The sequence below is a fragment of the Oncorhynchus mykiss genome, chromosome 4 (genome assembly GCF_057628025.1).
Source record: "Oncorhynchus mykiss isolate SJ-2025 chromosome 4, ASM5762802v1, whole genome shotgun sequence".
Lineage (NCBI taxonomy): Eukaryota > Metazoa > Chordata > Actinopteri > Salmoniformes > Salmonidae > Oncorhynchus > Oncorhynchus mykiss.
The window spans coordinates 45,049,841-45,194,019 of NC_143025.1; the positions used below are offsets into that span (position 1 = coordinate 45,049,841).

The following is a 144,179-nucleotide window of genomic DNA, read 5'->3' on the forward strand; positions in this document are numbered from 1 at the left end:
TGTATGTGAAAACTACTTCTAAGATGCATACTCTCAGTTGTTCTGAACTCACTTCACTCGCGCTAAAAACAGGGAGGCTAGCACGGCTGGTGCTAACACATGCGCAGATCAAATACACTGCTGGAACGACGATTTAAGGTGTTTACATGTCCTAATAATTTGAAAGATTGCTCAGAAAACAAGGGGTTTTAATTGGCGTATGCTTACTTAAATTAAGATTGCGTTTTTTTTCCCAATTGCTCTTAAATACAAGTAAAACTAAATGCATGCTCTTCAACCGATCGCTACCTGCACCTACCCGCCTGTCCAACATCACTACTCTGGACGGCTCTGAATTAGAATACGTGGACAACTACAAATACTTAGGTGTCTGGTTAGACTGTAAACTCTCCTTCCAGACCCATATCAAACATCTCCAATCCAAAGTTAAATCTAGAATTGGCTTCCTATTTCGCAACAAAGCATCCTTCACTCATGCTGCCAAACATACCCTTGTAAAACTGACCATCCTACCAATCCTCGACTTTGGCGATGTCATTTACAAAATAGCCTCCAATACCCTACTCAACAAATTGGATGCAGTCTATCACATTGCAATCCGTTTTGTCACCAAAGCCCCATTTACTACCCACCACTGCGACCTGTAGGTTCTCGTTGGCTGGCCCTCGCTTCATACTCGTCGCCAAACCCACTGGCTCCATGTCATCTTCAAGACCCTGCTAGGTAAAGTCCCCCCTTATCTCAGCTCACTGGTCACCATAGCATCTCACACCTGTAGCACACGCTCCAGCAGGTATATCTCTCTAGTCACCCCCAAAACCAATTCTTTCTTTGGCCGCCTCTCTTTCCAGTTCTCTGCTGCCAATGACTGGAACGAACTACAAAAATCTCTGAAACTGGAAACACATCTCCCTCACTAGCTTTAAGCACCAACTGTCAGAGCAGCTCACAGATTACTGCACCTGTACATAGCCCACCTATAATTTAGCCCAAACAACTACCTCTTTCCCAACTGTATTTAATTTATTTATTTATTTTGCTCCTTTGCACCCCATTATTTTTATTTCTACTTTGCACATTCTTCCATTGCAAAACTACCATTCCAGTGTTTTACTTGCTATATTGTATTTACCTTGCCACCATGGCCTTTTTTGCCTTTACCTCCCTTCTCACCTCATTTGCTCACATTGTATATAGACTTGTTTATACTGTATTATTGACTGTATGTTTGTTTTACTCCATGTGTAACTCTGTGTCGTTGTATCTGTCGAACTGCTTTGCTTTATCTTGGCCAGGTCGCAATTGTAAATGAGAACTTGTTCTCAACTTGCCTACCTGGTTAAATAAAGGTAAAATAAATAAATAAATAAAATAAAGATAAGCAGAGTAAGGTGTTTATATGACTAATGCCATACTCTGCCTGCTACCATAATCAGTTTAACATCGAATTATTAGTGTTCATGTAAATGTACTCACTGTCTCAGTGGAGTTTATATATCTATGCTCTTCCCCACAATTAATACATAGCTGGGGTTGTCCTTCATTGTGGAGACTGAGGTTAAGATGTAGCTACCTTTGATAGGGAAGTTCTCCAGTATATTGAGGGCCATGAGTGCTGCCATGCCTTGACCATTAGGAGGGACTTCCCATAGCCTCACACCCTAAGAGAGACAGAGGGAGAGAAAGAGAAAGAGAAAAGAAAGAGAGACACAGAGAGAGAGAGAGAGAGAGAGACCACAGTAAGGGATTGATAGTAACATGAACTTTGTGTCACTGTGATCCACCCTACAGTAGCAAATCCTTGTTTAGTTGGTTGTGGTGTGTTGTGTGTCCTTGAACCTACCCTGTAGTCAGTGTGGATGGGTTTGATCTCCTCGCTGTCATGGTTACGTAGATCATCCAGACTCATCACTCCTCCGTTCCGAATGATGACATCAACAATCAACTTCGCCACTCTGCCTTCATAGAACCCTACTTTACCATGCTGGCCCAGCTCCTGATCGGAGATGTCAGTCAGTCAGTCAGTCAATCAATCAATTAATCAAATCAAAATGACTGGGAAATATTTACATGGATATTTGGGAGTGACACTATAACAAAACTACTCATCTGATATTCCAGTGAGCGCAATATGAGTCAGAAAGGAGTTTCTGTGTACACGTGACATGTCAGCCCACTTGGGCTAGGGGCTCTTTTGTGTACAGGATTGATAACAGACGCCATCCCTAATAGGTGGTGTGTTGCCACGCCAACAGGGAATGTGTCACCACAAACAGTTTGATATTGAAAACACGCCATTCCTGTGGAAGGAGTTGTGGGTCAGATGATATGAACTGAAAAGAATAATCAACTGAATGTGATTATGAATGGATGATGGCCTGATGGTATCCATGTTATCCATGGCATCACTCAGTAATAAATACTACTAATAATGTATTCAACTTCTATAGCGCTTTTCATAACAAAAATACATTTGAAGTGCTTCAAAAGCAAAAAACAAACAGGCAATACATCATCATGAGTAGACTAGCTATTGGTTTTATCAAAGATGTACTATATAGAAAAGATGGTTGACTGGTCGCTCTAACAATAGAAATGCATGTCCTCAAAGGCGATAGGCAGGCGGGAGAAGGCGAGATCTGTTGGGAACATTCTAGCCAATGAGAGGGCAGATACGCCTGTGAACAACAGGCACAACTCCGAAATAAAATAGTTTGTCTCAACGTTGCCAGAATGTCACGTGCATTACACTTATATCAGTACATTCGTAACAACTTAAGTCCTAAGCATTATGAAACTTCTATTAGATCAAATAAGCCTCGACACGCTTTCATTGCCCCCCATACAAAAATCCTCACTTGGTTTGCTTAACGCTTATTTTCGCGTATACAGATTTTGGGGCGGAGTCTACCCTCTTACTCAAGTAAAACCAGACTAGTGACTCAGGGACTCAGGGGTGAAAGGAACAAACCTGTCAGGCATGACATCAGAGATCGATACTATACACAGTAGAGTTGAGCCTGCCCCGGTAGTGAGAAATGCACACACAGACACTCCTCTCTGAGTAATGTTGAGCATCACTGATTCTCCCCTCAGTCAAGGACAGGGTTACCTGGAAAGTTTGGGCCAGATGAGGGTTGGAGAACACCTGTCCATGTTTGGGCGCATCGTTCTTAATCAGGAAGTCTCTTCCCAGCTCCCTCCCAGCAGCCCTCATGGTACGGACCCACTTGGCCCAGTGGTGCGCGGTCACCTGGGCAACGGGGAATCCACACAGGGCGAGGTCAGAGGCGGGCCTCAGGATATCCTGGAGAGAGAGCTTGTAGACACATAGGAACAGGAAACACACAGTTAAGGAGTTAGGGTTTCCACTAGTTACCACAGCCACAAAGTATAAATGGTCTATATCGTAGAAATTCATGATAATTGTTTTTGCTTTTTGGTCGTAATTTAAGGTTAGGGTTAGGCATAAGGTTAGTACTGTGGTTGAGGCTAGGGTTAGGTTTTAAAAAAAACTAAGGTCGATGTTCACACCTCACGGGAATCTAATTAGCATAATAAAAACATCACCATAAAAATGTCAGTTTGAAATCAAATCAAAGTTTATTTGTCACGTGCGCCGAATACAACAGGTGTAGACCTTACAGTGAAATGCTTACTTACAGGCTCTGACCAATGGTGCGAAAAATAAAAAATAAAGTATGTGTGGGTAAGTAAAGAAATAAAAACAATAGTTAAAAAGACATTTGAAAAAAGAGTAGCAAGGCTATATACAGACACCTGTTAGTCAGGCTTATTGAGGTAGTATGTACATGTAGGTATCGTTAAAGTGACTATGTATATATGATGAACAGAGAGTAGCAGAAGCGTAAAAAGAGGGGTTGGCGGGTGGTGGGACACAATGCAGAAAGCCACACTAGCCAATGTGCGGAAGCACTGGTTGGTCGGGCCATTTAAATAATATGTACATGAATGTATAGTTAAAGTGACTATGCATATAAAATAAACAGAGTAGCAGCAGCGTAAAAGAGGGGTTGTGGGGGAGGCACACAATGCAAATAGTCCGGGTAACCATTTGGCTACCAGTTCAGGAGTCTTATGGCTTGGGGGTAATAACTGTTGAGAAGCCTTTTTGTCCTCGACCTGGCACTCCGGTACCACTTTCCATGCGGTAGTAGAGAGAACAGTCTATGACTGGGGTGGCTGGGGTCTTTGACCATTTTTAGGGCCTTCCTCTGACACCGCCTGGTGTAGAGGTCATGGATGGCAGGCAGCTTTGCCCCAGTGATGGACTCGGCCGTACGCACTACCCTCTGAAGTGCCTTGCGGACGGAGGTCGAGCAATTGCCGTACCAGGCAGTGATGCAACCATGCTCTCGATGTTGCAGCTGTAGAACCTTTTGAGGATCTCAGGACCCATGCCAAATCTTTTTAGCTTCCTGAGGGGGAATAGGCTTTGTCGTGCCCTCTTCACAACTGTCTTGGTGTGTTTGGACCATTCTAGTTTGTTATTGATGTGGACACCAAGGAATTTGAAGCTCTCAACCTGCTCCACTACAGCCCTATCGATGAGAATGGGGACGTGCTCGGTGCTCCTTTTCCTATAGTCCTCAATCATCTCCTTAGTCTTGGTAACATTGAGGGATAGGTTGTTATTCTGGCACCACCCGGCCAGGTCTCTGACCTCCTCCCTATAGGTTGTCTCGTCGTTGTCGGTAATCAGGCCTACCACTGGTGTGTCGTCAGAAAACTGAATGATGGTGTTGGAGTCGTGCCTGGCCATGCAGTCGTGGTTGAACAGGGAGTACAGGAGAGAACTGAGCACGCACCCCCTGGGGAGCTCCAGTGTTGAAGATCATCGTGGCAGATGTGTTGCTACCTACCCTCACCACCTGGGGGCAGCCTGTCAGGAAGTCCAGGATCCAGTTGCAGGTGTTTAGTCCCAGGAGGTGTTTAGGGAGGTGTTTAGTCCCAGGATCCTTAGCTTGGTGATGAGCTTTCAGGGTACTATGGTGTTGAACGCTGAGTTGTAGTCAATGAACAGCATTCTCACATAGGTGTTCCTTTTGTCCAGGTGGGAAAGGGCCGTGTGGAGTGCAATAGAGATTGCATCATCTGTGGATCTGTTTGGGTGGTATGCAAATTGTAGTGGGTCTAGGGTTTCTGAGATAATGGTGTTGATGTGAGCCATTACCAGCCTTTCAAAGCACTTCATGGCTACGGACGTGAGTGATACGGGTCTGTAGTCATTTAGGCAGGTTGCCTTTGTTCTTGGGCATAGGGACTATGGTGGTCTGCTTGAAGCATGTTGGTATTAGACTCAATCAGGGACATGTTGAAAATGTCAGTGAAGACACCTGCCAGTTGGTCAGCACATGCCCGGAGCACACGTCCTGGTAATCCGTCTGGCCCCGTAGCCTTGTGTATGTTGACCTGTTTAAAGGTCTTACTCACGTCAGCTACGGAGAGCGTGATCACACAGTCACCAGGAACAGCTGATGCTCTCGTGCATGCCTCAGTGTTGCTAAGATAGATATATTGGCTTTTTTGCAGTCTCAATCCAATGCATCCACCTATGTAACACTTCCACATCTGCTGTGAAAGGTGACAGAGCTAGAGGGGTGTTTGTCAGACCATGAGACATCAAAAAATCGTCTGTAGGGTCCAGTTTGGCCTACAAACTATTATGACCCATCTATGGAAAGATGAGACTTTCACGAACACGGTGGTGTTCTCCGTTTTACTCTACGATCCCCACCAGCGTCTTGGGACTCAACTGAATTCGGTACAGCCGATCTGCCAACTCCTTTCTGTAGCATCTGAACAGTTTGGGCTACACACTATGACCCCTCTGTGGAAAGGTGAGAATCTCAAGAACACGTACATGTAGGTTGTTTTTCCTCTAGGACGCACACAGGCCTCACAAGACTCGTCTGAAGGTCCACTGGTAACATGTTGAACAAATTAATGGAAGCGTACAGTTGAAGTCGGAAGTTAACATGCACGTAGGTTGGAGTCATTAAAACTTGTTTTTCAACCACTCCACACATTTCTTTTTAACAAACTATAGTTTTGGCAAATTGGTTAGGACATCTACTTTTTGCATGACAAAGGTAATTTTTACAACAATTGCATACAGATTATTTCACTTATAAATCACTGTATCACAATTCCAGTGGGTCAGAAGTTTACATACACTAAGTTGTAGGTTTGTAGTGCTCCTTGCTCGCACATGCTTTTTCAGTTCTGCCCACAAGTTTTCTATAGGATTGAGGTCAGGGCTTTCTGATGTTCACTCCAATTCCTTGACTTTGTTGTCCTTAAGCCATTTTGCCACAACTTTGGAAGTCATTGTCCATTTGGAAGATCCATTTGCGACCAATCTTTAACTTCCTGACTGATGTCTTGAGATGTTGCTTCAATATATCCAGATAATTTTCCTGCCTCATGATGCCATCTATTTTGTGAAGTGCACCAGTCCCTTCTGAGGCAAATCACCCCCACGACATGATGCTGCCACCCCCATGCTTCACGGGTTGGGATGGTGTTCTACAATGTTACTGTTATCAGGCCTGTTACAGCATTTTGCATAACATCATCATTCGTACCAAGGCTGGGCATATCATAAGCCCCAATTCAATTGTTGTACAAAATGGGCACGTAACTAGCCTGCTAATGATGAGTTCTTATCATAAAACGCAACAGAATTCAGCCTGTCTAACTATTCTCTGAGGAACTCGTTTTGGTCTCCACAGTAGATATGATGCCATTTTCTCAGGTAAACCACCTCAAGTGGCATGTTAGCATTAATCTCCAATCTAAATGTATATATTTTTTGTATTATTAATTGAGCAACAGGCTTGACATTTATAGTGAAAACTAAACTTAGATTAGAAGAAGGATTTAATTTATCTAGGTTTAATTTAAAACTAGGTTTAAAATTTGGTGCCCCAAGATTAATAGATTAACCTTTACTTAACCCAGTTTAAGAGTTAATCCATGTTGGTGCAACCCACCCTAAGTGTACAAAACATTAAAGACACCTGCTCATTCCATGACATAGACTGACCAGGTTGAATGAAGGTGAAAGCTATGATCCCTTATGGATGTCACTTATTAAATCCACTTCAATCAGTGTCGACGAAGAGGAGGAGGCGGGTTAAAGAAGGATTTTTAAGCTTTGACACAATTGAGACACGGATTGTGTATGTGTGCCATTAAGAGGGTGAATGTGCAAGACAAAATATGAAAGTGCCTTTGAACGGATATGGTAGTAGGTGCCTGGCACACTGGTTTATGTCAAGAAGGGTCCACCACCCAAAGGGCACCCTGCCAACTTGACACAACTGTGAAAAGCATCGGAGTCCACATGGGCCAGCATCCCAGTGGAAAGCTTTTGACACCTTGTAGAATCCATGCCCAGACGAATTGCGGCACATTTGTTTATCAATGTTTACATATCATTCTGTTTGTAACTACAGCTATAAATACAGCTGCCCTAACAGCCAGCAGCAGGTTGCCATGGAGAGAAAGTATGAAGTCTCAATATAACACAATGTACTATACAGATCAACAAAGCAACAGCTCCTTTGAGGATGCCATGGAAACAGAGTAGAACTGCCTGCTAGGGATGAACAGCTGGACCCAGGCCAAATACAGGTCAAGAATGAACAAATTAGATCTAAAAATAACAAGAGGACAGACAGTGTGGGACTGGGGGGGCATGTTTTTAATGCTTATTGAAGGACGGACGCACTCAGAGTGCAGAGTCGTTCAGTTGTTGTCATGGATAAGCTACAAACAAAAAAACAAGTGGACAGAAAGGAGCCGTTTGTTGATGTTTTAGATCTAATGTATTTTTTAAAGATGGATGTACACTATGGATGCACTGCTTCACAACATGAGCGGTCTCACTGCATTAGAAACAGAATAGAATAGAGTAGAAATTATATAAAATACTAAAGAATAAAACATTATTGTCCATCTGGAGCTATAATAAAATAACCATACATCATACTTTACCTTCTGACTGCCAAACAGGCGGACGGTGTCACACCAGCAGGCCGCGGCCCCCGGCACGGTGGCGTTCAGGGCGTGGAAGGATGGGATCGGGTTAGACTCACTGTAGCCATACCTCTCCAGGAGATCCACTGTCTGTGCCCTGGGAGCCCGGCCACTGGAACAAGACACACGCACACAGTCAAACGGGGATCAACAGAAGCTAAATGTGTTGGTCTAGTAAGTAACACACAAATAATTTAGTATGACTGAGACCGAAAATTTCTAAGGCAGGCAAGCCACACTGGCTACCAACACACCCAAATGGGCCAGTGATTAGCTCAAGGTCACTGATCCAGAACTGGATGGTCAAATAAGTTCAAGGCTGCCACCCAATCAGTAAGAAACCAGTCCAGTATATTCAGTCAGTGCAACACACTAGGGTTAAATAGAAAGTATAACACAATAGTGGCTAGAAAAAACACAACGCCAAGATGAATAACACTGGTTATTCCAGAGTCAACTGGAACTGCGCACACACACACACACACACACACACACACACACACACAACAACCAAAGACACATTACTTGGTAATAACACACCCATAAAGAAACAGAGGGAAAGGCATTATTCACTGAGTAATTGATTGTTGGAGTATTTTTGATGTATGTTTACTAAACCAATGGGGGGGGGGGGGGGGGGGGGGGGTGTAAATCAGGGAAGGTTAGTCATAACACATAAAACATGCAAAGGAATTTATCTACTGCTTTTAAAGGTCAGAATGAGTCTCCATTTATGCTGCATAGTATTCATAATACAGATTTCATGAAACTGCCATTGTGAACATGAGTCTCACTGTACGACACTGGCTCACTGGCTATTTTCAAACTGTAAAGTGTGTGGTTAAAAAGTGTGTGGTTAAAAACGACGATGAAATATAACAAAACATGAGCTACTGGGTCTTAGCAGTGCAGTGCCACTCCCTCACCTGCCGTTCAGGCCGCGCACCTGGCCTGTGCTTGCATCATAGAACAGACAGAAGCTGTCCCCACCGATCCCACAGCTGCAGGGTTCTGTCACGGCCAGGGCGGCAGCCACAGCCACAGCAGCATCAGCAGCATTCCCTCCTCTCTTCAAGATGTCTGTGAGGGGAGCAAGTCAAGATGGTATCTGAATATGTCAGGTCCAGCCAGGGTCTGGACTCGGATTGGAGAGTCATTTAAAGCATAAAGTGATGAAAAGTGATATCGCCTACAAACATGAAACAACGTGCAAATTAAGATACTATTTTTCACATAGGCCTTCATCAAAGGCGCACTAAAGCATTGGACCAGAGCCACTCACCCAGACCAATGTTTGATGCCAAGGGTTGACTTGATGCCACACAGCCATGTAGACAAACAACAGCTGACCGGCGCGAGGTGAAGGGGAGATCGGGCTGCATAGCCTAGGCTACTTCTCCTTTATCACACCAAAAACTATTTCCTTCAATATTTCCACACGTGAAACGCACTGTGCACAGTTCAGTCATTTCTGTTAAGAGTCACTCTATTTGGACGGCGAAAATAACTTGCTCAATAACGTTTCACTGTGACATTCACTCGACAATTATTATAATCTAAATGTCATATGAATAATCTGATATTGTTCCACACTATTTTGCTATGTTGTGTCACTTTGCTTCCTGATCGATTAATCGGTGGTCGATTGATCCAGGAATGGTGGATGGATTACAGATCACATCCATGAGCAATGCATTGCATTAAAATTACATTTTTATTTTTGTGTGGTGTCAAGTGGCAGTACATTGTAGTAGACTAGGCCTACACAACACAATATTCATGTTAGTTTATCAACAAAAGAAAGAAGACCAACGTGAACGTCTACTCACCAATATACTGTATACGACCAATGTTCTCTCTAAACTGCGTGCATGTGCGTCCGTAGCCTAGGCTATCGCTCTTTTATCACGCAAAACGTTTTCCGCCTACGTTTCCTCACATGAAACGCACTGTGCAAAGTTCATGCATTTCTGTTGAGAGGCGCTGTATTTGGACGGCAAAAATAACTTGCTCAATAACGTTTCCCTGTGGCATACCGTCACTCGACAATTATTCGAATCTAAATGTCAAATGAATAATTTGATGTGATTAATCGGGGTTCGATTGAACCAGGAATGGTGGAGAGATTACATACCACACCAATGAGCAATGCAATGCATTACGTTTTTTCTTTTCTTTTCATTATGTGATGTCAAGTGGCAGTAGGTTGTAGTAAACTTAACCTACACAAGATTAATGTTAGTTTATCAACAAAACAAATAAGACCAAAGTGAATGTCTACTCACCAACATACTGCATATGACAAATGTTCCAAACTGTGTGCATGTGCTGGTGCACAGCTCCCCCAGCACTGCTGTGCAGAAAAATATCAGCCTGTGCAGAGAAGCACTAGATTAAACTTCACTCAACTTTCTACAGTTTTCCCCCTTATTAGTTACCACGATCAACCTTTCCCTTTACTGTAGGAATTTTGATTGAATCAACGCAATATTAGCCACTTTCAACATATGGAAACAAAAGGAACTTAAGACTTAAAGACAATGTATGCTTGATCTGAATATGTGTTCGGAGGGGCCATAGGGATGGTGTGAAGCAATTGCGGAGCCTCCAGAGGCATGCAGAGGCCAAATTGAGCTCTGTACAGCATCGCCTTGCCTACCCAAATTTTGTAACAATGAAGAGGGCTCCGTATAGCTCCTCTTTGACATGATTGGTTGACGGTAGGTGGTTGCGGAGGTCCAGTATAAACACTAACTCAATTCCTTGACAACTTTCTGCACAACAGCTCTGCTCTGCTCTGCTCAGGCAAGCGCAATACCAGATTAACCATGCAGGGCCTTTTAGTATGCAAAACTAACTATGCAATACGTTTTGTTGTAGGCAGAATACATCAGAGTAAGACTGGCCCATACTCTACACAGACCAGTGAGGCATAACCAATCAGAGCTGCAGCAGCTCTATATGCAAATAGACCATTGCCATACAGTGGGGCAAAAAAGTATTTAGTCAGCCACCAATTGTGCAAGTTCTCCACTTAAAAAGATGAGAGAGGCCTGTCATTTTCATCATAGATACACTTCAACTATGACAGACAAAATGAGAAGAAAAAAATTCTGAAAATCACATTGTAGGATTTTTAATGAATTTATTTGCAAATTATGGTGGGAAATAAGTATTTGGTCACCTACAAACAAGCAAGATTTCTGGCTCTCACAGACCTGTAACTTCTTCTTTAAGAGTCTCCTCTGTCCTCCACTCATTATCTGTATTAATGGCACCTGTTTGAACTTCTTATCAGTATAAAATACACCTGCCCACAACCTCAAACAGTCACACTCCAAACTCCACTATGGCCAAGACCAAAGAGCTGTCAAAGGACACCAGAAACTAAATTGTAGACCTGCACCAGGCTGGGAAGACTGAATCTGCAATAGGTAAGCAGCTTGGTTTGAAGAAATCAACTGTGGGAGCAATTATTAGGAAATGGAAGACATACAAGACCACTGATAATCTCCCTCGATCTGGGGCTCCACGCAAGATCTCACCCCATGGGGTCAAAATGATCACAAGAACGGTGAGCAAAAATCCCAGAACCACACCTAGTGAATGACCTGCAGAGAGCTGGGACCAACGTAACAAAGCCTACCATCAGTAACACACTACGCCGCCAGGGACTCAAATCCTGCAGTGCCAGACGTGTCCTCCTGCTTAAGCCAGTACAAAGTATCATGGAATGAAGGCCTATGTTGAACACCACACATTGGCTGCTACTGTAGGCTGAATGACAGAACAGCTATTTCCATGTTAAAATGTTATGGGATACATTTTATGCATTGTTTTTTATAGTAGGACACTGGTTGGCCTACATTATGATCAAATAGCCACAGTAGCCTGCCTGACCACTGTCTGAAACTTTAACTTAATGCGCGTACGTCCTCAGTGTTCACAGTAAATGCAGTGTTCACAGTAAACTTTCATGTTTGCGCTCAGCAGACCTGAAATTTGCCCTGGGCCTAAAAAAAGAAGGAACATTTTATATGACCCTGATAAATACGGTGCATTTGGCCTCCTGAGTGACGCAGTGGTCTAAAGCACTGCGTCGCAGTGGCACAGCCACTAGAGATTCTGGGTTCAAACCCTGTCACAGCTGTACAGTGTTTCCCTGACACATTGGTGCAGCTGGCTTCCAAGTGTGCATTGTATCAAGAAGCAGTGCGGCTTGTTTGGGTTGTGTTTTGGAGGACGCACGGCTCTTGACCTTCGCTTCTCCCGAGTCCGTACGGGAGTTGCAGCGATGAGACAAAACTGCATCTACCAATTGGATACCGCGTAACTTGGTAGAAAAAGGGGTAAAAAAAAAAGAACTAATGAAAAAAAACGGTGTATTCGGAAAGTATTCAGACCCCTTGACTTTTCTCACATTTTCTTACGTTACAGCTTTATTCTAAAATTAATTAAGTATTGTCTAATGTATTATTAATGAAAAACTGAAATATTTCATTCAGACCACTCAGATTCCTCAGTACTTTGTTGAAGCACCTTTGACAGCAATTACATTACACCATGCTTCACCGTAGGGATGGTGCAAGGTTTCCTCCAGACTTTTGGCATTCAGGCCAAAGAGTTCAATCTTGGTTTCATCAGACCAGAGAATCTTGTTTATCATGGTCTGAGAGTCTTTATTTACCTTTGGCAAACTCCAAGCGGGCTGCCTTTTACTGAAGAGTGGCTTCCTTCTGCCTACTCTACCATAAATGCCTGATTGGTGGAGTGCTGCGGAGATGGTTGTCCTTCTGGAAGCTTCTCCCATCTCCACAGAGGAACTCTGGTGCTCTGCCAGAGTGACCATTGGGTTCTTGATCACCTCCCTAACCAAGGCAATTCTCCCCCGATTGCTCAGTTTGGCCAGGCTTCCAGCTCTAGGAAGAGTCTTGGTCGTTTCAAACTTCTTCCATTTAAGAATGATGGAGGCCAATGTGTTTTTGAGGACCTTCAATGCTGCAGACATTTTTTGGTACCTTTTCCCAGATCTGTGCTTCGACACAATCCTGTCTCGGAGCTCTACGGACAATTCCTTCGACCTCATGGCTTGGTTTTTGCTCTGACATGCACTGTCAACTGTGGGACCTTATATAGACAGCTGTAGCCTTTCCAAATAATGTACAATCAATTGAAAATACCACAGCTGGACTCCAATCAAGTTGTATAAACATCTCAAGGATGATCAGTGGAAACAGCATGCACCTGAGCTCAACTTCGAGTCTCATAGCAAAGGATCTGAATACTGACAGTGAAGTCGAAAGTGAACATACACCGTAGCCAAATACATTTAAACTCAGTTTTTCACAGTCCTGACATTTAATCCTAGTACACATTCCCTGTCTTAGGTCAGTTAGGATCACCACTTTATTTTAAGAATGTGAAATGTCAGAATAATAGTAGAGAAAATTATTTATTTCAGCTTTTATTTCTTTCATCACATTCCCAGTGGGCCAGAAGTTTACATGCACTCAATTGGTATTTGGTAGTGTTGCCTTTAAATTGTTTAACGTGGGTCAAATGTTTCAGCCTTCCACAGGCTTCCCACAATAAGTTGGGTGAATTTTGGCTTATTCCTCCTGACAAAGCTGGTGTTTCTGAGTCAGGTTTGTAGGCCTCCTTGCTCACACACGCTTTTTCAGTTCTGCCCACAAATTTTCTATAGGGTTGAGGTCAGGGCTTTGTGATGGCCAATCCAATTGTTGTCCTTAAGCCATTTTGCCACAACTTTGGAAGTTTGTTTGGGGTCTTTGCCCATTTGGAAGACCCATTTGCGACCAAGCTTTAACTTCCTGACTGATGTCTTGAGATGCTGCATCAATATATCCACATCATTTTCATTCCTCATGACGCCATCTATTTTGTGAAGTGCACCAGTCCCTCCTGCAGCAAAGCACCCACACAACATGATGTTGCCACCCCCGTGCTTCACGGTTGGGATGATGTTCTACGGCTTGCAAGCCTCCCCCTTTTTCCTCCAAACATAATGGCCAACCAGTTCTATTTTTGTTTCATCAGACCAATTCTCCAAAAAGTATGATATTTGTCCCCATGTGCAGTTGCAAACCGTGGTCTGGCTTTTTTATGGCGGTTTTGGAGCAGTGGCTTCTTCCTTGCTGAGCGGCCTTTCAGGTTATGTCGATATAGGACTCATTTTACTGTGGATATAGATACTTTTGTACCTGTTTCCTCCAGCATCTTCACAAGATCCTTTGCTGTTTTTCCGAGATTGATTAGCACTTTTCACACCAAAGAATGTTAATCTTCCTGAGCGGTATGACGGCTGCATGGTGTTTATACTTGCGTACTATTGTTTGTACAGATGAACGTGGTACCTTCAGACTTTTGGATATTGCTCCCACGGATGAACCAGACTTGTGGAGGTCTATAATTTTTTCTGAGGTCTTGGCTGATTTCTTCTGATTTTCCCATGATGTCAAGCATAGAGGCACTGAGTTTGACGGTAGGCCTTGAAATACAGTGGGGAGAACAAGTATTTGATACACTGCCGATTTGGCAGGTTTTCCTACTTACAAAGCATTTAGAGGTCTGTAATTTTTATCATAGGTACACTTCAACTGTGAGAGACGGAATCTAAAACAAAAATCCAGAAAATCACATTGTATGATTTTTAAGTAATTCATTTGCATTTTATTGCATGACACAAGTATTTGATACATCAGAAAAGCAGAACTTAATACTTGGTACAGAAATTTTGTTTGCAATTACAGAGATCATACATTTCCTGTAGTTCTTGACCAGGTTTGCACACACTGCAGCAGGGATTTTGGCCCACTCCTCCATACAGATTTTCTCCAGATCCTTCAGGTTTCGGGGCTGTCACTGGGCAATACGGACTTTCAGCTCCCTCCAAAGATTTTCTATTGGGTTCAGGTCTGGAGACTGGCTAGGCCACTGCAGGACCTTGAGATGCTTCTTACGGAGCCACTCCTTAGTTGCCTTGGCTGTGTGTTTCGGGTCGTTGTCATGCTGGAAGACCCAGCCACGACCCATCTTCAATGCTCTTACTGAGGGAAGGAGGTTGTTGGCCAAGATATCGCGATACATGGCCGCATGCATCCTCCCCTTAATACGGTGCAGTCGTCCTGTCCCCTTTGCAGAAAAGCATCCCCAAAGAATGATGTTTCCACCTCCATACTTCACGGTTGGGATGGTGTTCTTGGGGTTGTACTCATCCTTCCTCTTCCTCCAAATACGGCGAGTGGAGTTTAGACCAAAAAGCTCTATTTTTGTCTCATCAGACCACATGACCTTCTCCCATTCCTCCTCTGGATCATCCAGATGGTCATTGGGAAACTTCAGACGGGCCTGGACATGCGCTAGCTTGAGCAGGGGGACCTTGCATGCGCTGCAGGATTTTAATCCATGGGTGCAGGTCCTGCCGTGTAGTTCTGGGCGGATCTCTCACCTTCCTCATGATCATTGATGCCTCACAAGGTGAGATCTTGCATGGAGCCCCAGACCGAGGGTGATTGACCGTCATCTTGAACTTCTTCCATTTTCTAATAATTGCGCCAACAGTTGTTGCCTTCTCACCAAGCTGCTTGCCTATTGTCCTGTAGCCCATCCCAACCTTGTGCAGGTTTACAATTTTATCCCTGATGTCCTTACACAGCTCTCTGGTCTTGGCCATTGTGGAGAGGTTGGAGTCTGTTTGATTGAGTGTGTCGACAGGTGTCTTTTATACAGGTAACGAGTTCAAACAGGTGCAGTTAATACAGGTAATGAGTGGAGAACAGGACGGCTTCTTAAAGAAAAACTAACAGGTCTGTGAGAGCCGGAATTCTTACTGGTTGGTAGTGTATCAAATACTTATTTCATGCAATAAAATGCAAATGAATTACTTAAAAATCATATAATGTGATTTTCTGGATTTTTGTTTTAGATTCCATCTCTCACAGTTGAAGTGTACCTATGATAAAAATTACAGACCGCTACATTTTTTGTAAGTGGGAAAACTTGCAAAATCGGCAGTGTATCAAATACTTGTTCTCCCCACTGTACATCCACAGGTACACCTCCAAGTGACTCAAATGATGTCAATTGGCCTATCAGAAGCTTCTTCAGCCATGACATTATTTTCAGGAATTTTCCTGAAAGGCACAGTCAACTTAGTGTATGTAAACTTCTGACCCACTGGAATTGTGATACAGTGAAATAATCAGTCTGTAAACAATTGTTGGAAAAATGACTTGTGTCATGCAAAGTAGATGTCCCGACTAGCCAAAACTATAGTTTGCTAACAAGAAATTTGTGGAGTGGTTGAAAAACTAGTTTTAAGGACTAAGTGTATGTAAACTTCTGACTTCAACTGTATGTAATTGAAGTATTTCAGTTTTTATTTGTAATACATTTGTAAACATTTCTAAAAACCTGTTTTCACTTTGTCATTATTGTAACGGCCGTTGTTTGTGGAAGATATTGTGTGTTAATATTTAATGAATCAACCTGAACACTGAAATTAAAAACAACAAACTGAACGAATGAAACCGAAACAGTTCTGTCTGGTGCAGTATACAAACACTCAACAGAAAATAATCACCCACAACTCAAGGATGAAAACAGGCTACCTTAGTACGGTTCTCAATCAGGGACAACGATTGACAGCTGCCTCTGATTGAGAACCATACCAGGCCAAACACAGAAATCCCAAATCATAGAAAAAAAGAACAGACTGCCCACCCCAACTCACGCCCTGACCATACTAAAACATACTAAAACAAAGACAAAACGAAGGAACTAAGGTCAGAACGTGACAATTATGGGGGTAGTGTGTGTAGATTGCTGAGTTTGTTTTATTTAATCCATTTTAAAATAAGGCTGTAACGTAACAAAATGTGGAAAAACTCTAGGGGTCTGAATACTTTCCGAAGGCAATCAGAGAGCTAGAGGGGGGGTTATTGAACACACTGTCAGCCTAATGGAGTATTTGGGGTATTGGCCCTATATTGATTGTCTAGTTGTGTTATATTCTACACTGAGTGCACAAAACATTAGGAACAACTGCTCTTTCCATGACATAGGCTGACCAAGTGAATCCAGGTGAAAGCTAGGATCCCTTATTGATGTCACCTGTTAAATTCACTTCAATCAGTGTTGATGAAGGGGAGGAGACAGTTTAAAGAAGGATTTTTATCCTTGAGACAATTGAGACATGGATGGTGTGTGTGCCATTCAGAGGGTGAATGGCCAAGACAAAATATTTAAGTGCCTTTGAATGGGGTATGGTAGTAGGTGCCAGGCACACCGGTTTGAGTGCGTCAAGAACTGCAAAGCGGCTGGCTTTTTCATGCTCAACAGTTACCCGTATGTAGGACATTCAGCGAACTTGATGTCAATATGGACCAGCATCCCTGTGGAACGCTTTCGACACCTTGTAGAGTCCATGTCCCGACGAATTAAGGATGTTCTGAGGGCAAAATGGGGTGCAAATCAATATTGGCAAGGTGTTCCTAATGTTTTGTGCACTCAGTGTACATTTACCTTGTAGCCTATACGTCATAAATCTAATAGTGCACAATATGCTGGTGGCATTGTTGTTTTCAGACTACATATTATGCATTAATATAAGCCTAAATGTGAATAAAACTATGTAAAGGAAAAAGGTTATTCTTGAATGATAATCAGATTGTATTGGAATGCTTGGAATGTGTGATGCATTATTTAAATCATGTAATGTAAAATTATGAGGCTTCATGGGTGTTTCACTGTAACATTGGCCGAGTAAAATACCATAAAGTATCAGGAAAAAGAATAGCCTGAAACATACTCCCATTCATAACCATGTATGCACCCCAATAGGCTGGCAGTGTGTTCAATAACCCTCCCTCTATCTCTCTGTCAGGGCTGGGGCCAGGCAGGCAAATGCTATAGTAGAACATTAACCGGACCAGATGGTTGCCATAGCACAACCACTGTAAATTCAATTTAAGGCAGTTACATCATGACATCATCCAACCAGCAGTCTATATATACACCCCTCCCCAATCTGAGGGATTGAAAACGTTTGGTGGGTCTGGACAGGTACAATCCTAGATAGGAACCTTTTACGGAGGACGTACAGTTTAGGTGTGTACGAGTTTGTGTGGGAGCCCTTTGGACTTTAGAGAACCCCTTTTGGCCCTGTGTGACTGTTTTGGCTGATAAGGTGAACCATGTGCTCGGGTAGCTTTGCCAAGTCCCTGGGCATCACCTTGATCCCCCTGGCCATCTTGTGTGTGCTCAGTAACATCCTGCTCTTCTTCCCTGGGGGGCTGGTCGCTGACGACAATGACCATATCACTAAAGAGGTGTGGTACTTTGGGGGCATCATGGGATCTGGGGTTCTGGTAAGTCAACTGTTATGGAAGGGATGGAAAAGGGCTTTGACGTGGGGCTTTTAATAACTTCTAATAACTCTCTAATGTACACATTTCTAATTTCAATGGTTTTACTTGAATATCTCTATTCAACATGTGGAGAAACATAGAAATGTACCAATATTGTCTTGAGCCTTTCAGAAAACAGTTGAACAGTCAGGCAGACATATACAGTTGTGGCTATAGCCTATGCGGTGTGTTTAGGAGACCGTCTCTGCCTACAAGACAGCTTTAGTGAGATGAACGGTCCTTTTGAAAAGCTTTGTTTCCTACTGCGAACTAGACTGTGGATTTTGGTTGAGAGGCTGGGAGTGGGTCAGATGTAAATCATTTATAATCTATTATAACTGCATAATAGTATATGGAGGTACAATTTGTCCTTCCTGTTGCCGATGACAGACACCGTAGCCTCCCTACTATTCGGGTACAAGCCAATATGATTGTCTGTGCTATAGTGAGCATTTACAAAATAGAGAGCAGTCTTCCTGGTCTTATCTAAATGGTTGTATGATGTCTTTCTGTCCAGATCTTAATCAATAGTTGTGTATCCGAATGGTTGTGCGTATATTGTTGCGGTCTGATCCTAATGATTGTGTGCTGTATATCTTTCTGAACAGATGACCCTCCCAGCACTGGTCTTCCTAGGACTCAAAAACAATGACTGCTGCGGTTGCTGTGGCAACGAGAGTTGTGGAAAGAGATTTGCGGTGAGTGACGTTACATGGAGAGAAAAAAAACATGCAACTTAACATATTTATTTAGTTAAAGCATGGGGCATCCAAAGCAGTACACTGGCAATTCACAGGACTCCTATAGACAAAGCCCTCATTATACTGGTGGCCAGCAGATAAGAGAAGCGTACAGTTATGACTATAATTACTGTTCCCTGAAGAAGGCAATGGGGAGTTTGCACACTACCGCCCTCTACTGAAGAGCATTAGATCACGCCTGACAAGGCCAATCAACACCGTGCCTCACCGTAAGCCCGGTCTTCCACAGGTGATAAATCGGAGGATTCATTCTTTCAATTGTGCTCTTGTACCTCATTTCCCTCCTTCATGGAACAGTAGCTATAGTCATAACTGTACATTCCCTTTCAGTAGGTCAACTCAGTACTAAACAGCTATGGGGATAGAAAATCACACCCTAAGCAGACCCCAGCGGACACCAAATGAAAAGGGCGACAGCAGACCACACCGAGTTCCAACCCGACAGAAAACCTGCCTTTGTGATACATGAGATTGGCTTACAAGATGTGTTAAAGAAATCCTTTCAGATAATATACCATATCGCCCAGTCATCATCATCACAATATCCTCACCAAGACCCCTTCAAAATGGTGCACAGTCCAGCTTATTGTCCACTGTATGCTCACATATTGAAAGGATCTCAAATTGTGTAAGTCAATCTTATCTGATTATGTATCATGAAATAGAAGCACACTTCAATCAATAAATAGAGAGATAAATGGGCTAATTAGTGGGGGCATTCAGATCCAATGTTTTATTGATATTCATTCTTTAATTGACTATTAATTACACTTCATATTGCACACGTTTATGAACATATCCTTTAATAAATCTCAACATAATTTCACTTCATATATGTTAAATTTTTCTTATTAAAAGTTGTGAAAGGTTTTCTAAACAAGTTCATGCCAACAACTGCTTGTTCAGTAAGCACAACTTTTATTTTGAAACTATCAGACCAGCGGTGAAAAAAAAAGACTGCTGCAACCTGATTGGCTGAATGCGATAAGCAACATCCGGGACTAGCATTAGGCACTCAAGTATGGTGGTGGAAAATTGTGTTTCACAAAGAAAGTATGGATATTTTCCCACCTTCTGGCTATTAAATTGATTTAAGGAGGAAATTGACTCCTTTGCAGCCTGAATGGAGAATGTTTTATGTATGAACCTGTGCACGGTGGATAGGAGTGCTGTCGGCTGCAGACATTCACTTTGGACTGTAAAATTATGACTCAATATTGCCATCTGTTGACCTTTGGCTAGATGCCACCAGACCCCTGGTGGATTGGGCACATACACCGTTAGGTATTTCCTGCCTTTTGCTGTCATATGCTGGAGAAACAGCTTCCACAATCCACTGGGAGAGACACTGTTTAGAAAGCGCTCTACCACGAGTCGGATTAGAAAAACAGAATTTAAAAAATTGGTCACACAAACTGGTCCGCTCAAGTATGCTTAATGCTCATAGTATGCTTAATGCTCTTACCGGACACAGGGCATGTACCGCTCTGCTCTTTAGAAGAGAAACAGAGGGCAAAAACTCAAAAGCTAGAGAGAGACCTGTAGGACATAGTCATGACCTTGGAGGCGAAGGTCACAACGTGACTTTAGAGTTGCCAAAGGAGCACATTATACAGGAGGGGTGAACAGATAACGGGTGGAGATCTCCACCACCCGTAGCTGAGGCCAAAGCCACGAGTAGAGCGGTCTTGTAGGAGAGGATCTTCAGATCCACGGACTCCACCGATTCAAATGGGGCATCAAACAGCACATCCAAAACCCAAGCCAAATCCCATATAGCCGCAATAGGTTTAGAAACCGGCCTGAGACAGTGCACACCTTTTAAAACCGCACTGCCAGGGGAAGAGCGCCCCCAGGAGTGGCATCATCAATTTTCACATGAAACGCTGAATTAGCTGCCATATACACATTCCAAGTAATTAATCTGCGTTTCGTGGTTTATCGCTTGTGGAAGGCGTGGCTTAGCTACAGCGCTCTCTTACCACCCGACCAATAGTATTATTGATCTCACACTAGTACCATACTGCAGCATTGTTTAGGACGGTGCCATTGCTTTCAACAGATTTTGGGGCAAAAGGATCAATTGATTGATCGTCCATTGTTGCATTGGTTGGCTCAAGGAAATAATTATTTCAAAATGTTGCTGATATATCAATCTGATATGCTCACAGAATAAGTAAGACCTAAAGTCCATCCTGACCTAGGATCAGGAGCCCAGACCTGTCCATATAATCTTATCAATTATGGTCTGAAAGCCAAACTGATCCTTACTCAGACGCTGTATGGACACGGGCCCTGAACACTAGTGTTAGTCCACCAAGTTAAAAGTAGGAGGGGCAAACGAAGTCTATTTGAGTCACTTGGATGGCCTGGATTCAATACCCAGATTGATTGAATTGAACCTCGACCTGTGATCTTTATTTTCCACAGATGTTCACCTCGATCATCTTTGCTGCGGTGGGGGTTCTGGGGGCTGGCTACTCCATCATTGTGTCTGCTGTTGCCATTCATAATGGACCAATGTGCCTCTATACCAATGGTACAACAGAGTTATGGACCAACCCCTTTGTTGACGGGTAAGAACAGTTTTACCACTCAAACACATTGTTGTTAAAACCTCTTGAAGCTAGGGGGCACTATTTTTATGTTTGGAAAAATAACGTTTCCAAAGTAAACGGCCTATTTCTCAGGGCCAGATGCTAGAATATGCATATAATTGACAGATTAGGATATAAAACACTCTAAAGGTTCCAAAACTGTCAACATTTTGTCTGTGAGTTAAACAGAACTGATATTGCAGGCTAAAACCTGAGGAAAATCCAATCAGGACGTGCCCTTGTTTTTGAAACCTCTCTGTTCTTATGCATCCCTATTGTCCATTTAAAGGGATATCAACCAGATTCTTTTTCTATGGCTTCCCTAAGGGGTCAACAGCCTTTAGACGTAGTTTCAGGCTTTTACTTTGAAGAATGAGCGTGAACGACCACATTGCGTAAGTGGATAGGTGGGGGCTCTCAGAGTGAGTTGTGCGCAAAAGAGAAAGGCGGCCATTGTTACTCCCGGTCCTAGTGGAAAGCCAACTGTCCCGGTTGATATATTATCGAATAGATATTTGAAAAACACCCTGAGGATTGATTATAAAAAAAACATTTGACATGTTTCTGTGGACATTATGGATATAATTTGGAATTTTTGTCTGCGTTGTCGTGACCGCTCTTTCCGGTGGATTCCTGGGCATAACGCACCAAACTAACGGAGGTATTTGGACATAAAAAAAACTTTATGGAACAAAAGGAACATTTGTTGTCTAACTGGGAGTCTCGTGAGTGAAAACATCCGAAGATCATCAAAGGTAAAATATTAATTTGATTGCTTTTCTGATTTGTGACCAAGTTACCTGATGCTAAGTGTACTTATTGTTTTGTCGAGCGATCACTAAACTTACACAAACGCTTGTATTGCTTTCGCTGTAAAGCATAATTTCAAAATCTGAGATGACAGGTGGATTAACAAAAGGCTAAACTGTGTTTTGTAATATTGCACTTGTGATTTCATGAATATGAATATTTTCTAGTAATATTATTTGACTGTGGAGCTATGCTATTTTCCTCATTAAAATGCAAATGAATTTAACATTTTTGGACATACGTTTTTCTGGATTTTTTTGTTGTTATTCTGTCTCACTGTTCAAATAAACCTACCATTAAAATTACAGACGGATCATTTCTTTGTCAGTGTGCAAACGTACAAAATCAGCAGGGTATCAAATAGTTTTTTCCCTCACTGTACCTCACTCACTCACTGTCACTCAGATAAGATTCAGCACACTGCAATGTATTTTACTTTTTGCTTCACCATTTTCACCAGTGACTACCTGAATAACCACACCCTGTGGAAGGACTGTACAGCACCTGAGGGCATTGTGACCTGGCACCTGACCTTGTTTTCCATGCTGCTGGTGATGGGCCTGCTGCAGGCTGTACTCTGTGCCATCCAGGTCATCAACGGACTCATCGGTGCCATCTGTGGAGACTCCTGTGGCCGCTGTGGGGTAGGAGGACCAACCCTCGTCTTGAAACACCACAATCTTAAATAAACATCTAGCCCATATGCCAAATTGGGGTCACAAATAATTTTGCTCTCGTGCAACATTTTAACTAATTGTATTCTAAAGCACAGAGCTGGACTGGACCTGCCCACATCTAACGCTCAATAAGGCTAGCCCCCTATTGACATTTTCACCCACCTGTGTCACTGACCTCTCGGGCCATGTGTTGTCTGACCATGAACTCCAGTGAGCTTAGCAACAATTAGCTCATCCATGATTGTCACACTAATACACTGTATAAATATGTTTGTATTTGAGTAAGAGTTGATTTGAAAGTTTTGTCCTGTGTTTGTCTTTCAGAGTACTGATGGTGCAGTCTAAGGATGTTTGAGCCTCTCAGAAGACTTGTTATAACTGGCTTTCTAAAAGGTGTATTTAATTTTAGTTAAATATATATATTTTTAAATTCAACAATTTCCTACCTACCTAACTTGATGGCCTTTTGCATAGAAAAGATTAGATTTATTTAAATGAAGATAATACTTAACGTAATCAAATGTATTATTCAATATGTTTAAAACATGAGCAGTTTTTACAAGTTATATTATAATTTCATATTATGCACCGTAAAAGACATGTCCAACAGAACACTTGGCATCAATTAAATCTATCAAATATGTATCTCATTTCATTGAAAATAATTTTAGCTGTTTAAAAACACGAAGAAAAAAAAAACGTCATAAAAGTTTGACAGAGTGAGTGGACCACACCTGTGTTGGCCTTATTTTAGTAGGTCTGTGGGTTAAGTTAAGAATTTGTTCTTAACCGACTTGCCTAATTCAATAAAAGGTTCAATAAGATACATTTAAAAAGTCGTCTTATAACTTTATTCTGGCTACGTCTTAATGGGGGGACATGGCTAGCTTCCCGCCGCTGTGTCACGGCATGGGGTTACTGAGGAGTCTTTGTCGTGTTGGGTTGGGTTATCCATGACATTATGAGGATGTTGATTCCACTATATTATACAAACACACAACAATGTAGGTATCTCCAACCCAGACCCGATTTGCATTAAACATGTTTGAATGGTAGATGCAAAGCCATGTATTTAAATACTTGTACTTTATAAATATATGGCTCTGGATAGACCTAGTTGGCTAGGGTGTGTGGCGCGGTAATATAATGGTAGTGGATATTTTGTGTGTGTATATACTGTTGAAGTCGGCAGTTCACATACACATTGGCAAAATACATTTAAACTCAGTATTTCGCAATTCATGACATTTAACCCTAGTAAAAATTCCCTGTTTTAGGTCAGTTAAGATCATCACTTTATTTTAAGTGTCAGAATAATAGTAGAGAGAATTATTTCAGCTTTTTGTTCTTTCATCACATTCCCAGGGGGACAGAAGTTTACATTCACTCAGTATTTGGTTGCATTGCCTTTAAATTGTTTAACTTGGGTCAAATGTTTTGGGTTGACTTCCACAAGCAGAGCTGGTGTAACTCAGTCAGGTTTGTAGGCCTCCTTGATCACATGCGCTTTTTCAGTTCTGCCCACAACTTTTCTATAGGATTGAGGTCAGGGCTTTCTGATGGCCGCTCCAATACCTTGACTTTGTTGTCCTTAAGCCATTTTGCCACAACTTTGGAAGTATGCTTGGGGTCATTGTCCATTTGGAAGACCCATTTGCGACCAATACCTCAATATATCCAGATAATTTTCCTGTCTCATGATGCCATCTATTTTGTGAAGCGCACCAATCCCTCCTGCAGCAAACCACCTCCATAACATGATGCTGCCACCCCCAGCTTCACAGTTGGGATGGTGTTCTTTGGCTTGCAAGCCTCACCCTTTTCCCTCCAAACATAACGAAGGTCATTATGGCCAAACAGTTCTATTTGTGTTTCATTAGACCAGAGGACATTTCTTCAAAAAGTATGATTTTTGTCCCCATGTGCAGTTGCAAACCGTAGTCTGGAATTGTTTATGGCGGTTTTGGAGCAGTGGCTTCCTTGCTGAGCGGCCTTTCAGGTTATGTCGATATAGGACTCGTTTTACTCTGGATATAGATACTTTTGTACCCGTTTCCTCCAGCATCTTCACAAGGTCCTTTGCTGTTGTTCAGGGATCGATTTGCATTTTTTGCACCAACGTACGTTCATCTCTAGGAGACGGAACACGTCTCCTTCCTGAGCGGTATGACGGCTGCGCGGTCCCATGGTGTTTATACTCGCGTACTATTGTTTGTAAAGATAAACGTGGTAACTTCAGGCGTTTTGAAATTGCTCCCAAGGATGAACCAGACTTGTGGAGGTATATACTTTTTTTCCTGAGGTCTTGGCTAATTTCCTTTGATTTCCCCATGATGTCAAGCAAAGAGGCACTGACTTTGAAGGTAGGCCTTGAAATACGTCCACAGGTACAACTCCAATTTTGTTAATTAGCCTATCAGAAACTTCTAAAGCCCTTACATAATGTTCTGGAATTTTTCAAGCTGTTTAAAGGCACAGTCAACTGAGTGTATGTAAACTTCTGACCCACTGGAATTGTGATACAGTGAATTATAAGTGAAATAATCTGTCTGTAAACAATTGTTGGAAAAATTACTTGTCATGCACAAAGTAGATGTCTTAACCGACTTGCCAAAACTATAGTTCGTTAACAAGAAATTTGTGGAGCGGTTGAAAAATGAGTTAATGACTCCAACCTAAGTGTACGTACACTTCAGACTTCAACTGTATATGTGTGTCTGTTTATGTATACACTCACTCACAAATTATTTTTAATATTTTCTACATTGTAGAATAATAGTGAACACATCAAAACTATTAAATAACCCATATGGAATCATGTAACCAAAAATGTGTTAAATCAAAATAGATTTTATATTTGAGATTCTTCAAAGTAGCCCCCATTTGCATAGTCTTGGCAGTCTCTCAACCATCTTCACCTGGAATGCTTTTCCAACAGTCCTGAAGGGGTTCCCACATATGCTGAGCACTTGTTGGCTGCTTTTCCTTCACTCTGCGGTCCAACTCATCCCAAACCATCTCAGTTGGGTTGAGGTTGGGTGATTGTGGAGGCCAGGTCATCTGATGTAGCACTCCATCACTCTCCTTCTCGGTCAAATAGCCTGTACACAACCTGGGGGTGTGTTGGGTCATTGTCCTGTTGAAAAACAAATGATAGTCCCACTAAGCGTAAACCAGATGGGGTGATGTATCGCTGCAGAATGCTGTGGTAGCCATGCTGGTTAAGTGTGCCTTGAATTCTAAATAAATCACTGACAGTGTCACCAACAAAGCACCATCACACCTCCTCCTTCATGCTTCACGGTGGGAACCACACATGTGGAGATCAACCGTTCACCTACTCTGCGTCTCACACAGACACAGCGGTTGGAACCAAAATCTCACATTTTAACTCAGACCAAAGGACAGATTTCCACTGGTCTAATATCCATCGCTTGTGTTTCTTGGCCCAAGTAAGTCTCTTTTTCTTATTGCTGTCCTTTAGTAGTGGTTTCTTTGCAGAAATTTTACCATGAAGGCCTGCTGTTTTGGGGGAACTATTCAATGAAGCTGCCAGTTGAGGACTTGTGAGGTGTCGGTTTCTCAAACTAGACAATAATGTACTCGTCCTCTTGCTCAGTTGTGCAACGGGGCGTCCCACTCTTTCTATTCTGTTTAGAGCCAGTTTGCACTGTTCTGTGAAGGGAGTAGTATACAGCTTTGTACAGTTTCTTGGCAATTTCTCTCAAGGAATAGCCTTCATTTATCAGAACAACTATAGACTGACGAGTTTCAGAAGAAAGTGCTTTGTTTCTGGCCATTTTGAGCCTGTAATCGAACCCACAAATGCTGTTGCTCCAGATAGTAAACTAGTCTAAAGGCGGCCAGTTTTCTTGCTTCTTTACCAGAACACCAGTTTTCAGCTGTGCTAACATAATTACAAAAGGGTTTTCTAATGATCAATTAGCCTTTTAAAATTATAAACTTGGGTTAGCTAACACAACGTGCCATTGGAACACAGGAGTGACGGTTGCTGATAATGGGCCTCTGTAAGCCAACAGTACAGCAGCCCATTATCAGCAACCAACCCTCCTATGTAGATATTACATTAAAAACAAAAGTCATTTACAATATTAAAAATGTCTACACTGTATTTCTGATCAATTTTAATGGACAAAAGAAAGTGCTTTTCTTTCAAAAACAAGGACAAGTGACCCCAAACTTTTGAACGGTAGTGTGTATAAATAAATATATATAAATATATTTATAAAAATATATACAAATAAATAAATAAATAAATATATATATATATGAGACGTTAGTCAATGTTACCTACAGTGGTTCCTCCTTTAAAAGTTATCTTTCACCGCAGAACTTAGAGGTCATGGCTTCATTGCTCCAGACCATCACAAGGGGGAGTTAGAGCCCTCATTATGCATTTGGGTCACAAGGTTTTTATATGACCAATCATATCGAGTGGTTCCAATGACGAATATGACGAGAGCCACCTGGTGGCTGGTGACTTTCTTCAGCAAAGATGGCTGACAAAACATTATGATGGAAGCAAATATAAGTAATTATAACGTCATTACGAGTCAAGCAAAAACTGTACATTTGGAGAGGAATATGTTATTTAATATGGAGACAAACTTGAGCATATTTGTTTGTCAGCAAGTTAATTTACGAAAATCGCAACATGGGTTGTGTTATTAGTGATCAAAAGTGAACTTCTGTATTAAATGACATCAACAAAAAAGATTCACGGTTCTGACACCATTTTATTCATTTTATACATGTTACACAACTTTAAAATGATCAAAGACTCCTTGCCCAGGTTACATTATGTAAAATTGCCTCCACACTGCCAGGATACAGTATATGGCCATTTTGTTGGTGTGTGAGTTCCACAACCAATGAGCATTCCAAGAACACTGTACCTACTGACAACATACCCCCGTCTCATCCAACCATGCAGCTGTAGCCTAGCCACTGCGCTATATATTGCTACAGAGTTATCCTTTCCAATCCATGTCATGCCACTCACTATGCACAGCTGTAGTCAAACGTGCTCCACACCAAACCATTTCCTCAAACTCTTTATTCTATAACACCACCGCTGTGTTCATCCCCCATCTATGGTCTCAAAAGGATCCATCTCTTTATCAGGTCTTGTTAACCCCCAAAGTATAGACTTACAAAAAGACAATCTGATATAAATGCGAGTATCCATTTTCTTGAACTTTTAACTTGTGCCCTTCTTACTGGTGCAACCTTGAACTTTGTTCCCCCAAACTGGTGAACCCTTGAATTGTGTCCAGTAACAACGCACAAACATCCCTGCCCAGTGTCCCCCCTCAGTGCCCCTCTGGCTTGTGTTATTAGAGCTTGAACAGGAGGCCATTCAACAGAAAACAGACAGGAAACCTCCCTGATGCACACCAGGAGAGGAAGCTGTGCGATTGGACAGTGTTAAGCCTCATCCAATCCCCTTGTCTGATTCTCAAAGGACCTCATCACCTTTCACTGGAGCGGTTTTCATCAGCTAGGCATGGGCATAAGTTAGCATGTTGCAAGCCCTGTCAGAGCTAGCCTCCTTAGGCCATGCTTGGGTCATAGAGGCCTCCAATCTTTGGCACTAATCCACGCCACTTCCCCCAATCCACACCTCTCCAATGAGACGTGGTAACTGTGTGCCCCTCCCACCCCCCTCTAGCCCTCTCTTCACCTTGACGTTAGGACGTCATGAGCGCGGTGTTGGCCGCTGTGTTGAAAAGCAGCGGGTTTTGGCATGCATTGAACGCCCGCCCCCTCCCTCCCTCCCTAAACTCAACCCTCCTCCCTCTCTCTCTCCCCAACGATTCATTGCCCCTTCCCAGGATCCATCACTTTCTTGCCTTGTCAGTCCTAACGTTCTACACAGTAACCAGACTCGGTATAGTCACAATATAAGGTCGGGCTAGAGAAAACCTAACGCTAAGAATAACAAATATGTCATTCAACATGCAAATACAAAAACTGAGGCAAATGTAGAAAAAAAAGACTAGAGCAGATTGTGCTGGGGGGCTGGCATGTTAAAACAAAATCATAATGCCAACCCCATGTCAATCCAATCTGACAATCCAGTAAAAATCCTTTAAAAAAACGCATTAAAGGCCATATAAAATACTATTGTTGCATATTTCCCCGCTGAACAGATATTTGAAAACCCAAAGGACAACTTTTCTAACAGGCCCAACTGAGGACCAAAAAGACAGAGTTTGCTTATGAAGGATTATCAAGCCTCATCGCACATTGAACCAAAACGTCTAGTGGGAGCTTCTGGTGATCATCTAACTTCAACATTCACTTCATGATCAGATATCTTTGAATCCCTTGCTGATTTGCAGTGCTTTGAAATCTCAATTGCATTAACAACAACAACAAAAAAATCTAAATGTAAGAGACACAATAGCTCATGATAAATACTAAAAATGCTAACTTTATATTATAGGTCCTACAATGGCACCAGATGCAAAGAACCCATCTGGGCTATTTTACAGTAAAATAAAAAATAATACTTGTAGCATGATATAAAAAGTACATGGTATAAAACACAATTCTACGTATGCACGTCAGCGCATAACCGAGGCATGAGCTTTTAGTGTTATAATAACTATATTGGAATCAGCTTGAGTACAATTAATAAAATGACAAAAACAAAAAATAAAAATCAAACAATACAATTTTAAAGTTTTAAAGCTTTTGTAGTGACATTGTAGCGAATGACAGGAAACATTTGGTATACAACACACTTTGCTCTCATGGCCGCTAACGCTGATATATAAGTTAATCCAAGATGGTTGTCTTTGTGAACAGAAGCAACAGTAACAAAGCCAAATTGGGGTTTTCATTCTAACCCAAACTGACAGTTAGGATACTGTTGGTGATATAGAAGAAGGTTTACAATGCTGTTGCCAAACGAGGTCCACTTTATACAAAGAACCTACAGACTGGACAACCTTGTGGCCAGTAAAGATCCATTTCATAACTGCAGTACGTTAAGCAATAGCTCCACCTAGTGGTGAAAAAGACTCCCTGCATACATTTTGACAGTCACGTCAAAGCAATACCATTGGAAGCCAAATGTATTGATTTTCACCAAGTACTTGTTCCACATAGAAAGTCACCCCAAGAAAGAAATGAAAGCTGTGGCATTGCTTTAATCAATTGTGATTCCAAAACCAGAGTGGGTTATCGGAGGAAGTCTTATACTAACAACTAACAATACTACAAAGCCAAAAGTACTAAAGTTGTTAGTTTACCATACAGTAACTTCAATAGTGAAGTATACTTTAATACGTGTCATGTTTTGATTTGCTTTTGTTCTCTCAAGGCTTTGATTAATACTCGGTCTTTGATCCAAAACTCAACTCAGATTGACGATATGTGGTCTGGCAGACAGAGGTTAGACAGACAGAGCATAATATTACTGTACACATGGAGAAGTGGGAAGAAGAGATAATGCTGATTTGAAAAAGTAGCAAAAGGTAGTCTTTAGATATGTGGAGTGAGTCTTTCATTCTGTTTGTATGGCTGTGAATATATGTGTATAGAAGTTGTGTGTGTGTGTGTGTGTGTGTGTGTGTTTGTGTGTTTACAGCCAAGTGAGGAAGGGCTCGCTCTTGTTGAGGACTGACTCCACGTCGTTGAGGATGGGGATGAGGTCTGCTCCCTCCAAGGTTCCCAGGTCCACGTTAGTGCCTGGCAGCGAGTCCAAGAAGTCTGGGAAGCGGCTGTGCTGGGGCACGTTCATATTGCCCGCCTGGGCCATGCTCTCACCTGGAGGGGGAGATGAAGGTCAGTCGGGGGGGGGGGGGGGGGGGGGGGGGGGGCAGGGGGGAGAGAGAGTGAGAGAGATGGTCACATATAATCAGGTAGAGAGAGAGAGAGAGAGAGAGAGAGAGAGAGAGAGAGAGAGAGAGAGAGAAAGGGGCGAGAGAAAATGTTTGCTTTGGCAATGTATGTGGTAACACTTTCCATGTCAATAAAGCCACGTGGGAGAGAAGGCGAGAGAATAAAGGTGAGAGAGAGGGCGAGAGAAAGTCCTACCTGTGTCCATCTCCTCCATGTTATTAAGGAAGTCCTCTGGGGTGGTGGGGATGCTGTAACAGCCCAGCCCCAGGCCACTGTCTGTGCTCTGCTCCCGTGAGTGCTGGAAGTGACCACTGTGGATCACATACATGACACACACATTAATACACTGACCCTTCTGTCCACAAACTGGATCACACTCTACAGTTTGAAAGCTGAAAGCAGAAGACAGGCGGAGAGGAGAAGGAGAAGAGAATAGCCAGGGGATAAGAGGAAGAGGGGGTGTTGAGAAAGAAGGGAGAGGGGAGAGAGCAAGGAAGGGGGGGGGACTGAGACAAAACAGAAGCAAAAGAGGAGAGATAGGTAATATATGGGAGTCAGGAGTGCACTTGCCTGTTGAGGAAGGGGTCGGATCCATTGGTGGGCATGTTGCCCTGTGTCATGGGCTGGGCAGGGTTGCCACCGGGGGTGGGCACTGGTGCCATGCTCTCCGAGTCCATGGGCAGCTGTCTACACAGCGCCACCTCCTAGGGGGAAGCAATAGGCAGCAGGGGAAGGGGGAGGAGAAGAGAAGGAGAGGGGGAGGAGAGATTCAAGATTACTGAAACTATGTTCATTATTGTTATTATTGAACATGTGCTACAGCACAACGAGGAGAAACATTTGCTGACTCCAGAACAGGGACAGAATCTGCTTCTTACAACTATTACAGAACAATTAACCAAGTAGTGTTTTTCCAGGCCACAGGCATCAGAATAGCATAATATATTAGTGAGTGTCTGAACTTCACAGCAATTATCTGATGTGAAAACACACACACTTAACAGTCTTAAAGAAAGTGGGCCACTGGTTAAGTAATGTGTGTGCTTTCTGATGTACAGATAACCCTACCCAAACACACACACAGTTAGGCACAAGCATGGGATGAGTGTCAAAGACAGACCTACACTGGTGGGATTTGGAGGAAGGGAGAGAGGGGGCTAACCTTTGCCTGTCCCGCTGCCCTGACACGGTTTCTGGGGTTGGATCAGTGCCAGCCTCCATGCCTCAGGCACTACTAACTCCCAGTGCACAGTCACCGGAGAAACACCAGCTTGCCATTCCAATTCACTTTGAATGGCTTCCCCATTCATCTGATGGGCTGTGTGTGTAACAAAATGGCTGAATATCTAAAGGCAAGGGGCTTTCCAGCCTGCTGAATACGGCTTTATAACAGTTGATAGGTGTGAGTGTGACATTGGAGCTGGATGGACTGAATACCACACTGTATGGTAGTGAACAGAACGGTTAGAGGAGGAATACACCAGTCTATATGGATCTATTTGCAGACAATCAGACGAAAGCAAAGTCTAGGGGACGACAGTGGAAAATAGAGACGCTACTGCTACGGATGGGCCTTACTGACACACCACACACACCTCCCCTCTCCCAACCCTTGGCCAACCCCAGGCCATTCAGTGCTGCTCAGTGCTCAGGGTGGGCCAATTGTGTGCCAAAGAGTTCTGGGTAAGATAAACACTTCCTGGATGAGGTCACTGGCTGGATGTTGAAGGCAGCAGCCATTTTGTAAACAGACTGGTGTGCACATCTCTGACACACTAAAGGCTTCAGCATGCTTCAGTTCGGCTAGCGCCGAACAAGCATGCTCCCTTAAAAGACCTTTGCTTCTGAAACAATAGTACTGTTTGTGCATTTTGAGATGCCGTAGCCAGTATACATTTCCTCAAAATAGTCAAGAAAGGAGATCTTAGTCGTAATTTTAGATTTTTCAATGTAAAAATGTGCATGAAAAGGAGTCGTCTCTCGTTGAATGACAAGGATTTTATTGAAGAATCCCTACTGTTGACCAATCACTGACAATTGGCTACCGACCTCCGCTTACCTCAATACAATTTTTTGGTGTGCCCGAAAAGCCGAAAATCTGTCGAAGTCCAAAACGTCACAAAATGTTGTCGAACTCCTCTGAATTGTTTCTGCTAGGAAGCATACGGACACCTTAAGAGTTCAGTGTGCTCTCTCTCTTTCACTCTCAATGTAAACACGGCTCTTAAACACTACCCTGCCTTCGTGCAAGTGTAGGAGCAGATGGCTTAAAACAGAGAGTAGCTAGTAGCTAACCCTTTTCAGCCACCAGGTGATGCTAATGTTTAACCCCCAACCCCCCCTGCCACACGCCATAAAAAGGCCCAAAGCATGCGCTCAAAAGAAACTACTGTTGAGGTAAGCGGTCAATTTCCTGTCTTTCTGAGAGTCTTCGGGGAAACCACGAAGACCTGATGCGTTGGCTTGTGGCCAGCGTGTATGTGTATGCGTCCATGCTAATGTGTGTTTAGCTTGAATAAATTGGGTCGAAGTGTCTTTATGAGGAAAAGAGGAGATAATGAGTGATTAGCGATATTGTGAGCAATAAACAAAAGAGTGAGACTTGAAGAGGAAGACTGAGAACAGAGCAGTCTTTCTGTCTGTGAGACCAAGGCCATAGGGGCAGACCAGACTGGGAGGATGAGGGAAGGGGGAATGTAATACATGTGTGTGTTATATGGCTTACTAGAAATAGGGGGCTGCTGCTTATACTGTACTAGGTCACATCTACTTAACCATGGCCTTTCTCTCATGATTACAGCTTTGAGGACTCATACGGGCTCATTCTTTAGCAGCTGGGGGTTATTGTTGAGGTCTAGATTGCCTCACCTGTCTCATGAGCTCCTCCTGTCGTCTCTGGATCCTCTCCCTCTCCAGCTGGATGCGCTGCAGCCTCATCTTCTGCTGGTGCTGGGAACTGACCCCCACGCCCAGGGGACTGGACAGGCTCATCATCCCAGCCTGGGAGCTCTGCTGCTGGGGGAGTGAGCCAGGTGAGCCTAAGGCTTGGGCCTGTTGGGGCTGCTGCTGGGCGTGTTGCAGTTGCTGCTGGTGATGGTGTTGGGACATCACTGTGGAGGGAGAGGCAGAGAGGAGGGCGATAGGAGGGAGAGGGGGGGGGGGTTGTTATTAAGGCTAGAAACAACAAAACACAGTGGAGGACAGAGAAAAAGGGGCGAGAGGGTTATCTTGAGGCTTACAGTACTGTGATAAGAACGACTGCGCTAGTATGTACACAGTACCACTACAGACACTTCTATCAGGTCTATTCAATCAGGTGAACAAGCAGCTGATTCGGAACACTTTGAGCTCAGCTCACTTCACTAGTTCCACATCACCTCTTTTCATACCACTGCTCTGGGGAAGGAGACAAGGCCCAGATAGTAAGTTAGGCTGGAAATGGATCACCCGTGCATAGGCTACATGTATTCATTTGATTTAACTGGGCAAGTCAGTTGAGAACAAGTTCTTGTTTTACAATGACGTCCTTTTGTACGTGTACAAAAGCACCGTGTGCGCGCACCCACACCACACGGGTGTAGACTGTCGGCATAAACACTGCACATGTGATAGAGCTTAGTCAGGTTGTTTCTCACTGTCAACAGAGCCTAGGCCACATACTTTAAAGCACACCTGCAATATGGATAGAATACTGCTCCTGCGCTTAAGGGAAACCAGATGGCCAGGACAGACTAGACCTCCAGCAATAGCATCTAGACTTGGCTATTCCAGACAACAGCCAAAAGGGGTCGGTAAGGTTGGTTTCAGGTTGTTTTTGGGACTTGTCTACTGTCTCTAGTCAGTTAATCATCAGCTCATTCTTTCGAAGACTGTATCATCATTATCAAGCAGTGATGAGCTGTTTTTCTTTGTTACCAGTGGGCGTTAATAATTAGCTAGCCCCTATGTCCGACTGTGATCCCAGCCAGCTCAGTCACACAGAGTGAGAGAAGTGTAGCATAATGAAGGCGGGGAGATGTGTGATCCAAGCACAACAAGCATACAGTATTTAGTTACTGTACAGGACAGAGCCTGCCTTGGGTCTGGACAGGACAGGGAGAAATGTGATCATGATTTGGTCAGTTCATTCACTTGGTCAACATTATTCACACCTCAATGGAGGTCTTTAACTGCAGCTTCACCAGTATTTTTTCAGCAGTATCGAATAAAACCTTGCTCAAACTTTTAATGGATTCTCCAGAGCACAAAGTCATTCTGTGTGTGTGTGTGTGTGTGTGAGACGTAAACTAATCACACATGGCATAAATGTAGCAGTAAAGTCCCGATTTGGAGCTGAAAAGGCACATGGCACAAAAAGCAGACAGTCTGGTGGTTTCGGTGTGGACAGACAGAGTCTGCTCTCTCTCCTTCACCCCATCTCTTTCCTTCTATCTCTCACGGCACATCTGTTTCTCTTTCCCTCCATCTCTCTCCTTTGCCTCCTCACTCCATCTCCTCCTCCCCTCTCCCCCTTGGCAGTTCAGAGTACCCCCCCATCTGTCAGCTGGACCTGTAGTTTACGTGAAGTCTGGATGAAGAGCAAAGAAGGAACATAGTTTACCCAACCTCCTTTCCCAAATCACAACCAAATGGGTTCAACACAGACTCAGTCTGTGGGGAACGTTTGACTCACGTAAGAAAAAAATGTTTTTGGCCTAGCTGTCATGCAATGTATGATTTAATCTTTCTATCTATAAAAGCAACACATTTGTGGAGCATAAGGTGTTCCTCAGAGCCCCCTTAACGTACTTCACAATTTGGCAAAAATAACCATCCATAATCGTCCTATTACACTCAATGACGTAATTCCCAGAGGCTCGATGCACGGCCATTTTGGTTCCAAAGCTATTCATTGCAACAGTCTTCATGTTTGGTGAAGGGGCCAGACAGGAAACCGTCCATTAGACATTCAAACATATCAAATAGATTATGCTGACAGCTATTAAGAGGCCTGGGCTAAAGTACATGACAATAATGGGAACATTTATTTATTATACCCTTGTTTTGTTAGAACCAAATAGCTTGAGTGGAGGCCCTAAGTTTGGATTTGGGCCAAACAGACAGAGACACACATGCATACACATGGCATGCATGCAATTGCACACAGAAACACTCAAAGCAGCATGTTTAGGTTTGGGTCTGGGACAAGCTTACAGGGCAGGACACACCCTGTCAGAGTGTGCATATTGGGGCTGCAGAAAACAGACTGCAGGCTTTGCACAGCTCCACACAGCCTCAGTCACAAGTAAAGTAACATTCCTCTACTCCCTCCTGTTTTACCCTCTTCTCCCAGGATCTCCCTCGCACTTCCCCACCTCTCTCCTCTCACCTCCCCCTCTCTAACCTCTCCGATAGACTAGAGCAACAAGACGACGAGACAGCACACTACAACCCCTCACAACTCTGTCACAACATCAGGAGAGAAATGGAGACAGAGAGAGATTGAGAGAGAAAGGAGTAGCAGGAAAGTTGGGGTCAAAGTAAAAAGGGAGGAGGTAAGGGCGTTGAGAGAAAAACAGAAAGGAAGAGAGGGAGGCTGAGAAACAGGGGGAGACGGTAGGTACCGAGTGGCGCTGCTCTGCTAACAAAGACCTTGTTTTGTTTACTTCCCAGAAACAGCGTCAGCTAACACGTGGAAAAACAAACTCATTAAAACCTCCACCATCTCCTGTGTGTGCGTTTGTGGGTGTGTTACATTTGATAAGAGACAGCAAAGTGATTTAATATCATATAAAAGGATATGTGGAAGTGACACTTGTAAGGATCGAGTTTTGTATGTGTGTGTTTGTATGTGCATGCTTGCACGCGAGTGTCTGTGGTCGGGGATCAGGCAGGCCGGCACAGCACTCACACACAGCCAGTCTTTGAGGACAGCCTCTTGTGCAACAGGACCCGTTTGGGCAGCTGGCTGGGGAATGAAAGACTAAAACTCTAAAGTAAATGCATTATTTTAAGGTCAGTGCCAACTAAAGATAAAGCGGACTATAAGTTCATGTTTTCCATATTCATCAAAGGAATTTTTAACAGAGCAATTTAGTGTTGATATGTTCCTCTCCTGGATATGTTCCTAAACCAGTCCATACTCCAGGCAGAAAACCATTCCCATTTTAAAATCCGACACCATTTAACTCTCCTCTGTCAAAGAAAGCTTCTGTTTTGCCTCGTTGGTCTTACCTCATCCATCTAGGGACCTGACAACATCCATCTAGGGACCTGAAAACATCCATCTAGGGACCTGATGGTGCGGAGGTTATCCAGCGCACAGAGCTCCTGGGTACTCTCCTGTTGCTCCCCCAGACACACACCTCATCTACACGCCAAATCATATACACACCTCGTCCACGCATAAACACACCTCAGATGTCATCTCCCACTATTTCACTCGCATCACTAACTAAAACACTGAGAAACTAAACAGACTATAGTTGAAATACAAGCACCCAAATGTGTACGTCAAATACACACACAAAATCAATCAATCATCATGCAAGGATAGGAGAGCACTGTCAGGACAGGAAGTGACACAATCACATGTAGAAATCAGGAGAACCATTGGTCACTGGTGGGAGGGAGAGGCAATCATTTGTATTGGCTTGGCACTGTCATTGGCTATTGGAATCAGACTTGGTATCCAGATAAACATGTGATTGGGTTTCTCAGGAAGATTTATCTAACTCTAGTCCAAGCAAAGCATTCCTCTAGCTTCTCACAGGCAAAGCTCAGTCCCAGGAGGCAACAGGGGGCAAGGGGTCAATGGCCAGGTATGAGAGATCAAGGGGCATGGTTTGATTAGTTTAATGCTAGTAATTTTGGGGATGAAGGGGGTTGATTGGTTGGTTGGAGGTTTGAGCAAGTTGAAAAGGTAGCGATTTGGGGGATTTGCGGTCCACTTGCTGTCCAGAGGGTACTTACTGAGGCGAGCATCCACGCGCGGGTCGAGCCAAGACGTTCTGTGTGTTTTGTGGTCAATGAAGTAGGTTTCTCCACTAGGGTTTTCAGCCTGCTCCCAGCCATCAGGTAGCTCTCCTGTTCACAAGCAGCAGCAACACCACATCAGCCAGAGTACTTCACCTTTACCAAGCCTGACTGATGAAAGTTTCTTGTGACCAAATTTCATACCTTACAGTATATGTTCATTTGATTGGACAATAACACTTTTGGGGTATTTGAATTCTTTGGAGCAGAAACATACTGGTGAACAGTAATCTAACTAATTACGGTTTGACACATTTTCAATGTTTCTCCCCCAGTCACTCACCTTTTGTTTCATCAGGTGATTTGACTAAGAATACAGTCAATGGGTTGAAGTGGAATGGAGAGGAGCAGAGCGCTTTCTCACAAGTTTCATGATGAGTCAACATGGCTAACAGGGGAGATGAGCCTAGTCATGACTAGAGTTAATCTGAAACTCACTGCGTTGCCATGGGAGATAAAGTGTCAAGGGATGAGTGGGAGGTGAAATTCCACCGAATCTATTCTAGAACTACAGAGACCGTGGTCATGATCACCAACGTACAGTGCCTTGCGAAAGTATTCGAAAAATTGGGCGTGCAAAATGATTCAGCCCCTTTACTTTCAGTGCAGCATACTCTCTCCAGAAGTTCAGTGAGGATCTCTGAATGATCCAATGTTGACCTAAATGACTAATGATGATAAATACAATCCACCTGTGTGTAATCAAGTCTCCGTATAAATGCACCTGCACTGTGATAGTCTCAGAGGTCCGTTAAAAGCGCAGAGAGCATCATGAAGAACAAGGAACACACCAGGCAGGTCCGAGATACTGTTGTGAAGAAGTTTAAAGCCGGATTTGGATACAAAAAGATTTCCCAAGCTTTAAACATCCCAAGGAGCACTGTGCAAGCGATAATATTGAAATGGAAGGAGTATCAGACCACTGCAAATCTACCAAGACCTGGCCGTCCCTCTAAACTTTCAGCTCATACAAGGAGAAGACTGATCAGAGATGCAGCCAAGAGGCCCATGATCACTCTGGATGAACTGCAGAGATCTACAGCTGAGGTGGGAGACTCTGTCCATAGGACAACAATCAGTCGTATATTGCACAAATCTGGCCTTTATGGAAGAGTGGCAAGAAGAAAGCCATTTCTTAAAGATATCCATAAAAAGTGTAATTTAAAGTTTGCCACAAGCCACCTGGGAGACACACCAAACATGTGGAAGAAGGTGCTCTGGTCAGATGAAACCAAAATTGAACTTTTTGGCAACAATGCAAAACGTTATGTTTGGCGTAAAAGCAACACAGCTGAACACACCATCCCCACTGTCAAACATGGTGGTGGCAGCATCATGGTTTGGGCCTGCTTTTCTTCAGCAGGGACAGGGAAGATGGTTAAAATTGATGGAAAGATGGATGGAGCCAAATACAGGACCATTCTGGAAGAAAACCTGATGGAGTCTGCAAAAGACCTGAGACTGGGACGGAGATTTGTCTTCCAACAAGACAATGATCCAAAACATAAAGCAAAATCTACAATGGAATGGTTCAAAAATAAACATATCCAGGTGTTAGAATGGCCAAGTCAAAGTCCATACCTGAATCCAATCGAGAATCTGTGGAAAGAACTGAAAACTGCTGTTCACAAATGCTTTCCATCCAACCTCACTGAGCTCGAGCTGTTTTGCAAGGAGGAATGGGAAAACATTTCAGTCTCTCAATGTGCAAAACTGATAGAGACATAGCCCAAGCGACTTACAGCTGTAATCGCAGCAAAAGGTGGCGCTACAAAGTATTAACTTAAGGGGGCTGAATAATTTTGCACGCCCAATTTTACAGTTTTTGATTTGTTAAAAAAGTTTGAAATGTCCAATAAATGTCGTTCCACTTCATGATTGTGTCCCACTTGTTGATTCTTCACAAAAAAATACAGTTTTCTATCTTTATGTTTGAAGCCTGAAATGTGGCAAAAGGTCGCAAAGTTCAAGGGGGCCGAATACTTTCGCAAGGCACTGTAGTAGTGGAGAGATGCCAGGTAGCTAACAGTATATTTCTAGTCGTTTCTTAGAATCAGGTGTTTTAGTGCTGGTCTGAAACAAAACCCTGCACACCATCATCTCTCCAGAACCAGGATTGGCAATGATCACTCTAGATACCCGTACAAGAATCAAGCACTTCTCAGGGAGTAGACAGAATCTACAGTACGGGATCAAGACCTCTAACTGGCAACCATAGACCTGTGTGTTGTCTGTTAAAACCCCAAAGCAGAGTGCGCTAACATGTCCATCTGAGAGGAGAGAAGAAAACAAAAAGGGGTAGAACACAGCCATCAGGACAACAAAGACAAAGATAATTCCCATTCAACAAAGACTGGGGCGTCCGCAAGCATTGTTCCAGCAAGAAGGGGGGGGGGGGGGGGGGGGGTGACATCACTAATAGAGCTGTGGTAAAAACTCCCCAGTGACGTTTGAACAAGTCGAGCAGGGCGGTGTATATACAACTACTCAGGTGGAGCGACTCCATTCATACACTCGCACACTAGGCCACACACACACGATCCCGCTCCATTTCTGTAAGTCCTACATTTCCTAGGTCTCTTTTGAAATTTTCCACTTGTTTGGCTCACTCTTTCTTGAGTTTACCCCTCCACTGCACACTCAGCCCATCCCTCTCAAACTGCAGACACCTTTTTTCCCCATGTCATCGACTCAAATGGCATAAAGCGCACACACACACTACTGAACGAGGCAGTGGTGATGTTCTGCAGGCTGAGCCAGGTGGCTGTGATATGGGTTAGCTAGGTCTATTATTAGGTGTGAGCTAGGCTAATGCCAACGTGAATGAGATTAACCAGTCAATGCCAATCTGTGTTATGAAGGAGCTGTCAGGCTCTGTCAGACTAAGTGGAGCATAAGAGGGTGGGGAGGGCTTCCTTATCTCACCTTCAACACAATAACATGCCTCTCTCAGGCAACACCAATCCTGGCTTTTGGTTGGTTCACACACATTCCTTTGGTGTTATTGTGGAAAGGGACTGTGCATGTTATTGTGGTAGTTCCCCAGGGTGAAAGACGTCATTGGTCAGAGTGATAATGGGCAGTGCCTTGTGGCAGATATGTCAGCATATAGGCGTCAGGAGAAGGTGGGATATCAGTGTGTTTTGGTAAGCTACTAACTCACGGTGGTTGGCCCAGTTGAGTGTGTCAGGGCTTTAAGAGCGTGAATCGGGTTGCCGAGATTCACAGAGATATCCTGCCCAAAGCCACTACCGTTTCCCGGGTTAAATAACTGCGAGAAACCAGTAAATGATTATAAATGAACTATATGAACAGCATGATGTGAAATGGAACTGATGATATGCGACGTCTAAAAATCGGTCTCACCTGTTCTGCTATGTGCACGATCAAGGCAACGTTCAGGGTGGGGACAGACCGCGCAGTTCACAGTGCATGTATCACCTCATCAGTCGGTAACTTTTGTCTTCTTCTTGTGACTGGTACATTTGCTGCAGCATAGCCTACTGTATGCTAATATATCTGCGCGTCTAATTGAATCTCCATCTGGCTTTCGGGGGTCATACGCACTATACACACACCAGTACACATGGATTTTGTATTGTAGATGTGGTAGTGGAGTATGGGCCTGAGGGCACACACTTATTGTGAATTCTGTAATGAATGTATTGTAATTTTTTTAAATCGTGCAACTGCCTTAATTCTGCCAGACCTTGGAGCAGCTAATGGGATCCATAATATATACAAATTAAATACTATTGTTTTTTTTTTGTTGTGTGTGTGGAGGGGGGGGGGGGGTGACTTCATTTAAATTGCAGCTGCACTCGAATATTGTTGCTTTAAGTTAGTGCGTACGCGAGCATGGTCTTTCTCTCACCGTCAATTCCATTCAAATTGTATCCAAAAAAGATCGTCCTGTTGACGATACAGTATCGATAAAGATATACTGTAGATAGATGTCCTAGCCTAGGTAACAAATTCAATGCAGCATTAGCCCTTATATTTAGCTAATTCATTATGGGGGGGTAGGTTCTACTAAGTTAACATATGGAATTGTTTTAAGGTGTTCGTACCATGGATCATTTAGCTATTTTATTTAGGAAGGTATAAAAAATAAACTTGATAAAATTACTACTATAGCCCATAGAAACGCATTGAATAACGCATTCATAAATGGCAACACAGACAGTCAAAAAAATATATAATAATTAAAAAAAATATATATAGGAGATAAGAAAGCTCAGGAAATATTTAACACTTTTTGTTGGCACAAAATTACTTCTATACTTCCATTCATTTTTTAAACAGGTACTAGGTTACCTTCAGACCAAGGTAAGAGGGATGCAAGCTTGCTCTTGTTTGCTGAAAGTTAAATACAGCAGCCAAAAGAACCCACAAGGAAAGGAGAAGATGCGCTATAGCACAGGGGTACTCAACTACTATTTGAGAAGGTCCAGTGACACAAATTTCCTAGGTGGCAAAGGTCCGGAGGGATATCGTCGTTTATCGGCGCTATGGTACAGCGTAGTAGCAAACATAGTAGTCTACGACTTAGGAAACATGTTATATAAAATGTACATTAAATACATTGAGACTAAGAACTTTAATTACAACTCCGTTAGCATGTAAACGTGGAACGTGTCTATGAACAAAGTGCACTCTGAACCATTGTACATGGGCCTTGAATTAACTTTTTACAATTATTATTATGAAATAAAGTGCATGTTTTCTGGAGAACAAAGGAGAGTTGAACAAAAATAATAATCTGAATGCACAGAATGTCACTGTGGGCCATGCAATATTCATGTATAAGTCACTCTGGGCCTTGCCGTCGCATCAATGAGAGAAATTTAACTTGGTCTCCCGCCAATGCTTTGAACTTTGGCACTGAGAGCAACTCTGAGACACTGGTGCAGGTGTTCATTGGAGAGCCTGGTGCGGTATCTGTTTTTAATTAAGTTGATTGTGGAGAAGGCTGATTCACAGCTGTATGTGGAGCCAAACATGGTCAGGATGTATAATGCCATGTATAATCACCAGCCCGCTCCTTCAAAGACACATTTTCTTGCAGCTCAAAATCAACATCATTTCAGTAATGTAACATCTACCCATCTGAAGATCTGGTTAGCTTCTTCTGACAACTTGGTTGCAGTGTTATCTGATGAATCATCCACAGCTAATGAAATGCATGCTGCATTCTGAATGGCCTCATCAAGTTGTGAAGTTAAATCTTCAGCTAATGTTTCAGTTCTCTTCATTACAGTGGGATCTGGTTGATCTTTCTCTGAGCTCATCTTTTTGTTGACCTTCAAGGAAGGTGTCAGCAACTTCACACATGCATCCTTTTACCATTTCAGCATCTGGATTTTCTTGTGTGTGTTTTCCCAAAACCAAAGCTATCCTCAGTGAGCACGCTGTTGGGCTGTCAGGGAATTTACAAGGACTTTGATGGACCACTCATATTGGGATTTGTGTTGGTTCATCTTGTTTGTTATCACCTCCGTGTTCAGGGGATACATCTGATCAAATTTACTATGCCTAGTGTCATAACGGCGCTTAACATTGGCACTTTTCAGGAGAGTTATGGACTCGCTGCATATCAGGCACATTGGTTTTGTGCTAGTTGCGGGGAGAATGAATAAATACATTTCCGTCCACTCGTCTTTGAATATACGGTTTTCAGAGTAAACTTTTTTTTATTTTAACAAGCCATATTAACAAAGATACTGGTAACTGAGCTTCTTCTATGTGTGATATTAACAGTTGAACCGCACTTTATTTCTGCCTGCTTGTCCCAAGGTTCCGCAGAGGATATTTGGATTGATGTGATTGGGTAAGCGGCCTGGCCTCTTGTATTTGCATATAACCACGCGATTGTATTAGACGGGGCACTAATAGGTGGGCGTTGCTTCGAGAGAGCGCGAGAAAGAGGATGCTGAGAGGCCGCTGAGCCCGGTTGATTTTTTTTTTTAAAGCTGTTTAAATATAAATTGATTGACATTTTATATAACAAATGCGATGTTGTCCGGTCCGGATGGACCCTTCTCTGGGTTCGGACCCAGACCACAGTCCGCCAGTTAAGTTCGGCTGCTATAGCAGTTATTTATTCAGACCCATAAACATAAAAAAGCCATCTGCATCTTATTTTAGTCCTGTATTATTCAAGCATGTCATTACAATGAAGTTAAGGACAACAAAACTAATTCAAATGTACCTGTTGAGCGCGAGGAAGGAATGAAGGTAATACACACGTTGCACAACATGAGGGGAAATATTGTGAAAGGTGGGCTAATGCGTCAGCCTACTAATTATCACGTTTTGAAATAGGCCTATAATATTTCAGAATGAAACTAATTCACTAGCCTAGAACTGTAACTTTGTAGGCCGCATGTCCTGCACCAGCATTGCATGTTCTCTCCCAGCTTCATGGTTTGAATGAGGTGTGTAAATCCAGTCCATATAATACAGAATAATAAAATCCACATCCCAAAAAATTACTGGAGGCCGTTTTATTTATTTACCTAAGAGAGCATACAATCTATGAGCTTTTATGTTATTCTGTTGTGCGTAATGTGCGGTGGCCTATAGCCTGTCAGAAGTACGCCTAATGAATAACGGCACAATCATTGGAGCTTTATGTAGGGCTCATCTGGCTTTAGGTGGCATTTGCATATGTTTTAGAATTAAACTTCCAGTTTTGGTGGAAAATACCAGGTTACCCGGGAGAAAAGTGATTTATTCTCAGAGTGGAACATTTGTAAAATACCAGGAAAGTATTCAACCCTAGGGTGTGTGTGTGCGCGCGACACTAACCGAGGTTGGGCTGGGACAGGGCCATGTTGCGTTGCTGTGGGGAGGCGGAGGGTGGGGGAGCGTGGAGGCTCATCTGATTCATGGCGGCCGTCATGGTCTTACGAGGGTCATGCCAAGTAGTGATCTTCTCCACGTGACTACAGAGAGACAAAAGAGAAGAGAACATCAGGTTAGACAGGAGAAAAAAAACATGTCAGAGATGGTTTCCAGGGTAACAGTCTTCAATTCCTTCCTTTTACTCGTCTCCCTTTCAGATTCCCTGTCCCACATCCACATAGTGATTGGGGGGGAAAACAAAGACACACAGAATATAGCAATATCATATCGATTCTATGACTCCAAGTATGGCTTCTCAAAATAAAACAAAAAACATTAGCTGGTTCTAGTCAGTTGTACCTGCACCAAACCTCGTATTTCTCCATCTCTAGTTTGTTATCAATCTTCTTTTTCAATGGTGAACCTACATGGTTTTCAGCACTTTTAATTCCACGACTGATCAAATAAATTCTCGCGGCACTCTCGTCCCTCCCTCTGATATAGAATCGTGAGAATCTCAATGCTTATTGTATTGGCACCGTGATAATATTGTATTGTGAGCTCACTGGCATTTCCCAGCCCTACACCCATGGCTAGCCTGACGATAGATAAGCTACTGTACACGATATTCCAGCCCCGCTGCATTCTTCCATAGGACCACATAAGCAGCAGCAGGCCTAACAGGTGGTTAGTTACCGCAGCTCAGTGGCTCATTATAACTATCACTCTGATCATTATATCATCAGGGATTACGCAAGTTTCTGTTGGAATGACAACAGCCTTTAAAATCAGTTCCTACAGACCTGCCCTAATGCAAGTGTAATACACTAAATGATCTAAAGTATGTGGACACCTGCTCATCGAACATATGGAGTTGGTCTCTCTTTTGCTGTTATAACAGCCTCCACTCTTCTGGGAATGCTTTCCACCAGATGTTGGAACATTGGCAGCAAGTTCCCGCAGAATTCAGCCACAAGAGCATTAGTGAAGTCGGGCACTGATGTTTGGCGATTAGGCCTGGCTCACAGTCTGCGTTCCAATTCATCCCAAAGTGGTTCGAAGGGGTTGAGGTCAGGTCTCTGTGCAGACCAGTCAAGTTCTTCCACACAGGTCTCGACAAACCATTTCTGTATGGACCTCGCTTTGTGCATGGGGACATTGTCATGCTGAAACAGGTAAGGGCCTTCCTCAAACTGTTGCCACAAAGTTGGAAGCACAGAATTGTCTAGAATGTCGTCTGCTGTATGCTGTAGCGTTCAGATATTTTTGTATATATAGTGTACTGTACGTTGATAAGAACATGTTTCTTGTGTAATGTTTTTTGTATCATTGCTAGGCTTTTGTCTTAAAAAGGAGAACAACAGTTTTCAGCTGTGCTAACAATTGCAAAAGGGTTTTCTAATGATCAATTAGCCTTTTAAAATGATAAACTTGGATTAGCTAACACAACGTGCCATTGGCAAACAGGAGTGATGGTTGCTGATAATGGGCCTCCATGCGCCTATTTAATTATTCCCATAAAAAAAAAATCTGCCATTTCCAGCTACAATAGTCATTTACAACATTAACAATGTCTACACTGTATTTCTGATCAATTTGATGTTGTTATTTACATGGACAAAAAACAAGGATATTTCTAAGTGACCACAAACTTTTGAACGGTAGTGTGTGTGTGTGTGTGTGTGTGTGTGTGTGTGTGTGTGTGTGTGTGTGTGTGTGTGTGTGTGTACACACACAAAGTCATTTCATATCCATAGATTAGAGCCTAATGAATTTATTTCAATTTACTGATTTCCTAAAATGAACTGTAACTCAGTAAAGTCTTTGAAATTGTTGCTTTTATATTTTTGTTCAGTTGCGAATGATAACAGTTCCTCTCTCAATTAAAAAAAATCTTGCCAACACTCCTCTTTCGATAACCACCAAGCCTCTGTGTGAAATAACATTTTCATGCTCTTATCCCATATCGCTATAAGGTTTTGCGAACAGGTGTGCATGATGTAGTTTACGATCCAAGTTACCTGCTGCATAACTTGGAGTTCCGCATGCAGATCTTTTGCCACCATTTGCCGCCAGTGTATTCATTATAGCTCAGTGGGTGTATTATACAATGTGTCCATATGGCAGAGGGAGACACATTCATAACAAGAGTGCAGTTGCCTGCCTGCCATTCCGTGAGAGATTGTGTGCAAACGCCAACCATTCGATCCCATGGAATCTGTTTTTTGTCAATATAGCCATGCAGCACACAGAACATACCCTGTGCAGTTTCATGCTTGGGAATTGTGAGATAGAGCAATATGTCCTTGTGTAGAACATCCCCGACATGTAGCGAGCAAGAGTCAATGCATGGGCATCTCGGCCCTCGCAGCTAACGTTCATTTGGAGAACATAAGGTGGGGAGTTTGAGTTCTCTTGATTGCTAAAAATAGCATCAATTTTTAGTTTCACGGTGTTATCTGACAAAAGGTATTGATGTGAGTTTCTGTGCCTCAGCCTCCCCACACATTGTTTTCACATGATCAATTGTGGGCTGGTAAAACCAAAGTCTCTGCAATCGGTGTGGTTTCATAGCGTAGCAGGCTTAGCCATTCACCGTGAAATGATTGAAGTGCAAAGGTCAAGTGAGGCCTTTCCCATGATCTAAGGGTGCTCTCTGGTTGAATTTTAACTTTTAGATTTGAATAATTTAAATTGAGAGGTTAACCACATTCCAATGATTTGAGAGACAGACGATATTATAATATACATTTTCGTAGGTTTTTTTAACCAGGATTTTGGAAATTCTCCTATCAGGCGACCCCTAGCTTGGAAACCACTGCTCTACACTATACATAGATTAATTTCAGTTTGTGACAAAACAAGCAAACTATTAGAATTTTAGCAACCAGGAAATGGAAGAGCGATTTCTGCATATTGCACCTTGAAGACATTCATTACCTGTAGCTAGTTACATTGTCACTCACTTTTGGGTGTTTTTGGACACCCTGGAACTCCAGAATGATGCTCAGGATGTCAATCGCTGCAGAGGTAAGTTTGTCAAAACCCAGTGAAAATGTAAAAAAAATATATATCTACACCATTCTATAACATGCCATTTACATCAAAAATACAGATTAAGTTCCAAAATGGTAAAATTCTCCTTCAAAATGTTCAAGACTAACCAGATCAATAAAGTTATATATATGGGCAATAAAGTTATATATATATATATATATATCCATCCATCTATTATACTGCCATCTCAGTGCGAGGGATGTCAAACTAGTTTGTTTAAAATACAAGGGCCAGGAAGGAGTCTTGACGGCACTGTCGCATCACTGCATGGGACAAGAGACCTGTTCATAGTCTCGCTCATTCCACATTTGTGATGAGGTGTGATGGTGCTTTGCTGGTGACACTGATTTATTTAGAATTCAAGGCACACTTAACCAGCATGGCTAACACTGCATACTTCAGCGATACGCTATCCCATCTGGTTTGTGCTTAGTGGGACTATCATTTGTTTTCAACAAGACAATGACCCAACACACCTCCAGGCTGTGTAAAGGCTATTTGACCAAGGAGAGTGATGGAGTGCTGCATCAGGTGACCTGGCCTCCACAATCACCCAACCTCAACCCAACTGAGATGGTTTGAGATGAGTTGGACCGCAGAGTGAAGGAAAAGCAGCCAACAAGTGCTCAGCGTATGTGGGAACTTTTGGAAAAGCATTCCAGGTGAAGCTGGTTGAGAGAATGCCAAGAGTGTGCAAAGCTGTAATCAAGGGTGGCTACTTTGAAGAATCTCAAATATAAAATATATTTTGATTAGTTTAACACTTTTGTTGATTACTACATTAATCAACTATTATTATTATTACCCTATTATTCTACAATGTAGAAAATTGTAAAAAAAAAATTAAGAAAACCCTAGAATGAGTAGGTGTGTCCAAACTTTTGGCAGGTACTGTAGATACATACAATCAAGAGAATAACACTAAAAAGCTAGGTTTAATAAACTGTTTACAATGGACACTAAATAGTCAGTCAGAGTGGTGCGGTGTGAGGGCATAAAGGGCTTCCCACACCATGTTGTGACTCACAGAGGCACACTGGGAAGGTAAAAGCCACTTCCTGTTACTCTAACCCAGTCAGGAAGAATCCACTGTGGGGTTAGTCACCAGAAGCAACAGGGCCCCAAAAAAACAACACCGAGCTGAGATGTAGATTACCGGACATTGCTCTGTGATTTACTGCAACAGTGAGAAACATTTTGTTGAGTCAGTAGAACTATGTTTACTCTGAAAAAAACAGTGCTAAAAAGCCTTTGCTAATGTAGAGAGAATACCAACAGACATGCTTCCAAAAAGTGAAAGTGTATTTCAATATCAAACCTCAGCTGCAGCCACTCCAGATGCTCCATCATAACACAGAGATGGAGGCTAAACACCAAACATGGTAATAGGCCCTAATCTGGGTCAGGCTCTAAATGATTATTGTGGCCTGCAGCTCTAAGTAACCACAAGACTCCAGCAAGACAACCAGCTGCGGTGCCGAGTGTGTGTGTGTGTGTGTGTGTGTGTGTGTGTGTGTGTGTGTGTGTGTGTGTGAGAGAGTGAGAGACAGAGGAAAGGCTGATTAACGTTTTTAAAACGCGGGGCGGCAGAGCTTCGCTCTTCAGGGCAGATTTATGAAAGGTCTGTGGGAGAGTTGGATGAAGTTGCCTCTAGACACTGATCAAAGGTCAGTTTGTGTTTCCCCTAAATAGATAAGGGTAGAACTTGGAGAGGGTCAGCTTATCCTAGATCTGTGCCTGGGGTGGGGGTTGCCTGGTGGACGTCAGATCACCGCAGGGCCTCCGGCTGTGTGGAGGGGATGGGATTGACCCCTGAATTAAGGCCCATGCCCAAGCCTTTTAACTAGGTCTCACTCTGGAGTAGTTATCATCATCTACTCATTGGTTTCCACATGGGTGATTGAAAGCTCTACGAGGAGAAATTCATTAAAGTAAACAAACTAGGTTTTTATCTGTGGATGAATTGTCAGAGTAGAGAACACACAATTTTGTACGACTCAAAATTCTACAAAGATCAAGCAAAAAAAGGACCATATGCATTTCAGGTAAAATAAGAACCCAATGTTTATCTCCCAGGACAAATTAACTAGCAACATCAAGCTAGATAAATGTCCATGAATGCTCCATGTGTTTTGATCTGTCCCCAAATTAATATAGTTGGTTCACAGTTGGTTTTGGTATTTTAACCTGCGTGTCATGAACGCGTCTGGGTGGGAATAGACAAAATCAACATGCGCACGATGGCGCATTCGCAGTGCCAGTTTCGTTAAGGTGTTAGTGGGAATATCTCACCAGGGGAGGACCATCATCCTCAGTGAATTTTATAAAAATAGTGAAACACTTAGTTATCCTTTATGGGATAAAACTATACTACAAATTATATATTCAGGCCACCAAATAATTGATTAAAACACACTGTTTTGCAATGAAGGTCTACAGTAACCTCAACAGCACTCTGTAGGGTAGCACTATGGTGTAGCCGGAGGATAGCTAGTTTCCGTCCTCCTCTGGGTACCTTTACATCAATACAAAAACCTGGAGGCTTGTGGTACTCACCCCCTTCCATAGACTTACAGTAATTATTACAACATCCGGAGGACCTCCCCAACACATGAGAGCTCTTAGGGGATAGACATTGTCCACCCAATCAAAGGATCAGAGAATTAATCTTGTACTGAAAGCACAAGCTACTTCTAGCTAGCACTAGAGTGCATAATATGTGGTGAGTAGTTGATTCAAAGAGAGAGAGAAAAGACAATAGTATAACAAATTCATTCATTAAAAAAAATGGAGAAGCGACCGAGAAAGAGCTATCTAGATTTCATAATTTTTAAAAACTTTCACATGCAGCTAGCTAGTTTAGCCTACTCAAACACCCGGCTCAAACAGAGAGGGATGCTATGTTAGCTAGCTGGTTATGGCTATCCAACATTGGAACTGTTCTAAGTCTAGGAAAACGTTTGGTTTGATTAAACCGCGGCACAACTGTGTAACTGCTCAACTGCTTGCTGACTGTACACTGTACTGCATGTTTGTAGCGTGTTTACTCCAATAATGTTAGTTCTAGTAGCTATGTTGACTATGATGTTAGCTAATATGTAGGCTGTGTGTAGCGGTTATGATATGAAGGTTTGGCTTGGAAAGGTTTTTTCACCTGGTCACAGACAGTTGATGTGTTGTGCACTGAAGTCCACAAGTGAATGGAAAAGGTGAAAGTAGGGAGAGCTCAATGAAAGGAATCATGCTGTTTGTATGTGGCTGCTATGAAAGCCAACTGTGTTTGTGTATGATCAGGATTGTATTCATTCTGATGATTCTGTTGAAAAACATTTCTTAAAAAGGAAGCAAACAGAACGAAAGCCTGAATTTGTGTAATAGAAACGCTTGTTTGCAACTGTTGGACCAACGATTACACCCTAGATCAGCTAGATGCAGGCAAGACGGTATTGAATGTGTCAATGTGTTTAAACTCTCATTTAAAGGCTAGGATGTAGCAACCTCATGATGGGTACAGGGAACATTTGAATATGAAAATCAAATATGAATGACAGTCATCCAATATGCTCTAATAGAAATAAGGCCACGCTCATTAAAAAAACATTGTCCTCTCTCATCTTAAACAGCACCAACCACCACTGCTCCTCACCTCTGAACAGCAGTGGATCAGCTCTCTTTTCCCTTTTCTTTCAAAGCAGAAAGCAGAAAGGTGATCCTGTCCTCTTGCCAAGTTGAACCTGAAGATCCACCATTAAAGACATCACCAGGATGGCACAGTGTCAGAATCAGGAAAACACATACAGGGGCTTGCATAAGCCTGCAGGGGGCTGAGATGTTGGGTAGGCCTGGGGGGCTTCGTGTGGCGGTGTTTGGGAAAGAGAAGCACATTGTTTACAGAGGAAATGGGAACAATGGCTGGAGCAACGGTAAGGGACGGTCTTGCAGGCTGAAACAACAGTCCCCATCTGTTGCACACCACCACACTGCACTGTCTCTAGCACACCTCATAACTCACAGGACTTCAGCATAAACAGTCTCTCCGTCCTCTTCTCCCCCTAGCCTCCCTGTTTACGCCAGCGCTCCACAGACCAACAGGGCCTTGTGTGTACATAACCTACTGAGGGACTGGATCTACACGTAACAGCAACACACTATGGTACTCATCTTACCCATGCATTTGAATCTCCGCCTGCATAACAATGTATGAGAATGTGAGGAAAGCCAGGGTGGTTAAGGGCTAAATCACAGCAGAAAAATGGCGGAGCTCACTATTTACTTTGGGAAAAGTGGGGCGGGGGGGGGGGGGGGGGGAATCCTAGCTCCTCTTCTGAGTACTGCTGTTGTTGTTGCTGAGTGTTGTCCTTTTGTGTTTCATATTTACGGTATGGGAGGGAGGAGGGAATGAGGGACTTGAGAGGTGCTGGGTTGTCCCGTCCGGCTGCCCCAGACATGCTGGAGAGCCAGCAGTGTCTCTATAAATACACTGCCTACGCGGCTGGCAAGCAGGCAGCTGCTGCTCACACAGACACACACACACTTATTGTGCATTCATGGTACACACACACATTAGGCCATACAAGGCCAGTGATCCAAGTTATGTAAGTGATTAAGTGGTTAATGTGATGGCTCTATGATTGCCACCATGTAGTGTTATGGGAGGTGGGAGTACATATTGTAGGTGGTCTAACTGCTACATGGCTCAACATCAGACAGTTCAGACACTGTTAACAACTCAACCTGAGCTCAGGGAATTTGTCCGACTTGGAGCCATGGAGACGTCAATAGACACCAGACATTGTTTGGTTCCCTCCACGACATTGCCAGACAGGCACTGTAACTACAGTGATACACACTGGGCAATATGGAGAGCCTTTAGATGTACACAGTTAGGTAAACTATCCTCCATACTGGTGCCAAATGTTTAATCTATCAGCACAATACCATTCCGATTCACATTCTCACTAGAATGTAACCAGTCTTAGAACGTTTAATGTCAACATGGAACCTGAAACCCCAAAACATGGTTTACCATTGTTTCCTTGTGTAGGCGTTATCTAGGTCTCGTCTGGTGTTATGTTATGTGTACATGTTAATCCATCCTTTGCCTCTTACATGGACATTAACAAACCCACTGGTTCATCAGGTTAAGCCTAAAAAGCTGGCTTTTCTCTCAGTATACAACCAGAACCTGCTCTGATTGTTAGACAAGAAATTAGCAGAAGGCAGACCAGAGAGCTTTACAGGCCTTCTCCATATCACATTCAACTTTCATTAAGCCAAAACACTAAAGTTTCTCTATGGCTGCATGAACACAATAGCAGACTGAGTGCAGGGGTTATGATAAGAGACCACTATGGGGCCTTGTTGAAGACCATGATAATGCAATGTAAGGTAAAAATGGTAGAGAAATGGCTACAGGAGAAGTATATGTAAATATGGAGATGGGGTGGCAGCCTACATTATAGACCTATAGCTGAATTCTAAGGGTTGTTTTGTGTGAAACCACACTGGATTGTGTCTGATTGTGATGTTGTACACTGATAAACCCAGAGGCACAGATTGTGCTGCTTCTGAGATTCAGTGATAAGAGAAATACTGAGATGGACATACAAAAATGGTACAATAACTGCCCTGCCATAGAGACTGCACTACATCCTACACCCTCTCTATTATACAAGAACAGACACGGGATGACGGTTTAACACAAAATCAGATTTGGAGTTTAGGAAGGCGAATGGTTACAATAACACACACACACACACACACACACACACACACACACACACTATGGTAAAACAATGTCCTATATGTAATTAAAGTTTGTCTGAATCACTGAACCACACCAGAAAGTGACCGGGCCTTGTTGGACTGAACAGCATTCCCGTTCCCTCCCTGTAACCTTAATCAGAGGCCGGGGGAAAAAAGGAGAGGATTGCTTTCCCATTCTGCCCAGGCTCCAGAGCTCTGGTTACAAGGAGAATCCCCCAGGTCATCCACACAACGGAAACCCAACACTGACTGTAGAGGACTGGGTCTCTATGGGAATAGGAGTCTCTCTGTCTATCTATGGCTAAACACTGTATTTCAGGGGCTGAAGACTTGCCCAAACTATTAGGAAACCATAGAATTCTAACAAGAATAGCATTAGCTATAAATCTATGGCAGTGTTTCCCAAACTCGATCCTGTGGACCCCAAGGTGTGCATGTTTGGGTTTTTGCCCAAGCACTATAGCAGATTAAAATTTAAAAAGTTTGATGAGTTGATTATTTGAGTCAGCTGTGTAGTGCTAGGCCAAAAACCAAAAATGTGCATTCCTTGGTGTCCCCTAGGCCAAAATAATCAGATCTTACGGTCGCTTTAATTCTCTGTAAGGTCTGAACGGCAGGCTGCCATGATCAGGACACCGCGGAGCCGCTGGGAGATATGGCTTGGAAAACATACCTCAATCCAGAGATGTGAGAGTGCACTGTACTCTTAATTATCCCATTAGCCGAAATGATACATTGAGAAGATTGAAATACTGAGTTTTTAATTAAACTGCAGTTTTTGTCAGCATGCTAGGCTAGCTAATGCTAAATCAACCCATTGGATTCGACAACACTTCCAGCAGCAACTCACCCCAATGCAAGACGTTGCACTTTCATGGAATCCAAAGGGCTGCTATAGCATTAGATGACAAAAACTGCATTTTAATTTGAAACCAGCAGTACTCCAATCTTCGAGTCACCATTCTGGGATAATTAGGAGTACAGAGACACATTCCATCCCTGGATTTTCCCAGCCATATACCGCGCCGGACTCTGGTTGTCCACATTGTGGCATAGCACCGTTTCGACTAGAGAGAAGAAACTAACGAAAGTCACAGTCTGGCTAGCGGTCCCCAGAACCAAGTTTGGGAAAAGCTGATCTCTGGGTTTCTAAGGGAAAACATCCTCAGATAGATAGCATGAATGGCCTTCCATCAATTGGAGGGTTTCTTGAATTCCAACAACCCAAAAATGACAAATGTCAGAAGGGCTCGGATTCAGAGTTCTCTGGGTTTGTTGTGGAATGTTACACTGGACAGCAGCTGGAAATCGTATTCAATTAAATTAGAACAAAGAGGAGAGGAGTGGCAAGGGAGGAAGTGGAATGTTACTTGCTAATAATAGGCCTTCCCATTCGCCAGGCCTGCCTGCCAGCAGGGAAGAATAGCGCTAGCTGGCTTGACACAGGAAGAGATCAGAGTGCCATTTTCCCTGAGACATGTTAGGGCTAGCAGTGACTGACCACTGTCAGAGATGCACAGTAGGTTAGCACAAAAACCTCTATGACGCACTAGAGAATGGCCTATTTTTGGGGGGGTCAAGATCGATATTTTAGGCCGATATTCAATATCATTTGGATGACAACATTTCCCAGAGACAGCCATGTCATTAATGCATCAATATGAAAATCAAATAATACATTTGACTTTGTTTGTACCAATCTAACTACATTTCTTGAATGTCTTGACAAACTGGGTAAATTAAGATGGCATAGGCCTACTCTAAGACGAAGGCATTTTCAATAGGAGTGTGTGCATGCATTGAGTTATTGGGTTTTCCTGGCTGATCAGTGGAGTCTATGGTGCTACAGATGACAAAATCTGTTTGCCTTCCATTTGCATAGAAGCATCACATTATGATGTTCTTCCAAACAGGAGTGACATGCTGGAGTGATGCTTCAATGCAAATGTTGTTGACCATAGGCTCTTTTTTTAGGATAGATTGAAAATATAAAATAACATCTATTCAATGCAAATGGGTCCAACGTAACGTCATGACTTGCGATCACGGATGCTTATGAAACTTGTATATGTTGTAATTTTCCATGATCGGGATATTATTTTTCTCTCCAGCTGTCATGACGCATCTCTCGACGCATCAGCTGCCAGGACGAAATTCGAAATAACTCAATTGGCTAGTTCAGCTATCTGTCAAGAAATGGGTGGGCTGTAACTAGGGCTGTGGCAGTCATGAACTCTCGTCAGCCGGTCTCATGAAATAGCAGTCGGTCTCACGGTAATTGACAGTAAATTAACAAAACACACTTAGCATCTCCTGGCTTCCACACATGATGCAGACCTTTGGAACATCTACATTTTAAAAAGTCTAAGAAATCCATGTAATATAGCCTACACCTTGACAATAAATCCATTATTTATTTTAGACAGGTCTAAAGAAACATGATATGAAGAAAATGTAGTCTATTTCAGAACAGAATAGCATACTCTGAGTTGTCCTTATGTTCGGTCCTGATCTGGCTATCCCAAATGGCTGTGTGCTACACTAGTTCATTTAGCAGACAAGATTTCCTCAGAATTCCGTGGCATTATTTTATAGTATGAAGAATACAATTGAACACAGCTGAATAAAATATAAATCCTTTCTCCAAACGATTTGAGGGAGTGCGCGCATCTGGCTATTCTGTGTTGAGCGGTTAACAAAGAAATAGGTACTCCTATATGTTTAATTTAGAGTTAATGTAACTTTAGTTGTTCTATACGTTTAGATTTGTAATACATTGTAAGGCTGCATCATGCGACTAGTGATGATTTGAAAAAAGTTGCTTGAAGGCATGAGCTCTGCTTTGTTTTTTTTGTGCAGGCTGTACACAGTTCATTAGTCTCTCATTCACAATTTGACAAGCACTTTTTTTTCATTTTTATTTAACCTTTAGACAGTTAAGAACAAATTCTTATTTTACAATGACGGCCTACCCCAGCCAAATCTTCCCCTAACCCGAATGACGCTGGGCCAACTGTGTGCCACCCTATGGGACACGGCCGTTTGTGAAACAGCACGGGATCGAACCAGGGTCTGTAGTAACGCCTCTACCACTGAGATGTAGTGCCAAGTGCCACTCGGGAGCCCCCAATAATTCCTTGTCTTTACATATACTAAATAATATACACTATTGTTCAAAAGTTTAGGGTCACTTAGAAATGTGCTTGTTTTTGTCCATTAAAATAATATCAAATTGATCAGAAATACAGTGTAGACCTTGTTAATGTTGTAAATTACTATTGTAGCTGGAAATGGCAGAGTTTTTATGGAATCTGGCACGTTGTGTTAGCTAATGCATATTTATAATTTTAAAAAGGCTAATTGATCATTAGAAAACCCGAGGCGCGTTCTGTCTGAATGACTCCAATCTGCTCATAGTTTGAGAAGTGAGAACACACACGAGCGCTGATCTACAGATTTTTGGTCCATAAACATGCAGGAAGATTATTTAGGTAGCTAACCCTATTGCCAACCTTTATTTAAGCATTTTTAAACACTTCAATCTTTCCCTATTACGACAATCATCTAATCTGACTATCAACTGTCGATTTACGGATACGATTGCGGCTGGTCAGATCAGCACACTAGTAAATAGCTAGCATTACACCGCAAGTCAGATGGCTTTGTTGCCAAAAACGGTGCATGTTCAAAATGATAACAATCTAAGGGTAGCTAGCTATGTTAGCTATTAGATCCTATCTGATAGCTTAGCACCATGTTTACCAAGACAACTAGCTAGCATAGTAGCTAATATAGCTAGCGAACACCACATAAAATGGTTAGTTATTGTAATCTTTGCTAACCGGTCACACAGCTCTCTGCTTAGCTATCTTGTTAGTGAATTAACTAAACAAATATTTGCAACAGGAGGAGTTTGAATTTGGTCACTGTGTCAATTCATCCATTTCTCAATAATACACCTTTCTGTTAGAGAATGAGCTAGCTTGCTGCTGCTGCTGATTTTCTCACCTAGACATCCCTCAACAATGTGCAGTGCTCGTAGCTCAGGCGGTGAGTGAAAGCTGTCATAGTAGCAGCTTAACTATGTACATGGACTATGGGCAAAGCCGATAGAGAAGGGCCGATAGCCAAGAATACAAAAGGCCAATATAAATCGGACAATTACAGTCGTTCTCTAGTTAGCACCAAATGTGATGAAAGAATGGTAATTTAGGGTTAGTTGGGGCAGTTCTCTTATTGGAGCTTTGGTGCCAACATGGCGCGGCAGGGTAGTCTAGTGGTTAGAGCGTTGGAACCGGAAGGTTGCAAGTTCAAATCCCCGAGTTGACTAGCTACAAATCTGTCGTTCTGCCCCTGAACAGGCAGTTAACCCACTGTTCCTAGGCCGTCATTGAAAATAAGAATTTGTTCTTAACTGACTTGCCTAGTTAAATAAAGGTAAAAAATATATATTAAAAAAAAATAATAATCTACATCTCAAACAAAGTCTGCCAATGTTTGAAACAACAAATTAATGGGAGGAAAAGCCTTATGTTGGGCAGCAACAGTCATTTGTGTATCAAGGTCAATATTATGGTGATATTAGTTGGAAATTATATCCATAAATATCATTGGTCGAGTGGAAAGTTTAACCAGTTCCCCCTCAGATCTACCTAATCTGTGGCAAAGCACTATGGGTGGCTCCTCTTGTTACTGCTGGGGACAACTGGTGGTTTGGGAGAGGTGAGAGGGGAAAGAGGGGTTGAATGTGGAGGGGTAGGCGGCGAGTGGGCGCAATATAATGGCAGCTGTTGATGGGCCGTCTAACTATAGACCTGTAGCTGGCTAGGCTTGGTAGTGCATGGGTGCAAGACACAATCTCTCTCTCACACAAACACACCCCATTGAGGAAGGGGGACCAGACCTACCTTCACCTGAAAATAACAGTATTTAACTGTCCACCTACACACCCCTACCCTGTATAAACACTCATATATCATCACAACCTAAGAGAGCACAGTTGTGACTTCAAGGCTGTTGAGTCAAGGCTCTGAAACACAGACAGGCAGACAGACGGAGAGCGATCAAGAGCGAGAGAGGACCTTTGCTGGATGACAGATGGATGTCCTCAGAGAAGGCCAATTTGGTCTTTCAAACCTAATAATATGAATTACAGTGGTTTGTTTTCCACTAGGGCAGAGGATATCCAGACATGACAAGTTCTTCTGGTGCTACGATCTCCCTGGTCAAAAGCTGAAAGAAGTACAAGCAAAAAAGTTCAGCTAAAATTATTCTAGTAATTTCAAAAGATATGTTGATAACTGCACTGTGATTTAAAATGTATGTTAATGACTCAATTTTGTTTAAAAGATGTCACATGGCAGATTTTTGTTTACGAAAATGTCTGTCGCTTCCAATGTCCAAAATCACCACATCCCAAACCGCTACATCAACCCTTCCGCTCATTCTCGCCTTGACCAATCACAACAAAGATCAGAGCAGCATGGGTCTCTATGTTCCCTGGCTGTGGTTGATGTGATCCTGATTTATCCTGTACTGAACAGCAGGAGACAAACAACATTCAGACTGGTCTGGGACAGGCTTCATTAGGCCTTCATGTGCCAGGCCTGGCCCACATCCCAGTATGTTAAACCAGTAACCAGAACCCACACTGGAGTCCAACAACAGACAGACTGATGCAGGGCAGCGATACTGGATGTAAGAGTCTCTCTCTCTCTCCTACGCCTGTAGCGCGCGCACACACACACGCACAGCTTCCTCAAAGAACTCCATTAGAGGAGAGAACTCATGCATATCAAGAACGCTGCACTCGGACGAAGGCCTGGGCCTATACAATTACCTCTGTATGTGTTAGTGTGAATGTTTTAAACGTTAACGTTTAAACGAAATTGAGTCATTAACATTTAATTTTAAAATCACAGTGCAGTTATCAAAACGATCACTGATCATCATCATAAAAGGGAGAAAAAAAAATTCAACAAATAGGCCTACCTAGTTTGAAAGATGTAAATCCCCTCTTACTAATGATTTGCCACGGATATAAAGCGCTCTGCACCTCATTGTCATCAACAGTCATTTTTTTTTTTTTTAAGTGCTGGTTACAGAAATTATTGCAGTTGATAGGCAGCCATTATCAACGGTCTACTTTAGTTGAGGTAATTTGCTAAATGAAAGACAACGCGCCATTTGAGCCGTGACTCGCGCTACTGAAACAGGTGCATCTTTCATCCATATCACTGTTCACCTTTTACAACCCGTTTCAAGAGGTGTTATTTCTTTATTATGGAAGTTGAGACACTTAACAGCATTAGAAAGCAAAAATGATTCCCTTTTTAAACAGTATATACCCGCATTTGACTTGTTTTCTTTAGCCCTGTTTTTTATTTGTGAGTTTATACTAGGTGGGCAGGCTTTTATTAAACATAAAACAAATTGTCCCCTACACTAGGGCCCTATGATTACCCCAATGCAGAAAACGCGGACGGAATCGCAGAATTTGGTAATAAAAATGGAATCAACTGTAAAACGTGGAATATTGCAGAAATTTCCATAAATTTGGCTGAAACTTTATAATAATTTTGCACGCCCAATTTTTCAGTTTTTGATTTGTTAAAAAAGTTTGAAATATCCAATAAATGTTGTTCCACTTCATGATTGTGTCCCACTTGTTGTTGATTCTTCACAAAAAAATACAGTTTTATATCTTTATGTTTGAAGCCTGAAATGTGGCAAAAGGTTGCAAAGTTCAAGGGGGCCGAATACTTTCGCAAGGCACTGTAGCGATGCATAATGTCAGCAGTTGTCTGCCTCTCCATCTAGCTAACTATCGCTGTATCTATATTGTTAACACTTGAAACAAAAAAAACAAAAAAAAGTGACAAAATAAGTGTTAGGTTAAAACAATTTAAGTTTTTTATTTTCTTTCATTGCAGGTATTGAAAACCAGTACGTTCTGGTGGTTGTCATTTTCATGGACAGAGTTCAAAGTTTTCCCAGGCTATACTAGCCTCCCTCCACAGCAACGATCTGAACCTGAATGATGCCTGGGCAGTCATAGATAATGCCTCCTACTGCCTGAAGGCATACAAGGAGATTCTGAAAGGAGTGATGCCCAAGTGTCCATGTAACCCGTCTCTGCCATGACATCAATCTGGTGGGTGAGACCTGGCAACACTACAAACACCTCTCTGAAGTTGCAACACTTGTGAAATGGATGAGATCGGTCTCCTTCAAGAAGCCTGCCAGAAAGAGAAGATGGGTGAGCTGCCTTATTATGAAGGAGTTTGTGCAGGCCAAGGCTCCTCCTGAAGCAGTGAGCTCCAGAGGGAATAACTGGTTTGAGGCAGTGAAATACCATGCAGAGCATGTTCATCTGTACAGAGAGTTTTGGTTGGCAGAAAAGTCATCATCCCAGGCAGTCACAAACATTCTCAGCCAGCTGGAAACAGAGGTGGTGCAGGCCCTCACTGTCACACTAACCTTCATCTCGGAGGGCTGCTCTAAACTGATGACAGCTCTGTCAATCCTAGAAGGAACCCACTGTCCCACAACAGTGTCTGCATACAATGTCATGGAGGATCTGGGCTCTTACCAAATGAATGGAACGGCAAAAACATGTGGGTATGGTGCCAAGACAGATGAGCTATTGAGAAAGATTGGGATTGGAGAGAGAAGGGAGGTGCTTGACCATCTCCATGATGCATTCCACTTGGCCTTCAAAGTGTTTGGCAGGTTTTTTTTTTCCTTCAGCTGTTCGAACCCAAAAAAGGGTTGAGGTCGAAGTCGAAGTTTGGTAGCCGAAGTCTACGCCTTTCGTCAGTGTACTACTCAATAGTACGTCAATAGTACGTCAATAGTACTACTAACACCTTCCTAATGTGTCTTACAGATCCTTCTTTAACCCGTCTCCTCCCCTTCATCTACACTGACTGAAGTGGATTTAACAAGTGACATGAATAAGGGATCATACCTTTCATCTGGATACACCTGGCCAGAAGCGGGCAACTGAACAGTGTCCTGTCTATACTCGGTTTGTTGTTTTTAATTAAATACTTTTTAAAAATCATAGCTAAAGATAGTATTGCTACGGATTCCGCAATGTGGTCAGCCTTTACAGCTGGGACCACAACTTTGTGTCCCGGATTCCTGTTAAGTACCAGTTAGCTGCTAGCCCACTGGTGTTTTTACCCACGGCTGGGCACAAATGCGTAAGGTGCGAGATGTTTTAGAGATTGACAAGGTCTGGTAGTGCTCCAATTCTCCTTGTCAGAATAAGCAAGAGGACATAGAAAGCATATCAACTCCTGTAGAAATTGCACAATGGTTATTGTGAGTAACCTAATTTCTGTTCCTTTAACTCAGTCTCCGAGTTTATACAAACTGTAATCTCGTACCATTCTGATAGATTGGAGACGGTCAGAAAACATTGTTGTAATGTTAATAATTTGGTTGTTATTCCCATTGGTTACCTTGAGGCAGATGCTCCCGGGGCAGAATGGCCCACACTCATGGAATATGTCGATTTTAAATGTTAGAGCAATCACTAGTAAAACCTCTCGTGAATTATATCATTACTGAGCGCAAAGTTGATTGCATGTTTCTCACGGAAACATGGCTGTCATTAGATTGTAGTACCACTCTACAGCTTTTCATACTCAATCAGAAAAGGGCTTTTTTCTTTTACTAATGCTGTAAGGACATTTCGTTTGGCAACTTTTAGTATTCTTATCATCATGCTATATACTGTTTAAATGTCAGCCACCAGTGCAGGCCATAACCCTGATTTACCTGAACTATTGTCGATTGTCCTTGAGAACTATGATAAAATCCTTGCGTTGGGCAATTTTAATATTCATGTTGACAAAGAGAATGAATTCAAGGCCATTGAATTTATGAATCTTTTGACTTTATCCAACATGTTACTGGGCCCACCCATAACCGCAGCCATACTCTGGACCAGGTTATCACCAAGGGGCTTTCTATCATTTCCTCTATTGTTGATGTTGCTTTATCTGATCACCTCTGAATATTTTTACTACCTTGTTACCCATAGTATAGGATAATACGTAACGCAGTATTAAACACTATCTTACCTCTGAAGTTGCTTCAGATTTTGAGTGTATGACTTTTTCCACATTTTGTAACATTTACAGCCTTATTCTGAAAATAGACAAAAAATAAATACATCCTCAAATCTACACACAATACCCCATAATGACAAAAAAAAGTTATTGAATTTTTTGCACATTTATCTAAAAAGAAAAATGGAAATATCACATTTATATAAGTATTCAGACCCTTTACTCAGTACTTTGTTGACCTTTGGCAGCGATTACAGCCTCGGGTCTTCTTGGGTATGACGCTACAAGCTTGCAGGACGGTAATTTGGGGAGTTTGTCCCATTCTTCTCTGAAAGTCCTCTCAAGCTCCGTCTGGTTGGATGGTGAGTGTAGCTGCACAGTTATTTACAGGTCTCTCCAGAGATGTTCGATCGAGTTCAAGTCCGGGCTCTGGCTGGGCCACTCAAGGACATTAGGAGACTTGTCCCGAAGCCACTCCTACATTGTCTAGGCTGTGTGCTTAGGGTCATTGTCCTGTTGGAAGGTGAGCCTTTGCCCCAGTCTGGGGTCCTGAGCAGGTTTTCAACAAGGATCTCTCTGTACTTTGCCCCGTTCATCTCTCTCTCGATCTGGGTTAGTTTCCCAGTCCGTGCCGCTGAAAAACATCACCACAGTATGATGCTGCCACCACCATGCTTCACCGTAGGGATGACGCTTGGCATTCAGGCCAAAGAGTTCAAACTTGGTTTCATCAGACCAAAAAATTATGTTTCTCATGGTCTGAGAGTCTTTAGGCGCCGTTTGGCAAACACCAAGCGAGTTGTATTGTGCCTTTTACTGAGGAGTGGCTTCCGTCTAGCCACCCTACCATAAAGGCCTAATTGGTGGAGTGCTGCAGAGATGGGTGAACTTTCCAGAAAGACAACCATCTCCACAGAGAACTCTGGAGCGGTGTCAGAGTGATCAGGTTCTTGGTCACCTCCCTGACCATGACCCTTCTCCCCCGATTGGATGGGCAGCCAGCTCTAGGAAGAGTGTTGGTGGTTGCAAACATATTCCATTTAAGAATGATGGAAGCCACTGTATTCTTGGGGACCTTCAATGCTGACCAGCCTTTCAAAGTGCTTCGGCGATAGTAATTTAGACAGGTTACCTTGGGGTTCTTGGCCATATGAACTATGGTGATCTGCTTGAAATATGAGAGATTGAAAATGTCAGGGAAGACACTTGCCAGCTGGTGAGCACATGCTCTGAGTATGTGTCCTGGTAATCCATCTGGCCTTTTTTGGTACCCTTCCCCAGATCTGTGCCTCGACACAATCCTGTCTCGGAGCCCTACAGACAATTCCTTAGACCTCATGGTTTGATTTTTGCTCTGACATGCACTGTCAACTGTGGGACCTTATATAGACAGGTGTGTACCTTTCCAAATCATGTCCAATCAATTGAATTTACCACCGGTGGACTCCAATAAAGTTGTAGAAACATCTCAACGGTGATCAATGGAAACAGGATGCACCTTAGCTCAATTTCGAGTAGTTCTTTATTTTTATTTTAAACTTGTAATAAATTTGCAAACATTTCTTAACCTGTTTACGGTTTGTCATTATGGGGTATGCATGTGTCTGTAGATTGATGAGGAAAAACAAAACATAATAATGTTAGAATAAGGCTGTAACATAAAAGGTAGAGAAAGGGAAGGGGTCTGAATACTTTCCGAATGCACTGTACTCACTATACAGCACCAACTACATAAATATCTTTTAGGGTCCATAATCTGCTACCTGGACTTTAATTGAAGTATGTAGCACAATAGTGGACAGTGATTTAACTGTCCCTGACAGCTAGGTGCATGTCCATGTCTAGGGTTTGGGGGTGAACGAGAGACAGAGATACAGTGAGAGACCCAGACAGACAGAGCGTAGGTTGGAAAAGCACTCTGCCTGCCATGGAAAACAGGAAAAGGAGAGAGCAAGAAAGGGGGCTGAAAGGGCTTGAGTAGGAGAGAGAGAGAGAGAGAGTGAAAGAAGAGGCTGTAGGGAGAGAGAGATGGCAGGCAAGGAGGGAGATGGCTGGCACAGTGGCCCACGCAGGCTCTCCTCTGCCTGGATAAAGAGCCCAGTGTCTGGTGGATGACCCTTTACCAGAGAACAAGGACTAGGACCAGAAAACCAGGAGCGACTTAATACAAAACCTTGAAGTGTAGTACTTTTTGGCCAAAATGATCAGTATGAAGCTAGATATACTGTAACGGTTATGTAATCCAGTGAAGCAGCAACACCTTGCTGTTGATAGGAAGTCTCCTCCAGTTCAGTAGCAGTCCAACATGGGCTGAGGCCGGAGGTCACGCCTTCGCAGAGTTCTGTGCGTTGCCAACTCACTTAAGACGACCTCTTCGCCGTGCTTCAAGCTATACATCACAGCAACACTGAAGTGTCAAATAAACATTTCACCCCTCTCGCTGGCCCAATAATAGACTGGTGGTAGGAGAAACAAACCTCTTTCTCTGTGTCTGTCCAGTGAAAAAAAGAAATCAGTGGACAGATATTAGCCTAATGCCCTACTGTACAAAGCAGTCATTGTTATTAATCCTAAAGCAGACGTCGGAATGAACTCTGGCTCCACGATACTAGCCTCACTATCCTCCACTCCCCACGCCTCACTCCCTCTACAGGCACTTTACAAGTTATATTTTGGCATGCGGAAGGAGGGGAGGGTATATATATATATATATATATATGTGTGTGTGTGTGTGTGTGTGTGTGTGTGTGTGTGTGGGGGAGGTTACACCCAACTATCACCCCTTTATATATTATCTTTATCTTGATAGCTCTCTGTGGAACAGACTGTCCTGTGCTTGGCCTGTCAGTGTTTACCGCACAAGGAACGAAAACAAATCTATTTTCTCTCCCCTCATCCCTCTTGCATCTGCTCGCTACAACAGCCCCTTGACAACAGCTTGCTTTTGGATGGTTATGGAACTCATTATAATAATATCAGTAAAAATAATGAATGGTTGCTGTCAAACCTGCACTTTGCCACCGCCTACACGTGACAGGGAGCGGTCAAACTTCACCACAGGAAGAACAAGCTGGAGACAAACAGGGGGGGGGGGGGCATGGGGGGGGGGCAGCTGAATGGGAAAACATTCCTTCAACATTGTGGCAACGAACACTGTTTTGGCAGGAGAGATTGTTTAAGAATGTTGAATTCCTCAGCTGGGGATCGAGAGAGCTGTCTCCTCAAGCTGGCCTCCTTGAGGAGAACCAAGGAACAGAGAGGGGAAGTTGTAACTGCAGAGGTGGTGGTTAAGAAAGAGAAGAAAGAACAGAGGATGAAAGAATGGCACTGCAATGGATAGCTGCCGTTTTACGGGCTTTTGAACCTAAAAACGAACGTTTCTGCCATTGTTTCTTATGACCAAAAAGAGCTTCTAGACATCTGAACAGCTCACCTAGATTTAGATGAAGATTTCTACTTCAACGAGCTGGTAGCGCAGGACATACAGCTCACCCCGGACCAGGCCCTAATCCTGGGACTTGGAAAAGGAAGAGACGGCGTAAAAGAGGCCGACGTGCGGGCAACCCGATGAAATGACATTGGCGGGTAAATAAACCGCCTCTACCATCCGTTCTATTGGTGAACGTACAATCACTGGAGAACAAACTGGACGAGACTATCCTATCAATGGGACCTGAACAACGGTAATATCCTATGTTTCTTGGAGTAGTGGCTGAACAAGGACATGGATAATATACATCTCACTGGTTTTTATATTCATTGACAGGACAGAACCTCAGCCTCGGGTAAGCTCAAGGATGGAGGTGTGTCTGTTGACGACAGCTGGTGTGCAATCTCTAATATTAAGGAAGTCTCAAGGTTCTGCTCGCCTTCGTTAGAATACCTAATGAAAAGCTTGTAGACCATACTATTTACCAAGAGAGTTTATCTATATTTTAAGTAGCTGTCCATTTACCACCACAAACCAATACCGACACTAAGACCGCATTCAACAAGTTGTAGAGGGCCATAAGGAAACAAGAAAACGCTCATCCAAAAGGCAGCGCTGCTAGTGGCTGCTGATTTTAATGCAGGGAAACTGAAATCCATGCGTCACCTGTGCAACTAGAGGCGAGAGACAAAACTTGAGATCACCTTTACACCACATACAGAAATGCATTAAAAGCGCTCGCTCGTCCTCCAATGTGGCAAATCTGACCATAACGCTATCCTCCTGATTCATGCATACAAGCAAAAACTCTAAACAGGAAGCACCAGTTACACGCTCAATACGGAAGTGGTCCGATTAAGCGGATGCTAAGCTACAGGACTGGTTCACTAGCACAGACTGGAATATGATTAAGAATGAATTCAATGGCATTGAGGAATTTTCCACATCGGTCACCACTAAATGAATCGACAATGTCTCCCCCCACAGAGACCATAAATAAATATACCAACCGGAAGCCATTGATTACAGGCAAAATCTGCTCTTGGCTAAGGGCTACAGCTGCCGCCTTCAAGGAACCATCAAACAGGCAAAGTGTCAATACAGGACTAAGATTTAATCCTACTACGCTGGCTCTGACACTCGTCGGATGCAAACTATTACCGATTGCAAATGGAAACCCAACTGTGAGCGGTCCAGTGACGTGAGCCTAACAGATGGGCTAAATGCCTTCTATGCTCGTTCGAGGCAAGCAACACTGAACCATGCATGAGAGCACCAGCTGTTCCAGACAACTGTGTGATCACGCTGTTCGTAGCCGATGTGAGTTAGACCCTTAAACAGGTTAAGATTCACAAGGCCAGACGGATTACCAGGACACATACTCAGAGCATGTGCTCACCAGCTGGCAAGTGTCTTCACTGACATTTTCAATCTCTCATATTTCAAGCAGATCACCATAGTTCATTTGGCCAAGAACCCCAAGGTAACCTGTCTAAATTACTATCGCCGAAGCACTTTGAAAGGCTGGTCATTGCTCGCATCAATAACATCGTCACAGACAGCCTGGACCCACTCCAATTCGTATAGGGCCCCAACAGATGACACAATCTATATTGCACTCCACACTGCCACCTCCCACCTTGACAAGAGGAACACTTACAGTGCTTTCATAAAGCATTCATACCCCTTGACTTATTCCACATTTTGTTGCGTTACAGTCTGAATTCAAAATTGATTAAATAGAATAAACAAATTCTTACCCATTCATACACAATACCTCATAATGACAAAGCAAAACATGTTTTAGAAAAGTTACTGAAAATTAAATAGAGAAATGTAATTTACATGGGGGGGGGGGGTTTACTTGGCTCATCGCGCTCTAGCGACTCCTCGTGGTGGGCCGGTTGACCACAGGCTGACTTTGGTTGTCAGTTGAACAGTGTTTCTTCTGACACATTGGTACAGCTGGCGGATGTTTCGGAGAACGCATGACTCAAACTTCACCTCTGCCGAACCCGTTGGGGAGTTGCAGCGATGAAGACAAAATCGTAAATGAAATTGGGAGAAAAAGGGTAAATACGAAAAATAAATATGGAGATTGGGGCAAATAAATACAACAATGAGTAGCAAACAGAACACTGTGTATTGAGGACAAAAAGTGAATTGGTTTGCCACCTTTTTGCAGTATTACTGTAGTACCTTGATGCAAACAGGATGCATGTTTTGGAATATTTTTATTCTGTACAGGCATCCTTCTTTGCTGGTAACACTGATTTATTTAGAATTCAAGGCACACTTAACCAGAATAGCTACCACAGCATTCTGCAGTGATACGCCATCCATCTGGTCTGTGTTTAGTGAAACTATCATTTGTTTTTCAACAGGACAATGATCCAACACACCTCCAGGCTGTGTAAGGGCAATTTGACCAAGAAGAAGAGTGCTGCTTCAGATGACCTGGCCTCCAATCACCTGACCTCAACCGAATTGAGATGGTTTGGGATGAGTTGGACAGCAGAGTAAAGGAATAGCAGCTAACAAGTACTCAGCATGTGGGAACTCCTTCAAGACCGTTGGAAAAGCATTCCAGGTGAAGGTGGTTGAGAGAATGCCAAGAGTGTGCAAAGCAGTCATCAAGGCAAAGAGTGGCTACTTTGAAGAACCTAAAAATAAATATTTGGATTTGTATAACATTTTCTGGGTTACTACATGATTCCATGTGTGTTATTTTATACATTTGATGTTATCACTATTATTGTACAGTGTAGAAAATTGTAAAAAATAAAGAAAAACCCTTAAATGAGTAGGTGTGTCCAAAGATTTGACTGGTACTGTAAATATTCAGACCCATGCTATGAGACTTGAAATTGAGCTCAAGTGCATCCTGTTTCCATTGATCATCCTTGAGATGTTTCTACAACTTGGTTAGAGTCCACCGGTGGAAAATTAAATTGAGGTCTAAGGAATTGTCCGTAGAGCTCCGAGAGAGGATTGTGTCGAGGCACAGATCTGGGGAAGGGTGCCAAAAAATGTCTGCAGCATTGAAGGTCCCCAAGAACACAGTGGCCTCCATTCTTAAATGTAAGAAGTTTGGAACCACCAAGACTCTTCCTAGAGCTGGCCGTCCGGACAAACTGAGCAATCGAAGGAGAAAGCCTTGGTCAGGGAGTTGACCAATAATACGATGCTCACTCTGACAGAGCTCTAGAGTTCCTCTGTGGAGATGGGAGAAACTTCCAGGAGGACAACCATCTCTGCAGCACTCCACCAATCAGGTCTTTATCCACTAAATCAGGCCTTTATGGTAGAGTGGCCAGACGGAGGCACTCCTCAGTAAAATGCACATTACAGCCCACTTGGAGTTAGCCTAAAGGCACCTGAAGTCTCTCAGACCATGAGACAAGATTCTCTAGTCTGATGAAACCAAGATTGAACTCTTTGGCCTGAATGCCAAGCGTCACGTCTGGAGGAAATCTGGCACCATCCCTACGGCAAAGCATGTTGGTGGCAGCATCATGCTGTGGGGATGTTTTTCAGCGGCAGGGACTGGGAGACTAGTCAGGATCGAGGGAAAGATGAACAGCGCAAAGTACAGAGAGATCCTTGACGACAACCTGCTCCAAAGCACTTAGTACCGCAATTAACTCTTACCCCTGCACATCGACTCAGTACTGGTACCCCATGTATATAGCAAAGTTACTCATTGTATATTTATTATTAATACTTTTCTATTATTTCTTCATTTCTCTTTCTCTGAATTGTTGGGAAGAGACAATAAGTAAGCATTTCACAGTTAGTCTACACCTGTTGTTTACAAAGCATGTGAGAAAATACAATTTGGTTTGATGAGAAACACGAGTTATTGGTAAAGGCGATGGGTGCAATCAGTGTCTGGGATCAGTGTGGTAAGGAGGAAGGGTGGATGGAAGGCCTAACCTGCAGGCTGGCTGCTATGTGATCATACCTGTTCTTACTTCACACCCAGGCAGGTAGCAGTAGGCCTCCGTCATTATGGATGTGAAGGACATTGATCGCATCAGAAGGCTACAGGTACTTCCAGCATTACATCATGAGGTTTTAAAGGTGCAGCAAAACAATTCTAATTCATCAATGTCTATTGATTGACTTAATTCATTCACTGTAGGGAGGATACCTCTCACAAACTATATTGATAAAGCAGCAGCGCTGGACCGGAATAGAACATCAGTCTAGTACAGGTATTCCCAATCTGGGGCACTGCCTTCAGGGGTACGCCAAATAAAAACGTGATTCACTTTAAAAAATATATATTTTTTTTTTATACATTTGGGTGAGTTTTTTTTCCCTCACCCGAGTAGCCTCGTTTCACTGCCAACATTTTGCTAACACCACAACGTCAAATACAGGTAGCCTAGTCAAATAATGAACATCCAATCACATGAAACATTAGTCTCTCGCGGGAATTCCACTAACGGTCCGTATGTAGCCAAACGTAGCTGCTGCTCATTCAACTTGATAAATGTTTTTTTTTTTTAAAGGCCCACGTCCATGTTACACTGGCAATACTAAAGTGCCTATAAGAACATTCAATAATCAAAGGTTAATGAAATACAAATTGTATAGAGGGAAATAGTCCCATAATTCCTATAATAACTAGAAACCTAAAACTTCTTACCTGGGAATATTGAAGACTCATGTTAAAAGGAACCACCAGCTTTCATATGTTCTCATGTTCTGATCAAGGAACTTAAAGATGAGCTTTTTTACATGGCACATATTGCACTTTTACTTTCTTCTCCAACACTGTTTTTGCATTATTTAATTATTATTTTATTTAATCAGAAGCCACTGCCAGATTTCTGGATTGGGCTGCATTTATAGAATCCTGCCTAGGCAAATCGCGCTGTTAAGACACTGACGCCCTTTGCAACCACGTACCTATGGGAGAGTGGATTCTCGGCCCTCACTAGCATGAAAACAAAATACAGGCACAGACTGTGTGGGAAATGATTTAAGACCGAGACTCTCTCCAATACAACACAATGTTGCAGAGTTATGTGCATCCTTTCAAGCACACCCTTCTCATTAACCTATGATGAGTTATTCACAATTTTCGATGAACAAATAAGGTTTTATATGTAAGATGGTTAAATAACAGCAAAATGATTGATTATTATTTGTGCCCTGGTCCTAATAACAGCTCTTTGTCACTTCCCACGAGCCGGGGTTGTGACAAAAACTCACTCATTTGTATGTTTAATAAATGTATCGTATGGTGTGTGTGGAGCAGGCTTACAATGATGGCAACAAACAAAAAACATTTGAGAGTGCGCTGACCCTGGTGCTAGAGGGGGTACGCAGTTAGAGGTTGAATGTTTGAAGGGGTACAGGACTATAAAATTTGAGAACCACTGGTCAACCACCAGGACCACCACTATTGGCATCAGAATGGGCAGCCTTGGTTCTGATATATTAAATAATATGTGGTGTGAAAATCCACAAGATCCAACACAAGGCTTATCCTTAGCTGGCATTTCAGATGGGCAAAGAGAGATGCGTGTGAAATTCCATTAACTTTCCCTCCCTCATTCCCGCTCTCTGGGGCAGTGGTCAAATAGTGGGGTGGGTGGGGGTTGGGGGGGGTCAGCCACCCTCTATTTGGGCCGCCACCACCGCTCCCGGGTGAGTGACCAGCGCCATTCATAACTCCAGCCTGTCACAGAGTGGAATGCGGTGGAATTCATTCTGCTCGACTGAGATCAGACATGCAGCAAATTCCTCTCCAGAAGCCACTGTGTCTGAGGGACAATGGGGATTTGCTTGGCCCCTATCAAGTGGCCCAAAGATTACGCAATGCATCAAGATGATGCCATACTGTATGGCTGCTGTCTTGAAAGGTTCTACTCAACTTTGCCATTTTGGCATTCATCTTTACGAAATGCATCCGCTATAAATTCCTAATAAATCTGCAAAAAAATTGGAACATCAGATGGGCAGTTACTAACCTCAATTACGTCTTCAACTTCGACCGACTCATCCGCTCGGAGGTCTTTATTTACCTCTGATCCAATCTTCGGGCTACCCAAGAGGAATCACTGGCAAAAAAAGAGGCTATCAACGGGACTCTCGTAACTGCAATATCTGTTTTTCTGAAACATGGTGAGTATCTTGTCTGAAATCCATGGCTACTCAACTCGATACTCCATTCTCCAAGCCGACAGTTGATTGGATTCAGGGAAATCCAGGGGGGTGGTATGTCTCTTCATCAACAACAGATGATGTGCAGTGGAAGTCGACCTATTGTTCACCCTTTTTAGAATACCTGATGGTCAAATTATGACATTTCTAGCTCCCAAGATAAAAACGATCTGTTATCTGTTATCGTGACTGCTTATTCCACCTCAGGACAACAACAAGCTGGCACTTAATGAACTGTACAAGGCTATAATCAAGCAGGAAACCATGCACCATGCTTTTCTAGTTGCCTGTGATTTCAATTCCACATCACTAAGACACCTGATGCCTAACTTCTATCAACACATCTCCTTCACCACTAGGGGCGATAAAGTCCTAGACCACTGTTATTCAACCCACAAGCAAGAACACAAGGCCCTCCCTCATTCCCCCTCTGCAAATCAGCTCATGTCTCTATACTCCTGATTTATGTTTACAAACGGATGCTCTAAACAGGAAGTACCCGTGATGTGCTCTGTAGAGAAATGGTCCTCCAAATCGGAGGTCGTGTTGCAGGACTGCTTGGCAAGCACTGACTGGAATATGTTGTTTCGGAACTCTGTCGATAACGTCGACAAGCTAATCACATCGGTCTCTGGCTTCATCAAGAACTGCATCGCCGACTGTCACCACAGTGAAAGTTTGCTACTTTCCCAACCAAAAGCCCTGGATTAACAGAGGTACGCACTAAGCTAAAGGAAAGAGCTACCACACACAGGGCTGTCGCAGTCAACCCCAAGGCTACGTCTGAGGACACAAACTCGTATAAGTGCTGCTACAACTTCCGCAGAGCCATCAAACAGGCAGAAGGAAAATGTAAGAACAAAAGATTGAAGCCTATTGCACCAGCTCCGACGCATGTGGCAGGGGCTATAGTCCATTACAGATTATAAAGGTCGACCTAGCAATGATGTCTCCAACGATGCCTCTCTACCATATTAATCAATGCATTTTATGCATGTTTAGACAAAAACAGAGATGTGCACGAGGCCCTCCGCCATCCCAGGTTCTTTGCACCCCTCCCCGAGTGCAAAAAACCTTGGCATGCCCTAGACAACACTGTTGTTCTCTGCAAACATCATTGCTCCATCCTGCAGGTTCAGGCTCTACAACATCCGTAGAGTATGACCTTTCCTTACGCAGGAAGTGACGCAGGTCTTAATCCAGGCACTTGTCATCTCCCGTCTAGACTACTGCAACTCTGTTGGCTGTGCTCCCTGCTTCTGCCATCAAACCGCTGCAACTTATCCAGAATAACATAGGAAGGTTGAACACTAGGCGGGCTAAGTTCTCCCATGTCAAACTCGCCCCTCCACTGGCTTCCAGTCGAAGCTTGCATCATATTCAACACCCTGCTGTTTGCCTAAGGAGCAGCAAGGGGAACTGCCCCAGCTGACCATCGGGCTATGGTCAAACCGTACATCCCAAACCAAGCACTCTGTTCCACCATCTCTGGTCTCTTGGCCCTCCCACCCTTACGGGAGGACAACTCCCGCTCAGCCCAGTCAAAGCTCTTCTCTGTCCTGGCACCCCAACGGTGGAACAAAACTTACCCTTAAAGTCAGGACAGCCAAGTCCCTGACAATATTCTGAAAACGTACCTCTTTGAAAACTATTTTCAATAACTTACAATGCCCCCGATGCCTAAAGTTACTTGGTGTCCATATGACTGTGGACTTATCATGGTCGTCTCACACCAGAACAGTTGTGAAGAAGGCAAGGCAATGCATCTTCATCCTCCGAAGGCTGAAATTCTTTGGCATGGCCCCTCAGATCCTCATGAAATTTCACAGCTGCACCATTGAGAGCATGACTGGTTGTATCACTGTCTGGTATGGCGACCGGAAAGCCCTACAGAAGGTGGTGAGGACGGCCCAGCGCATCACTGGAGATGAGCTCCCGAAAAATTGCCAAAGACTCCAGCCACCAGAGACATGGACTGTTCTCCATGCTGCAGTCTAGGGATGGGCATGAGTAATTGAATACTCAAACGGATGTCAAAACACGATCTTTAAACAGATAGATATTTTTTAAATGAATACTGATAAACAATTGTCAAAATGTTGTCTTTACGACAACGATAAATCTGTGTTGACTCTCGTGTTAAATTTGTACATGTGCATTTGCAGTACACAACAAAAAAACAAGCATTACAGTTATTTTCTCTAAATTCCTTTTCCCCGCCGTGTCTCACTCACTTGGGTACCGACCTCTCCCTCTACACGTGTGGTCCGTTAGGCCAACATAAATGCCTATATAAACGTTAACTGATCAAATACACAAGCTGCATTCCTTGCCAAATGACGACAGTTTTATCACAAATTCAAAATGGACTTGTTGACTGAAGATGCAGTTTTGGAATAATTGTTTTTTGCAGTTGTCACTATAGTTACCACAGCCACAAAGATTGGCTATATTGTAAAAGATTCATGAAAAAAATGGTTAGGCATAAAGTTAGCAGTGGGGTTAAGGGTTAGGTTTAAAAATAAGAGAAATTGTATAAATAAGTGGGGTTTATTACTTTGTGGCTGCCGTAACTTGTTTCGACCCTACTTGGTGAACTGCTAGTGCCATTTAGAAGACTTGGCTAGCCTAGGCTATAACCCCCCTAAACATTTGACAGGTTCCACACTGAAAACATTAGTTTGATAAAAAAAACACAGCGTATTTTCATTAGAATTCTTAAACATAAGCCCACTCACCAAACAGATGTTGTGCTGGTAACTCCTCCGCTTGCACTGTTCAATGTGGAATTGTTAATCCATTTTGAAAATTCAAAAGAACATGAAGAATAAACTAAATCAAATGTCTTTAAATCAAAAAGACAGGTTTTGGTTTGTAACCCTGAAAAATATATGTCTATCAACTCTCCAAATTGAGCCCCGTTTCAAATGATCACTGAGAATAACTGTTCCAGATGTGAGCTGTGCATCACGTCGCACTATTCTGTTACATTTTATTCTGTTATATTACATAGTTTTTTTTACTGACTATGCCCATCCACAGGTCTCAACCCAGTCAAGACAACCTACGCTGCTGCTAAAATGATTATCGATTAGATTTATTATACTGCTGTCCATTGATTATCATTACCATAAGTATTTATCCTGCTACTGGTTACGATCACTCACGTACGTGATCGTAACCAGTAGCAGGATAAATACTTATGGTAATGATAATCAATGGACAGCAGTATAATAAATCTAATCAATAATCATTTTAGCAGCAGCGTAGGGGTTACAGTAGCCTTCGCTAAAAACAGTGAAAAGTTTGCTGTTCGCCATCACAAAACTGATTTCAGATTACTCTTTTTTTGTGTGTGTGTGTGTTTACGTACGTATACTATAGTGACAACTGCAAAATAGACGAGACACAATTATTCCAAAACTGCAGCTTGTTGTTGGAAGACATCTTTCCCCAACTTCAGTCAACAAGTCCATTTTGAATTTGTGATAAAACTGTCGTCATTTGGCAAGGAATGCAGCTTGTGTATCTGATCAGTTAAAGTTTATATAGGCATTTATTTATGTTGGCCTAACAGAGCACACGTGTAGAGGGAGAGGTCGGAACCAGAGTGAGTGAGACACGGAGGGGAAAGGGAATTTAGGGAAAATAACTGTGTGATGCTTGGTTTCTTTTTTTGTTGTGTACTGCAAATGCACATGTACAAATTTAACACGAGAGTCAACACACACATACGCCTAGTTTCCTGAAACAAGTCAAATGTCGCGCATCACTACTTCACAGGTGAGCCATTTGAATGTAAACCTTTTTTTAAATATAAATATATAAATGTATTTTTTGGGGGCAGAAATGCCTTCTGGAACATGTTAACTTTCATGTGCCTTAATAACAAACATGTTTGCCATCTGTAAATACGAATACAATTGTTAAATTACGAGCCTAGTTGGTTTAGTCACAGAAAAAGCCAGCAACCTTCCTGCTAGCCATGATTTGCTGAGATAATGAGTGGGCTGGACATGCCGAGAGAGGAGTTTGGATTGGTCTGCCATGTAGCATGCTTCTGTCTGTAACATGAGCTGGTCAGTATGTGTAGGTCATCCTTTCAAACTGGGCTTTTTTTGAAAGATATCACGTAGTAAAACTGCAGAAGTGTTGCTCTACACTTTCTGGAGGACAGAACTTTGAAATCAGTGGAATAGAGTATGATAGCTAAGGAGATGGAGAAAAGTCTGGCGTTTGCAAATATGCAGACGAGTCAAAAAGAGAACACAGAAGGCTGTTGTATAAAACACTTGTCTCCGGAATACATCTTAAAACTAAGGGCAACCATGGCATCCGTGACATCCATGTAGTCTAGCTAGCTACGTTGAGATATTACATGTTTCTAATTGTCAAAAGGTCATCCATCGTCATTTCAAGAGTAATGTTGGCTAGCTAACTGGCTCGCTAGCTAACGTTAAGTGTAAGACCTGTGAAATAAAATTATTCGTATCTCAGAGCCATTTGCATTGCTAGTTATAGCCTAAAGTTAGATAGCTAACATTGAACCTGGTTGGTTAGTTACCTGCAAATTCATACAGGATAGTAACGCTATGAGTTGGTATTATGGTAAATTGTTTAGCTAGCTAGCTATATGTCTAAACAAAAAGACTCCACTAGTAACCATTTCAATAGAATGTTCATATCACTGCAACAACTGTCGAGACGTAGCTGGTAAATTCTGCCAGAGCGCAGAATAACTGACTACTTTACGAACGCTTAACACCCGTTGAATAAGGCCGGTGTCAGTAAATGTTGGAAAAAAGCGTAATTAAATTGTTGCCAGCAACACAGTTGCTGTCACCTACACTCTGGATAACATAAAAACAGCCTAACCAGCTCTGATAGGGCAAATAGAATGGTCAGAGTGAGCTGTTCTCGCATGTGTCTGGAAGTAGCTAGCAAGCTAGCCCACATTAGCCAGTTAGCTTGAGTGCTTTACTGCTGTTCGGTCAAAACACTTGGATTAATCCTACTCCTTTGGTTGTTTAGTACATGGCCTCACATGTCAACCCTTAAAGAGATGGGTGGGGCTAAAGGTTAAGAGGGTGTGAACGATGCTGAATGGGTGTAGACAAAGTGCTCTCCAGTAGTAGTACCAAAACATTCAAAGGCCATTTGCTTAAAAGTGAGTTTACAAGTTAATCAACTTTCAAAGCATTTCCCATTGCAGTGTATGATACACCATTTTATAGCACTGAGTCTCTACTTTTATCCAATGTAAAAAAGCACCTTTTCAAATGTTTCTTCATAAGACCGAATCAAGCCGGTCGGTCACATATGTCATGACTGCCCTGTGAGGATCCCAATGGGTTAGATCAGCTTTGCAATGGTTAACTTCAACCAGACCTTCTCTCACCCATAGAGGGGGGGGGGGGGGGTTGACAGCCCACGCCCTATTGTAAATCAAGGAGAGAACATCCCTCTCCAAATTCACACAGGAATGTGCCTTTGTTTCACAGACATTTTCTAGCTGAAACTAACACATTATAAAGCGAATACTGGAACAATATTTCTAACAGAGCGTGGGGAATCGTCAGAGACGACCTAAAAGAACAATGTCATGTGGGTTGTTATTTTAAGAGGGATGTGATCTTGGAACCTTTAAGAGGATATTGCTTCTAGAACCTTGTACAAGTAAGTGGTCACCGCCCCCTTGAGTGAGGTCAGAGAGCGTGTCAGCCTCACGAACCACCCCTTTTGAACAAACTGTATAAAACAATGGGTTAAGAATTAACATATCAGACCAGAAAGGTGTCGAGCTGCAGCTCACATCTAAAGTGGTTTGAACTCTGAAATCTCAACACAAGGTAGAGACAATAGTCACGTAAAGTATGTAGAAAAGCTAATATATATGTGGGACCATTCTACTATTCTCAAATCACCATAGTACTCACTCTCATCATCCCACTGAGAACCATCTTCAAATAATCAGCTACAGGAGCGAATGGAAGGGAAATCAACTCTGTAGTTCTGTTAAGTCACCGGATACCAGACGACAGCATAGGAGAATAGAATACGAGTGGGGACCCCTTTTGGACAATCAGAGCCTTACAAGCGTGCCGCAGAAAGGCCCAACCAACACCCTTTCCAAGAAGTACTGGTTCCGACAGAAATACATGAAGAACCATGACATTAACATGTAAATACATTCATGATTTCTTACTCCAAAACGAGCGGTGGTTAGTGTGCTAAGTATATGGTTACTGTGAGAGTAGTTTCTAAATGTACCAAAGTATCTCTTCTCTCTTTGCTGCCATATTGTGTCAGTCTGCTAGGGACCTGTTTAAAATGTATTACCATTTAGTTAGCTAGTAAACAAATAATTAAACCAATTTGTGCAGTACTGAATCATAAGTAAGGCCGGGGTTTTTGCAGATGCAGGTGGTTACGACTGTTCAGAATTATGATATTATACAAGGTTATGATTAATGACTGTTTATGGATGTGATCGGTAAAGACCTTGAGTTTAATTCGGAAGATGGTAACTCTTTAAACAACCGCTCTCATGGTGCCCCAATTCCTAATGAGTTAATTGTTACATGATTATACTAACCTCTTCCTCCGGGAAGAGCTGGGGCTGATATCCCAGGGAGCACCCAAAAGGCAAGAGACCAGCGGCTGAGCAAGGGAAGGTGTTGCGGGCGTACTCTACCCACACGAGCTGCTGGCTCCAGGTGGTGGGATTAGCAGAGACCAGGCAGCAAAGAGTTGTGTCCAGGTCCTGATTGGCTCACTCCGACTGGCCGTTAGACTGGGGGTTGTTGGAGGTGGCAAACTGGAGTCTTATTCACATCATAGTTCTTATGTGGTTTCTATTATTAGTATTACTGCATTGTTGGGAATGAGATATCAAGGTAAGAATGTCACCGTACTGTTTTACACCTGTTGTATGCTGCGCACGTGGCAAATAAACTTTGTAACTTGAAACACGTGACACCCCAATGAAGTAGGGCAACCCCCTCGTGACAATACAAACTCCCCATCCTCACCACCGCACCAGTCCAATGAGCTGCTAGCACAATGCTGTGGCACAAAGTAGCAGTGTAGTAGTCTGGGCATGGTAACTGGTGAATGAAATGCCAGTGGTATGGGATAGAGGCGCAGAGAGGGCTGTTAAAGGGCTGTTAAAGCCTCTGCTCTGCCTGGGGAACAATACACCAACATAGCTACTGCTCACATTCCTGGGGCCATAAACAGACTGCAGTGGAGAGAGAGAAAATGGGGGAGAGAGAGCGCTCGAGAGAGCGAGAGAGAGCACGAGCGCGTGTGTAGACTAACTTGTCCAAGCTAAACCCAGAACCAGACACTCATTCTGAGAGACTGCAGTCAGTGACACTACAGCTCTCACACTCTGTCTTACACAGAAAACAGTGTTTCTTTAGTGAAAGACCCATCACTATCCTTTAAAAAAATAAAATAAATACAAATAAAAAAATAAAAAGTTTTTTAAACAGAATACAGCAAAAGTACTACGACAAAAAGTTAATTCAACCCCCAAAATCATTTTATTTTGGTTTTGAGCATTTGGACATTGTTGCATTAGCCATGAGTACACTATAAATCTATGGGTCATGGTTATCATGAAGTAGTTGTTGATAGATTTGGTAAAGTCATATCTCCAAGAGTGCTTCTGAGAAATTGTTTTAACTGTAAATAAACAAATAAATTATTATTGGATAACTGGTATTTCTCTTTGTTGCTCAAATGACACACAGTTGAAGTCGGAAGTTTACATACACCTTAGCCAAATACATTTAAACTCAGTTTTCCACAATTCCTGACATTTAATCCTAGTAAAAATTCCTTGTCATAGGTCAGTTAGGATCAACACTTTATTTTAAGAATGTGAAATGTCTGAATAATAGTTGAGATAATTATTTATTTATTTCATCACATTCCCAGTGGGTCAGAAGTTCACATACACTCAATTAGTATTTGACAGCATTGCCGTTAAATTGTTTAACTGGGATAAACATTTTGGGTAGCCTTCCACAAGCTTCTCACAATAAGTTGGGTGACATTTGGCCCATTCCTCCTCACAGAGCTGGTGTAACTGAGTCAGGTTTGAAAGCGCTCCTTGCTCACACACGCTTTTTCAGTTCTGCCCACACATTTTCTATAGGATTGAGGTCGGGGCTTTGTGATGGCCACTCCAAGTCATTGACTTTGTTGTCCTTAAGCCATTTTGCCACAACTTTGGAAGTATACTTGGGGTCATTGTCCATTTGGAAGACCCATTTGCGACCAAGCTTTAACTTCCTGACTGATGTCTTGAGATTTTGCTTCAATATATCCACATAATTTTCATTCCTCATGATGCCATCCATTTTGTGAAGTGCACCAGTCCCTCCTGCAGCAAAGCAACCCCACAACATGATGCTGCCACCCCCGTGCTTCACGGTTGAGATGGTGTTCTTCAGCTTGCAAGCCTCCCCCTTTTTCCTTGAAACATAACAATGGTCATTATGGCTAAACAGGTCTATTTTTCTTTCATCAGACCAGAGGACAGTTCTCCAACAAGTACGATCTTTGCCGTCACTGTAAAAACGAGTCCTATATCGTCATAACCTGAAAGGCCGCTCAGCAAGGAAGAAGCCACTGCTCCAAAACCACCACAAAAAAGTCAGGCTACGGGTTTGCAACTGCACATGGGGACAAAGATCGTACTTTTTGGAGAAATGTCTTCTGGTTTGATGATTTTATTGACTCCAACCTAAGTGTATGTAAACTTCTGACATCAACTGCAAATAAATTCATTAAAAATGCTATAATGTGATTTTCTGGATTTTTTTTCTTCTCATTTCGTCTGTCATAGTTGAAGTGTACCTATGATTAAAAATTACAGGCCTCTCATCTTTTTAAGTGGGAGAACTTGCACAATTGGTGGCTGACTAAATACTGTATGTACAGTGCCTTGCGAAAGTATTCGGCCCCCTTGAACTTTGCGACCTTTTGCCACATTTCAGGCTTCAAACAAAGATATAAAACTGTATTTTTTTGTGAAGAATCAACAACAAGTGGGACACAATCATGAAGTGGAACGACATTTATTGGATATTTCAAACTTTTTTAACAAATCAAAAACTGAAAAATTGGGCATGCAAAATTATTCAGCCCCTTTACCTTCTGTGCAGCAAACTCTCTCCAGAAGTTCAGTGAGGATCTCTGAATGATCCAATGTTGACCTAAATGACTAATGATGATAAATACAATCCACCTGTGTGTAATCAAGTCTCCGTATAAATGCACCTGCACTGTGATAGTCTCAGAGGTCCGTTAAAAGCGCAGAGAGCATCATGAAGAACAAGGAACACAACAGGCAGGTCCGAGATACTGTTGTGAAGAAGTTTAAAGCCGGATTTGGATACAAAAATATTTCCCAAGCTTTAAACATCCCAAGGAGCACTGTGCAAGCGATAATATTGAAATGGAAGGAGTATCAGACCACTGCAAATCTACCAAGACCTGGCCGTGCCTCTAAACTTTCAGCTCATACAAGGAGAAGACTGATCAGAGATGCAGCCAAGAGGCCCATGATCACTATGGATGAACTGCAGAGATCTACAGCTGAGGTGGGAGACTCTGTCCATAGAACAACAATCAGTTGTATATTGCACAAATCTGGCCTTTATGGAAGAGTGGCAAGAAGAAAGCCATTTCTTAAAGATATCCATAAAAAGTGTTGTTTAAAGTTTGCCACAAGCCACCTGGGAGACACACCAAACATGTGGAAGAAGGTGCTCTGGTCAGATGAAACCAAAATTGAACTTTTTGGCAACAATGCAAAACATTTTGTTTGGCGTAAAAGCAACACAGCTCATCACCCTGAACACACCATCCCCACTGTCAAACATGGTGGTGGCAGCATCATGGTTTGGGCCTGCTTTTCTTCAGCAGGGACAGGGAAGATGGTTAAAATTGATGGGAAGATGGATGGAGCCAAATACAGGACCATTCTGGAAGAAAACCTGATGGAGTCTGCAAAAGACCTGAGACTGGGACTGGGACGGAGATTTGTCTTCCAACAAGACAATGATCCAAAACATAAAGCACAATCTACAATGGAATGGTTCAAAAATAAACATATCCAGGTGTTAGAATGGCCAAGTCAAAGTCCAGACCTGAATCCAATCGAGAATCTGTGGAAAGAACTGAAAACTGCTGTTCACAAATGCTCTCCATCCAATCTCAGAGCTCGAGCTGTTTTGCAAGGAGGAATGGGAAGAAAAAAAATCAGTCTCTCGATGTGCAAAACTGATAGAGACATATCCCAAGCGACTTACAGCTCTAATCGCAGCAAAAGGTAGCGGCTACAAAGTATTAACTTAAGGGGGCTGAATAATTTTGCACGCCCAATTTTTCAGTTTTTGACTTGTTAAAAAAGTTTGAAATATCCAATAAATGTCGTTCCACTTCATGATTGTGTCCCACTTGTTGTTGATTCTTCACAAAAAAAATACAGTTTTATATCTTTATGTTTGAAGCCTGAAATGTGGCAAAAGGTCGCAAAGTTCAAGGGGGCCGAATACTTTCGCAAGGCACTGTATGTATGTATGTATGTATGTATGTATGTATATGTTAAATGTATAACTGTTATAATAGCCGTGGAAAAGGAGTCCGGTGGGTTCTGCGTCACAGCAGTTGAATTTAGAACATCCATCAAGAGAAAAATAAGCAAATCCTTAAACTCATTATAAAACTCTGGGGGAAAGCCATCATCCCCTGGTGATTTGCTGGATTGTAGAGAGGAAATTGCCTTTTCGATTTCTGTTTTTGTAAAGGGGCGATCTAGTTAATTTTGGTCTTCCTGTGTGAGGTGCGGTAGCTCAATAGTAGACAGAAATGTGTCCATCATTGCTGGTTCTGTTCCATCAGAAGTGTATCACTTAGAATAGTATTGTTTAAATTCATCTCTTCCGGGATGTGAGATACTTGACCGTTTTGTGTTTCAATAGAGTTGATGGTTCGCCTCAGCTTTTATCTGCCAGGCTAAGACTGTGTTTTCTCCCCCAATTCATAATATATCTTTGCCTAGTTCTAAGAATAGCCTTTTCAATGAGGTTGCTTTAGTTGAGGATCTATCCAGATACGGATCCAGACAAAAATTAAAGTCGCCCCTAACTAAGAGTGTTCCCTGAAATTCCACTACCCTGAGGAATATATACTGAATAAAAATATGCTCATCTTAGTTAGGTGCATATATATTAAGGTTCAAGATTCAGAATACATTCTGCCATGGACCAACTACATAACTTCCCAGTGGATCAATAACTGTTTTCGTTACACAGAAGGGTAAATTATTATTAATCAACACAGTTACTCACCATGTCTTTGTGTTATATGAAGAAGCAAAGACCTGTCCTACCCATTCCCTCTAAGATTTTATATTCTGCCCCTGTTTGATGTGTTTCTTGTATAAAACGCAACATCATTCTTTAGTTTTATCAAGTACATAACGACTCGCTTTCGTTTAAAAAGGACCATTCAGTCCATTAATGTTTAATGATGTATGATTTACTATCTTAGCCATATTGTTCACTCAATATATTAATGCAAATGTCAAAAGTATGTCCAATATGGGTGTCTATTGCCTATTTTCAGTGAGCCTGTAGTCAAACTCATACTATAAAGCGAAAGTCGCTCACAAAACAGTACTGTAATATAAAGTAAAGCAAACAAACAATTCCCCACCCCCTCCCCCCCAGCACAGTTCTTGAATGCGCCCAGCACAAATCCCACCTGTATCTCGATTCCTAAATTCTGTTTCTAACATGGAGGCAAACGTGAATCTGGAGCTCGAGCCCAGTAAAAATGAACAAAAATAGAGAATTCTTCACCCATCATTGTGTGATGCAAGTCAAAAACAAAACCAATAACAGGGAGCAAAATAAAAATAAGACGTCATGGCTTAGCCATATAAAAAAGGTCCAACAAATCATATTGATGCCTCTGAGGACCATGCCTGTCCCAAATAACTTAAAAACCAATGTCACTCAGGTAAAAACAAAATCAGTTTTTTTTTATGGATATTGGGATCTTACCTCATTGATCTGCCAGTAAACTATAGTATAATCCAGCAAAGCAGTCCTACCGGTTATGCAAGGCTAGTGGAACACAGCCCAGCAAGCAGTGAAATTAACCCGATGCGCTATCCAATCAACAATGTCCTGAGCTGGTAGCCTGCAGTCCGGAGAAAAACTTATTTGGGCGTTTTGAAGGATCTTCTCTATGTTTGAGTCTCATCGCTGCAGGTTGAAGCATAGCAAAGGGAATGTTCTTGGAGCGGAGTTATTTTTTCACCTGGTCGAATTCCTTCTTGCATTTGACCATCCCAGGAAATAATTTAAAATCGCCTCCCCTCCAATGTAAGATCACTCCTATCTCCTTGAAATATTTGGCCACGGTTCTGAGGAATTTCTCTGTTCTGGTACCTCAGAAACCGAACGAGGAAGGGTCATCGGTTCTGATCAAGGGATGGGCGAGTGACCTGTGTGCCCGTTTGATAGCCAAGGGTTCAGGTAAAATGTTTTTTTGCCCAGTAGGGAGGGATAACGGCAGCAGAGAAATCAATGGGGCCCGTCCCCTCACAGCCGCAGAGGTCGAAAATTCAAATGTTGCTTCGCCTACTGTAGTCTTCCAAATGGTTGACATTATTCATCAGGTATTTTTTGTTTTTGCACAGATTCTGTAGTTCTGTCCCCATTCCCTCTAGCTTATCCTCAGCAGTGCTAATGCGCACTTCAGCTTCTTCCATTCGTGATCCAAGCGTGTTGGTAGTCGTTGTCAAACCTAAGATGGCGTTTTTGCATTTCAGCCTACTGAGATGGAGTAGCTGAAATCAGACGTTTTCAACTTAAAATGTGTTGAGGGAGCCATTGCCTTCGTTGATCACTTTGAGGATGTGAGCAAGCCGTGGGTTTCCGAGGAGGCCATGGTCAGAGGTTCTTTCTCCATCGTCTCTTGGTCAGTTTCGGTGCTACCCTTGCCTTTTTTTTGTCTTGTAGTCCTATCACTACTCTTGGCTACAGTGCAGTAATAAGTATGGGTGACGTTTAAGGATAGCACTGCTATCGGGAGCTCTCGTCACACTTCTTAGCTTCGCTGCATCATGTGCCCCCACATCACTGTCCTTAAGTAGCCTTAGAGGGGGACATTTATAGGGCAGACATTTTGACAAGGAACACCGTGCTATCGGGTTGTTAGTGTCAATGTCCTAGGTTAGTCATTTTGAACTCCTGAGGAATGCAGATTTTTTTTCTGGATAATTAGGCTGATTTAGTATCTCAACTAGCTATTCTCTGGCTCTTCACACTCTTTGGCTTAGAAAAGAAGACAGGCACAGAGTATGCAATGTGAATTGTTGTCTCACAAACCGTGTATACCAAATTAAACAAGATAAAACAGACAAAATAAGTCAAATCAATTTAACCAAACCAATCTCCCCCATCGATCTTAACTAAAATGTTGTCATCATATTGGGGGAAAATGGATTCCTGATGACTCATGAATTTAATTCCATCTGCTGTATTGATTGCTCAATACCTTATAAAATCAAATTGTATGTTCCATGCGCCTAATACAACAGGTGAAGAGCTTACAATGAAATGCTTACTTACAAGTCCTTAACACAGTTAATAAAATTATATACGGGGGTACCGGTACAGAGTCAATGTGCGGCTGCACCGGTGGAGGTAATATGTACGTGTAGATAGAGTTATTAAAGTGACTATGTATAGATAATAACAGAGAGCAACAGCAGCATAGAAGAGGGGAGGGGGGGGGCAATGCAAAAAGTCTGGGTGGCCATTTGATTAGCTGTTTGGGATTATTATGGCTTGGGGGTAGAAGCTGTTTAGAAGTCTCTTGGACCTTGACTTGGCGCTCCGGTACCGCTTGCCGTGCGGTAGCAGAGAGAACAGTCTATGACTGGGGTGGCCGCCTGGTATAGAGGTCCTGGATGGCAGGTAGCTTGGCCCTGGTGATGTACTGGGCCGTACACACTACCCTCTGTAGTGCCTTGCGGTCGGAGGCCAAACAGTTGCCATACCAGGCAGGGATGCTGTCGATGGTGCAGCTGTAAAACCTTTTGAGGATCTGAGGACCCATGCAACATCTTTTCAGTCTCCTGAGGGAGAATGGTTTTGTTGTGGCCTCTTCACGACTGTCTTGGTGTGCTTGGACCATGTTAGTTTGTTGGTGATGTGGACACCAAGGAACTTGAACTCTCAACCTGATCCACTACAGCTCCGTCGATGAGAATGGTGGCGTGCTTGGTCCTCCTTTTCCTGTAGTCCACAATCATCTCCTTTTTGTCTTGATCACGTTGAGGTAGAGGTTGTTGTCCTTGCACCACACAGTCAGGTCTCTGACCTCCTCCCTATAGACTGTCTCATCGTTCTCTGTGATCAGGGCTACCACTGTTGTGTCATCAGCAAACTTAATGATGGTGTTGGAGTCGTGCCTGGCCGTGCAGTCATGAGTGAACAGGGAGTACAGGAGGGGACTGAGCACGCACCCCTGTGTTGAGCATCAACGTGGCAGATGGGTTGTTACCTACCATTACCACCTGGGGGCAGCCTGTCAGAAAGTCCAGGATTTAGTTGCAGAGGGAGGTGTTAAGTCCAAGGATCCTTAGCTTAGTGATGAGCTTTGAGGGCACTATGGTGTTGAACGCTGAGATGTAGTCAATGAAAAGTATTCTCACATAGGTGTTCCTTTTGTCCAGATGGGAAAGAGCAGTGTGGAGTGCAATAGAGATTGCATCATCTGTGGATCTGTTGGTGCAGTATGCAAATTGGAATGGGACTAGGGTTTCTGGGATAATGGTGTTGATGTGAGCCATGCTCAGCCTTTCAAATCATTTCATGGCTACAGACGCGAGTGCTATGGTTCGATAATAAACGAGGCAGGTTACCGTCGTGTTCTTGGGCACAGGGACTATGGTGGTCTGCTTGAAACATGTTGGTATTACAGACTCAGTCAGGGAGAGGTTTGAAATGTTAGTGAAGACACTTGCCAGTTGGTCAGCGCATGCATGGAGTACATATCCTGGTAATCCGTCTGAAGAACTGCTAGTGGGCATTAGACCAAATCGATGTGGATGGCTCGTCAGGCTAGTAAAATGGTTGTTCAGTTCTAAGACACTGCGACTGCACTGCAACCCCTTTTTCACGCTACTGCTACTCTCTGTTCATCATATATGCATAGTCACTTAAACATATCTACATGTACATACTTCCTCACTCGATGTTTGTATGTAGCCTTGCTACTTTTATAGCCTTGCTACTGTATATAGCCTGCCTTTTTACTGTTGATGTATTTCTTTACCTACCTATTGTTCACCTAATACCTTTTGTGCACGATTGGTTAGAGCCTGTAAGTAAGCATTTCACTGTCAGGTATTCGGCGCACGTGACAAATAAACCTTGATTTGATTTGCCATTCCAGCTCGACAGCCATCTGCCCAGTCAGACAGGAAGTAATGTGGAAAGAGGCAAACATTTCATTTTTTATGAGTTAAGTGTGTCAGGGAGTTCTTGTCCATTTCTTCCCCTGCTGTATGTGCCTTTGAGGTGAGTGAGTCATGATCATTGTTTTACTTTGTCAGAGCCCAGAGAGAGAGAGAGCCTTATGAGTCCCCTGTAGCCATTCTCTCTCCCTCCAAAACAAAAGGAAATTACCAGCTCTATATCCTGTGGACCTTACCATCTCTTTCAACTGCTTATTGGAGGGGGTGTGAGGTAGTCTATGGAAAATACCACTTTTCCATTAAAAACAGCCCATCTCCATCGTCATATGGAAAACCCTGGCACTAGCTCTTTATTTCCTTTCATCACTGTAAAAAGGAGACATACATCAACAAGAACAAATAAGGCTTGTTATGCAACAGAAACAGGCCAAAGACAACATACTGTACATGTTGGAATGGAAAGGGAGCGAGAGAAGCAGAAAGAGAGCGAACGAGGGGAAAAAGTAAAAAACAATGAACAACTACATGGAGGACATGGTGTCTTTGAAGACCACCCGTTGGAATTGAAAGGGGGAAAGGGGGGGGGGTCGATATCACATATGTGCGCATGCTCTGACAATGACCTGCTTCTTTATTTAAACACCATTACAAAAAACGCATACACTGCTGCGCTCAGAACTCCCAGCCAGGACAGCACAACACACATATCACACACACAAACACTAGTCTAGAACTTTCCTGAAATCTCAGCATCAGAAATATTATATTTCAGACTAGAGAATTTTTGTTTGCCAACAAACAGATGCGTTTTTATTTTCTTAGTGTACAGTAAATTTAATAACTGCTGAATATCAGCACATATAAATACACCTTGTGATGTGCAAAAACAGATCTATTTTAAGTTATGATCAACTCAACGCCACAACTCAAAAGGAGCATTGTTTAAGGGTAGTAGACTGATGTGACTAAAGGTGGCAATACATCCAGGGTAAACAAGGAGGGTGTCTGCCCCTCCGTCGCCCCACATACACCATGACGCCTGGCTCCCAGAGGATGTGTCCTTTAGGGAGACCAGGGAAGGTCAGGTATCTCGCAAACACACACACACACACACACACACACACACACACAGGCAGGCTCGGTCTCTGGCTCTTGGCCCATAAATATCAGGGCTGTTTCCATGGATTAAATATGACATTTTAGTCATTTAGCAGACGCTAAAGTAGCGACTTCAAGTAGCAAGTGCATAAAATGTTCATACTTTTTTCTTACTGTGTGTTAGGGAATGGGGCTAGAGGCTGGGTGAGGGCTGGACGGGGGCACCACAGGAGAGAGAGCTGTGCCCTCAGCTGTTGTGTGAAGGAGACCGGAAGGGAACTACAACAAGACTGTAGTAGACCTTAGTGAGATTATCATACATTCTCACACACAAAAACTTTGTGCTGGCAGACCCCATTCGCCTCAACACCTCACTTTCAAATTTGTTCTATTTTTCTCTGTTGTGGCTAACTTCCTTACTATCATCCAAAGACCACTGTCTCTGTAGCGCTCCTCCTCTCCCTCCACTGACACACATTATAATGTATGTATTTACAATCCAATGGGTAAAAAAGTACATGTGAAAGTAATATTCTCGTGAATAGTTTTAGCGAACATCTTGAGCGCCTTACTCTTGGCTAACACTTCAAACCAACAGTTAAACTGCAGTAACGAAACATATGTTCACTTAACTCTGTATGCCTCCCCTTGTTAGGACTCAATATCGAGGACAAACTAAAGTACTGCCTTATTCTCCACTCTGCTCTGTGTTATTGGGCTGCTTCAAAGCGGCCATTTTGTTGTCCCTTTAAAACCGAGAGCCCTGGAGCTGTGGAGGATTTTCCTCTAGCCCCAAGCTCAGACCACTCCAACTCACTAACCTCTGCCGCCAGCCCTGCTCCTATTCAAGGCCAGAGAGAAAAACAGACTCGGACCACAAACTCCATAGGTTTTAAATTCAGCTCACATGACATTTCCTTCAACTTGAATTGCTTTCATACCATTTAAATCTGCGATGCACGCAAGGTCCTGGAGCTGTGCAACTCTCTTGCTGTACAAAGCCCCTCTTGTCCTGTTTAGCCCCCCATCAGTAGGAGAGGAGAGCGGCCCAGACGGCCAAACAAGCATGTCTTCATGCTCTTCCAACTAACATATCAGGACAGAAAGGGGATCCGGCGTGGCCGCAGTGCCCAGGCCCCAGCCAGGAAAATACAGAGCTAGCCTCAGAGTCTGCCTGTCTAGAAAGGAGAGGCAGAGGTATCCAGCATGTCTGCCTGCATGCTTGGCTAGCTGCTTCACTGCCTGGCAGACTGATTGGCTGCCAGTCTTGACAAACATCTGTTCTTGCTGTTCCAGATAGATCTGAAGCCTCTGGGCCTGTCTGTGTTGCAGACAGGGCTATTTCTTTGCAGCAGTACAGGCTATTGTTTTTATCATGCCCCTTGTGGGTTTCGAATTTCCACTCCCTCGCTTTCCCTGTGTACAACTCCCTAACCATTACCCCCCTGCCCCCTCCTTCCTTTGGCCTAGAGCACTGTATGAGGCAGCAGATCAAGAAAGGGAGGGGGAGCCTCATGTCCCCTGATTTTGGGCCTTTACTTCTAGCCTAGTCTGAGAGGAAGAGGAGGAGCAAGAGGAAGGAGGCTTTTCAATTATTCCCCCAAAAACAGTATGGCCCTATATATTCAGATTTATATATCTGATTCCATTTAGTTTTTTTACCAAATATTGTTTTGTTTTTCCTTGTTCCGTCAGGTTTTCACTCTTAAAAAAAAAAAAAAAAAAGAAGAGATAATAATAATTTTTATTTTTACAAAAACCACATCAGGAGACCACTCATGATATTCTGCCAGGCATAGGCTACTTTGGAGTTCGCATTTAATTTATAAGGTTTTGGGAAAGCCTTTCCATCTCTACCAGAAGAAGCTTATTTTTTAGCATCATCGTTAACCACAACACAAAGGGCATGCTGACACACACACACACACTTGCATTCCTGTTTCTTTTCAGAAAGTTGCAGGAAAACACAAAATCACTGATGCATTTTCTTCATGTCTTATAATTAAATTGGGCAAATGAATGCAAGTTCAATACATTTAGTTGATTTAGTACTAAGTTCAATACATGTTTTTTATGTTGTTGAATTCCACTTCAATGTCTGGATTCTGTGATTTTATATGGCCCTACAACTGCTCAAGCAGTGACCAGAGAGAGAACATGTGCCTTTGCCCGGCAGATGTAACATGTCACAGCTAGGTGGCTCACAGCTTATAGAGACCCAGTGAAACTCTGACCTCCAGGGTAGTAAACTACAATGTTACTGACCAACCAAAACACTGGTGGTTGGGATTGGCCAATGGGCAGAAAATAAAAAGACACTCAAATCAAATGTACTCTACCTGGCTGCCTACTGTAAGTTTGGGTCCTACTAGTACCAACTGTTGGCACACTAATCATTCATTCTTCTTCTGCCATTGGTCAAGAGTGCTCTGGCCCAAGCCATAGAACGTCTGGCACCAGGCATTCCAGAACAATGACACTCTCTAGGAAGAATCCAAATTAGAACGTTGTTGGCATGGAACACATTGTGCCAACATCGAGGACAGTTCTCTGAGAATATCTGCCTCTGCTCTGACCTGGTCTTGCCCTTAAGATGAAGCTGTGACCTTAATCAAAACATTCACCAGTCACTTAGACTTAACCAAATTTTTATTGGTGGTCTGGTGCTATTTTCAGCCACTTCCCCACCCTACCTTCCTGGTAGAGTCCCACCACCACAATCCACCTGGCGCTTAGCCACCAGTCCATCTTACAGGTGCAGAACAGAACAAAAATCCCACCTTCCCATTTAGACCTATAAATCCACCCAGGACAGCCCTGGGAGAGCCCTAACCCAGCTTGACCGACCGACCGACCATTAGGCCTACCCCATACTCTCAGCCAGAGCATGTGAGTGACATGGAGCTGTAGTGCGCCCAATTTGACTGGAGCGAGTTTCCCCCAAAGGCTGGAGCATCGGCCTTCTCGCCCGCTCCAGTAGAGCTCACTGCCCGGCCCATAGATAATAGAACGAAAATGACTCACATTGTAGCAAAGTATTTACAAACAAATATCTGAGATCTTAAAAGTTTTGTTAATTTTTGTTATATTATCTACACATCTCTAGCAAGGAAAAACCTTCAGGACTACATATAGAAAAAAAAAATTAAACCAACTGTTCTGCATCCCTGTCTAGCCTGGGTAAAAGTGGCCCGAAAAGCATCCCCAGTGGCTCTGCAAACACAGAGAGGATAATCTCAGCTGCTGGCCTGCTCTCCAGACACCATCGCATGAGCCTGAAGCCACAGACTCTGACCAAACCAGTGTTTCTAAAAGTGAATTCAAAAAGGCACTGTAGACAGAGCCTAATAAGACATTTTTCGTTAAATGTTTAATTCTTAGTCAGTCACAGCCTATAAGCGCAATTCCCAGAATATAATGACTTAATACAATGAAACGTAGTTTAAATGCTAGCCGCTAAATGTTCCTACCAGCCTAGTGTCACACTCGCAAATACTTCAATTTATTTATTTGTAGGCTACAGCCTTGAAATAATAACAATAATATAGCCTAAATAATTCATTTTCGTTCCTCTTAGGCCACCCGTCTGGCTCCTGACCTATTTAGAGTGTTTATATGCTGTTTAATACAACATGTAGCCTATTTTAAATGATGAGCGCTTCTTACCATCACCTTTTCATGTCGCTTCTTAAAATACTTTTAATTCAAATCATATGGTTAAGTTTCAATAATTCAAAAGTAAATGGAATGTCCAGGTACACACAAAAATAGATGGGTGTTGGTTAAATGGTGATTTCTAAATGGAGTGAATTTTGAGCGGGAGTTTGTATTTTTCTGGAGCTTAATTATTATTATTTTTTTAAAGCGTATTATTTGTTTTTTTACCCGTTTTTCTCCCCAATTTCATGAGATCCAATTTGTCCCATCTCTGCAACTCCTGTAAGAACTCGGGAGAGGTGAAGGTCATAAGCCATGCGTCCTCTGAAACAACCCTGCCAAGCCGCACTGCTTCTTGACACACTGCTTGCTTAATTCAGAAGCCAGCCGCCCCAATATGTCGGAGGAAACACCATACAACTGGCGAGCGAAGTCAGCGTGCATGCGCCCAGCCCGCCACAAGGAGTCGCAACAGGACAAGGACATCCCGGCCAGCCAAACCCTCCCCTAACCCGGACGACACTGGGCCAATTGTGCGCCGCTTCATGGGTCTCCTGGTCGTGGCCGGCTGCAATACAGCCCGGGATCGAACCCGGGTCTGTAGTAACGCCTCTAGCACCGTGATGCAGTGCCTTGAACCGCTGCGCCACTTGGGAGGCTGCAAGGAGCATTTTTTTAGCAGAGAAGTTGGAAAGGACTTGAGCTGGAGCAGTGTGCAAGCATACATACTCTGCTCTCAGCAGACGGACCATTAGGCCTACCCTACTCTCAGCATAAAACCCAGGGGACTAGCCAGGCCATGATTACACCCCCACCCCCTGGGATCTAGGACCGCTATAACAGAAGGCAAGGTTCATGCTCAAGTGACTATCAGATCACTCCCCTCTCTCACATTCCCCTGCTGGTTTGATATCAAAGAGGGCTTCAAACAGATTGTTTTATCCAAGCCTGCCGTGGTAGTGCTGTAGTAAGTGGTAATCACATCCCTTTGTGCGGTGAGGACCCAGAGATTAAAATCAGCCTTTTCTCCCAACTGAGCCACTCACATTAAATGATTCAAATGCTCTGGGTGCTTTCAAGTTGGCAATACACTGTTCAAGGGCCATCCAGGCATGTTTGTGGTTTGCACCTGGTAATCACTGGGCAAATCGCTTGCCTTTTTAAAAGACCCTGTGGATCAAACAAGCTGTTCATAAACATTCCTCAAACACCTTAATCTTAAAGTAGCTACTATAACATTGATCAAATACTGATCAGATGATAAGTGGGTAAAAGTAAATCTTTCAATGTGCTGGTCCCACCTTACCAAAAGCATCTTAAGGCAAAGTTTATCGTTAGAACATTCATAGGAGCGTCGTTAAATCTCTGAGCTGTTTCCCAAAACCATCATTATTGTCACACTTGAAAACGTTCATAACGCCAGCCTCGGACCACTCGTACAACAGCTAAGTGTGTTGGATTATTTTTTGATCAACGCTACACATAGAAAATCATGGTTTATTTGTCTATACATGTGACCGCCGACAACGTCAGGACATGTTTTACAAAAAATGTAAGTTGCCAGTGTCTTTGCAACAAACAAGCAATGTTTAAAAATATGCTTCAAATGAAAACCAAGATGACTGCATGAAAATATAAATAGTAGGACCAAAAATCAAATCAAATTGTATTGGTCGCATACACGTGGTTAGCAGATGTTAATGTGAGTAGTGAAATGCTTGTGCTTCTAGTTCCAACAGTGCAGTAATATCTAACAATTCCCAACAACTACCTAACACACACAAACCTAAAGGGGTGAATGAGAATATGTACAAAAGTGTGTGGATGAGCGATGGCCGAGCGGCATAGGCAAGGTGCAGTAGATGGTATAAAATACAGTATATACATATGATGAGTAATGTAAGATATGTAAACATTTTTAAAGTGGCATTGTTTAAAGTGACTAGTGATCCATTTATTAAAGTGTCCAGTGATTATGTCTCAATGTAGGCAGCAGCCTCTCGGAGTTAGTGATTGCTGTTTAGCAGTCTGATGGCTCTGAGATAGAAGCTGTTTTTCAGTCTTTCGGTCCCAGCTTTGATGCACCTGTACTGACCTCGCCTTCTGGATGATAGCGGTGTGAACAAGCAGTGGCTCGGGTGGTTGTTGTCCTTGATGATCTTTCTGGCCTTCCTGTGACATCGGGTGCTGCAGGTGTCCAGGAGAGCAGGTAGTTTGCCCACGGTGATGCATTGTGCAGACCGCACCACCCTCTGGAGAGTCTTGCAGTTGAGGTCGGTACAGTTGCCGTGCCAGGCTGTGATACAGCCCAACAGGATGCTCTCGATTGTGCATCTGTAAACGTTTGTCAGGGTTTTGTCAGGGTTTTGGGTGACAAGCCAAATTTATTCAACCTCCTGAGGTTGAAGAGGCGATGTTGCGCCTTCTTCACCACACTGTCTGTGTGGGTGGACCATTTCAGTTCGTCTGTGATGTGTATGCCAAGGAATTAAAAAAAAACTTTCCACCTTCTCCACTGTTGTCCCTTTGATGTGGATATGGGAGTTCTCCCTCTTCTGTTTCCAGAAGTCCACGATCATCTCCTTTGTTTTTGTTGACGTTGAGTGCGAGGTTGTTGTGTACACAGCTGTGACTATAACTGACGGGAATTATCGTGGTAAGTAGAACGGCCGACATTTGATTGTTAGGAATTCTAGGTCGGGTGAGCAGACAGAATAGAGTTCCTGTGTGTTATGATCACACCATGAGATGTTAATCATAAAGCATACACCCCGCCCTTCCTCTTCCCAGAGGTGTTTATCTCTGTCGGCGCCATGCATGGAGAAGCCCGGTGGCTGGACCGGTTCCGACAACATATCCTGAGAGAGCCATGTTTCCATGAAACAGAGAATGTTACAATGTCTGATGTCTCTCTGGAAGGCAACCTTTGCTCGAATTTCATCTACCTTGTTGTCAAGAGACTGGACATTGGCGAGTAGTATGCTCGGGAGTGGTGTGCCCGTTTACGAAGCCTGACCAGAAGATCGCTCCGCCTGCCCCTTCTGCGTCGGCGTTGTTTTCAGTCAGCTGCGGGATTAGATCCATTGTCCTGGGTGGTGTTCCGAAGAGAGGATCTGCTTCGGGAAAGTCGTATTCCTGGTCGTAATGTTGGTAAGTTGACGTTGCTCATATATCCAATAGTTCTTCCTGGCTGTATGTAATAAGACTTAAGATTTCCTGGGGTAACAATGTAAGAAATAATACATAAAAAAAAAAAAAATACTGCATAGTTTACGAATAACGCGAAGCGAGGCGACCATCTCTGTCAGCGCCGACAGACAATCATACTGAAATACATTTCATGTTCAATAAAGTTCCATTTTGCTACTTGTAGGCTACAGTGTTTCGATCCCATCAGTAGACACATGACGCCCTTAGCGACTGTTCTCTCTGCGTAGAGTTTTGGGAAATGCATAATACATCTCTACATCTGATGTGGAAAAGATGCATAGTTTTTTTTTTTTAAAACACTTGTAAGTCTAAGTTCCATTGTTACTGGGAAACCAGGCCATGGTTAGTCCTCCTGTGTGTCTGTGCTCGTTTGAGTGTTTATTATAAACAAGCGTCTGGCAACAACTTCAGTCGGAACCTTGATAAGACCAGGACACAAACACAGGCAGCACTACAGATACGGCTGGTCTGTGATAGGTCAGATTCCACAAACGGAAACAATCACAACTAATATGTTGTTATACATTACATATAAAATCTGCCATGGAATTTCAGCTACACAGAATTCAACTTACAACAGATTTAGGTCTGATTCATGTGGGTCTGTATGAAGCACTTTGAAGATACTGACTGCCATCTAACATCAAACTCATGCTTAATTACAGACTACCCTTATTCATAGATTTTTGTTACAAAAAACATCCATACATTAAGGAATTTTGGGCTTTCCAAGTAAAGCAGACACCCTGGTATGCCGTGTGTGAGACAGCCTTGTGTGTGACACACACACATACAGCTTGGAGTCTACAGCCCAGATGAAAGCACTACGCTAGGCATAAACTAGATAGAAGACATGTAGGTATTTATGAAGGGCTCCAAGCAGAAGATGAAGTTTTGTTTATCTCCTCCATTCTCTCCGGTGTCATGACTTTCACCTCCGCCTCAATGTATCAGGACAGACTGTCCAGATCTCAGTCCCAACTCAAACCCCTGTACTACATCAACCCAGCCAGAGAACAGGACATTGGTTAGCTAAACACGGATTGACCTCTCTGCTCCTCTGCCTCAGCATTAATCACCTACCTCCTCCAGTCCTGAATCCAGGGATGTCAAAGCCACCCACGCAGATCTCCCTCTCTCCATTATCACTCTTTCTATCCCTCTCACCATCATTCCCCATCACACAGACCAGTAACACTTTACAGTAAGTTATACTGTGCACTGTACCTCCCACACACCTCTATCAGGCCTACTGAAGCGAGCTAGGCAGCTACTACCCAGTCCAGCTTGGGAACGCAGGGTTAAGCTCTCTGCTCACTTTACTCTGTTATTATACTGGTGCGTGTGCGCTTCGGGGAGTCAGATTTTTTGGAGCAACGCGCACCTTTTGGTAACATATTATTTTACTTGCCAGTGTAACCTACAAAAGGTATTCCAGTTTGAGATGGTGTTGTAATGTAATAGCTCCGGTCTCAGCTAAAAATAGAATGTCATACTTTTTTGTCAAGAAAATAAAAAAATATCACACGGCAAGCAGCGGTCTAAATAAAATACCTTTTCGGGGGATTCTAATAATTTAATAAGGCTACAATGTTGTTTGGTTTATTGTTTGAACAGTCACTGAGATTATATTTATCAATGCAAAATAGGGTACATAGCCTAAAGACCGATCATTTGTTAGTTTGACAGTGGGATCTTTTTGTGTCTAAAATGAACTAAGCGAGAAATGGTGGTGGAAATGCCTTTCTGCACAAATATTGATATAATAACCATCATATCAAAGTACTCTTGGAGTCATGTGATGATATGGTGTGTGGTCCACTACGATTCGGGAAGCCATGCAGTTTATTAGGCTACAGATTCACCACCCTGTGAAGTTAAAGTGCACAGTGATCTTGTTGCTCCTGTTCAATAAATATTGATGGTCTTATTCTGGTGACAGGATGATTGATGCTTGACTGCCATTTGACAAATACAGTGGGGCAAAAAATAACAATACTTATTTTCACCATAATTTGCAAATAAATTCATAAAAAAATCCTACAATGTGATTTTTTGGATTTTTTTTCTTCTCATTTTGTCTGTCATAGTTGTAGTGTACCTATGATGAAAATTACAGGCCTCATCTTTTTAAGTGGGAGAACTTGCACAATTGGTGGCTGACAATACTTTTACGCCTACTGTTTCTGCGAGCTGTTGGCTAGAGCGCACATGCAAAGACCAGAGCAGATACATTTGCTATTTTATTGAAAATGCAAATAGGAACACATTGAACTTTTGATTTTTTAGTCGGTACATGACCCGAAAAAGTACATTGGGTGCACTACGTCCTCATGCACTGACTTTTATCCGCAGCAAGTCCGTTTGGTGGAAACACTGTCCTCTTTGTAACTAGAACAGTAGTTGCTTTGAAAACTGTATTTTTCCCGCAATTGCATTTTGAGCAACGGTCATGTGAGACCCTTTACAGATAGCTGAGCATATGACGCACGTCACTACTTTACAGGAGAGGCATTTGAACCAAAAACCTTTTTTCAACCAAATACATTTTTGGGGGGGCCAAAATGCCTTCTTGAACGTGTGAGCTTTCATGTGCCTTAATAACAAACTCGTATGTAATCAGTAAATGTAAATAAAATGTGAAATCACAAAGTTCTTAAGACACTGAGAAAATACAGAATCTTGCCACGCCATGATTGGTTGAGATGAGGGGGCTGGGACATTTATGAGAAAGAGAGACCATTCTGTCACTCAAGGCTTCTCTGTCAAATGGCAGATCCTGCTCTATGCTACTGCAGATATTTGAAAGATCCATTGTATTTACTAATATTTTAATCATGGACTACATGCAAAGTGTAGCTACAGCTTTAAATGCCAGTGGTGTCCTGAATAAAGCTGCTGGCATCGACAAAGCTCTGTCTTCTGTGGCTAAAGCAGTCTGGACTGGTTGAAGCCGAGTGAGAAGGATTATTTTGAAAGTGTTTCAGTCTGCCATGAATCATTATAATCCATAGACCGGTAAGAGTCCACAGTTAAAATTACAAGATAACTACTTTGAGACAATAACGCATGTAGCTTTCATTGAACATCTTCATTGAACAACATTTGAACATCTTGGCCATGTTCTGCTATAATCTCCACCTGGCACAGCCAGAAGAGGACTGGTCACCCCTCATAGCCTGGTTCCTCTCTAGGTTTCTTCCTAGGTTGTGGCCTTTCTAGGTAATTTTTCCTAGCCACCGTGCTTCTACACCTGCATTGCTTGCTGTTTAGGGTTTTAGGCTGGGTTTCTGTACAGCACTTTGATATATCAGCTGATGTAAGAAGGGCTATATAAATAACTTTGATTTGATTGCTAGCTATATTGCTAGCTAGTTAGACAATGGCATACTGGTGCCGTTGTAGCTTGCTTCATCCCGCAATGAGCCATTGTTTACAAATGGCCACTGTGGTCCGAAATAATCAAACACCATGTTACGTTATAGGGACACATGCTAAATTGGCTAACCACGATGAAATGATAGCTAAATAGCTATTGGATTATAGATTAAGGTAGTTTTTTGCATGCTCTACTAACGTAAACTCACTCACTCACTTTCGTACATCGCCTTGGTCCGTACAATTGACCTTATTTTAGCACCCCAAAAACGTAATACTTCCAGATCAACTGTAATGTCAATACCATTGTAAAGCACAATTTCTCCCCTTTCCAACAGAATCAATTACATGACCTAAACGCTGCCCGTTTCTGCATGATTCAAGCATGCAATGAGCCCCGTCGGGTCTTTTAAAAAATGGCGGGTGGGGAAGCGAAACTAATGCGTGATAGTGAGAAGGAGAGATGTTGTGTGGGAAAATTGCTTTTTTTCACTCGATCTGTCCAACTTATCGCCTCTAAAATGTAAATAAAACACTAAAGAGTTTATATGTGTCATTACATACCTATTTGAAGGTTTGTGTCGAATTTGAATCGGGTTTTTAGGACGGTGCTAAAGTGATCTTCAGAAGTAAACAGCAAGCGGCTTTGAGAATGATGATCGCATGCAATGACGACGCAAAAAATTACTAGGTATCCCCCCTTACCCCCATCACTGTCCATTTCTTGTTTTTAAAGGATGAGAGAAGTGCTACACCTGGTGAAGAGAGATAAGACAGAAATAGTTGCTTTATGCGTGCTGCACGTTACGACATGACACGTCACGATGTAACGGAGGGTCCGTTTTTTAAACTTTTCTCCAATACTATAGATCCATTACCATGTCGATCAACACTTGAATAGAAACCTAGTTCACACCCCAGATGTTGAAGTCAACAGTCGCTACAGTCCCATTAGTTTTCTTTGTAGCCTCGTTTGAATGTTGCGGTTGCGCACATTTGTACGGAATGGGTTGAGTTTACTTTAGCTGGTTAGCCAGATTAATACTATTTACAGCTAGCCAGCTGGTAATTATGAAGCTAAACGTTTGCTACATCTAGCTAGTTATCTTGTGTCTGCATTGCCATTGTTGGGCTGGAAGCAGGTGTGTACAGGGCATTTTAGTACAGCTGTAGCAGTCAACAGGCAAGCTATAGGACTTCAATTCATGTTTTATCCAATTTTTCTGGAATTTGTCTTTCAGCATAAACCACCGGTACAAGATGATCAAGGGTGAACAAGCAACAATTCTGCAATTTTTTTCTTTGTACTTGAGGAGTTTATTGCTTGGACGTTATTGAATGAATGTTATTGCTGGTATGCAAGGTTTTAATGTTTTGTCTATTTGTGTCTGCTTTCCTCCTTCACAGCTTTAATTGCCTGGAGCCTGGTGTTGTTGTGGCCTTTCACTCAGATGGAACCAGGTTTCAGCTGCTGTACAATGTTGAAGTCCATCCTCCCAGAGATGTGAAAGCATTCCCCCGGACTGGACACAACTCGGCAAACATATATTTTTAAGAAGACAAGGAGTTTTGCAATGAAAAGGCTATGGACATTCCATGTCCTGCTCCAAAGGACAGGACAGAAATATGCTCTCAGGCTAGATTTCTTTGTTCATATCATAACCTGCAGTTACTTTTAAGTTACTTAAAAGGATCTTATGATATAGGCCTAGATATTGTTTTTATCTAAACCTTTAGCTGTGTTCCAATACTCATACTAACATACTGTATACTAAATCACTTAATGAGTATTTACTACTATTCGATCACAGCTTTTGGTGTTTGTGTGTTTTACATTTTTCGTAATTATAGGCTACTATCTTTAGCACTTGAAATTAATAAAGTATTTTATTGTTGAAATATTTTCTGTTTTTTTAAGCACATGGCCATATTCGCATGTGTTCCAATGTGGATTATTTAAGAGATGGGTGGGTCTAAGGCTTTAGAGGGTGTGAACGATACTAAATGGCAGTAAACAATGAACAGCACTGTAGCTAAAATGGCGGCGGAATAAATGGCAGCAGTTTTACAGGCGCCTAACCAATTGTGCTATTATGTGGGGTTTTTTGCGTTATTTGTAACTTATTTTGTACATAATGTTTCTGCAACCGTATCTACAGCAAAAAAAGAGCTTCTGGATATCAGGACAGCGATCACTCACCTCGGATTAGACGAAGATTTTTCTAAAACAAAGACGACGCACAAGACAATCTCCAAACACACCACAGGACCGACATCCCCGTTATTTGCTAAAGGAAGCGACGCAGGTACAGAGGACAAAGAGCCGGATGCCTGGTCAGGACCCGGAGAAGGCGACTGGGAAAGCTGCCGTTACAGTCAATACTACTTGCCAACGTGCAAGCATTGGACAATAAATTAGACGAGGTACGATCACGAATATCCTACCAACGGGATATCAAAACTGTAATATCCTATGTTTCACGGAATCGTGGCTGGATGACGACATGGATATTCAGCTAGCGGGATATACGTTGCACTGTTCATCATATATGCATAGTCTCTTTAACCATATCTACATACTTCCTCAATCAGCCCGACTAACCGGTGTCTGTATGTAGCCTCGCTACTGTATATAGCCTGTCTTTTTACTGTTGTTTTATTTCTTTACTTACCCATTGTTCACCTAACACCTTTTTTGCACTATTGGTTAGAGGCTGTGAGTAAGCATTTCACTGTAAGGTCTACACCTGTTGTATTCAGCGCACGTGACAAATAAACTTAGATTTTATCAATGGGAAAGGTTCTTTATTATACTACAATAGGCAATTTAATACTGTAAATGGTTTGCCTAATGGGGTAACTTGGTGAGAATGTTCAGAGAATCCATTTAGGAAATTTGGTGAAAGTATTCCTTTTCTCTGTTTCCCAAGGATTTGATTAATGTAGAGCAAGTGTGAAAATCACAGCAAAATGTTTGAATGCCTTTTGCTCCTAAATGGGATTATACATTTATGAACCTTTAAAGCAGCATTACTTCCCCATGTTTCCTCCAACTACATATGCTTGTGCTTCTCTGAATGCATATCTCCCTCCTCCATGTGCACAGTGGGGAGAGGGAGTAAGTGGCTCGCTCACACAACAGCTGACAGCAAAACAGGGACAGGCATTTACTTTTTTTTTTTTTTTGCAGGAATCAACATAACGCATCGGCTATTACTGTAATGGTTTTAGTAAATAATGGTTTCAGTACAATCTACAGGAACGTTTTGTCGCATAATCACAGACTTATGCAAAATGCTTTGGTGAGAGGAAGGCAATGTCGATGTCAGTAATTTTCTGTTTATTGTCCCAGCTCTACATGTCTGACCTATTACCAGGTACTACCATAGGACTCAAAATAAAATGTCAGGCCTTAACCCTATTATTTTTCATTTGAGTAGTACACAGTGTATCCCATCCTTTTTTGGGACATTCAACTGTACAGTAAAAGTCTGCAATAGAACAAAGAAAAAGTTCTGAAAAAACGAATGCCTTAAAGGGTTTTAAAGGCAGACAGGACAGGAGACATGATGGAGCAGCAGTGGCATCCTTAACAAAGAGCTTAGAGTGAAACTAAAAAGATCCAGCAGCTTCGGGACAAGCAGGCAGACTTTGTTATCCTGCCTAGTTAATTGCAGGGTGCGGTGAGGCTGGGGCTCCCAGCTTTGTTGGTGGTGACAGAGCCAACTGTGAAAACCTCTGCATGAGCAGGCATGTTCTCACCCCCGGCCGGGAACCAGAGAAAGGAGAGGGAGAGGAGACACCTCCTTGAGCCTGGGGTTAGACTGCAGTCGTTCCCTCCCGTTCCTTTCCTCCTCTCCACAGGTGCCAACAAGAGAGCTCACAAAAAACAGCCTCAACCGCTCCGTCTTTCCATCCCTCCCCTCAAACTCTTTCCCTGCCTCTCACTCCCACTTGTTCTCCTTCCACTCTTACCCCCTTCTATTTCTCTCCCTCCCACCTGTCCACCCCCTCTCGCTCTTTCCCCATCTCTCAGTCTCTCCTCCTCTCTCGGTTTTTCTCCCATTACAAAATCGTTACATGCAAACACAGCCAACCCCCTCTCCTTTTTCTGTGGAAAGTTATCTAGCTAATGAACAGCCAAACCTACTGATCAGTGTTCTTTCTGTTCCGTGGTTGTTCTCCTGACGTGGCAAGTTCTCCTGAGGGTCAGCATGCAGCCAGCCAGCCATAGAGCCAGGCAGTACAGACCAGCCATGTCCCTCTGCTTCTCTCATCATCTCACACTATGTGTTTACATTTCAGCCTGCCGGTTTCCTGGGAAAAACACCCCTCTGTATTTTTATTCATTATTTCACCTGGTCAACTGGCGTTTAAGCTAATGTTGAACTGATATGGATTACTCTTGGAGACAATGAGCATCGGGCTAATGTCTCGATGGGCTGTTGATACTGTTAAATAGAGTAATCCAGGAACAGATCTAGGTAAGTGTAAAAAAGGGTGTGTTCACACCTTTATAATTACTGTCCCTATAGAGGACACCCTGCTGAGCTGACCCCTACCACACAGCCCTAACCTCTGCCTAGTCAGATAGCCATGGTGACCCCTGGGGCAGGGAAGAATGGGTCTGCCTGGTCATCTTGTTCCACCGAGTCAAGAGTCACAACAATCATTTGCATTAAGACTGACTGTCTCCAGCAGGAGAGGTATGAGCCAGCAGAGGAAGGCTCTGCACTGATAAGGTAATCACTTTTTATTTAGTTTGTCATTTTTCTTTTCAGAGGTAATCCCTTTCTTATCAAGGTGAACAAGAACAGGGATCACAGGTGTGTGTGTGTTTGAGATGGAAACAGGTTACAAAACAGTGATAGTTTGGATTCACATTGATAGTCAAACACACACACATTTCGTTTCAGTTTACCTTGGGCATGTGTTAAAGTGAGAGGTGAAAGGTCACTTATTCTGAAAAGATGGCGCTGGATGGAATAGCAGCTGTTTTACGGGCTCCTGACCAATTGTGCTATTTTAAAAAAATCTGATCCTAACTTTTTTTGTACATAATGTTTCTGCCCTGATTTCCTATGACCGAAAAGAGCTTCTGGACATCTGAACAGCGATCACTAACCTCGTGGTGGATGAGGATTTCTACTTCAATGACACTGAGGCGAATTACATACTGCACATTCCGAACCAGGCCCAAATCGGTCTTACCTCATTTCTACCAGCATGTCACCTGTGCAACTGGAGGCAAAAAACAAAAACTCTACATCACTTTTATTCCACACACAGAGACGCAAACAAAGCTCTCCCTCGCCCTCCATTTGACAAATCTGACCATAACTCTATCCTTCCGATTCCTGCTTAGAAGCAAAAACTCGAACAGGAATTACCAGTGATGTGCTCAATAAGGAAGTGGGCCAATGAAGCGGCTGCTCGGCTAAAGGACTGGTTTGCTAGCACAGAGTGGAATATGTTCCAGGACTCATCTGATGGCATTGAGGAATTTACCATATCAGTTATTAATAAGTGCATCTACGATGTCGTCCCCACAGTGACCGGACGTACATATCACCACCAGAAGCAATATATTACAGGCAACATCCACACTGAGCTAAAGGCTAAAGCTGTTAATTTCAAGGAGCAGGACACTAATCCGGACATTTAAGAAATCTGGCTCCACCCTCAGATGAACCATCAAACAGGCAAAGTGTCAGGACTAAGATTGAATCCTACTACAACAGCTCTGACGTTCATAGGATGTGGCAGGGCGTGCAAGCTATCACGGATTAAAGGGAAACCCAGCCACAAGTTACCCAGTGACGCGAGCCTACCAGACAAGCTAAATGCCTTCTATACTCGCTTCGAGGCTAGCTAAACTGAACCATGCATGAGAGCTCCAGCTATTCCAGGCGACTGTCTGATCATACTCTCCGTAGCAAATTTGAGTATGACCTTTAAACAGGTTAACATTCACAAGGCAGCAGGGCCAGACGGACTACCATACTCAGAGCACATGCTGACCAGCTGGCAAGTGGCTTGACTGATATTTTCAACCTCTCCCTGACCCAGTCCGTAATACCTACATGTTTCAAGCAGATCCTTGTGCCCAAGAACACCCAGGTAACCTGTCCTAATATTTAAATATATTTCATAATTCATTTATTTTACTATGAGATGTGTATTGTTGTGAATTGTTAGATACTACTGCACTGTTGGAGCTAGGAACACAAGCACTACTCTACAACCGCAATAACATTTGCTAAATATGTGTATGTGACCAATATAATTTGATTTTAAATGACTATCGTGCCACTCTATCGTAGCACTCACATCTGTAGCCATGAAATGCTGGTCATGGCTCACATCAACACCATCATCCCAGACCCACTCCAATTCGCATACTGCTCCAACATATTCACATATGACGTAATCCGTGTTGCACTCCACACCTTCCTTACCCACTTGGACAAAAGGAACACCTACGTGACAATGCATTTCCTTGACTACAGCTCAGAGTTCAACACCATATTGCCTTCTAAGCTCATCACTAACCTAAGAACACTGGGACTAAACACCTCCCTCAAACTAGATCCTGGACTTCCTTACGGGCCGCCCCCAGGTGATGAGGGTAGGCAACTACACACGGGGGCATGCCTAGTCCCTTCCTGTACTCCCTGTTCATCCACGAATGCTTGGTCGTGCACGACTCCAACACCACCATTAAGTGTGGGCTCCTGAGTGGCGCAGCGTTCTAAGGCACTGCATCTCAGTGCTAGAGGCATCACTATAGACCCTGGTTCAATTCCAACCGGCCGTGATTGGGAGTCCCTTAGGGCAGCGCACAATTGGCCCAGGGTCGTCCGGGTTAGTTCGTGGGTAAATAAGAATTTCTTAACTGACTTGCCTAGTTAAATAAAGGTTAAATAAATAAAAGTTTGCAGACAACACAACGGTGGTAGGCCTGATCACTGATTACGATGAAACAGCCTATAGGGAGGAGGTCAGAGACCTGGCAGTGTGGTGCCAGGCCAACAACTTCTCCCTCAGTGTCAGCAAAACAAAGGAAGGGAGGTGATCATGGACTACAAACGGAGAGCGGAGCACGCCCCCATTCAGACGGCTGTAGTGGAGCGGGTCGAGAGCTTCAGGTACCTCTGTGTCCACATCACTAAGTACCTGTCATGGTCCAAACACATCAACACAGTCGTGAAGAGGGCACGACAATGCCTCTTCCCCCTCAGGAGGCTTAAAAGATTTGGCATGGGTCCCCAGATCCTCAAAAAGCTATACAGCTGAACCATTGAGAGCATCTTGACAGGCTGCATCGCCTCTTGGTATGGAAACTCCTTGGCATTGGATCGTAAGGTGCTACAGAGGGTAGTGCATACAGCCCAGTACATCACTGTGGCTGAGCTCCCTGCCATCCAGGACCTCTATACCAGGCGGTGTCAGAGGAAGGCCCTAAAAAGTGTCAAAGACTCCAGCCCCCCAAGTCATCGACTGTTCTTTCAGCTACTGCATGGCAACCGGTACCGGAGCGCCATGTCTGGGACCAAATTGCTCCTGAACAGCTTTAACCCCCAAGCCATAAGACTGAACAGATAATCAAATGGCTACCCTGACTATTTGCATTGACCCATTTTTATTTGCACCAGCTCTAAGCACACTCACTGGACTCTACCCAAACACTCAAATATACTACACTGACACTCCAACACACACACACACTACCTACGGTCGCTCACACACACACGCATATTGATGCCACACGAAAACACACATACATTCACACGGTGCTGCTACTGTGTTTATTATCTATCCTGATTGCCAAGGACTTTTACCTCTACCTACATGTACATAATACCGCGTACCCCTGCACATTGACTCGGTACCGGTACCCCTTGAAAATAGTGTCATTATTGCTGTTTTATTGTGTTACCATTTCCTTTATTTCTACGCTAATATCTTACTTTGCATTGTTGAGAAAGAGATGGTAATTAAGCATTTTACAGTAAAGTCTACACTTGTAGCATTTGACGGCATGTGACAAATAAAATATGATTTATCCCAGTGCGTGGGTGAGGATTAGAAACACTGCAGCCATTGTGGTTTAACCAGCTGGGGCTCAGAGAACGAAACCAAAGACAACTTCACTGCTGTTGCACAATACACTAGAGGTGGTCTGTGATCACGTTGCACAAGGAGATACTTCACTAATGAATGGAGAAACTTTCCATTGAGTTTACTAGGGCCAGGTGCTCGTTTATATTATTATATAGGTCTAGCACAACACTGACTAATTCTAGCAATGAGATTAACCTACCAGCCTGCATGAAAAAAAAAATGACAGTGTTCACTGCAAGCACAGACAGGTAGGCTACGGCTCACGCAAAATATGAGGCTACACGCCGTATTGGGTTCGACTTGTGTGAACAATGCCGCATTCAAAACAATTGGGAACTCTGAAAAATACGAGGTCTAATCATGACTTCGGTGATCTTCAGGTTGGAAAGTCGAGTTTGAATTCCGAGTTGGACGATCGAGTTCCCAGTTGTTTTGAACGCACTGAAGTCGTAAGTGGGAGATTTCCGAGTTCCCAGTTGTTTTGAACGCGGCATAAGTGGTGGCATTATAGGGTCTTAGCTGACAGAGCCAAACAAAGACAAAAAGTGTACTCAGTCAAACTGTCCGCACAGCGCTCAAAGGGGCCACTTGTTCCGCACAGTGATCCAAAACTATTGTTGTTAGGATTTACACTCAAATTACACAGATTTTCCACAACCCATTTAGGCCCATCACTTGAGATGAACCAAAGTTACCTGAAGTGAGGCTTGCACTGACTGAACCTGGTGTTTTGTTTTTTTAAAGGGACTGGAGACATGTGTGTTTTCTGTATAGTAATAAATAAAATAAAAACTTACTTGAGAAAGTACTTCTGTCCAGTTGACGTGTAGGCCATCTCCCATCCAGGAGGCAGGGGCAACTCTTCGGCAACATCGAAAGACTGGTGCCGGATGTGCGAGTGATGTACTGGGCTTGGAGTTGAATTGGCTCCCAATCCAAGCTGTAAGGACGCGGGCGAGGAATGTGACCGTACGTGTTGTACGGTGAGCCTGGGCGGGTGGCTGCCCGAATCAGTGCTCGACTGTCGGGAGTGAGATCCAGAATCTGGCTCCTTGAAAAAAGACTCGGGTAACATTTTTTTCCTCCATGAACTGGGTTTCGGGTTCATAACCGAATTAAAAAGCGCCTCAAGATCCGTATCAGAGTCCTGAGCGACATGGATAACTTGTTGTCCTGGCATTGGCTGCAGTGGGTTGCTCATTTTGGCTTCGTAGAAAAGTTACAACACAATACAGAAAATATAAAACGAAAACGTTTCGAGGCGAAGAGAGATATCAAACCTTGAGCTCTCTTTAAACGGTCATAAACCCTCCTCTGTGTGGACAAAAAAATAGTTATCACCTTGCTGCCGTCAAACTCGCGTTAAAACAATTCTGAAAGAGTTAGATTTGTTTTTTAAAACACTAAAATGTTTCCTTACATTAGAAAAGTAATAAGAACTGTACTTTCTCTTTGCCTCGGCCAGTTCGATAGCTCTTGTTGGTGCTGCCCGAACTTCACTCCCGTCCCAAAGTTTAACTCAACTTTTTACGACGCCTGTGTCAGCAGTCGTTCATGAATTATTCATGAGCTCCGGGGCGAGAGGGGTTTAGTACAGTTTCGTGATTACAAAACCATTTCTCAAATGACAAACTATTGATGGCGGGTGTAACAATTTTGAAAATGTTTAAATAGTTACAACTCAACGCCACAAAGTTGCGGAATAGAGTTGAGAGTTTGTTTTAGCAATAAATCACGGCTGCTTCGTTCTGTTACATTTGGAGATCATTTGGGGACGGTCTATAGGCCTAGAGACTATGAACTAAAACAATGTTAAGAATAGTTCAAGTTAGGCTCTGTGGACAGTTTTCCACTATCTGTCGATTGGACAAGTGAAATCATTTTGAATGTAAAGTAGTGAAAAAATTACCCATCTGTTGAATAATAACTTGAAACTTGTGAGGGTCTGAGATGTTTTGTCATTGCCCATATATAGTATGAAAGATAGGCTGCGCCCATGCCTGTCAGATGTAGGCTACCCTACTTTTCCCCCTTTATAGTGCATTTTCACTCCCACTTATTCAACACAGAGGTCAATTCTGTATAGTGTGTCCAGAGGCCTACATTAGAAAAAATGACAAAAACACTGTGCTTGTTATCATTTCATTACTATGTCAACAATGTACTTCCAGACATTCTGAAATTCACTAAAGCATCCCATGTATGTAACTTTAGTCTTTCACTTTTCCATGATTCATGACAGTCTCAAGCTAATATTTTTTTTATGTTCAGAGCTTTCTCTGTGCACTTCTGTATCAGTTCTGCCCCACATTTTGATGTAATTAATTAAGACATTAGACTACTCATGGTGGATTCTATCCAAAGTTGTTTTTTAAAATCTAAAATATCCACTAATGAGTTATTACTCGCAAAACCCAGACAAAAATAAAGACCATGATTTTGGAAAATGTCACGAAATTTAAACTATTGAATAGTCTTTTTGGCAAAGGATTGTTGACATATACTTGAGATTTGTATCTAAAAACATGAGAAATAATTGATCAAAGTTGGCATATTCATTACATTTTGTCCTCACCCAGGCCTCCTTTAAGACTCCATAGAGCTTCATCTATAGGTGCTAAAAAGCAAATATTGATTTCGTAAGAAGCGTTACCACTTGTCCTGTACGATGAGTAGTATTTAGATTTTTTTTAAAGTTTTACATTGATTTATGAATATAGAAAAATCGACATTTAGAAAAGGCATGTTTAAATATATTGTTTAACATACTATATTCTATAAGCATATCAAAGTTCAAGAGTGAACTTGTACAGTTATGATCCCATTTGTAAGCATTGTGTGAATGTGAAAATGGAGTCACCCTCTGCTGGTTATTTGTAGGATGTTATGTTCAACTATATACAGTGCATTCGAAAATTGTTCAGACCCTTGTTACTTTACAGCCTTATTCTAAAATGGATTAAATTGTTTTTCCCACTCATCATTCTACACAAAATACCAAATAATGACAAAGCAAAAACAGCTTTTAAATTATTTTAGCAAATTTATTCAAAACAAAAAACTGAAATATCAAATTTACATAAGTATTCAGAGCCTTTGCTCAGTACTTTTCAGTACTTTATTGAAGTACCTTTGGCAGTGACTACAGCCTTGAGTCTTCTTGGATATGACACTACAAGCTTAGCACACCTGTATTTGGGGAGTTTCTCCCATTCTCTGCAGATAAACTCAAGCTCTGTCAGGTTGGATGGGGAGCGTTGCTGGACAGCTATTTCCAGGTCTCTCCAGAGATGTTCGATCGGCTTCAAGTTCGGGCTCTGGCTATGCTACTCAAGGACATTCAGAGACTTGTCCCGAAGCTGCGTTGTCTTGGCTGTGTGCTTAGGGTCGTTGTCCTGTTGGTAGGTGAACCTTTGCCCCAGTCTGAGGTCCTGAGCAGGTTTTCAACAAGGATCTCTCTGTACTTTGCCCCGTTCATCTTTCCCTCGATCCTGACTAGTCTCCCAGTCCCTGCCACTGAATAACATCACCACAGCATGATGCTGCCACCACCATGCTTTACCGTAAGGATGGTGCCAGGTTTCCTCCAGACGTGACGCTTGGCATTCAGGCCAAAGGGTTCAATCTTGGTTTCATCAGACCAGAGAATCTTGTTTCTCTGAGTGTTCTCTGAGGTGCCTTTTGGCAAACTCCAAGCGGGCTGTCGTGAGACTTTTACTGAGGAGTGACTTCCATCTGGCCACTCTACCATAAAGGCCTGATTGGTGGAGTGCTGCAGAGATGGTTGTCCTATTGGAAGGTTCTCACATCTCCACAGAGGAACTCTGGAGCGCTGTCACAATCATGACAATTGTGTTCTTGGTCACCTCCCTGAGCAAGGCCCTTCTCCCCTGATTGCTCAGTTTGGCTGGGCCGCCAGCTCTGGGAAGAGTCTTGGTGGTTCCAAACTTCTTCAATTTGAGCATGATGGAGGCCAATGTGTTTTTGAGGACCTTCAATGCTGCAGAACATTTGTACCCTTCCCCAGATCTGTGCCTCGACACAATCCTGTCTCGGGAGCACTACGGCCACTTCCTTCGACCTCATGACTGGATTTTTGCTATGATATGGACTGTCAACTGTGGGACCTTTATATAACCATGTGTGTACCTTTCCAAATCATGTCCAATCAATTGAATTTACTACAGGTGGTCTCCAATCAAGTTGTAGAAACATCTCAAGGATGGTCAATGGAAACAGGATGCACCTGAGCTCAATTTTTATTCTCATAGCAAAGGGTCCGAATACTTATGTACAGTAAACACAATTTCTAAAACCTGTGTTCACTTTGTCATTATGGGGTGTGTGTAGATTAAATAAAAATGTCATCAATCTATTTTAAAATAATGCTGTAATGTAACAAAATGTGGAAAAAGTCAAAGGGTCTAAATACTTTCCGAATTCACACATATACAGTACCAGTCAAATGTGTGGACAAACCTACTCATTACATGATAGCATGTAGAATAATAGTGAAGGCATCAAAACGATTAAATAACACATATGGAATCATGTGGTAACCAAAAAAAGTGTTAAACAAATCCAAATACACTGCTCAAAAAAATAAAGGGAACACTTAAACAACACAATGTAACTCCAAGTCAATCACACTTCTGTGAAATCAAACTGTCCACTTAGGAAGCAACACTGATTGACAATAAATGTCACATGCTGTTGTGCAAATGGAATAGACAACAGGTGGAAATTATAGGCAATTAGCAAGACACCCCCAATAAAGGAGTGGTTCTGCAGGTGGTGACCACAGACCACTTCTCAGTTCCTATGCTTCCTGGCTGATGTTTTGGTCACTTTTGAATGCTGGCGGTGCTTTCACTCTAGTGGTAGCATGAGACGGAGTCTACGACCCACACAAGTGGCTCAGGTAGTGCAGTTCATCCAGGATGGCACATCAATGCGAGCTGTGGCAAGAAGGTTTGCTGTGTCTGTCAGCGTAGTATCCAGAGCATGGAGGCGCTACCAGGAGACAGGCCAGTACATCAGGAGACGTGGAGGAGGTCGTAGGAGGGTAACAACCTAGCAGCAGGACCGCTACCTCCGCCTTTGTGCAAGGAGGAGCAGAAGTAGCACTGCCAGAGCCCTGCAAAATGACCTCCAGCAGGCCACAAATGTGCATGTGTCTGCTCAAACGGTCAGAAACAGACTCCATGAGGGTGGTATGAGGGCCCGACGTCCACAGGTGGGGGTTGTGCTTACAGCCCAACACCGTGCAGGACGTTTGGCATTTGCCAGAGAACACCAAGATTGGCAAATTTGCCACTCGCGCCCTGTGCTCTTCACAGATGAAAGCAGGTTCACACTGAGCACATGTGACAGAGTCTGGAGACGCCGTGGAGAAAGTCCTCTAGCATGACCGGTTTGGCTGTGGGTCATCCGTCTTGACAATCTTAAGGGGTGGTTAACCTGTTTTCCACCGTGCGCATTCCCTCTGAATAGCGACCCAATTACCACCCCATCGTCGAGGGGACTGCGCGATAGACCTCCTGGAGAACGCTGCACTTCCTGGGAGTCACGTGTACCCATTGTCCCAGGAGGAGACTGTAGCTATGGAGACATATGTTGCTGAAGCGCTGGGACAGGGGTACATTCGGCCCTCCGCATCACCCGTCTCCTCAAGGTTATTTTTTTGTGAAGAAGAAGGAGGGAGGTCTGCGTCCGTGCATTGATTATCGAGGTCTAAATTCCATCACAGTGGGGTTTAGTTACCCACTACCTCTCATCGCTACGGCGGTTAAATCATTTCACGGGGCACGCTTCTTCACAAAACTGGACCTGAGGAGTGCGTATAATCTGGTGCCTATCAGGGGAGGAGATGAGTGGAAAACCGCATTTAGTACTACATCTGCCCATTATGAGTACCGCGTCATGCCATATGGGTTGAAAAATGCTCCAGCCATCTTTCAATCCTTCGTAGATGAGATTCTCCGAGACCTGCTCGGGCAGGGAATGGTAGTGTGCATCGATGACATCTTGATCTATTCTGCCACACGCGCGGCGCATGTGTCTCTGGTGCATAAGGTACTTGGGCGACTGCTGGAGCATGACCTGTATTGCAAGGCGGAGAAATGTGTGTTCTTCAAACAGGCCGTTTCCTTCCTGGGTTATCGTATTTCCACCTCCGGGGTGGTGATGGAGTGTGACCGTGTTACAGCCGTGCATAATTGGCCGACTCTGACCACGGTGAAAGAGGTGCAGCGGTTTTTAGGGTTTGCCCGGGGTTTTGGTCAGATGGCTGCTCCCATTACCTCACTGCTGAAGGGAGGACCTGTGCGCTTGCGTTGGTCAGCAGAGGCGGGCAGAGCTTTCAGTTGTCTGAAGGAGCTTTTAGGATGAAGGATGCAGGTAACGCTAATGAACTTATCCTCTCCAGCAGAGGTAACTCTGGGTCTTCCTTTCCTGTGGCATTCCTCATGAGAGCCAGTTTCATCACAGCACTTGATGTTTTTTTGCGACTGCACTTGAAGGAACTTTCAAAGTTCTTGACATTTTCCGGATTGACTGACCGGATTGTAATGATGGACTTTCGTTTCTCTGCTTATTTGAGCTGTTCTTGCCATAATATGTACGTGGTCTTTTACTAAATAGGGCTACCTTCTGTATACCACCCCTACCTTATCACAACACAACTGATTGGCTCAAACGCATTAAGAAGCAAAGAAAATCCATAAGTGAACTGTTAATTAACAGGTGTGCATGTTGAAATGCATTCCAGGTGACTACCTAATGAAGCTCGTTGAGAGAATGCCAAAAGTGTACAAAGCTGTTATCAAGGCAAAGGGTGGCTACTTTGAAGAATCTCAAATATAAAATATATTTTGATTTGTTTCATACGTTTTTGGTTACTACATGATTCCATATGTGTTATTTCATAGTGTTGATGTATTCACTATTATTCTACAATGTAGAAAGTAGTAAAAATAAAGAAAAACCCTGGAATGAGTAGGTGTGCCCAAACTTTTGACTGGTACTGTATGTATACAGTGCATTTGGAAAGTATTCAGACCCCTTGACTTTTTCCACATTTTGTTATGTTCCAATGTTACAGCCTTATTCTAAAATTGATTAAATAAACGTTTTTCCTCATCATTTTACACACAATAACCCATAATGACAAAGTGAAAGCAGGTTTGTTGAAATGTTTGAAAACATATTAAAAATAAAAACCAGAAATACCTTATTTACATAAGCATTCAGACCCTTGGCTATGAGACTCAAAATGTAGATCAGGTGCATTCTGTTTCCATTGATCGTCCTTGAGATGTTTATACAACTTCATTGGAGACCGCCTGTGGTAAATTCAATTGATTGGACATGATTTGGACAGGCACACACCTGGTCCCACAGTTGACAGTGCATTTCAGATCAAAACACAGTGGCCTCCATCATTCTTAAATGGAAGAAGTTTGGAACCACCAAGACTCTTCCTAGAGCTGACCGCCCGACCAAACGGGGAAAAGGGCCTTGGTTAGGGAGGTGACCGAGAACCCAATGGTCACTCTGACAGAGCTTTAGATTTCCTCTGTGGAGATAGGAGAACCTTCCAGAAGGACAACCATCTTTGCAGCACTTCACCAATCAGGCCTTTATGGTAGAGTGGCCAAGTGGAAGCCACTCCTGAGTATAAGGCACATGATAGCCCGCTTTGAGTTTTCCAAAAGGCACCTAAAGACTCTCAGACCATGAGAAACAATATTGGTCTGATGAAACCAAGATTGAACTTTTGTCCTGAATGCATGAAGCATGGAGGTGAAGCATGGTGGTGGCAGCATCATGCTGTGGGGATGTTTTTCAGAGGCAGGGACTGGGAGACTAGTCAGGGTAGAGGCAAAGATGAACAGAGCAATGTACAGAGAGATCCTTGATGAAAACCTGTTCTAGCAGGACCTCAGACTGGGATGATTCACCTTCCAACAGAACAATGAACCTAAGCACACAGCCAAGACAATGCAAGAGTGGCTTCGGGACAAGTCTCTGAATGTCCTTAACCCAGCCAGAGCTCAAACTTGAACCCTATCTAACATCTCTGGAAAGACCTGAAAATAGCTGTGCAACAACGCTCCCCATCCAACCTGACAGAGCTTGAGAGGATCTGCAGAGAAGAACAGGAGAAACTCCCCAAATACAGGTGTGCCAAGCTTGCAGCGTCATACCCAAGAAGACTCGAGTCTGTAATTGCTGACAAAGGTGCTTCAACAAAGTACTGAGTAAAGGGTCTGAATACTTATGTAAATGTGGTATCAGTTTTTAATTTATTTTAATTTAGCAAAAAAAAGAAAAGACACTTTGTGTTATGGGGTATTTTGTGTAGATTGATGAATGGGAAAAAAACAATTTCATACATTTTATAATAAGGCTGTAACCTAACAAAATGTGGGAAAAGTCAAGGGGTCTGAATACTTTCCCAAAGGTACTGTATATAATATTCAACAATATATATAGAATAATTAGTCAAACATTTTATATTTCAATATTCATCAATGAATGTAAAAATATGTCATTGAAATCCAAAACACTATTTATATTACAGAGCAAGGGGTAAAGCTTCCTATGACACCAGTTGTTGCTTGGTAGTAACTACAGATTCGGTGTTCTCCATTCTGGAGTCTTAAAGGAGGCCTGGGCAATATCAATGTCATAAATATGCCAACTTTGATTAATTATTTGACAATTCAGATTTGAGATACAAATGTGAAATATATGTCAACAATCCTTCCTCCAAAGGATTATTCTACGTATTAAATTTCATGGAAATTACCGAAATTATGGTATTTTTTGTCTGTGTTTTGTGAGTAATCACTAATGTTATGCACAGCGTAAATATGCCTTTGGCTCACTCAGTTGATGAAAATATCAACATTAGGCTATCGTAATGCAGCAGGTTAAATCTCTACTTAGTGGGCTTAATTATGCTCCATGTCCATGAATGGTTAAGAGATTTCATACATTTTTTAAATCAATTAATAGAATTATGCTACCCAGGTGGTGGCTCTTCAGGGTTGTAACCACAGTGTGAAACTGTAACACAGCCCATAATAAAAGCAACCAGAAGTCCCTTGTACTCCACAGAGGGTGCAGCTGTCCTTTGTAATGTGAAATTCTGAGATGGCACCGATTAAACCAATTTCTTTAGACAATTTCTCTGTCCTCAACAATGTACCAACCAAGCAGCCAATCCACTCTTCAGTCTGGATGTCCTGGCCTGTGTTCACTGGTACATGTCCAGCCTCAGACCACCAACCCCATAATGTTACAGAGGTTGCGCACCTACAACATCCTCAGACCAACAACCCCATATTGTAGCATCTTCTCCAAGACCAAAAAGTAAACACTTTCCTCTGGATTGGAAGTTTTTTGGTCAAGAGGTAGACTATGTATGGGTGCAGAACGTTGATGTAACACAAAATAAATGATATGCATATTTGTATTGCCACAGCTGGACTAGTACAGTACAGCCACAACCTACGAGTCATTCTGATGTAACATTTGGGTAACACTGCATGCCCAAGCCCGAACCCAAAGCTGTCTGACATGCCAGGGAAAACCCCGATCAGATAGTGAACAGGGATCGTATTCAACCACACAACATTGACTACATCTACAGCATTTGAATTGAAGGTCAATATAGAATAAAAATTATTATGCAAGAGTCAGTTTCTCATCAAAGGATTAGGATGAATCCACTTGTTCACATTGCTCATTCTCATTTGTAGCTGTGCCTGAGATTCTGATTCACACACACAGCTCTAACTGTCGCCAAGGTAGGCTCTCTGGCGATGTGCACCTGTCTCTGAGAACAGCTGACTTTGGCAGAAGTTCAGCTGATGTCTGACAGAGAACCCCCCTGCCCCCTCCATACACCCTGATAAACCCACCTGTCACTAAAGATACCCTGACCTCTACACCAGCCCCATCGCCCTTCAATAGTCTGGGGTTGAGGCAGACCTATGGGATACAGTCAGTAAAGGTTTACTTACGCTGATATTTCAGTAGAGCAATTTTAGGTTTTTTTGGTGTTGTGTTGAAGTTGTTTGTGTCATGCCTCTAATTAGCACTACATCTTTTTTTTATTTTTTTATTTTACCCCCAATTTCGTGGTATCCAATTGTTGTAGTAGCTACTATCTTGTCTCATCGCTACAACTCCCGTACGGGCTCGTGAGAGACGAATGTTGAAAGTCATGCGTCCTCCGATACACCAAGCCGCACTGCTTCTTAACACAGCGCGCATCCAACCCGGAAGCCAGCCGCACCAGTGCGTCGGAGGAAACACCGTGCACCTGGCCACCTTGGTTAGCGCACACTGCGCCAGGCCCGCCACAGGAGTCGCTGGTGCGCGATGAGACAAGGACACCCCTACCGACCAAGCCCTCCCTAACCCGGGCGACGCTAGGCCATTTGTGCGTCGCCCCACGGACCTCCCGGTCGCGGCCGGTTACGACAGAGCCTGGGCGCTAACCCAGGGACTCTGATGGCACAGCTGGCGCTGCAGTACAGCGCCCTTAACCACTGCGCCACCCGGGAGTCAGCACTACATCTTATGCGCTTTCATCATGTTCTATAACAATGATCATACGTTGATTACAAGCTTGTAATTGTATCATTTTAGCGTTGTAACATTGTTTTAAATGTTATTTTTAAAGGCTTTATGAATGACTACTTTCGACTGACCTAGAACTGTTCTTATACACATCCGTTTTCTTTTAATGCGCTGATCCAATAACTTTTAGTATTCAACCACAAATAGCCATTAAAGTGCAGATGGTTCCAGGAAGTGCAGTAAGTTGATGTACAGGAAGCACCTGTGTAATATCCTCTGCTGATCTGTAACAATGACTTCACACCAACAAGACTCCCACCTGGGTGACCTCTAACCTTATTAGAGGACTTTAAAGTTTAGAGGTTTTCCTATAGACAAATGGTAGAATTCCTCCCCCACTACATTGTAGACGTATGCCAGATCTTACAAAGCCTGGATAGGTATTTAATACATCACATCAGCTACTGTTATGATATGGGGGGGGAGGTCAGCATTGGGACATAAACAAGCACTTCCACACCCCATCCCCAGGTGGCAGCACCAACCATTAAGGGCATTGCTCTGCCAGGAAGGCTTGATAAGCACATCAGGTGCAGGCAAATAAGGTGATCGTCAGTTGGTGTCTCAGCTTGCAGAGTCGTGAGGCTTTCGTTTGGGCATGCCTGTTTGTAGTTTTCTGTTTTGTATGCTTATTTTCGTCACCATCTGAACAAAGGGACTTCCGAAAATCACGGATTATAAAGGGGAAACCAGCCACTATCCCACCTGGACAAAAATAATACCTATGGTAGAACGCTGTTCATCAATTACAGCTCTGCTTTCAACACCATCGTTGCTGAGGTCTAAAGCCTTGTTCACACTGCAGGCCTTAATGCTCAAATCAGTTTTGTTTTTCAAATCTGTTTTGGAATACAGGCTGTCCAAACAGCATGTTACAAGTGACCAAATCAGATTTGCGTGTGTTCAGACAGCAGTCATTTGCTGATATACCTACGCTAGTCGCTGTAGTAACGACGGGTGTGTGCACAGTGGTCTAGGCTGATTGGTGGTGGTACTCGTGCTTCCTATCACTCAGAAGATCTGTAACAAGCTAAGGTGACAACAGTGCCTGCCATGGACGTTTCCCAGTTGTTTAGAATGTTTCAAATTAGAAGTGTAAGAACTTTTAAGGCCTCAAAGGATAAGATGATCCAACTTTCAAAATGAATCCTAACTAGCTAGCTATGTATACTGTAGTTGTTTAGCTTTTTAACCCATTCACTAATTTGTTTGTAAACAATTAACAAGCTAGTTAGCCATCATGGGACCATACTTGTGAACATAAGCAACCGTTTAAATCTAAATGGGTTTTCCAGCACAAAATGCATATCAGCCAATGAAAAGCGTCTATTTACTTGTATGTGACCGAACACCAAATTGTAGCTGGTCCCATCAGATCAAATCAAATTATACTTGTCACATGCCCGGAATACAACAGGTTTAGACCTAACCGTGAAATGCTTACTTACAAGCTCTTAACCAACAATGCAGTTCAAGAAATAGTTTAGTTTATTCAGTAAATATTTTCTTAAGTAAAAAATCAAAAGTAACACAATAAAATAGCAATACAGAGGCTATATACAGGGGGTACCGGTACCGAGTCAAAGTGCGTAATTTGAACATGTAGGTAAGGGTAAAGTGACTATGCATATAGACAATAAATAGGGAGTAGCAGCAGTGTATGAAAGATCTTAGACTTTATATCCACCAACCAATGGCATTCCAATGGCATTTCAACCCTGGGCACAGAGGGATATTGTAAACCTACAAAATCAAGTTTTTTTTATTCTGTTGGTCTGTAACAAGACGTAGTGTGCCAATATTGCAGTGATGCATCCTTGACTAGGCTACTAGCTACTATTTACGTTAAAGACAACATTTTCGCATATGGCAAAATCCCATGTTTCTGTTGATAAGTTTCACACACATCCATTTGCTTTTATTGGAAAAAGATGAGGTCCTTACATGTAAGTTTATAGCACATCATTAAAAAAACTATAGGCCTTATGGGTTTGTCAAACAGTAGTCATGTAGGCCAGTGGTTCCCAACCTTTTTTGGTTACTGTACCACCTGCTGAATTTTGCTCTGCCCCGGAACACCCCTGAAGTACCCCCCTCATGTGCATTTTACCAGTAGGCCTATGGTCTTGAGTTTTCTGAAGTCCTAGTACCTCTGGTTTGGAACCACTGATGTTGGCTATGATTGCCATCGCTTCACGCTGGCACACACTGCTAAAGCTGTTGACTTGCAATCGATAGTGCACTTTAACCGTGGATTCGAGCCCCCCTCACAGCAAGCTTTTTTGTTGAGGAAAAAAAAAAAAATGTTCACTGCCGGTAATTACGCTCGATTCAAAACTCATGTGATTAAGTGGATGATTATAATAATGCATAGCAGTTAGCCTGCATGTAAGTGTAGCCTACATAAGAATATACTAATGAAAGCCAACCGTCTTCCTACATTAAGACCGAGTGGCGCAGTGGTTTAAAGGCACTGCATCACAGCCCGGGCTGTGCCACAACCAGCCGTGGCCGGAGTCCCATAGGACTGTGCACAATTGGCCCAGTGTCGTCCGGGTTAGGGGAGGGTTTGGCCGGGTGCCTGCGGGCTGACCCCGGTCGCCAGTTGAACGGTGTTTCCTCCGACACATTGGTGCGGCTGGCTTCAGGGTTAAACTGACGAGTGTTAAGGTAAGTGGGTCATGTTTCGGAGGATGCATGACTCCACCTTCGCCTCTCCCGAGCCCGTTGGGGAGTTGCAGTGATGAGACAAAATTTGGAGTCCTGTAGATTCACAATAAACTTATTCAATTTTTAAGCTATTTTTAAGCTATTGGCTGTAGGTTCCCCTTTTCAACACTAAGTGCTTGAACTTGGGCAGAAGCTCGCCGGAACTGAAAACTGGCACCTAAAATGTTCTACTGCTTGAGTTCCTGCATCTTTTCGAAAATATTAGCTCAAAAGTATTGTGCAGTTCCTGCACCTAAATATTAACAGTACCGGCACCCAAAATGAGTACCGGCACCTATAGTGCTTTCAGAAAGTTGTTATATACCTCCTTGACTTATTCCAAATTTGTTGTTACAGTCCGAATTCAAAAATAATTAAACATATTTATTTTCCCCCACCCATCTACACACAATAGCCCATAATGACAGTGAAAACATGTTTAGAATTTTTTGCAAATGTATTGAAAATTAAATACAGATCTCATTTACATAAGTATTCACACCGCTGTGTCAATACTTTGTAGAAGCACCTTTGGCAGCGATTAGTTTTGAGTCATCTTTGGTATGTCTGTATCAGCTTTGCACATCTGGATTTGGGTATTTTCTCCTGTTCTTCCTTGCAGATTTTCTCAAGTTTAAGCTTAAATTAGATGCAGAGCGGCAATGAACAGCAATCTTCAAGTCTTTCCACAGATTTTCAAATGGGATTCAAGTCTGGGCTTTGGCTGGGCCACTCAAGGACTTTCACATTGTTGTTCTAATGCCATTCCATTGTTGCTTTGGCTGTATGCTTGGGGTCATTGTCCTGAAGGTAAATCTTTGCCCCACTCTAAGGTCGTTTGCACTCTGAAGCAGGTTCTCATCAAGGATTTGCCTGTATTTGGCTCCATTCATTGTTCCCTCTATCCTTACCAGTCTCTGCCGCTGCCCCATAGCATGATCCTGCCACCACCATGCTTCACGGAAGGGATAGTGTTAGATGGGTGATCAGCTGTGCCTCCAGACATAGCGCTTTACATTCAGGGCAAAGAGTACAATTTTTGCCTCATCAGACCACAGAATATCTTGTCTAATGCTCAGTTTAACACGTGCCTTTTTGCCAACTCCAGGTGTGCTGTCATGTGCCTATTTCACAGGAGTGGCTTCAGTCTCGACACTCTCCCATAAAGCCCATATTGGTGAAGTGCTATAGGGACTTGTCCATCTGGCAGGTTCTCCCATCTCAGCCAAGGAACTGTAGTTCTGTCAGAGTGGTCAATGGTTTAAAATCAAATCAAAGTTTATTTGTCACATGCGCCGAATACAACGTTACAGTGAAATGCTTACTTACAGGCTCTAACCAATGGTGTGAGAAAAAAAAGGTGTGTGTGTGTAGGTAAGTAAATAAATTAAACAATAGCAAAAATAAATTTGAAAAAAGAGTAGCAAGGCTATATACAGACACCTGTTAGTCAGGCTTATTGAGGTTGTATGTACATGTAGGTATCGTTAAAATGATTATGCATATATGATGAACAGTGAGTAGCAGAAGCGTAAAAAGAGGGGTTAGCGGGTGGTGGGACACAATGCAGATAGCCGGTTAGCCAATGTGAGGGAGCACTGGTTGGTCGGACCAATTTAGGTACTATGTACATGAATGTATAGTTAAAGTTACTATGCATATAAGATAAACAGAGAGTAGCAGCAGTGTAAAATAGGGGTTGGGGGGTGGCACACAATGCAAATAGTCCGGGTAACCATTCTTGGTCACCTTCCTGACCAAGGTCCTTCTTGCCCGGTTACTCAGTTTGGTTGGACAGCCACCTCTAGGCAGTCTGGGTAGTTCCATATTTGTTCAATTTCCCAATGATGAAGACCACTGTGCTCTTGGATTTTTTTTTTTTTACACTTACCTTATATGCTTCATCACAATTCTATGTTGGAGACTTAAAGACAGTTCCTTGGACTTCGTGGTATAGTTTCTGCTCTGACATGTTGAGGTTGAGAGTTCTTGAGTTGGAACTAAAAGTAAAGGGAATACTTTTCTTCTGCTGGGCTAAGTAATATCCATTCCTATGCAGTCAGACATTTATTATGCAGTAGATGATGCAATTAAAGTCAGGACACAAGAGGGCGCTCTAACTTTGGTGTTGGACTAGGAATCAAGGGACTTCTGAGCTGGCTTCATTATCAAAACAGAGTCACTTGAAAAAGTGAAACATTCTCACATTCTACTGCTCTAAGATATCCATTCTGATGGTAGTAACATTTTGGGGGCTCATCTGACCAGAGTTGTGGATCGTGAAAGAACCACAGTGACAAGCATGTGGAGACCAGAGCAAGGTAGGTTTCACGAAACAAAACAAACTGGCAACAGACAGAGAACATAAGTATAAATACACAGGGGATAATGGGGAAGATGGGCAACATCTGGAGTGTCTGGCATGACCAGATACTCGTAGTGACTACTGGCCGTGTTGAAGGCAGTCTTCCACTTGTCCCCTTCCCGTATCTGCACCAGGTGGTAGGCATTCCATAGGTCCAGCTTGGAGAACACGGTGGCCCTCTGGAGCTGCTTGAAGGCCAAGGAGATGAGAGGTAGCGGGTAGCGGTACTTCACCGTGATGTCGTTGAGACCCGGTAGTCAATGCACGGGCGCAAGATTCTTGTCCACAAAGATGAACCCTGCAACTAGGGAGTCCTCAATGTAGGTCTCCATAACCTTGGTCTCCGGACCCGACAGAGTTCAGTCGCCTTACTGGACACCTCCCGGAGGTCCTGGTACTCCGCGGGAATGGTGGAGAGGCCCAGGGCATCTTCCGAGCCACCAGGAAGACATCCCGGGGCAGGCTGTGCTGACTTCAGGCAATGTGCGTGGCACCGGCAGTTCAGTCAATGAGGGGATTGTGTTGCTGGATGGGAACCTGAGAAGACTTAAAGAGCAGTAACTGGATCGTCTGGCACACGTAGGTTGATAGGGGTGGTATTGTGGGTGACCCGGCCTATAGAGCTCAGGTCCAGTGCTCTAACGTCCATGGGAATGGAGTGGGGCAGAGTGGGGATATCCAGCTCGGAAGCCAGGGTAGCGTCCATAAAGCTCTCATCAGCCCCAGAGTCAATGAGTACCCGGAGAGATTTAGACTGGTTTCCCCACAGCAACATGGCATGAAAAGGGATGTGAGTAAGAGGAGAGGAAAAGTTTTCCGTATGGCCCACCAGAGATCTCGATCCTACCAGTGAGCCTGGTCTTTTAGTGGACAGGTGGAGACAAAATTACCAATAGTCCCGCAATACAGGCAGCTCTTAGTGTGAAGCCTGTATAGCCTTTCAGCTGGAGACAGCCTAGCTCTGCCTTGTTGCATGGACTCGGGAAGAGGTGAATCGGTAATATTTAGAGGAACTTGGGTTCTCTCGGCAAAGGAACCGTCAGGGACTTCCGGGATACCTCGGAGGAGAGGTGGAATCCTTGGATAGGCAAGTGAAATCAAATCTCCTCTCCTTTCTCTGTTCCCGTAGTCTCCCCCTGATCCGAATGGTCGAGGCGATGAGCGAGTTGAGATCCGTTGGTAGTTCCCAGGCTGCAAGCTCGTCCTTTACTCCGTGTAGGAACATGTCGAACAGCGCTTCTGGGTTCCAAGCACTCTCAGCTGCCAACGTGCGGAAATCCACCGCGTAGTTTGCCACACTATGGGAGTATTGACGTAGCTGGAGCAGCTTGCGAGCAGCCTCTTTCCCGGACAACGGAGATTCAAACACCTTCCAAACCTCCTCCACAAACTCCTCCAGACTGAGGCAGACGGTGGATTGTTGCTCCCACACCGCCGTGGCCCAGGCGAGTGCCCTCCCGGACATCAGCGTTTTGACGTACACTATTCTGGAGTGGTCCAAGGGGTACAAAGAAGGCTGCAGCTCGAAAATGAGGGACCACTGGGAGAAAAAAGCCCGGCAGGTTCCGGAATCTCCAGCGTAGCGCTCCAGAGAAGCGGGGTTCTCGGGACACTGGGGTAGGCTGGGAGATTACTGGTGTGACCCGCTGTCCAGTGGGGAATCGGCGGAATTGCTCCAGCAAGGTATCGAACGCCTGGTCATGGCGTTCTGTCATGGTATGGAGTCCATCCATAAGACCTTGAAGTAACCCCTTGTGTCTTCCAAGGGTGGCTCCTTGCAGGGATACAGCATTGTGGAGCTGGTCTGAGTCTGCTGGGTCAGTCATGGCCAATTTGTACTATCAGGTTTCAGCTACGACCCAGATGCAGACAGTGTCGAAGAAACAAAAAGTGTATTTCTAGTACAGGGGCAGGCAAACGACAGGTCAAATGCAGGCAGAGGTCAGGAATCCAGAGAGGGTGCAAAAGGTCCAGAACGGCAGACAGTCTCAGGGTCAGGGCAGGTAGGGGTCAATAATCCAGTGAGGTGGGGCAAGGTATAGAATGGTAGGCAGGCTCAGGGTCAGGGCAGGCAGAACAGTCAAACCCCAGGAAGGACTGGAAAACAGGAGCAAGAACAGACGGGAGCAGGGGAACAAATGCTGGTAGGTTTCACGAAACAAAACGAACTGGCAACAGACAAACAGAGAACACAGGTGTAAATACACAGGAGATAATGGGGAAGATGGGCGACACCTAGAGGGGGGGTGGAGACAAGCACAAAGATAGGTGAAACAGATCAGGGTGTGACAAAAACGGTTGAACCAGCTCAAAGAAGAGCAGTTATACAAACTGGCAGCTGTCCTGAGTGGGAAAATGTTTGTAGAGGCTCCCACTGTCACAGGGGCTAATGAAGCAGAAATGTATGACTGCATTGTGAGATACATGAACAGTAAACAGCTGAGTCAGGGGGAAGATAAGGGCGGTCGGTCAGCTGTCTTTTCCCCAGGATCTTGTCACCCAGCTGCTGGGGAACACCCTCGACTACACAACCGCCAGAGAGAAGAAACGGACTCCATCGCATGGCAATGAACAAGGACAATGGGAGTCAACAGACAACAAACTCTCAGACACACCAACGTGCAGTGGCCATGTGCAGGTTCCTGAGGACGTCAGCAATCCAGGGACCTTACACATGCCTCCCAGAGTGTCAGACATGGCAGCCCTTCTGCCACGATGTGAATTTAAGGTCTTTGGTGGTCAAATAACCAATTCACATGCTGATGTGAGTTACAGTAGCATTTGTAAGCAAATTGATGAGGGACCAAGAGCAAACAAGACCTAACAGCAATTTGCATATATGCTTATTGGGTTGAAACAGCGCATACAGTGCTGGCCACGAGGGTGCAGACACACTAACATATGACAAACCATTGGCCAAGTGTGTGTCCATTCGCACTGTATATCAAGGGTTCAGTGTCAAACATGCAAACATCAGAAGTGATTTAAAAGCATATGTATCTAATCTTAAGGCTAAAGATGATTTCTTCCTAGATCTAATCACTGAGTCAGCAAGGGAGGATGAAGAAATTCAAAAGTGCATTTGAGGGTCTTACAAACAACGCTCAGTAGCTGCTAATGTATCATACCAAAGTGATGGGGATGAAAGTGTGACAGAACAAAACCCTAACCAAGGTCACATACAAGGAGATGTACAGGCAAACAGAGTAGCCATCCAAGAGTTACCTAGTCAAGTCCCAGCCATCGCAAAGAACCCGGAGAAAATGATCAGACCAAAAAGTGAGAGTGGACGGTATGCTGACTATGGTAGAAAACACGGCAGTGTCTCTGAAGGAGAATAAGGGTACATGTAACAACTGTGTGAAACAAGGTGTTACATTTAGATAAATGTATCCATTGCTTCCGCTTTGGAAGGGCTAGTCACCGAGCAGTGGCTTGACTGCTGAAAGGACAGAGACTGGGGAACTGGAGGAGGTCTCAGGGTGGGGATGACCAGTGACCTCAAACATGGGAATATCCCCTCCTGGAGGTATTTACTGACCAAACTGGCACAACAACAATGTCTAGTGACAGAGACTTATTCACACTTTATTCAGAAGATGGACAATACAGTGATGGGCAAAAGACAAAATACAGTGCCTTGCGAAAGTATTCGGCCCCCTTGAACTTTGCGACCTTTTGCCACATTTCAGGCTTCAAACATAAAGATATAAAACTGTATTTTTTTGTGAAGAATCAACAACAAGTGGGACACAATCATGAAGTGGAACGACATTTATTGGATATTTCAAACTTTTTTAACAAATCAAAAACTGAAAAATTGGGCGTGCAAAATTATTCAGCCCCCTTAAGTTAATACTTTGTAGCGCCACCTTTTGCTGCGATTACAGCTGTAAGTCGCTTGGGGTATGTCTCTATCAGTTTTGCACATCGAGAGACTGACATTTTTTCCCATTCCTCCTTGCAAAACAGCTCGAGCTCAGTGAGGTTGGATGGAGAGCATTTGTGAACAGCAGTTTTCAGTTCTTTCCACAGATTCTCGATTGGATTCAGGTCTGGACTTTGACTTGGCCATTCTAACACCTGGATATGTTTATTTTTGAACCATTCCATTGTAGATTTTGCTTTATCTTTTGGATCTTTGTCTTGTTGGAAGACAAATCTCCGTCCCAGTCTCAGGTCTTTTGCAGACTCCATCAGGTTTTCTTCCAGAATGGTCCTGTATTTGGCTCCATCCATCTTCCCATCAATTTTAACCATCTCCCCTGTCCCTGCTGAAGAAAAGCAGGCCCAAACCATGATGCTGCCACCACCATGTTTGACAGTGGGGATGGTGTGTTCAGCTGTGTTGCTTTTACGCCAAACATAACGTTTTGCATTGTTGCCAAAAAGTTCAATTTTGGTTTCATCTGACCAAAGCACCTTCTTCCACATGTTTGGTGTGTCTCCCAGGTGGCTTGTGGCAAACTTTAAACAACACTTTTTATGGATATCTTTAATAAATGGCTTTCTTGCCACTCTTCCATAAAGGCCAGATTTGTGCAATATACGACTGATTGTTGTCCTATGGACAGAGTCTCCCACCTCAGCTGTAGATCTCTGCAGTTCATCCAGAGTGATCATGGGCCTCTTGGCTGCATCTCTGATCAGTCTTCTCCTTGTATGAGCTGAAAGTTTAGAGGGACGGCCAGGTCTTGGTAGATTTGCAGTGGTCTGATACTCCTTCCATTTCAATATTATCGCTTGCACAGTGCTCCTTGGGATGTTTAAAGCTTGGGAAATCTTTTTGTATCCAAATCCGGCTTTAAACTTCTTCACAACAGTATCTCGGACCTGCCTGGTGTGTTCCTTGTTCTTCATGATGCTCTCTGCGCTTTTAACGGACTTCTGAGACTATCACAGTGCAGGTGCATTTATACGGAGACTTGATTACACACAGGTGGATTGTATTTATCATCATTAGTCATTTAGGTCAACATTGGATCATTCAGAGATCCTCACTGAACTTCTGGAGAGAGTTTGCTGCACTGAAAGTAAAGGGGCTGAATAATTTTGCACGCCCAATTTTTCAGTTTTCGATTTGTTAAAAAAGTTTGAAATATCCAATAAATGTCGTTCCACTTCATGATTGTGTCCCACTTGTTGTTGATTCTTCACAAAAAATACAGTTTTATATCTTTATGTTTGAAGCCTGAAATGTGGCAAAAGGTCGCAAAGTTCAAGGGGGCCGAATACTTTCGCAAGGCACTGTATTTGGTTATTTTGGCTCTGTACTCCAACACTTTGGATTTCAAATGACAAAATGACTGAGGATAAAGTGAAGACTATCAGATTTAATTTGAGGATATTTTCATCCATATCGGGTGAACTGTTTAGAAATTACAGCAATTTTTGTACTTAGTCCCCCAATTTAGGGGACCAAAAGTACTGGGACAAATTCATGTGTATTAATGTAGTCAAAAGTTTAGTATTTGGTCCCATATTCCTATCACACAATGATTACATCAAGCGTGTGACAACAGCATTTGTTGTTTATTTCGATTGTGTTTCAGATTATTTTGTGCCCTATATAAATGAGTGGTAAATATTGTAATGTCATTTTGTAGTCAATTATAGGCTTGAATGTTTAACACTTCTACATTAATATGGATGCTACCATGATTACGGAAAATCCTGAATGAATCATGAATGCGAAAGAGTGCAAAAGTTAGAAGCACAAATATCATACCACCCAAAAAATGCTAACCTCCCATGTTATTTTAATGGTGAGAGTTTAACAAGTCTTGGGGGAATGATATTTGTGCGTCTTTTAATTTTCTCACTCGTCATTATTTACAATTCATTCAGTACTATCCAAAATCATGGTAGCATCCACATGAATGTAGAAGTGTTTAGAAACATTCTATTCTTATTTACAATAAAAGTGACAATGCATTATTTCCCATTCATCACCTGATATGGATGAAAATACCCTAAAATTAAAGCTGACAGTCTGCACTTTTACTTCATAGTCATTGTATAATTTCAAATCCAAAGTGCTGGAGTACAGAGCCAAAACAACAACAAGAATTGACTGTCCCAATACGTTTGGAGCTCACTGTATATGGAAGGAGATGAGAGGTAACCACTTTAGGCAATAGAGCTGTATCCTATGTGACAGATGCCCATCTCCTATCCCTGATGCAGGGTAATCTGTAACACCCTCTGCTGGCAGGACTCAATTCAATGTTGGAAAAAAAAAAGGAAAAAAAATGTCAGGTTGGACCCTATTTGCTGTTACACAGGGTTCCAAGGTCAGGGAATAGAAGCCTGTTTGATGTTGACAGGGATCTGTGTAAGAGGGACTATTTGATGTTGAATGCTTTCAGATCAGTAAAGTCCCAGTTCAATAATGTACACAGTTGTGTCAGTGGGGGAACCCTATTTTTAGGGCATTCCTCTGACACCGCCTGGTATAGAGGTCCTGGATGGCAGGAAGCTTGTGATGTACTGGGCCGTAGGCACTACCCTCTGTAGTCCCTTGCGGTCGGAGGCCGAGCAGTTGTCATACCAGGCAGAGATGCAACCATGCTCTCGATGGTGCAGCTGTATAACTTTTTGAGGATTTGAGGACCAATGCCAAATCTTCTCAGTCTCCTGAGTGGGAATAGGTGTTGTCGTGTTCTCTTCACGACTGACTCGGCGTGCTTGGACCATGTTAGTGTGGCAGTGAGTGGGTCAGTTCACTGAGGATGTGTCAGATCTCCTTCCTGTGGTCCAAGTAGAGCTGCAGCAGCAGCTGGTTCAGCTACTCTGTGAAGGCCAGCACAGAGTCCTGAAAGTCCACCTCAGGAATCTACAACACATACACACACGGTTCAGGGCAAGCTTCATGCTAATGTTCATTCCAAACTCAAAAGGAACAGTTTCCCAGACTCATCCCAGAGCTGCTTCAAAATGAGTGTGCTATGTGGAGAGAAAGTCGGTGAGTGTGCTAGTTGTAGAAAGGGGATAGGACTCTCTGTAGCCACTCACAATGAGTTTGGAGCTCTCGGTGAGCAGATAAAATGAGTCCCTCCACACCATGCTGTAAGGTTTCTGCGTCAACACTCAGCTTCCCTGGAGAACACGTTTAGAGTTGGGGAAACTAGTTGGCTACAACAGTCTACAATGTAAAAATTGTTGGACAATGAAACAGAATGACACCATTGCATGGATAAGATGTTTTGTAGGAAGGTTTATGAAAGCTTGGAAACTGATACTTACTGGCAGCCCCCTCATAGATCTTAGCATTTGTTCACTTTCGCAGGAACTCTACCTTTATTCGCTGAAATTCACAAACCACTGATGAGGAAAAACAGCTATGCTAGCTAGCTCTCAAAATAGTGGCAATGCAATGGTCCTGTTACTCCTGTCCAGAGAGAACCCCTAAAACCTACCCCACCTAGGGATAGATATGCACACTCCCTTGCCTATATGGAATTTTCACCATTTGCTATACCAACTGTCATTTCAGATCCACTCAAAGATCTATAGCTGGGTTAGATTGTTATTGGACAGTGACAGTACAGTTTACAGGCAGAAGTAGCTAGGTAACTAGCCTAACAAAGACAAATTGTCCTGGCTGCCTGTTGCCTATCAAGCTATGTTTTTATTTAGACTCATAATATAGCACTGTATTCGCTTGAAAGCACTACCGAATCTAGCATTTATTTAGCTAGTCACATGACGACAGCTGGTAACAAGCTAGCTAGCTGTAATGCTACTAGTCAAAATATGATTTACCCGCAGAGGACACACTTTTCATGCCACTTCGATCGTGATTTTTGTAGCAGGTAAGGAGAACATTTTCGCTGATCTAACTCTTTTCCTAAAATTAATCTGTTTCCGAACCTGCTACGAAAACACTTACCCACTGAGTCCACCTCTGGCAGAAACCCCAGGTACTCCATATGTTTGTCACATGACACCAACAGCATCATTAAAAGTTATACAGTCCAACTCTTATTGTGCTAATTCGACATATGTAGCTACACATGAAGCTACAAAACAATGAAAAGTTGACTTCTATCATTAAGCTAGCTAGTTTGGCTAATCAAAGTCATATGACCAGGATAAAATTCCATCGCCCATAAAATGAGAAAGAAACAAAAACCCAGTGGAAAAAGGTTCTGCATCACTGCCTGGTGAAAATACAGGACATTCTAATGTCATGGCTGTTGAAATGATCACTATTCATCACAATAGGCCACACTAACACCAGGCACTTGAGGGGCTTAATATTAGACAAAGTCTCTCATCTTAAAGAGTGATAACAACCTAGGCAATCTAACCTTGATGTCTGGAAGCTGAGGAAAACACACTTTTCAAGAAGCCTACGCTACATACACATCTCCACTCCACTTCTACAAGTAGTAGAGGTATGTTTTTCTTTACTGAACTAAAATATAAAATGCAACATCCAACAATTTCAAATATTTTACTTAGTTACAGTTCATAAGGAAATTGGATTTCACGACTGGTAATATATATACAGTGCATTCGGAAAGTATTCAGACCCCTTCCCCTTTTCCACATTTTGTTACGTTACAGCCTTATTCGAAAATGTATTCAATATTTTTTTCCCCTCAATCTACACACAATACCCCATAATGAAAAAGCAAAAACAGGTTTTTAGAAATGTTTGCAAATGTATTCAGACCCTTTGCTAAGAGACCTGAGAGCTCAGGTGCATCCTGTTTCCATTGATCATCCTTGAGATGTATCTACAATTTGATTGGAGCCCACCTGTGGTAAATTCAATTGATTGGACGTTTTAGAAAGGCACACACACCTGTCTATATGAGACACACCAGTCTATATCTGCAGCATTGAAGGTCCTCAAGAACACAATGGCCTTCATCATTCGTAAATGGAAGAAGTTTGGAACCACCAAAGGGTAGAGCTAGAAAATTCAAGCCCCTTGGGTGCTGCCATAGTTACATTAGAAGTGCCCATCCAAGAAGCTAAAAGTCATTAGCCACAGATAAAATGACATCAAATCACGTTATATGTACAGTAGCTTGGATTGGACTTTCAAAATCTTAGCTAGCAGTCATCATCATGAATCAAATCGACAATCTACTGGCAAATCCTTTTTAATCTTTGTCAAACTAAGATAAATAATGAAGAGAAATTATAGATAAAACATATCGGTGTTCATCGGCCATTGGACATAAACATTACACAGCAAGTTGGAAATCGTGACAGTGGCTAACTGCAAGCAATGCAAAGCAATCACTAGCCTGATATTCAGTGGAGTGAATGTGTGGTCCCAAATCTTAGATTAAAGGGGCTTTTTTCCATGTTTAAAATGCTAAACATTCATAATTGGCTATGCTGTCAATAAAGCATGATTTGTGCTGCGCTCAAAACAACTGCTAACTCGGAACTGCAAAAACCTAACAACTGGGAAGTCGGGAATAAACGTGCTTTGACTGGGAAAATATGTTGAACGGTCATCCAACTCGTTAATCGTTAATCCAATTTGTTAATCTGGCCTCTTTCTAGAGCTATGGGCTGAAGATCAATGACGTCATTATGATTCAACCTTGTTTTTTTCCAAGTTCCCAGTTGTTTTGAAAGCACCTTCCTGTTCAAGTGAGCACAGCACAACAAGTCCAAAAATGTATTGTATTGCTGCTGCATAAATGTAATATGACAGGGAGATACAGTTGAAGTCGGAAGTTTACATACACTTAGGTTGGAGTCATTAAAACTAGTTTTTCAACCACTCCCCAAATGTATTATTAACAAACTATAGTTTTGGCAAGTCAGTTAGGACATCTACTTTGTGCATGACACAAGTAATTTTTTGAATAATTGTTTCCAGACAGATTATTTCACTTACAAATCCAGTGGGTCAGATGTTAACATACACTAAATTGATGTTATGGCTTTAGAAGCTTCTGATAGGCTAATTTACATATTTGAGTCAATTGGAGGTGTACCTGTGGATGTATTTCAAGGACTACCTTCAAACTCAGTGCATCTTTGCTTGACATCATGGGAAAATCATATGAAATCAGCCAAGACGTAAGAAAAAAATTGTAGACCTCCACAAGTCTGTTTCATCCTTAGGAGCAATTTCCAAACGCCTGAAGGTACCACGTTCATCTGTACAAACAATAGTATGCAAGTATAAACACCATGGGACCACGCAGCCATCATTACCGCTCAGGAAGGAGTCCAAGAGATGAACATACTTTGTTGCAAAAAGTGCAAATCAATCCAAGGACAACAGCAAAGGACATTGTGAAGATGCTGGAGGAAACAGGTACAAAAGTATCTATATCCACAATAAAAATGAGTCCTATATCGACATAACCTGAAACCCCACTCAGCAAGGAAGAAGCCACTGCTCCAAAACCGCCATAAAAAGCCAGATTGCTGTTTGCAACTGCACACGGGGACAAAGATCGTACTTTTTGGAGAATTGTCCTCTGGTCTGATGAAACAAAAATAGAACTGTTTGGCCATAATGACCATTGTTATGTTGGAGGGAAAAGGGGAGGCTTGCAAGCCGAAGAACACCATCCCAACCGTGAAGCATTGGGGTGGCAGCATCATGTTGTGGGGGTGCTTTGCTGCAGGAGGGACTCGTGCTCTTCACAAAATACATGGCATCATGGGCAACGAAAAATATGTGGATATATTGAAGCAACATCTCAAGACATCAGTCAGGAAGTTAAAGCTTGGTCGCAAATGGGTCTTCCAAATGGTCAATGACCCCAAGCATACCTCCAAAGTTGTGGCACATTGGTATAAGGACAACAAAGTCAAGGTATTGGAGTGGCCATCACAAAGCCCCGACCTCATTCCTATAGAACATTTGTGGGCAGAACTGAAAAAGCGTGTGTGAGCAAAGAAGCTTACAAACCTGACTCAGTTACACCAGCTCTGTCAGGAGGAATGGGCCAAGTTTAACATTTTAAAGATGTTGGGGTTCGTTCCTTATTCCTTGTCAATCATTGGCTCATTGGTGAAATCAGCAATTAGACTATATCTTTATGTAAATCAATCAAAACTTTTATTAATGCAATTGCAGACAGACGTTGACAACGGTAACATAGCATGCATGTTTCCGAGTAAGTTCTGCAAAATAGGAAAGGTTCCGAGTTGTTTTATTATGCTTGCAGTCAGCCCCTAGTGATGTAACTGCCCACGTCAACACCTTCTACTCATGAGACCAGGCCCATGCACACACAGCTATACAAACAATAGTTTCATTGTTATCTAAAGGCTCATTAGTAATTGTCCACTCTCCAAGTTGATTTATAGTTATATGTCTGACTAGTCTCTTACCTCTTTCACTCCCCTGCAGAGTTCTGTGTCTATGAATCTCTTTTAGCCTTGAGGCGCTTTCTCACAGATACCCTGTTTTGACTGCAATAACTCACACATCTCTCAGACCGTTTCTTTATAAGAGGCAGAGACTATAAAAGAATAGTATAACCATTTTAAACCTTATAATGGATACATATTGGTAAGCTGTAGTCCATGACCCTATAAATGTAGTGGGGGAGAGGTCTTATAGCCCTTCCCCTTCTATTAATACAACATAAGCGTAATCAATTATTATAATACATCAAACATTTGGTGCAGCCCCTATCATGACCCCAAGGTGAACCCCATCAAAGGCAATGCTACCAAATACTAATTGGGTGTATGTAAACTTCTGACCCACTGGGAATGTGATGAAAGAAATAAAAGTTGAAATTAATCATTCTCTTACTATTATTCTGACATTTCACATTCTTAAAATGAAGTGGTGATCCTAACTGACCTAAGACAGGGAATTTTTACTAGGATTAAATGTCAGGAATTGTGAAAAACTGAGTTTAAATGTATTTGGCTAAGGTGTAAGTAAACTTTCGACTTCAACTGTACTTCTCTGCAGCTGCCACCACAACATTTATTTTCTGTGGCTTACAGTTGATAACCATTGCTATGAACGCTAAGAAGCCAACATTATTGAAACATATATCACTCATTGGGCTATCCTTCTGTTCTGGCACAGCTCGACTATTCACAGGGATCCTCTCAGAATCATTCACCCTTGATCCACACTCCTGTACTTTCTTCACTGCCTCAGCATACGACACCTTCTGCACTACTCTGACCTTGGCCACCTCAACCTGCCTCTCTCGCCGGACACCTCCAATCCCCAACAACATGGGCACCCCTACAGTTGGCACACACAACTTTCAACCCGAAACTACACATTCCTCTGCCCCATGTCCTCCTACACACTGTGCATCTTCCTCCTACACAGTGCTGCGACATGCCCATAAACATGACACCTATAACACCACAGTGGATTTGGCAGAAAAGCTCTAACAGCATAATTCATATATCCTAACATTACTTTGTCTGGTAAAGACTAAATCAAAGCTCAAAAGAACACCTCTATTTCACCAAGCTCTCCTCTCTCTGCATCGCACCAAACAGTGGGCTCCACAAACACCCGGAATTTTCAACTTCAATTGCTCCACCTCCACACTTAATTCTACCCCAGAAATCACTCCCTTCAATGGTGCCCTGTACCTAAGCGTAAAGCAAAATACAGGTCTTTCCCCAAGTTGCGCCTGCTCCCTCTGATCTTAAGAAACACAAACAAACATTTCAAGTCCACTTCGGGTTGCCTTCACCGACTCAACAGCACCCACCATATTCTACCCAACCTAAAACGACCCATGGATCAGCCAAAAGGCGTGGATCCACCCTCTTCAAAAATCTCTTTCCTACTGGACCAAACTTATTTCTATCATAACCTTGTCCATCGATGCAAGGCTTGGGCTCCGAGCTCATCATCATACCTTCCACCTCTTCCATTTCACCTCGAACTGGTGTCTGGCTCACTCTGTTTGAACTTGACACCAATCTTCCTCGACATACCCTCTCCCCTGTTATTGCCATCTTCAACGGATTCACACCCATCCTTTGCCTACCTCAGTCTTTTTAAACTCATCTCTGTTTCTCTCTTATCCTCCTCCATTAACCAATTATTCGACTCCTGAAATCTTGCTTGTTTGTAGGTGACCAAATACTGGCAAATAAATTCATTAAAAATCCTACAATGTGATTTTCTGGATTTTTCTTCTCATTTTGTCTGTCATAGTTGAAGTGTACCTATGATGAAAATTACAGGCCTCTCATCTTTTTAAGTGGGAGAACTTGCACAATTGGTGGCTGACTAAATACTTTTTCTGCCCCTCTGTAAATGGTTGTGATCATTTACTCAATTATTTTTTTCTTTATTCAAATATAAAAGCTTTAATGAGGATATCTAGAGTGAGTGGGTCTAAAGCTTCAAGTCCCTCTGTGTCCACATCACTAAGGATCTATCATGGTCCACACACACCAACACAATCATGAAAAGGGGCACGACAATGCCTCTTCCCCCTCAGGAGGCTGAAAGGATTTGGCATGGGCCTGCAGATTCTCAAATAGTTCTACAGCTGCACTATTGAGAGCATCTTGACTGGCTGCATCACTGCTTGGTATGGCAACTGCTTGGCATCTGACCGCAAGGTGCTATAGAGTGTACATTTGTTCTGCCGGCGGCTATGGAACCCTGACCTGTTCACTGGACGTGCTACCTTGTCCCGGACCTGCTGTTTTGGAACGTTTGAACATCTTGGCCATGTTCTGTTATAAACTCCACATGGCACAGCCAGAAGAGGACTGGCCACCCCTCAGAGCCTGGTTCCGCTCTAGGTTTCTGCCTTGGTTCCTGCCTTTCTATGTGCTTCTACATCTGCATTGCTTGCTGTTTGGGGTTTTAGGCTGGGTTTCTGTACAGCACTTTGTGACATTGGCTGATGTCAAAAGGGTTTTATAAATACATTTGATTGATTGATAGTGCGTATGGCCCAGTACATCACTGGGGCCGCGCTCCCTGACATCCAGGACATCTATACCAGATGTTGTCAGAGGAAGATGCAAAAAATTGTCAAAGACTCCAGGTCATAGACTGTTCTCTCTGCTACCGCACAGCAAGCGGAACAAGTAAGACCCTGAACAGCGTCTACCCCCAAGCTATAAGATTGTTAAATAGTTAGTTAACTTAAATAGTTAACCAGATACCTGGACTATATGCATTGACCCTTTTTGCACTCATTGTGTATTTATTACTACGCGTTTTACTTTTATTATTTCTCTATTTTCTTTCTCTCTGCATTGTTGGGAAGGGCCGTAAGTAACGCATTTCACTGTTAGTCTACACTAGTTGTTTTTAAAGCATTTTAGGAAATTATTTAATTTGATTAATACTGCTGAGAGGTCTAAATGATTTACTTTTGGATTATATAGCTAGCTATAAAGTTTTCCCTTGAAAAACTACTGTCTGAATGGTCCACACCCTTATGTGGCGCTAGAAAGATTGTCCTGATGTTTTACATTTTATTAAAAACCCTCATGACCCAGCCTCCACCGCTAAGCGTTCCTTCCGGTTTGTCCGCCATTAAAGAAAGCAAGTAAGAATTTTTTGGAAGAATTACTATCAGCTGAAATCTTTACAAAATCAATGGCATCCTTCGTTTATCACCAATTATGATAGAACCAACATACGGTTTGGTTGTTACCAAAAGTATGGCGTCAATATTGTGTTGACAAACAATATAATTTAGCTGTAACGTCACCGGAAATTTGTTGCGCTGACATGACTTTCCCCTACATATGAGAATCGTATCATATCGCCTTGTTGCTGGATTTTCTTAACGAGCCGTAATGACTGCAGTCAGATGACATGTATGTCTAATATAGCAACTACTAGATATCTACGTTAGTTGGCTATCTAGCTAACATTGGTAGCATTGTCTGTTATAACAGCAATATTTGGTTTACGTTCGCTAACTTGCTTAATCAAGAGGCTTTACGCCTCAACACGTTAGACTGCTTGTTGAGCTAGCTTCTTCTGCGCCGCTTTTAATATGTGGGTTACTATGCAGTATTTAGTGATGCCCAACACAGTTTGTGTAATGTTACCAACAGTCATAAACCCCGTTCATTCATTTATACAATATATCTTAGAGTGTGTTCTTAAATTCACTCCGGAGTGCCAGTGCGCGCTGTGGTCGTTCGATTGTCCGTTTCTAAATTAAGAGCGTTTCAATTGAAGTGCTTTTGGAGTGCACACTGGACGCTCTGTCCGAGAAGTAGGGTCGATCCGAGGGCAGTTAAGCACCCAAACTAACGTTGGCTAGCTACTTCGACACAAATAAGAGAATCTCACTCTGACCATTTTACTCACCCTAGCAGAGCTGGTTAGGCTGTTTGGATGTTGCCTGTATCTGCTGCTGGCAACAATTTCATTTGTTTTTTTGCACACGTTTAATGACACATGCCATATTTAATAGTTGTTGAGTGTTCATGAATTCATCAGTTATTCTGCTCTCAGTCACACTCAGATGAGAGTGCTCTGAAATCGGAGTAGATAGCCAGCTGTCTAGTTTTCTGATTATCCCTGTTTTATTTAGCTCTGGTTGTCTTAGTCTAATAGATGGTAAAAAAAAAAAAAACCTGTAGAATGATATTAGTTAGCTCACTCCCAGTATTTTTCTGTTGCTCAAGGCTCAAACTCCCATGATTCCATTTGGCAAAACCACTCCCACATCACTTATTTATTTTGATCCCCATTCGCTTTTGCAGAAACAGCAGCTACAAGTAATACCACTGATAGACACATTTGAAATACAACAATATACGAACAATACAACAGTAAAAGTAATACAAACAATACAAAAATTGTGTTGCAAGTTGCCGCTCTGGCAACCATTGTGCCCTTTCCAAATAGACTGTTTTCGTAGTGAATTACTGTATTGGCTGTTATTTTTGAAAACACTTTCAGATGCAACAGGTTTAGCTACTTAGCTAGCTAGCATTGCTAATAACACCAAAAATACAGCAGGTTTCAAACATAAGAGATTACAATTCTGTAGTGATTTGCCTGTACATTTCATAAATGTTTTCTAACAGGCCTGCCTGTTTATTTCTACTTTGCACATTCTTCCACTGCAAATCTACCATTCCAGTATTTACCTCGCCACCATGGCATTTGTTTTGCCTTTACCCCGCTTATCTCACCTCATTTGCTCACATTGTGTATATATACTTGTTTTTCTACTGTATTATTGACTGTATGTTTGTTTTACTCAATGTGTAACTCAGTGTTGTATGTGTCGAACTGCTTTGCTTTTTCTTGGCCAGGTCGCAATTGTAAATGAGAACTTGTTCTCAACTTGATTACCTGGTTAAATAAAGGTGAAATAAATAAAAAATTAAGACAGTCACTAAGATTAAACTGGGCTATTGTAGCAAACACTATTTTGGTTGTAGCAGTTGGACTAGCTAGCATGCTAGCTCACAGCGTCAGACAAAGTAACTTATTGTTAGCATTCGTTAGGATCTCTTTTCAAATTAGTTTTGAATATTATGCAGTTGATTAATTACAACGACATTAACATACATTCCAGCTTGATATTCATACAAGCATTATAATACAACCCAAAAGTAATGTGAAATTCAGTGCCATTGGTTATTCCCCACATTGTTACATTACAGCCATATTCTAAAATGTATTAAAATAAATGTTTGTCATCAATTTTTCACAATACCGCAAAGACGACGCCAACACATTTTTGCAACTTTGTTACAAAAAAACAACAAATTACATAAGTATTCAGAACCTTTGATATGAGACCTGAAATTCAGGTGCATCCTGTTTCCATTGATCATCCTTGAGATGTTTCTACTAAAGGTCGACTGATTTATGATTTTTCAACGCCGATACCGATTATTGGAGGACCGAAAAAAGCAGATACCGATTAATCGGATGATTTTTAATATTTTTTTAAAAATGTATTTGTAATAATGACAATTACAACAATACTGAATGAACACTTATTTTAACTTAATATAATACATCAATAAAATAAATTTAGCCTCAAATAAATAATGGTACATGTTCAATTTGGTTTAAATAATGCAAAAACAAAGTGTTGGAGAAGAAGGTAAAAGTGCAATATGTGCCATGTAAGAAAGCTAACGTTTAAGTTCCTTGCTCAGAACATGAGAACATATGAAAGCTGGTGGTTCCTTTTAACATGAGTCTTCAATATTCCCAGGTAAGAAGTTTTAGGTTGTAGTTATAGGAATTATAGGACTATTTCTCTCTATACGATTTGTATTTCATATACCTTTGACTATTGGATGTTCTTATAGGCACTTTAGTATTGCCAGTCTAACAGTATAGCTTCCATCCCTCTCCTCGCCGCTACCTGGGCTCGAACCAGGAACACATCGTCAACAGCCACCCTCGAAGCAGCGTTACCCATGCAGAGCAAGGATAACAACTACTCCAAGTCTTGGAGCGAGTGACGTTTGAAACGCTAATAGCGCTCACCCCCCTAACTAGCTAGCCATTTCACATCGGTTACACCAGCCTAATCTCGGGAGTTGATAGGCTTGAAGTCATAAACAGCGCAATGCTTAAAGCATTGCGAAGAGCTGCTGACAAAACGCACGAAAGTACTGTTTGAATGAATGCTAACGAGCATGCTGGTGCCTGCCATTGCTCAGTCAGACTGCTCTATCAAATCATAGACTTAATTATAACATAACAAATACGAGTCTTAGGTCATTAATATGGTCGAAACCAAAAACTATAATTTCGAAAACTAAACGTTTATTCTTTCAGTGAAATACGGAACCGTTCTGTATTTTATCTAATGGATGGCATCCCTAAGTCTAAATATTGCTGTTACATTGCACAACCTTCAATGTTATGTCATAATTACGTAAAATTCTGGCAAATTAGTTCGCAAGAGCCAGGCGGCCCAAACTGTTGCATATACCCTGACTCTGCGTGCAATAAACGCAAGAGAAGTGACACAATTTCACCTGGTTAATATTGCCTGCTAACCTGGATTTCTTTTAGCTAAATATGCAGGTTTACAAATATATACTTACAGTGCCTTGCGAAAGTATTCGGCCCCTTTGAACTTTGCGACCTTTTGCCACATTTCAGGCTTCAAACATAAAGATATAAAACTGTATTTTTTTGTGAAGAATCAAAAACAAGTGGGACACAATCATGAAGTGGAACGACATTTATTGGATATTTCAAACTTTTTTAACAAATCAAAAACTGAAAAATTGGGCGTGCAAAATTATTCAGCCCCTTTACTTTTAGTGCAGCAAACTCTCTCCAGAATTTCAGTGAGGATCTCTGAATGATCCAATGTTGACCTAAATGACTAATGATGATAAATACAATCCACCTGTGTGTAATCAAGTCTCCGTATAAATGCACCTGCACTGTGATAGTCTCAGAGGTCCGTTAAAAGCGCAGAGAGCATCATGAAGAACAAGGAACACACCAGGCAGGTCCGAGATACTGTTGTGAAGAAGTTTAAAGCCGGATTTGGATACAAAAAGATTTCCCAAGCTTTAAACATCCCAAGGAGCACTGTGCAAGCGATAATATTGAAATGGAAGGAGTATCAGACCACTGCAAATCTACCAAGACCTGGCCGTCCCTCTAAACGTTCAGCTCATACAAGGAGAAGACTGATCAGAGATGCAGCCAAGAGGCCCATGATCACTCTGGATGAACTGCAGAGATCTACAGCTGAGGTGGGAGACTCTGTCCATAGGACAACAATCAGTCGTATATTGCACAAATCTGGCCTTTATGGAAGAGTGGCAAGAAGAAAGCCATTTCTTAAAGATATCCATAAAAAGTGTTGTTTAAAGATTGCCACAAGCCACCTGGGAGACACATCAAACATGTGGAAGAAGGTGCTCTGGTCAGATGAAACCAAAATTGAACTTTTTGGCAACAATGCAAAACGTTATGTTTGGCGTAAAAGAAACACAGCTGAACACACCATCCCCACTGTCAAACATGGTGGTGGCAGCATCATAGTTTGGGCCTGCTTTTCTTCAGCAGGGACAGGGAAGATGGTTAAAATTGATGGGAAGATGGATGGAGCCAAATACAGGACCATTCTGGAAGAAAACCTGATGGAGTCTGCAAAAGACCTGAGACTGGGACGGAGGTTTGTCTTCCAACAAGACAATGATCCAAAACATAAAGCAAAATCTACAATGGAATGGTTCAAAAATAAACATATCCAGGTGTTAGAATGGCCAAGTCAAAGTCCAGACCTGAATCCAATCGAGAATCTGTGGAAAGAACTGAAAACTGCTGTTCACAAATGCTCTCCATCCAACCTCACTGAGCTCGAGCTGTTTTGCAAGGAGGAATGTAAACAAAATTTCAGTCTCTCGATGTGCAAAACTGATAGAGACATACCCCAAGCGACTTACAGCTGTAATCGCAGCAAAAGGTGGAACTACAAAGTATTAACTTAAGGGGGCTGAATAATTTTGCACGCCCAATTTTTCAGTTTTTGATTTGTTAAAAAAGTTTTAAATATCCAATAAATGTCGTTCCACTTCATGATTGTGTCCCACTTGTTGTTGATTCTTCACAAAAAAATACAGTTTTATATCTTTACGTTTGAAGCCTGAAATGTGGCAAAAGGTCGCAAAGTTCAAGGGGGCCAAATACTTTCGCAAGGCACTGTATGTGTATTGATTTTAAGAAAGGCATTGATGTTTAGGTACACGTTGGAGCAACGACAGTCCTTTTTCGCGAATGCACACCCATTCATTATATGCAGTGCAGGACACGCTAGATAAACTAGTAATATCATCAGCCATGTGTAGTTATAACTAGTGATTATTATTGATAGTTTTTTATAAGATACGTTTAATGCTAGCTAGCAACTTACCTTGGCTTCTTACTGCATTCGCGTAACAGGCAGGCTCCTCGTGAGGCAGGTGGTTAGAGCGTTGGACTAGTTAACCGTAAGGTTGCAAGATTGAATCCCTGAGCTGACAAGGTAAAAATCTGTTGTTCTGCGCCTGAACAAGGCAGTTAACCCACCGTTCCTAGGCCGTCATTGAAAATAAGAATGTGTTCTTAACTGACTTGCCTAGTTAAATAAAAGTGCAAAAATTTTGTTTTTAAATGACAAAAAATCGGCATCCAAAAATACAGATTTCCAATTGTTATGAAAACTTGAAATCGGCCCTAATTAATCGGTCAACCTCAAGTTTCTACCACTTGATTGGACATGATTTGGAAAGGCACACACCTGTCTATATAAGGTCCCACATTTGACAATACATGACAGCAAAAACCAAGCCATGTGGTGGAAGGATGTGTCTCTAGAGCTCTGAGACAGGATTGTGTCGAGGCACAGATATGGGGAAGGGTACTTCAACATTTCTGCAGCATTGAAGGTCCAAGAACACAGTGGCCTCCATTATTCTTAAATGGAAGAAGTTTGAAACCATCAAACTCTTCCTGGAGGTAGCCACCCAGCCAAACTGAGTAAAAGAGAGCTCAATAGTTCCTCTATGGAGATGGGATAACCTTCCAGAAGGACAACCATCTCTTCAGCACTCCACCAATCAGGCCTTTATGGTAGATTGGCCAGATGGAAGCCACTTCTCAGTGATAGGGACTGAGAGAGGGAAAGAAGAACGGAGCAAAAATACTTGATGAAAACCTGCTCCAGACATCAGACTGGGGCGAAGTTTCACCTTTCAACAGGACAACGACCCTAAGCACACGTCCAAGACAACGCAGGACTGGCTTCGGGACAAGTCTCTGAATGTCCTTGAGTGACCAAGCCAGAGCCCCAACTTGAACACTATGAAATATCTCTGGAGAGACCTTAAAATCGCTGTGGAGCGACGCTCCCTATCCAACCTGACAGAGGATCTACAGAGAAAAATGGGAGAAACTCTGCAAATACAGGTGCCCCAAGCTTGTAGCATCATACCCAAGAAGATCCTAGGCTAT

The 144,179-nt window shown here is 42.8% G+C and overlaps 4 protein-coding genes across 16 annotated transcripts in view; 2 read left to right on the forward strand and 2 right to left on the reverse strand.

Annotated features, from left to right (window-relative positions):
* LOC110521851 (uncharacterized) overlaps positions 1–10,180 on the reverse strand; it is a 23,234-nt gene extending 13,054 nt beyond the window's left edge. The window contains exons 1-7 of one of the 2 annotated variants that reach the window (XM_021599781.3): positions 9,894–10,180; positions 9,347–9,463; positions 8,991–9,144; positions 8,023–8,176; positions 3,113–3,319; positions 1,844–1,996; positions 1,574–1,661 (exon numbers count right to left, since the gene is read on the reverse strand). In XM_021599781.3, the coding sequence (XP_021455456.3) occupies positions 1,574–1,661; positions 1,844–1,996; positions 3,113–3,319; positions 8,023–8,176; positions 8,991–9,144; positions 9,347–9,446 (856 nt within the window). In that variant the 5' untranslated portion in view covers positions 9,447–9,463; positions 9,894–10,180. Of the gene's footprint in view, positions 1–1,573; positions 1,662–1,843; positions 1,997–3,112; positions 3,320–8,022; positions 8,177–8,990; positions 9,145–9,346; positions 9,712–9,893 lie in introns of those variants that run through there. The other variant, XM_090232132.1, reaches the window with a different exon arrangement.
* Positions 10,181–18,109: 7,929 nt separating this feature from the next.
* LOC110521852 (transmembrane 4 L6 family member 4) lies at positions 18,110–24,172 on the forward strand. Of its 2 annotated transcripts, none has more exons than XM_021599782.3 (5): positions 18,110–18,452; positions 19,100–19,189; positions 21,683–21,828; positions 23,120–23,303; positions 23,661–24,172. In XM_021599782.3, the coding sequence occupies exons 1-5, from the start codon at positions 18,279–18,281 to the stop codon at positions 23,679–23,681; spliced, it is 615 nt and encodes a 204-aa protein (XP_021455457.1). In that variant the 5' UTR covers positions 18,110–18,278; the 3' UTR covers positions 23,682–24,172. The 2 variants fall into 2 exon arrangements, 1 of the variants encoding a protein (XP_021455457.1); XR_016495293.1 differs by having other exon boundaries at positions 18,117–18,452; positions 21,683–22,604.
* A 3,901-nt stretch (positions 24,173–28,073) lies between these two features.
* LOC110521854 (WW domain-containing transcription regulator protein 1) lies at positions 28,074–109,345 on the reverse strand. Of its 10 annotated transcripts, none has more exons than XM_090232135.1 (7): positions 108,354–109,121; positions 45,033–45,169; positions 38,160–38,273; positions 34,077–34,318; positions 31,779–31,909; positions 31,404–31,519; positions 28,074–31,133 (listed from the first exon to the last, which is right to left on the reverse strand). In XM_090232135.1, exons 1-7 carry the CDS (start codon positions 108,755–108,757, stop codon positions 30,949–30,951), a joined length of 1,329 nt encoding a protein of 442 aa, XP_090088261.1. In that variant the 5' UTR covers positions 108,758–109,121; the 3' UTR covers positions 28,074–30,948. The 10 variants fall into 10 exon arrangements, with proteins under 10 accessions (XP_090088261.1, XP_090088259.1, XP_090088266.1 ...); XM_090232133.1 differs by having other exon boundaries at positions 31,779–31,912; XM_090232140.1 differs by lacking the exon at positions 108,354–109,121 and adding an exon at positions 72,386–72,470.
* Positions 109,346–137,692: 28,347 nt separating this feature from the next.
* The window catches only part of LOC110521855 (large ribosomal subunit protein eL36), a 13,362-nt gene continuing 6,875 nt past the window's right edge, over positions 137,693–144,179 (forward strand). Inside the window, exon 1 of one of the 2 annotated variants that reach the window (XM_021599788.3) lies at positions 137,693–137,778. Coding sequence is in view for 1 of the 2 variants with exons in the window: in XM_090232145.1 (XP_090088271.1) it covers positions 137,693–137,774 (82 nt within the window). In the remaining variant the exon portion in view is untranslated. The remainder of the gene's footprint in view (positions 137,779–144,179) is intronic. The other variant, XM_090232145.1, reaches the window with a different exon arrangement.

What these genes read in the sequence shown, in the direction of transcription:
- LOC110521852 (XM_021599782.3), top strand. Translation starts at nt 18,279, where the DNA reads ATGTGCTCGGGTAGCTTTGCCAAGTCCCTGGGCATCACCTTGATCCCC. An exon ending in TCATGGGATCTGGGGTTCTG is followed by an intron (nt 18,453 to 19,099) that starts GTAAGTCAACTG and finishes CTTTCTGAACAG; the next exon opens with ATGACCCTCCCAGCACTGGT. An exon ending in ACCAACCCCTTTGTTGACGG is followed by an intron (nt 21,829 to 23,119) that starts GTAAGAACAGTT and finishes CATTTTCACCAG; the next exon opens with TGACTACCTGAATAACCACA.
- LOC110521854 (XM_090232133.1), bottom strand. Translation starts at nt 108,757, where the DNA reads ATGAGCAACCCACTGCAGCCAATGCCAGGACAACAAGTTATCCATGTC. An exon ending in GGACAGAAGTACTTTCTCAA is followed by an intron (nt 45,170 to 108,353) that starts GTAAGTTTTTAT and finishes GTCTCTCTGTAG; the next exon opens with TCACGTGGAGAAGATCACTA. An exon ending in AGGAGGAGCTCATGAGACAG is followed by an intron (nt 31,913 to 34,076) that starts GTGAGGCAATCT and finishes GCTTCCCCCTAG; the next exon opens with GAGGTGGCGCTGTGTAGACA.